At 42.0% G+C, this 125,742-nt stretch overlaps 3 protein-coding genes across 5 annotated transcripts; 2 read left to right on the top strand and 1 right to left on the bottom strand.

Moving 5' to 3' along the window:
* Positions 1-36,606: 36,606 nt before the first annotated feature.
* Positions 36,607-72,986, top strand: LOC311032433 (SLIT-ROBO Rho GTPase-activating protein 1-like). 2 transcript variants are annotated; one of them, XM_084039196.1, is made up of 23 exons: positions 36,607-36,862; positions 49,866-50,061; positions 50,167-50,221; positions 50,311-50,418; positions 55,199-55,261; positions 55,674-55,871; positions 56,628-56,756; positions 57,044-57,265; positions 57,879-57,980; positions 60,165-60,362; positions 61,208-61,292; positions 61,378-61,405; positions 61,495-61,528; positions 62,412-62,472; positions 63,395-63,472; positions 63,557-63,691; positions 64,846-64,951; positions 65,625-65,849; positions 67,392-67,471; positions 67,780-67,960; positions 68,599-68,739; positions 69,616-69,958; positions 70,563-72,986. In XM_084039196.1, the coding sequence occupies exons 1-23, from the start codon at positions 36,796-36,798 to the stop codon at positions 70,995-70,997; spliced, it is 3,270 nt and encodes a 1,089-aa protein (XP_083895322.1). In that variant the 5' UTR covers positions 36,607-36,795; the 3' UTR covers positions 70,998-72,986. The 2 variants fall into 2 exon arrangements, with proteins under 2 accessions (XP_083895322.1, XP_083895323.1); XM_084039197.1 differs by having other exon boundaries at positions 36,608-36,862; positions 68,599-68,730.
* A 2,495-nt stretch (positions 72,987-75,481) lies between these two features.
* Positions 75,482-78,586, bottom strand: kics2 (KICSTOR subunit 2). The gene is made up of 3 exons (XM_084038872.1): positions 78,073-78,586; positions 77,464-77,752; positions 75,482-76,829 (listed from the first exon to the last, which is right to left on the bottom strand). The coding sequence occupies exons 1-3, from the start codon at positions 78,302-78,304 to the stop codon at positions 76,010-76,012; spliced, it is 1,341 nt and encodes a 446-aa protein (XP_083894998.1). The 5' UTR covers positions 78,305-78,586; the 3' UTR covers positions 75,482-76,009.
* Positions 78,587-87,881: 9,295 nt separating this feature from the next.
* tmem19 (transmembrane protein 19) lies at positions 87,882-113,872 on the top strand. Of its 2 annotated transcripts, none has more exons than XM_084039209.1 (8): positions 87,882-87,891; positions 99,664-99,811; positions 101,720-101,833; positions 105,628-105,765; positions 105,846-105,922; positions 109,366-109,543; positions 110,804-111,013; positions 112,915-113,872. In XM_084039209.1, exons 2-8 carry the CDS (start codon positions 99,682-99,684, stop codon positions 113,073-113,075), a joined length of 1,008 nt encoding a protein of 335 aa, XP_083895335.1. In that variant the 5' UTR covers positions 87,882-87,891; positions 99,664-99,681; the 3' UTR covers positions 113,076-113,872. The 2 variants fall into 2 exon arrangements, with proteins under 2 accessions (XP_083895335.1, XP_083895334.1); XM_084039208.1 differs by lacking the exon at positions 87,882-87,891 and adding an exon at positions 93,383-93,639.
* The last annotated feature ends 11,870 nt before the right edge of the window (positions 113,873-125,742 follow it).

Here is a 125,742-nt window from a genome sequence, read left to right on the forward strand (position 1 = left end):
CAGTGAGAGTGAGAACGGATATGAACAGAGCTGCCAAGGAGACGTTAAATAACAAGGCCATCATTCAAGTTCTGCATTCAAAGTCAGCCTCAAGTACCCAAAGTAAAAGTATGTCATCCTTTCTGGAGAGAATGACACAATTAGAAGATAAAATAACTTCCAAAGTTGGAGATGCAAGACATAGGTTCTTTCATCAATGTCATTACTTAGATTATAATTTCACATTAAAGGTACAATATGCAACTTTTTTTCTCCCTCTCCTGTCATGTTAAAATGTCTGAAAATTGCTTTATAAGGTATAATACTACTTTCAAGATATCATATATTTTATTACTTTTTCCATATCATTCTATATTAGACATGGGACGATATCCATCCATCCATCCATTGTCTACCGCTTATCCTGTATTCAGGGTCGCGGGGGGGCTGGAGCCAATCCCAGCTGTCATTGGGCGAAGGCAGGGTACACCCTGGACAGGACGCCAGTGGTGTAACATGTAGAGACAAACAACCATTCACACTCACATTCACACCTATGGGCAATTTAGAGTCACCAATTAACCTATCCCCATGCATGTCTTTGGACTGTGGGAGGAAGCCGGAGAACCCGGAGAGAACCCACGCTTACATGGGGAGAACATGCAAACTCCACACAGAAGGAACCCGGGCCGACCCAGGAATCGAACCCAGGACCCTCTTGCCGTGAGGCGAGAGTGCTACCCACTACACCACCGCGCAGCCCTTGGGACGATATCCTTTTAGCCAAAATAATTTAGATTAAAGATATTATACCGATAATCATCAAAATGTGCTTTAAAACCCTTAAAATGACAGCAAAACATATTAACAAATATTTGCATTGTATCACAGATGAGAAACTCTATATTCCAACCTGATGAAGATTTTAGACTTCAGACATCTGGATCGGCTTGCTACCGAACAGCATTGAAGAAAGTCAGCTATTCAACGTGAAGCTGCTTTCTTCAGTGTTTTTACCAGTTTTAATCAGACCTGAGACCTCTGTGGTAAAAACCTCCTCATCAATGAACACTGAAGGAATCCCAACAACTCCCATGATCCCATGGCATGTTAGCAACTGTTATGGTAGGAGACCCATCACAGCAGAAAATTACATATTGTGCATTTCATTTGAGACCATTCAAAGCAGCTCATGAGATATGTCAACTTTGAGGGAATATTCACAAAATGTTCCGAAAACATTAGGCTGCGTCTCCTAGAAAATACCTTTTATATACTACTTACTTGTTTCACCAGTTGTGTTTTCAGGGACACGTAACTGAAAAAGCTAATCTTATCAGACATAGACAAGACATCAGTTGGATGGTGGCCCAACAAAGTGCAAGATTTTAAGGTTGAATTGCAGTAAAGATTGTGGTTTTGGTGTGTTAATGTTAAAAAAAAAGTTAAATAAGTTAAACAATTTTGATTCTGAGTGGATGAGAGGTTATTAATCATGCACGCGTGTTCGGTCCACACAAGTCTCTAGTTGTGTCCCAACTCAGTGACTGCACCCTTCTGGTCTGGAATGAGACTTTCAGGTCTACAGAGGATTTCCTGTTTTGCATTACCTTACCTCTTGCAGCTTAGCAACCAGCAGCAATTGACAAGAAAGAGCATAGACTAGGTAACTAATGTTATCTGACTAAAAAGGAGCCTGAGATATTTTAGGTATAGGCTTCATGGTTTACTTCACACTGAGAGTATTCTGACCCATCTTAAATTCATCACCGGTGTGCAACGAATCTTGGGATAAGTTGGGCAGTAAAGGAACCATCTGTCAGATTGTCTGAATCAAGAAAAGAAGGTCACATTTCTTGCTGCCTTTGAAGGAGTTGGTAAATGGGACAAACTTGTAACAGGCGCTGTGACCGAATCGGTCTTCAGCACCTCACAACTAACGCGCTGTGTATGGCTTTCTGATTAGATGTGTAGCTCTTGGGAGGTGATGCGAGAAATTAGAAAAGAAGGAGAGGTTTGAGTAGGTTCAGTCATGGAGGGAAAAGCCTGTATTTAGTGTTGATCTCCTCAAGTAGCTATTGTTTTCTCAGACAGACCGGAGCTAAATCCAAGGGCTATCTACAAATCTGACCTTGCACCATTATTCTCTTCTAAATCCTTGAACCTCTAATAGATTATATGTCACATGAACAGACACTTAAACAATAAGAAGGAAGCACTCTTATTATGTGTATTCATTTAAGATTTTCTCATTTTTTATCACCCTACACTCTGACAAAAGACCTCCAAATGATGTATGGACCTGCATTTAGCGCCTTTCCTGTCTTTCCGACCACTCAAAGCTACATATAACCATTCATCGTCTCACACACCGATGGAACAGCCTACATAACCAGTCATCCAGTCTCTTGCTCAAGGACTCTTCAACACATGGACTGAATACTGGGGGATCAATCCACCGATCACCTCTGAGCCACAGCCGCCCAAATATTGACTTTTTCATCATGAAGGAATATTCTGTATTGACTTTTCGCATGTTTTTTACTCATATTTCTAATCACACATTGATTGGTGGGAGGAAGAACCTCCGCTAGCGCAAAGGTTACCAGAGCACGAAATGAAACCCTCCTCACACTTCAGTGGTAAAAAAATTAAATAAAATAATGCTTATTGAATGATTTATTATGTTCAGAACAGCGTTTTTTGAGCTGTTTAAAGTTGATGTTACCAGATATGCCAGAAATATTTTTGGACTCTAAAGCAAGTTTGATAATGTAATTTATTTTTTAGTCTAATTTCATGTAATTAAGTGCAATTTACAGTACCGGCGATTTCCAGAAGAAAGAAGCAGCGATGGAGGTACGGTATGTGTCGGGGTCAGAAGGGAGAGAGTTGAGCAAACAAACAGGAGAAAACACAGATCATGCGCTCCGCTGGTTTGTTGGGTCACTGCCTGCACAAAGTCTGCCCTCTGAACATCTCCTTATATGTATGTCGGGTGATGACGAAGAGAACAGTTCTGATACGGTTCTGTACATTGAAAGTGAGCATGAAATCCTTCTGATCAGCAGAGACAGATGGATTTTATGCTCAGTCTCTTAACTCCCAGTTGTTATTGACCTTTCATTAAGACCAAAGTCATCGTTACATGTTACTCTACTCCGGAGGCAACCTCCAGTTGTCAAAAGTAGAGTCGATGTAAAAGTGCCTTAAACATGCATTCTGTCTGCAGACTCCTCTGGTTTGGAAGAAGTCTGATTTGGAAGTCTATGAGAAAATTACCCTACTTCTTATTTGATTTATTATCTCAGTAAACATTGTAAACATGAGTTGATGATCTCAATTTCTAGTTTCAAGTCTTCAATGCAGCAAGATGTTCATTTAATAAAATAGAAGTTATCTTAGTAGCTAATTGCATTGGTAGTGTGGTAGCGACGGTAACAAGGTGGCTGTAGCGAGGCCATGGTAGCAACCTTTCCATCACAAGGTAGCCCCGCCCTAAAGCAATGTTTACTGAGATAATAAATCCAGAAAGAAATCTGGTCATTTTCTCATTGGCTTCCATGTATTTAGACTTCTTTTTGCAACCAGAGGAGTCGCCCCTTGATGGCCAGCAGAGAGAATGCAAGTTTAAGGCACTTCAGCTTGGCTTCACAACTTGAGGTTTTCACAACACATTCCCTCTCCCAGAGCAGACGGGAAGGTGAGGTCAAAACAGCAGTCTGAGCACTTCCTTGTTACTAAAAGGGTCAATATAATTCACTGAGCTTCCCCTGATAGTCTTGAGATCTCTTTCCTCTGTATGTGTTGTAAATGTGACAACACCTCCTACTCTGCTCCGTCTGTTTCCTGCTCCTCTGTTATGTTTCTTCTCTCCACCGGGGAAGTGAACTGGCAGGTTAATTGTTTGTGTTTTCTTTAGAAATCGTGGCTGCACTCCATGTACTTGCTGGCGACACTTCCATCCACACACTTCTGCCTCCGGTGGCCTTTAATTCTATTTAATTTGATATTTATTCAACTTGATGTCATTTTGCCAATGCAGGTCGGTCCAGTATTTGATTTTTTAATGACATTTTGTGCAGACATTATATCATGATGCTGATACTAAGCCATGGCGAGAGCTACAAAAACAAGTCTCTCTCTCTCTCGTACACATTTTTAATCATTGAGTCACTTTGTGTTGCATCGCTGTGGTGTTCACAAGGGTTTTCATGGGAATTAAACACATAAATAACACTTCATAAGCAGTAGATAAACTGATTTCTTAACTGATAAAGTTAAGAAATGTGTTTAAATGTTACAAAACATTCATTATTCATAATAATAAAAGTAATTATAACTACTTCTGTGGGCACTTATAAGTGGAGGCTGCTGGGTAAACAAATCATGAATCATAATAAAGTAAATAGCAAAAAAGAAATAATAAGTAATAATCAGAAAAGTGTGGTAGAAGCTATGTCTGTCTACATTACAGTGTTGTAAACTATTTATTGAATATATATATAAATATATATACACTCAACAAAAATATAAACGCAACACTTTTGTTTTTGCTCCCATTTTTCATGAGATGGACTTAAAGATCTAAAATTCATTCCAGATACACAATATTACCATTTCTCTCAAACATTGTTCACAAATCTGTCTAAATGTGTGATAGTGAGCACTTCTACTTTGCTGAGATAATCCATCCCACCTCACAGGTGTGCCACATCAAGATGCTGATCTGACATCATGATTAGTGCACAGGTGTACCTTATACTGCCCACAATAAAAGGCCACTCTGAAATGTGCAGTTTTGTCTCACAGCAAAATGCCACAGATGCCACAAGCATTGAGGGAGCGTGCAATTGGCATGCTGACAGCAGGAATGTCAACCAGATCTGTTGCTCGTGCATTGAATGTTCATTTCTCCACCATAAGCCGTCTCCAAAGGCGTTTCAGAGAATATGGCAGTACATCCAACCGGCCTCACAACCGCAGACCACGTGTAACCACACCAGCCCAGGACCTCCACATCCAGCAGGTTCACCTCCAAGATCGTCTGAGACCAGTCACTCAGACAGCTGCTGAAACAATTGGTTTGCATAACCAAACAATTTCTGCACAAACTGTCAGAAACCGTCTCAGGGAAGCTCAACTGCATGCTCGTCGTCCTCATCGGGGTCTTGACCTGACTCCAGCTCGTCGCCGTAACAGACTTGAGTGGGCAAATGCTCACATTCGATGGCGTCTGGCACGTTGGAGAGGTGTTCTCTTCACGGATGAATCTCGGTTTACATTGTTCAGGGCAGATGGCAGACAGCGTGTGTGGCGTCGTGTGGGTGAGCGCTTTGCTGATGTCAATGTTGTGGATCGAGTGGCCCATGGTGGTGGTGGGGTTATGGTATGGGCAGGCATCTGTTATGGACGAAGAACACAGGTGCATTTTATTGATGGCATTTTGAATGCACAGAGATACCGTGATGAGATCCTGAGGCCCATTGTTGTGCCATACATCCATGAACATCACCTCATGTTTCAGCAAGATAATGCACGGCCCCATGTTGCAAGGATCTGTACACAATTCTTGGAAGCTGAAAATGTCCCAGTTCTTGCATGGCCAGCATACTCACCGGACATGTCACCCATTGAGCATGTTTGGGATGTGCTTGACCGGCGTATACGACAGCATGTACCAGTTCCCACTAATATCCAGCAACTTCGCACAGCCATTGAAGAGGAGTGGACCAACATTCCACAGGCCACAATTGACAATCTGATAAACTCTATGCGAAGAAGATGTGTTGCACTACATGAGGCAAATGGTGGTCACACCAGATACTGACTGGTTCTGAGTCCCCAGACCCCCAATAAAGCAAAAAAATGCACATTTCAGGGTGGCCTTTTATTGTGGACAGTCTAAGGCACACCTGTGCACTAATCATGATGTCAGATCAGCATCTTGATGTGGCACACCTGTGAGGTGGGATGGATTATCTCAGCAAAGCAGAAGTGCTCACTATCACACATTTAGACTGATTTGTGAACAATGTTTGAGAGAAATGGTTATATTGTGTATCTGGAATGAATTTTAGATCTTTAAGTCCATCTCATGAAAAATGGGAGCAAAAACAAAAGTGTTGCGTTTATATTTTTGTTGAGTGTATATATATATATTCATATTTTTTATATATTGCTCATGCACTTAAAAATCCAGTATTTTGCCAAATAATTTGACCCCAGTTTCACACTGTTTGACTGCAGAATCAACAGTTTGGTCAAAGTAGAAATCTCTACATTGTTCTGTTACTGTACCATGAATCCTTAATGGAAACAGTCAAATGTTTCTTGAAAGTGTAATAACATTTGTACTCAACATCATTGAAAAGCAATTCATTTATGGAAAAACTAAAAAAGAGATTTCAGGGACGATAAATCAGAAGGATTTACAATATGTAGGATGTGAAAAGATGAAAACTGAAGTGTAAAAGTGAATCAACCTGGTGGTCGAGCAGAACACAACAACATGAAGGAACAACACTGTTCCTGTCAAGCCGAGTAGCTCTTCATTCAATGTTAATCAGTAAACAGACATTCAGGATAGCTTCAGCAGCTAGCGTAGCATGGAAGAGCTAGTTGGTGGTGTGCTAACGTACTCTGCTCATGTTAGCGCCACAGGCTCCGAATACACAAAACCAGCCTTGAGATAAAGAAAAATAATGTAATAATAATATGTAACAAATGAATGGGAGTTTGTGGAGCAGAGCCAGTCCATGCTACGATACGATCTGAGCTTGAGGGGTGGGGCAAGGGTCAATTGAGTTAGTAGTTAGTTAATATATTAATTTTTTTACTGTTTAATTTTTTATTAGATGTATGTTTAAAGTTTCTTTTTGTGAACTTTTTCTTCAATTCAAATTACATTTTTTTGAATGCAACAAAACTACAATAAATGTGATGAGGCAGAGGAGACTTAAACGGCTGCATTAGTTTCAAAGCTGCCTGTTAATGGATTTTGGGAAATGAAATAAAGATAAATGTAAACACTCACAGCTCATGTCCATGCCAACCAAAGTCACATTTATTACCTTCATATTTATGAACAGTACATCGTTTTACCCGATTTGTTGATTCTAGTGCCGCTGGGTGGGTCACCCAACAATTTTTAGTCTGAGGGGGGTTCCTCAGCTTTTGTCATGAAAACAGCAACATTTCAAAGTGCTTTAGGTAAGCACCGCCTACTGACCAATCAGCTCTCTTGGAAAATGGCATCAGCATTCGTAAAAGATCCCGTGGAGCTCTGTGTGCAGATAAAAAAAAAGCTTGGTGTGCGGATCGTGAGCTCTTAGGAGAACTAGTGTTCAGAGACCAATGTTTTATATTGGTGGCTCAGTTGGTAGAGCGGGTTGGCCAATGTTCGGAGGGTCGGCGGTTCGATCCCCGCCCTGTCACTGTGTCATGGTCGTTGTGTCCTTGGGCAAGACACTTCACCCAGCTTGCCTCGTGTGAATGTGTATGACTGCTGTATGTTTGAGGTGGGGGTCGGAGGGGCCGTAGGCGCTGAATGGCAGCCACGCTTCCGTCAGTCTGCCCCAGGGCAGCTGTGGCTACTGTGGTAGTTTACCACCACCGGTATGACTGTGTGTGAATGAATGGAACCTGGTACCCTGTCAGAGCGCTTTGAGTCTCCTGGAAAAAAGCGCCATACAAATCCAATCCATTATTATTATTATTATATGAGAGATCCAGATTCTCATCGGAGGGAATGACTTATCTGTGTCAGCGTACAGCCTACTGACCACTTTGAATTAAGTTTTTATATTTATTTTATTTTTATTGCAGCTGAAGAATGAGGCTGATATTGTCAAACACCACGCCATAAAAATACATCCAAGCAACACATTCATTTGTTTACAGTTATATTTTTGACCTTTTATTGTGGGACATCGTGAGAGTTAAAGGGGCGAGAGAGAGCGACGACATGATTTAAAAGAGGGCCGCATGGCAGATTCAAACCGGGGTCTGCTGCAGGGAGCCTCAGTACCTGAGGGGCGGCAACTCTACCACTGAACTATCAGCGTACTTTACACATTCATTCAATCAGTCAGATCTACTTGTGCTCTCATGATGGGCAGTCATATTATATGACTGTTAACTTGTGCATTCACACAGTTGACGACAGTCGTCACACAATGTTATTGATGTGAAATATTAACAAATTACCATTCGTCACTCAATATTTGTGATGTGACATATTGAGTTGGTAAATTGTCTGACGGAGGGGGGGGGGGGGGGCATATTCATTCTGCCATGTTGATTGCAGCGTCATGTCAAAATAAATGATATCGCTGGAGGGGGATAAATTGCATGTGCATATATTCATAAATTGATCAGAGGTCCGAAAATCCCTCCGGTGGGTCTTAAAATAACTAACTAAGTTATGGGACTTGCGATATTTGGGAAACAGCAGACGCTGTAGTTACGTTTGGTACTGTGATATTGTGTTTCCTTTACATTAACTTTACTCGTCCCAACTACATGCCTTACGTTGACATTAAATAAAACATTATCTAGACCCTGAAACAGCCCTTCAAAGAAGTGAGGACCTGGTCCTCAAAAGGATGAAAAACAAGAATAGATATTACCCAGGCTCATATATTAGACACGCACACACACACACACACACACACACACACACACACACACACACACACACACACACACACACACACACACACACACACACACACACACACACATGTTTCTTAGAATTGCTCATGGATTTTCGGTGTGATTTAAAGTTCCGCTGATGAGAAAGAAATGAGGTTTGATTATTAAGACTTTACACCGGTAGCACAGCCTTTAATGGAACTTATAGATCAATATAAATCATTATGCTGAAGAAAACAAAGAAACAAACCTCTGGACAATCATCCAGAGTACCTTTTAACTGGATTTATGAACATTTTTAAAGGATCCAAGATTGTATTAAGATGTTCTCATTGAACAAGTGACAATTACATTTGCCGGATAAAAAGGTTAAAATAAGTTTGGTACGTCACCATCTGTAAGCTAACTATTGTAAACATTTATCCATGAACTCCTCTTCATCCCAGGGAAAGACTGCCCTCGCATGGAGCTGTCGGTCACTGTCGAGGGCATCACAGTATTACCGTCGTCAACTGCGAGGAACCTGGGTGTAATCCTCGATGACCAACTATCCTGCACCCCCAACATCACTGCTGTGGCCCGATCCTGCAGATTTGCCCTCTACAATATCCGCAGGATTCGGACCTTCCTCACAAAGGATGCAACGCAACTCCTGGTCCGAGCACTGGTCATCTCCCGCCTTGACTACTGCAACTCTCTCCTGGCCGGACTCCCGGCCTCTGCGACTAAACCATTGCAGCGTATCCAGAACTCTGCAGCACGCCTTATCTTCAATCTACCCAAATTCTCCCACGTGACCCCCCTCCTCCGTGACCTCCACTGGCTCCCTGTTGCAGCACGCATCCAATTCAAGACGATGACACTGGCCTTCAGGGCCATCAATGGAACGGCACCCATCTACCTTCAAACACTGGTCAAACCTCATGCCCTGAAGCGAGCACTCTACTTCAGCTGGCCGGCTGGTACAACCATCGCTGAAATCAAACAAATGTCGCTCAGCAAAGTCCAGACTCTTCTCTGTTCTGGTCCTCAGTGGTGGAACGAACTCCCGACCAATGTCAGGACAGCTGAGTCATTTGCCATCTTCTGAAAAAGGCTCAAGACTCACCTGTTCAGACTTCACCTCGACCAGACTAACAAGCACTCTGATCGTAGCACTGTTGCTCTCAAGGTACTACTTTACTCAGATGAGTCCTGACACTTGTTCTATTTTTAGCTCTTACTTTATCGGCAATGATATGTTGTGATTTCTTTGTTTCCTTCTTTTGACAAATGTACTTATTGTAAGTCGCTTTGGACAAAAGCGTCTGCTAAATGACCTAAATGTAAATGTATCCATCACTTTTTGCTAGTTCTTTCAATTTGTTGTTCAGCTAACTATTTTAACAATGTATCTATTACCTTTAACAAACTATTTTAACAAGTTGTCCATTCATTGTAGACTACTTTATTATTTGTAGCGAACCACTCTTAATGTTAACCAGTATGTTTTGGTGTTACAGCTGACTCAATGGCCATATTATTTTCCTGCATATATATTATTTTAAATTGGAATTCAGATGGGTCCACTTGTCCGGTCTGGATGTCCGGGGGTTTGGGAGCCCAGTGACAGCAGAACAAAGTGTGTTATGAGTGTGTGGGTGCAAACGTCAGCCTTTATTATGTTTTCTTCCCGTCTTAGAATGTTTCCATAACTCTGGATATTTTGGGATGGTCTTTTCTCCCATTAGCAGACGAGGATAATGACTCAATCACAGCTGACACGTGTGTTATTATTACCCTGAGGTGCAGATTTACACAGCTTAAATGTACACGGCTATCTATAGGATCTAGCGTCTTCGTTCATCTCCAGAGCCTCCGTGTCTGGACTGAATCACGGGGCTGTTTGGGTGCCAGACATGAAAGGCCGCTAGCTTGTGTGTGCAGTTGTCCGTGCTGAGAGGATGATAGGAGGTTGATCTGATCATCTGTTTAACAGGGAAATCTGTCCAGACTGATAACGCTCTGCTCTCTCCCAAACACTTATCTACGTCACGTGGTCATGGAGGCAGACAGAGGGTTGAACCTGGCTCAAGTTTTGTCCAGCGTCCACAGGAAATGGTTTGGCCAATTAAATACTTTCAAGCTGACCTGCCAAGTCCATGTCAGGGCTAAATCACACGTGTTCTAATTGCAAAGTCAGTGTGTAGTCTTTAAGGGTCTTAAATATGAATTCAAATGACATGGCATTTCAAATTGTTCCCTTTACAAAGCTGTACATTGTTTTGTCTGAGTTGAGACTGTATATTTTGTCTTTTTCTGGGATTGTACTCAATGAAAAATGGACTTTTAACAAAAACAAGTCGAGCCTCACAGCAGTCAAGTGCAGGTCAAGTCTTGAGTGTTTGCGTTTGGGGATTAATGCATAGTTCTTGTTTATTGTGATGGACATTTTGACAGAAGCAGTAAAATCAGTAAGTCCAGTTTGAATGTCGAGCCGTGAATCTGAAGGTTTATCAGATGCCAGAACATGGCTGAGAGGTTTGTAATAAACGGAGACTGTTTTTTTACAAATCATTAAAGTTGTCACACACAGATATTTTGGGATTGTGCAAAGCTCCGGGATTTCTGGAGGAATGTTCAAGAGGAGATTAAACAGGTGTTGGGTATTAGCTTTACTTTAGAGCCAGCGCTTTTCATACTGGGTACACTTCCTGATAATATTACAGATATATATATATGGAATTCCTTTAGAGAGAATTCTGCATTCATGAGCAAAAAAAAGATTCCTTTCCTAGTTGAAGCTGCAACTACACCGAAAAACATGACGTAAATAAAATATCTTTATCTTTAACATGGAGAAAAATCGCAGCAAGAATAAAGTTAAGAACAGACAAGTGGTCATCATTAATAGAGGGAACTCACTTACTTTTATTTATTTAGTTGTATTTATTTGTATACTTGTATTTTATTCCTTTTGCACCTGTTATTTTATTGGTAGTTGACCCTTTGCTATGTCCCGCCCCTCGAAAGCACACTGGTCAATCATAGCGTAGCATCAGCTAGCTAAGACTCTCTTCATTTTCAGACTGGTTTTGTTGATTTATGCTGAAACGTTGTGTAATAATGATTAGCTTTGGCGGTGCCACAGTCACGGTGTATTCTGTGACACCGTATCGATGTGTTGAAGTGCACAGCATCCGCCACCAAAGGGCGATCTCGACGGTGTTCGTGGGTTTAGTCTTAAACTACAAACCCAGTAAATGGTCACGTGATTTTATCCAACTTCTTCTCTTCTGGCCACCAGGAGGCGACTCCTCTCTCCCACCATTGCAATCTTCTCATTTACCTCATATTCTAAACTATGTTTGATATTTGAAAAAGGATCTGGTGTGTTGTGTGTGTGTGTGGGTGTGTGTGTGTGTGTGTGTATTTCTGGATTGTCCACCTGTCTGGGTTTTTTTTCCATCCCCAGCCTCATTAACTTAGGCTGAAACAATGAAAATGAAATTGAATTCTTCCATGTTTGAAGGGCCAATAATGACGCTGGGTTCATTAACACAGTGACAATTTGATTTTGCAGCCTGAGAGGAGGCGGGAGATGATGAGGAAGGACTCGTAATGCATTTACAATTTCAGTTCACTGGGTTTGTCTGTGAAAGGAAAACTCTTCTGTGTAGGAAAAGAAGGCCTTCTATAATAACAGGTTCATGTGAATTTAGAAAAGCTCCAGGTTTGGTAAGTGACTGCTCAGACTGAGACTGGTTTCCATGGTGAACGCTCTGCCTGTGAAATGTGGTGTATGTCATTTAAATTTTTTTTTTTTTACTGCAGGCTCACATTAATGCACACAAACATCTTGAACTGCCTACACGAGCCTGAATTATCTGTCACTTTGACCTTTTCAGGGCTCTAAAATGTGATCAAACCACTCCGGAGCGGCTGTCCTTTGGCCTGCTTGAATGAATGTTGTCACTCAGTTATGTGGTGGAGGAATATTCACATCCTTTACTTTACAAGTACAAGTACACGCTAATAATCCTGCATTTCTTAATGTATTCAAATATCCCCTCCGATTGTTACTATTATATATTATTTTATATTTAGATTATTATGCCTCAGTCGAAATGAAAAAGCAGGATTTTACTGTTTCTCCTGTTTTATTTTGAAGTTCCCTGCCTCTTGGGTCATGTGTATTGTTTGACTTCCTCTCCTTGTCATTTCTCCCCTTTATTTCGGTGTATCACCAGTTTTGGTCCTTGTTTTTTCCTTTGCACTATTTATTGCCTGCTTCCTCAGTAGTTTGAGCTAAAATCATTAGTTTCACCCACCAGCTTTTTGCATTTGGGTCCTTTTTACATTTTCACCCAACGTGACATTTGCATGTGACACACCCACCCGCTGCATTATGGGTACAGCAACAGTAGTACGAAGAGAGAGATAGTTCAAACAAACACAGGACTTTCACCCAGGAGACTGCTGTTGGTGTCCCGTGTGAAAAGACTAAGGTGAATCTTTATTGAGTCAATTATCATTGAAGAGAACGTCATCCACATTCTTTTCCTTAACCTAAATAAGCGATTTTGTTGCCTTAACCTAACTTTCTATGAAGATGGAAGTTTATTTTGAAAATAATTTATGCATTTAATATGCGGTATTTTGACACGTCGTCACTTACGTGTGATAAAATCCTGTTAGAGGGGAATTCAAAGTTCACCATGTTTGTTTTGTTATTAATAATTATTACTAATATATTATGTTTAATACAAGATTATTAAACAGTAAAGCAGCAAATCTTCACATTTGAACATAAATTACACAAAAATGGCAAACATCAATATAATGATTTTGTTAATTGATTGAATCCTTTTCCATTTGTAATGTTGTAAAGTAACTGAAGCTGTCAGATAATGTAGCAGCGTTAAAAGTACAATAGTAGATGAGTAGAAGAATGTGGCATGAGAGGAAAATAGTCGTATATTTTGTACTTGAACTACAATATTTGAGTAAATGTACTTTCCACACATTCAGTATCAACATGTAATATGCATCAAATCTGATTAAATATTAAAGTAATAAAAGTAAAGCTCCATTCAGACTTGATTTATTTCTCTTAGGGAGGTGAGTTATCATTTCTTGGTCAGGTATTTTCCAGAGTGCACATGTGGGTCATAATTCATTATAATTAAAAGCATCTGCTTTAGTGTGATGTGCTGAAAAAAACTATCAGTTGTTCTTTTGCCTCTGTCGAGTTGTGTTTAAGATCTCCTGCTAAGCAACACGGAGGACGTAATTAGTGATTGATTTGTTGCCATGGTTACCAAATGTCTGTAAACATCTCAGATCAAAACAAGCATAGGAAAGGAATGTGCCCATTTTCCTGAGGTACACTGCAGAGATCAGGAATTTTAATCACTCTGTCAAATGTATATTATCTCGGTCCAAACATAAAAAATCAGGGTATGTTTTGTTTGTTTTGACCTTTTTTTTATGGGGGCAGCCGTGTTTTTTGTCCACTGGGTTTCACACTGACATGCCCACACATCCCCAGTTTAATCCTTGCACTGGGAATACTGGAATGTAGGAGAAGGGGTGTTTATTTTCAAGAAGTGTGGCAGTGAGAGCGTTGGAGTTTGGTGGACGGGACAAAGAAAACAACATTTCACACTGAGTAGCAGCCTCCAGAGACCGGCATGCCAGCAGAGCTCAGATGGACGGATGAATAGCATTTCATTGGAAAACACCTGAGAATTTGCTTTCCACTCCACACTCTCCACTGCTCAGTATGGGTAGTGTTGTTCAGCATCCTTTTGTGTGAATAAACAGCAATATGAACGGAATTCTGAATCACGTAACCATAGTAACCTGTGCCAGAATAATAAAGTCTTGAATTATTTTTTTAAATATTTTTCACAAAGCAAAATAAAAATGCTTACACTTGAAGCCTTTACACACCAGTTTTATTCTTACAGTGAATTTGCACGTCAATATAATTTTTTATTTTTTATTTTGAGACTTTCACACAGAACACGGCGAAAAAAACAACGTAATTACTTTTTTCAGAATTATTTTTCTGAGCTGTGTGGAAGTGGAGGATTATACAACATGAACCTTTGACAAAGAGCACATCCACCTACCTTGTCTTACCTTTCACAATAAAAGCCATAGACATGCCAGTATTTGGTGCCTCGTGTCATTTATCTGTCACTCCACTGGTATGTAAAGGCCTTGACATTGTTATTGGTGCCACCCAGATGTCTCTTATTAACATTGTTGTCTCTTATTGGCATTGGGGGTCGGGCTGGGTTTTGGAAAACAGTGTCCGAATTAGGACTGTGCTGTATCAAATATCACACAAGAAGTAAAAATGTGTTGGTTTCGATTTCAAGGTATCGGTATTCGGTTTTCTAGTGACGAGCCCTTGCGCAAGACTGAAATACAAAATAAATAAGTCATAATTCGTTTTTCTCTTGTTTTATTAGTCGGTTTTTCACGTAACAGGAATTAACAATCAACAGAGAGAATAAAAATAATGAAGTACTCTGACTATTATGACAAAATAACCAAATCAATATTATGTTAATATATTTGATCTCAAAATAAAGTGTTTTTCTTGCTCAGCAACAGCTCATACAAGGTATTGGTATTTAACTTAGTGGTTTTGGGGGCCCTTATGGTTCGTGGTAATGTGACCACTGTGACCAATCGCTCTCCTCTTTGAAGGGTCTCTCGGGGTCTGGATGAATCTCCCACTTTCAACATGAGTACATTTTCCCAGCCTGTCGACTGCTTGACATGCGTTGCTGTGCGTGCACTTCTGATCTGTTTTTGTTGTGTTTATGATATAGAAAAGAGCATTAGAGCAGGACTATGACACGGGATGTTTACATCTGGAACATGAGGGGGGCTGCAGGGGACCCTGGGGTCACATCCTGTCAACATGTTCTCCCACACTGATCAGGCTTCTTGTGATGTTTTACCTGCTGATACCACCTCCATGGTTAGCTCTCCCTTGGGGACACATGCATACAAGATGGATGGAGTGAGACAACGTTGGACGGGGAGGTGGTTGCCCTGGATTTGTTTCCTGATGTCGTGCAGAGATTTAACGATGTGTGCTGATCCTGGAGCGCACACGAGGGAGCGTTTCTCTGTCGCGTTGCATGAAAAACGACGACAATGACTGGGAACGGACGCTTTGTACGGAGCCGGGCCATAAAACATGCAGCTGGAGCCGACGAGCACTTGGCATTATTTATAGCTGGGATTAGGATGTGAAATTCCTCCATTGATAAAAGTTATAAAATGGTGACTGTTCTACTATTATTACATCTGCAACCAGCAAATATGTTTACATACATTTCCTGACAATGGACTGAATATTTCAGCTGTACTTGTACAAACTTGGCTAGTTTGATTGATAAAAAATCATATTCTATAACCTCTTGTACAATACACATCAAGAGAAAAGTAGGACCATTTTTTATAGACAAACTTCTTTTTGCAACCAGAGGAGTCGCCCCCTGATGGCCAGCAGATAAAATGCAAGTTTAAGGCGCTAAAGCATTGGCTTCACTTTTAAGAACCAGAGGTTGCAGTCTGGTAAAGTACCTGAATCTGGAAAGGAACTAAAGCTGTTAGATAAATCAAGTAGAAAGTGTCAGAGAAGAAAATACTAAAGTTAGTTAAATATGTACTGAAATACAGTGATATTATAGAAGCTATTGCTGCTGCTCCCATTATATTATAGTGTATGAAAGATGGAGAGCTGCAGCTGAGAGTACCAGTGGTAGAAATACGACCTCAACTACTTGATGGTTTACAGTGATGATCTATGATACAGGGTCATGTGGAGCTTGCGTTCTGTCACTCTGCACCTCTGCTACTCTGCCGCTGAGACCCTGCTAAGCTAATGTTAAGCTAGCACTTCAAAGGGCTATAAATCCCAGCGAAGTAAGAAGACCCTGCAGTGGCTCCTTGTGTCGGGGGCCTCGGCTGTTTCTAACAGCTGCTGTGAGACTTTTCCTTTAGCCACGTGTTCCTCCCTCCTGTGAAAGCAGTTTGAGCACAGTAAAGCTCTCAGGAAAACACATCTCACGGGAGTCTGGCTGTAAAGATGTCAGAGTTTCTTCAGCCAACAGCTTCTCACCTGAGAATGAAACACAACACACGCTCACATGTACGGAGTAGGACAGGGCCCCTCGGTGCTCACATGTCAAAGGTCCCCCCCAACCTCCTGCTAGACGCCCAGACTGAAAGAGTTTAGTTGTTCTGTGTCTCTTTGTAGTCGTTTCAAGTCTCTTAGTAGTCAATCTGATTCTCTTTGTAGTCATTTTGAGTCTCTTTGTAGTCATTTTAAGTTTCTTTGTAGCCATTCTGCCTCTCTTTGTAGCCGTTACGAGTACCTTCGTAGTCAATCTGAGTGTCTTTGTAGTCATTTTAAGTTTTTGTTCGTTAGGAGCAAAAAAATGCTAATCTGATACATTCTAAACTAGCCTGTTTTTAACCGATGCTTCCAAAATGCTAACAGTGGTAGCGATAGGGGCATATCTCATGGTAAAAAGAAAATCGCTAATTTTAAACCATTTCTGAGAAGTAGCCCACTTCTTTGGTAGCATAAGGAGGAGTCCTAACATATAAAAGGAGGCATCGACACTCAGTGTTGTATAGTAACGAAGTAAAAATACTTCGTTACTTTACTTAAGTAGTATTTTTTTATATTTGTACTTTACTTTACTACTTCTATTTCTGACGACTTTTACTTTTACTTCACTACATTTTCCGAAAAAAATCAGTACTTTTACTCCGTTACATTTACCTGAGCATCCTCGTTACTCGTTACAAAATAAGAAGGAACGTGACAGCCAATGGACAATCTTTGTTTTGTTGTAGTGGGACTAGTAGCCAATGATGTTGGGAGATACAGACCGCAAGACGTTATCATTGGTTTACCCCGTTGTGCGGCGGATGAAATCAGCGGCCAAATTTCAAATTAATGGTCGCATTGTCATGCTAGTAGTAGTCTCAGACAAGTCGGGTCTCTAATGTTAGCCTACTTGAAGAGAAGGAGGAAGACAGAGAAGCATTTTATTAACAGCGTTTTATTAACAGTACTTTTTACTTTTGATACTTAAGTACAGTAAATACGAGCTACTTTTTTACTTTTACTCAAGTAATATTCTAGCAGGCAACTTTCACTTTTACTTGAGTAATTTTCCAGTAAGGTACTTTTACTTTTACTCAAGTATGGCTTTTGGGTACTTTATACAACACTGTCGACACTTTGTAAATGTACAGATAGTTTATTAAAAAGGACTGTTTATACAGTGTGCTCCTGCAACTCTTCGTCCGTGTATTCGGGTTTGAATAGGTATCAAATTCAACTTCAAATTCTTCGTAAAATATTCAGCAATGAGCTGCTCTACCTTTATGGTGATAATACACTAAAGAAACAGGATAAGTGGTGATCGATAGTGGATGGATTATATTCCACTTCTGCTGATAGATCCCCATAAATGCTACATATTGTACCTTCAAATTAGAATTTAAATAGACTCTGAATGGCCCCATTGATATGAAAATACTCAGGTAAAGATCAGGATCAGCATGCTGATGGTTGATCATAATGTTAAAGTGTGCTTGTACACTAACTATGTTGTCTGAAAAGGTCATCAGTTTCCTCTGGGCCATTTGCATCGATGTGTCCCTCCGTCACGTCTCCCAGCTCCTCCTGGGCTCCTGACTCTGAACGTCTCCTTCGTCTTCAGAGATGGGGGTCCATCTGGTACCCCAGAGCTGCAAAAGACCGTTTTATGGTAAATGTGATCATTTAACACAAAACAAATAAATGAAACAACTCGAAGAACACGACAAGAAAGAAAAACAGTTTCACAGAATGTTTGTTTTCTAGCGTTTCCTCCGTTTCGATCCCCGATGTTGTGTCCACGGATGGTTTTGGTGAAGTGCTGTTTTCTGTTTACCATCAGTCATCTTCCTACAAGTACAACAGATGGCTTCTTCTCAGTCGTGGATATTACAGTTTTTCTCGATTGCTAAGACACATTTCTCAAAGGCTGCTCTCCTTTTCTCTAAACTGTGAACACTAAACCCAATTTTCAAGCTACATTCACAAAACCTCAGACTCTTCTTGCAAAACCAAACTTTCAACTCAAAACAGTTTAATCTGTGCCCAAAACTGAACTTCTAACCTCAAAACAGTTCAATCGGTGCTCAAAACTGAACTATGTTGTCAAATCGTGCCCCGAGTCAATCAAAATTAAAAACACTACAGAGCAGTCACTAAACACTACATAGAAAAATAGAAAACACAATGCTCAGGACATGAAGCGGTAGAAATAAATGTTTATTGTTCACTGTAGCCTAAATGCATGTTGCGAGACAAAAAACCTGTTTACTTGTACATAGTAAAAAATAAAAGTACCAAAAACAGAAATCTTGTGCATTTAGCACTTGTATACAGTAGCCTGCGTAGAAGCCTATACATAAAGTACAAAAATATACATGGAATACTAGGCCTACAAACAGTTAGACTAACCCTCCATTACAATACTACAGTACATTGGCACAGTGATGTACTGAAACATATATTTACTTACAGTATACTGTGGTACAGTATATAGTATAGTCATACAGTAAGTGCTGTCAACATTTACATACTATAATGTAAAAAAAGATAATTACCTGTTCTCTTCTCTAAATCTTGGGATTATGGTGGACACAGTGAATCTACTGATGTTTGGTTGTACCCTTTGTCCGGCCTCCCTCATGCTCATACCATGGACAAGAACACGGTCAATCACAGTAGCTCTGATTTCATCAGATATTACTGTTCTTTGTCTTCGCTGACCACCTCGACCTCCTCGACCACCTCGACCACCTCTCACACGAACTCTTCCTCTCAGATTTCTATCCATTGTAGTGCCTCACAAGCCAGTGCTCTCTGAATATATGCTCACATCGTTAGCCACAAGTGTGATCAATTTTGAGTTGTTGTGTTCAACCAGTGACTTTTGTGCTTTACTTGTGTTTGACTTTTGCCACCTGTGCTCACTATTATGCAACACAGGTGCATCACAATGAAAATGTGTTGGCAAGTTGTGTCTAAACGGGTGAAAAGTGCTTATGGTTTTGCCAAAAGAGTGAATGATTCAATCAGTGGGTTCAGGCGACGGAGCATTTGGTTCAGACAATAGGGTTTAGTGTTTTAGCAATTGAGAAAAACTGTAATTATTGAGTACAGGCCGAGATGTAAGGCTGAGATCAGTGTGAATGAATTACTGTTGAAGTGAGAAAGATGTGGCTGTCTATCCAGATAAGTCAAGTCATCGGCTTTTCATTCAATTATTTCATCCTTATTAATATTAATATTATTATTATTCTTATAACTATTTTGGTTTGATGATTCATTTGTGGAATTACATTTTTTTTAACGCATTAACGCTGTTGGCTCTCTGGATGAGACGAGAGAGAGAGAGAGAGAGAGAGAGAGAGAGAGAGAGAGAGAGAGAGAGAGAGAGAGAGAGAGAGAGAGAGAGAGGTAGTGTGTGTGTGTGTGTGTGTGTGTGTGTGTGTGTGTGTGTGTGTGTGCAGTTTATTTGTCGGTGAATAAATAAATGCTACAGGAGACACAAGCTCAGTTCCTGTCTTGCTGTAACAACTCTCAGGAACACTTAAGGTGGGCTGACCTTTTAAGGTGGACCAGCATTATTCCCCTTTAAGTGACAAGCTGATCCTCTGAGTCTCTTAGCTTTTTTAATCTTTAATATTTCTTTTTACTATTTCTTTTAACTGTGTAACTGATAGCAGGTTAAACAGTTAATTATTAATACCCCTACTGCAAACTCTGCTCTATTTGTATCAGGAAAAGTTGAATGTTTTCAAAGTTATTGTTAGAACTGTAATGGTATTAATACGTACTCATATCAGTACTCGGTGTCGGCAAGTACTGACATTTAAATGAAAAAAACTGTCATCAGTGAATCCTTATTTGTTGAGGCTTCAAATTCTGGTGCATATACGCCTTCAGACATTAATCTTTCCAACAACATACAGAGAAAATGGGAAATGTGTGATTGTTTGACAGCCCCAGTTATTATTATTATTATTATTATTATTATTATTGCTTTGCCGAATGAACAAGCAGCTATACATTGTGTGTCTTTGATGTCGTGAGCTGATGCTAAACCACTCTAATTGAGCATTTAGATACCAAGCCTGCAGCACATTGCCTCCCCATAAATAACACAATATACCACCCACTCACAACCAAACAAGCACTCATAGCTGGCCTTGAATGTGCCGTCTGTGTTTGTGTCGCCTTCAGGGCCAATCTTTTCTGTTTGTTTGAGCAGAGCTGCAGTAATCTGTTAAACCCGGGCTTGTTTTTACAGTGACTATGATGAGTTATATAAAAACACTTTTCAGTCAGATACACAAGGTAGAAAATATGAACATGTTCCCAACAAAGAGTTCCACTTAGAGGGACATGCTGCATTTCTTTCTTGTATCTCTGAATTTACTGATTTCAAGAAATACTTGAAAAGAAACTTGTTTGTGGTTAGATGACACACACACACCCACACACACACATATATATACCAGGAGACAGCTGGCTGCTGACAAAATCCATCCACTGGCATCTCAAAGCACACTATCGATCTTGTTGGTTTCAGTCTGTACAAAAAGCCTATAGCCTATAAAAATGCAACGTTTTGTAGTAGGTTACAGTATGGACTGAACTGCAGAAGTGGTTGTTGTCACCATGACATCACCATGACATCACCATGACGGCTTTTGGACTACAGTTTTAAGCTGCCAGTGTGGCATTTTGGAGGTCACCATCTTGCTTTTTGGCCGAACATGTTGGGGGAGAAAAACAACAATAACAACAATTAACTTTCATGAAGTGACAATCAACTGTGAAAGGGTTAACGTTGTGAGTCAAATACATGGACAACTCCCAAATGGTAACAACCTGTCAATCAGCAGGTAGCCCCGCCCCCTAAAGCATCCCCTGCTTTCTGGTCTGTTGGACTCTAAATGGACCATAATGTACTAAATGAACATCATGCTGGATTGAAGAAGACTTGAAACTAATGATTGAGACCATAAACTCATGTTTACAATGTTTACTGAGATAATACATCAAGTGAGAAGTCGCCCCCTGATGGCCAGCAGAGAGAGTGCAACATTAAGGCACTCTTTAAAGTCAGAGGTTTAACAAGAAATAGAACAGCACATTTCTTTCTTTCTTTCTTTCTTTCTTTCTTTCTTTCTTGGGCTCCTGTCTTGTCTTGTTGCATTGATACACAGGACCGTAGAGAGCCTATAAGCATAGTGTTTTATTCTTGGACATTTCTTTTAAACAGGTATAATATTTCCCTCCTTATTTAGCTCACATTTGCAGGTTTAAAGTCTGAGCTGTTAACCTCATGGAATGTCCCTAAAGACTGCAGCTTCTTATTATTAGGATCCTATCTGAACTGTCAGCCATGATTTTGAAGGCAGTGTCTGCATAATACAAATTACTTTTATTCTTCTCGATTTCCCGCTGGCTTTTAACTTTCTGTGAGTTCTGGGCGTTCATCGTCTCCGGGAGCAGTAAATTACATCTGAGGTGGCTTATAAGCACACACGAGCACGAGAGAGAGAGAGAGAGAGAGAGAGAGAGAGAGAGAGAGAGAGAGAGAGAGAGAGAGAGAGAAAGAGCGCTTTGGAGGAACTGCAGGATTTCTGTGATGGATCAGCATGAATTCTCTTAATCCCCTCCGCTCCGCTCGCAGATTACCTGAAGAGACGTGATCCGAGTTTGATCCCTGTTTTATTACTGTGTGTCTTTGTCAGCGGACACACAGCAGCAGCCAAAGGAGGACGTTTCCTAAACGATGGCTGCTGCACGCCAACCAACCTCCACCGAGCCTGAGATGCTCCGGCAGCAGCAGCCGTCAGATACAGACATCATCAGGATAACATAGAACTGATCTTCTGCTGTGATGGGGTAGTGGAAGAAGTACTCAGATCCTTAAGTATAAGTAGAAATATGCTTTAAAATACTCCATTACGTTAAGTAAGTAAAAGTCCTACATTCAAACTGTTACATGAGTAAAAGTACGGAATTATTATAAGCAAAAAGCACTTACAATATCAAAAGGAAAATGATGCAGTACATTCATAATGTTATGTCATCATAGAATATGATAGAGCGCTGCTAGAAGTATTTCTGTAGGCCTCACAGGAAGTTGGCGTCCCACTGGTTCTCATAACCAAAAAGCCAATGAGATTATTCTGACAAACAAACATTTGTGATATTTACATGTTTTATTCAGCAAGATAATCTTTATCTCTTATGATTTTCGAAGCTTGAATGCAATCAGCAGAAGTAAAAAGCAAACTTCCAGAACAGACAACGTTAATCAGCAGGTATAGCCCCGCCCCCTGGTGCATCCCCTGCTTTCTGGTCTGTTGGACTCTAAATGGACCATAATGTACTAAATGAACATCATGCTGGATTGAAGAAGACTTGAAACTAGAGATTGAGACCATAAACTCATGTTACAAATCAGAGAGGTGTCGCCCCCTAATGGCCATCTGTGAAAAATGCAGGTTTAAGGCACATTGTTTTGTGTATTCAACCGTCCAACATCGAAAACGTTAGAACTCGACTATTTGCTATCTTTGTTACGTCGGAATTTACAGAAAGACCACAAACACTTATCATGACCTGAATTTGGACTCCGCCCACTGGAACACAAGTTAGGGGTCATCAGAACCCTCCTGCCTGATGGCAGGATGGACTCATTGAGTGCTTACACATTAAAAGCATTGGGAAGAAACACATATAAAATGACATTCAGATAAAATAATGATTAAAAAATAATAAATCATCAAAACAAGCAAATCAAATGAAAATAATACAAAATAAAATAAAACCAAGAATATCAAAGTCGGAAGAAGCCTCAGATCTTTGGAGAATAACAGCATTTGGAGCGTAGCCACGTCTGAAGGAGAGACAGGGTGATGATGTTGTACAGTGAAAACATGTTCACCTCCTCCGCCAGCTCTCTCTCTGCAGGCTGAAATGTTTACATAACCACAAACATGTTTTATAGCCTTAGTTATCTTGTTTGATCCGTCAGAGCACAGAGCCACAAATCTCTATTCAGTGTTCTGTGAGGAAAGATCATCCTTAAGCATCTGACACAATATTTACTGCAGCAGGTGTAGGAGGCCAAAAGTGCACGGGTCAGTGTCGGATTAGAGGAGCCACAAGAAAACACATAAAGTAGAATCCAACAATAAATGATCACGTAAGGATTCCAGCACCTGAACATGAAATGTGCACGTGGTATTACACACAGCATGTACTGCATAATTGAGGCATCAACCTGATTGTAACCTTTGGAAAGGAGCTTTAATTACACAAAGACAGGAAGCTGGTTAACGAAATCCATCAGCCTTCACCTCAAAGCCGGCTCATTAACACGTTCGCTCTGGAAAAGACGGCAGTTTCTATTCTATTTATGTGTCTGATGTGTTATGAGTGTTAAGAGTCATGTCATGTGCTGGTTCGATATAATTAGCCTCTGATTAGTTTGTCTATAATGTTGCAACCAATGTGAGTTTTGAAGGCATGTTAACAAAGGCTACATGCAAAGGCTATAGGTCTTCTATTAATTAAAAAAAAATAGTCTTTATGAATCTCTCCCGGCAGAATGATTTGGACAGAATTCGACATGAAGCCCATTCAGACTGGACTAATGTGGCACTAGTAGCTGCCAATGACATATTTACAGTGTGTGGGCTGACAGTTTAAAATGTATTCTTTAAATATGAAGTACAATACACATAGCAGTTAGGCCGCTTGACCGGTGCCGGACGAGGGGAGTGTCTGGCGCATGGGGGAGATGCCTTTGCAGACGCAGCCAGCTCTATCTCCGATCTGTGATAGACTACCTGTCTGTCTCTACATGTCTCCCTGTGATAGACTGGTTACCTGTCTGTCTCTACATGTCGGCCCTGTGATAGACTGGTTACCTGTCTGTCTCTACATGTCTCCCTGTGATAGACTGGTTACCTGTCTGTCTCTACATGTCTCCCTGTGATAGACTGGTTACCTGTCTGTCTCTACATGTCTCCCTGTGATAGACTGGTTACCTGTCTGTCTCTACATGTCAGCCCTGTGATAGACTGGTTACCTGTCTGTCTCTACATGTCAGCCCTGTGATAGACTGGTTACCTGTCTGTCTCTACATGTCTCCCTGTGATAGACTGGTTACCTGTCTGTCTCTATGTCTCCCTGTGATAGACTGGTTACCTGTCTGTCTCTACATGTCTCCCTGTGATAGACTGGTTACCTGTCTGTCTCTACATGTCAGCCCTGTGATAGACTGGTTACCTGTCTGTCTCTACATGTCAGCCCTATGATAGACTGGTTACCTGTCTGTCTCTACATGTCAGCCCTGTGATAGACTGGTTACCTGTCTGTCTCTACATGTCAGCCCTGTGATAGACTGGTTACCTGTCTGTCTCTACATGTCAGCCCTGTGATAGACTGGTTACCTGTATGTCTCTACATGTCAGCCCTGTGATAGACTGGTTACCTGTCTGTCTCTACATGTCAGCCCTGTGATAGACTGGTTACCTGTATGTCTCTACATGTCAGCCCTGTGATAGACTGATCGGCTCCAGCCCCCCCGCGACCCTGAATACAGGATAAGCGGTAGACGATGGATGGTGACGCAAGCCCATGCAAAGTCAATGAGATCCGTCAACGGAAATGTGTGAACGCACCCTATCCTGTATCCTGCAGGTGTAAAAAATGGTAAATAAAACTCACTTCCTCTTCCAGATGACTCATATTCTTTGTGATTTTGTTGCTCACATGTGACAGCTCTGAACCTTCTGACCACAAAATACGTCATCATTTCACGAGAACAAAACAGATCTTTATACAGTCTCAGAAAAGCATACACATTCCTTGAAAGAGGTGCGACGGGATGATCAAAAAGAAATATAAATGCACTCTTAGTGATAATTGCTGGGCAGAGAATAGAGAGTGGAATCGATGAATCATAAAATGTACTCTCTCTTCAGACGCGCTGTTATTGGTGTGAATGATGAAACCTTTGTTATTCAACGTATTTATTATTATTCTTCCGCCTGTTTTTTCAAACCTTAACTCCTTCAACATTATTCAACCGATTCACTTCATTCAAACTTCAAAACGTTCATCTCATTTAGGACATTCCCGCTACTACTTTTCTCATTCATAACATTCATAAATTCATAAATATTCAACGTTTTACGTAATTTTTTTTAACATTACTATTTATTTATTTATTTATTTCGGGCATGTACGTTAAGTCATCATCACACATCTTGCTCACACAGTAAAAATGAATACACATGGCCGAAAGGGAAAACGTCCCGCCCCCATTACCCACAGGGGGAAAAGAAAGTAAATAAAAATAATAATACAATTAAAAAAAATAAAATAAGAAATAGAAAGTAAAAAGAATAAAAAATAAAAAATAAAAATCAACATCATAGTCTTTTCTTGTCTATTGCATTTTCTTACACTTGTGACATTTGACATACTGTGTTACAGCAGTAGGTGGTACAGAGAGCTGAAGTCCAGTGCATACAGATTACGTGAGTGTCTGCACACGTGTCCATATTTGTTCATCACGAGTGAACAGCAGTCTCATCATGTAACAAAGTCTGAAGGGGGTCCAATCGACAGATTTTTTAATTTATTTTTTTTCTTTTTTTTTCTTTATTAATCATCACTGTCCTCTGCAGCTTTCGCTGCCCTTAACTTCGCCATTTCCTCCCGGTTATTGGCCACTTCACCTCGCTTTAGACACTTTACTTTGAAGTCAATGAGCGGAACATTCAAATTTGACAAAATTCCGTGCATTTTCAGGCACATTCAATTGCTCACCATTCATTCATACATTCACCTAGAAACTCCATTTAAACTTTAAAATGTAGACACAAGTAGTATGTATTGGTGTGTCAATCCACGTTTCAATAGGTCATATAGTTTTTGAGCAATCAGTGTTCAATGACCATGATCGTTTTGGGAGAGATCATGAGATTATAATGGGTGTGTATTGCACGGAACTCTCCCTGCTAGAGTTGGTGACGGCAGAGCAGCCCAAAAAACGTCAGATTTTTTCTGTTTCCAAACTGCCGTTGCTATGGTGACGGCACTCTGTGGCTTTGATCTTGAGAAGTGACAGCAGGTGTGCTCTGATTGGCGGACAGGAGCAGTGGACAGGAGCAGTCAGTGGGATTTGTAGTTTTTTTTGTCAAACATCTTCTGCTCAGGCATACATTCACCTAGAAACTCCATTTAAACTTTAAAATGTAGACACAACTCTGTCTATATCTCTCTGTCTCACTCAGAAGTGATAGCAGGTGCGCTCTGATTGGCCGACAGGAGCAGTCAGTGGGAGTTGTAGTTTTTAAAACAATACATAGTACTTAGTAATTCTCAGTACTCGAGTCTCAGTAGTACTCGGTAGTACAGAGTACTTGAGTGACAGCTGAGCTCGGTGACAGTACATAGTACCTTGTAGTTCTCAGTACTTGAGCCTCAGTAGTACTCGGTAGTACAGAGTACTTGAGTGACAGCTGAGCTCGGTGACAGTACATAGTACCTTGTAGTTCTCAGTACTTGAGCCTCAGTACTGAACTACTTTACCTTCTTTATACACACATTCATACTTTATTCAACTCTTCAAAGACATTCATACTAATTCAAACTATTCCCACTTTCCCAACTATTCATCCTACTTTACCTTCTTCATACACATTCAAGTCATCATACCAGTAGCATCAGCTATTCATCATAACTTAAAATATTCCACATCTCTCATACATTCATGGTATTATTCAACTCTTCAAAGACATTCATACTAATTCAAACTTTTCCCACTTTTCCAACTATTCATACTACTTTACCTTCTTCATACACACATTCATACTTTATTCAACTCTTCAAAGACATTCATACTAATTCAAACTCTTCCCACTTTTCCAACTATTCATCCTCCTTTACCTTCTTCATACACATTCAAGTCATCATACCAGCGTAGCGCTATTCAGCATTCATCATTCACACCGCAATTTCGTAGAAATTGCATTCTCTAGTTACAAATGCTATTTAATGTAATAGTCATGTCATTGTATGAATTGTAAGCTGTAGTTTAAAAGCAGCCTCCTTCCACGGTCGCCTTTTCACATGCTGAGAGCTGTTGTATGCGATGCTTTCATCACTTTCTGTGATTGCTGGACGGTTTGTATGAGCGGACGGTCTCCTGCGTGCCCATACAACCAAACTGCACCGTCAATTACATTTAATTTTCATGATTCATGCTTACGTTTCTTATTCACATATCTGAAATACGTTTCATTGAAGTTTGTGCGGCGAGGAGGGCGGATGGATGTGTCAAACACAGGACTTTCACTCAGGAGGCTGCTGTTCATGTCCACTGTGAAAGCAAAAGTAAGGCTGTTATACAGTAATGATGGAAATGATACAGGAAACACAATGCATGACATCAGCATCTGTTTCTGCTCTGTTTTAAAGTCGAGCTGAAAAGAAAAATGTAATTTTAACCCTTTTAGATCACATCCTTGGTCATATCTTCTTCTTCTTCTTCTTCATATTATTTTGTTTGAGATATATAGGTCATATTCAAATTTGGATAATGACTATTTCACACAGATATAGGAATGTAAATTATATGTAGATTATAAGTGATAATATAATGAACGGGTGGGATATGATAAGCTTAGCTTCCTCCCATCTTGAAAGGTCTTATTGATTTTTTTTGTCTTTTTCATACGTGTATGATTTATTTCACGTCATATTAACATTGTACTTTGCAATTGGGGAAAATAAAGATCAAATCAAATTAAATATTGTTGACCTATTTCGCAATATTATATATATATACACACACACATTTTATATTAATTATTAAAATTCGTAGAATCTTTATACTAGAAATCAAAATCCTTATTTGCTGGAAAATAACTGTGACTGTGAATAACTCTTGACTTAAAGCTAACAAAATTCTTAGAAAGAGTCATCATTCTAGAAAATATGCTTGAGAAATGATCCCTAGGTCTTATGAATGCAGCCTGTTGATGAAGCTGCACGAACTCCGAGGTTTTGGGGAATGAAAGAGTTGTTTTAGAATCCCGTCCTCAGGTCAGCTTGCTGCTGTGACCGGAGATGGAGTGAAGGCTTGTGGCTGTTTTGTGGTCGATGCTTATGATTCTGCCAGCTGTCCTGATTGGTCGTTGCAGCCCGGCTTGGTCTTGTTCGTGTTTTGAATAACAGGAAATACCAAAAAGGACAGAACGCTCTGAAATACCAGAAATATTTCACGTTAAAATGGTGACTTTTGCATAAAAAGTCCAATTATATGACGCGTTCCCCGACGTTAGCTGTATTTGGGAGGTATTTGTATGACTTGGGATCATGTCCACAGATGTTTGTGGCTTGCAGTGGAGTTATTGTCAGGATATTTTTTATATTTCATGTTGATTCAGTTGTTGAGGCACCTTTTTACATGATTAAACCTTGGATTACAGATTTCTACAGATTATTTTGTGGTTTTCAGGTTGATGTCAACTTCTCAGAGTAAAGATATCCATCCATCGTCTACCGCTTATCCTGTATTCAGGGAGCTGGAGCTGATCAGTCTATCACAGGGAGACATGTAGAGACAGACAGGTAACCAGTCTATCACAGGTCCGACATGTAGAGACAGACAGGTAACCAGTCTATCACAGGGCCGACATGTAGAGACAGACAGGTAACCAGTCTATCACAGGGCCGACATGTAGAGACAGACAGGTAACCAGTCTATCACAGGGCCGACATGTAGAGACAGACAGGTAACCAGTCTATCACAGGGCCGACATGTAGAGACAGACAGGTAACCAGTCTATCACAGGGCCGACATGTAGAGACAGACAGGTAACCAGTCTATCACAGGGCCGACATGTAGAGACAGACAGGTAACCAGTCTATCACAGGGCCGACATGTAGAGACAGACAGGTAACCAGTCTATCACAGGGCTGACATGTAGAGACAGACAGGTAACCAGTCTATCACAGGGAGACATGTAGAGACAGACAGGTAACCAGTCTATCACAGGGCCGGCATGTAGAGACAGACAGGTAACCAGTCTAACACAGGGCCGACATGTAGAGACAGACAGGTAACCAGTCAATCACAGGGCTGACATGTAGAGACAGACAGGTAACCAGTCTATCACAGGGAGACATGTAGAGACAGACAGGCAACCAGTCTATCACAGGGCTGACATGTAGAGACAGACAGGTAACCAGTCTATCACAGGGCCGACATGTAGAGACAGACAGGTAACCAGTCTATCACAGGGCCGACATGTAGAGACAGACAGGTAACCAGTCTATCACAGGGAGACATGTAGAGACAGACAGGTAACCAGTCTATCACAGGGAGACATGTAGAGACAGACAGGTAACCAGTCTATCACAGGGAGACATGTAGAGACAGACAGGTAACCAGTCTATCACAGGGAGACATGTAGAGACAGACAGGTAACCAGTCTATCACAGGGAGACATGTAGAGACAGACAGGTAACCAGTCTATCACAGGGCCGACATGTAGAGACAGACAGGTAACCAGTCTATCACAGGGGCGACATGTAGAGACAGACAGGTAACCAGTCTATCACAGGGAGACATGTAGAGACAGACAGGTAACCAGTCTATCACAGGGAGACATGTAGAGACAGACAGGTAACCAGTCTATCACAGGGGGACATGTAGAGACAGACAGGTAACCAGTCTATCACAGGGAGACATGTAGAGACAGACAGGTAACCAGTCTATCACAGGGAGACATGTAGAGACAGACAGGTAACCAGTCTATCACAGGGAGACATGTAGAGACAGACAGGTAACCAGTCTATCACAGGGAGACATGTAGAGACAGACAGGTAACCAGTCTATCACAGGGAGACATGTAGAGACAGACAGGTAACCAGTCTATCACAGGGAGACATGTAGAGACAGACAGGTAACCAGTCTATCACAGGGGGACATGTAGAGACAGACAGGTAACCAGTCTATCACAGGGAGACATGTAGAGACAGACAGGTAACCAGTCTATCACAGGGAGACATGTAGAGACAGACAGGTAACCAGTCTATCACAGGGAGACATGTAGAGACAGACAGGTAACCAGTCTATCACAGGGGGACATGTAGAGACAGACAGGTAACCAGTCTATCACAGGGAGACATGTAGAGACAGACAGGTAACCAGTCTATCACAGGGGCGACATGTAGAGACAGACAGGTAACCAGTCTATCACAGGGCTGACATGTAGAGACAGACAGGTAACCAGTCTATCACAGGGCTGAGTTTGGAGGTGCTGGTGGACGGACTGTGTTACATTTGAACTGTAGGAATCTCAGTCTTCTCCTCTAACATTGTGTATACGTTCCCTCCGCTGGTCCTGGATCAGGCTCCGGCTGCTGCATCACTTCAACTTCTCAATGGAAAACTCATTTTTAGATCATCACTTCCAGACAAACCTGCTGCTGGCGTTTCTCCTAACTCCCACTCCAGCTCACATACGTGCACACATGTATCATCTCCACCTGCAGACGGCTATAAGATTTCTACACATTCCTGCAGCTGAGCTCGCTGTCAGATTCCTCCATAAAGGGAAGAAGGAGGCAGACAGATAACATCTAGAAACACCATCCAGCCATTCGTCTTCCTCCGAATTACAGCTGAAAAGGGTCATTGGCGTGCTGCACATCTCTGTAAACACATTCCTTACACATGAACAACACGGGAGCCTTGGAAGCAAACAGCGTCTGGCATGTATTAGGAGAATCAAACAGGCTTCACAAAAGACATGCTGAAAGAGATGTACCAGGAAATAACAGAAACACAAGAGCTGCATGTGATTCTGGGGCTGCATCCACTCTGGCTCTCTGTATATTCAAATTCCTTGTATGTGTTCATACTTATTAAGCCATTAAAGCTGATTCTAATTGTAGTAATTCCCAACAAATGACGAGATGGGATGGGAGAAAACGATGACGAGAAAACACCATTTATCTGTCAATGACGAGTCGTTTTTCCAAAACATCCGAAGGGTCCTGAAGTAGCTTCAACTGGCTGGTGGGTAACTCAAGGGTCCTGACAATAAAGGGCTGGGTCTGCATGGGGCGTTGGAAGCTAAAAGAAATGACGGTGGGACAATTTAACAGAGGTCTGGGGGTCCTTCCCCAGATTATTTTTTGATACTTTTATCTCACTGCATGAGAAAGAAATATGAGTACATTTAGTAAAGTGGCCGGCTCCCGTCAGATCACATATTTGAAAATATTAAAAAGCTAAAAGTACAGAAATAGATTCCATGACAGAGGATCGATTTATGCTTGCATACAATTGCAATTTCTGTAATTGAATGAATGAAATTGGAGAGGGCAACTGTAGTCATACATTCTCCAATAAACTACATCTCCCAATCAGGTGTACGACTATAACAATCACCAGGATCTAAGGCCTGAGATCACGTTGTTAGCCACTTAGCTTGGTGGCTTTAGAGCTCATTTTCACAAGTGTCAGAAATCAATCTAAAGTCACCTTTATGATGAGCATATTATGGCTGTAGCCCTGGCAACACGTAACAATAACCCATTTGTCATTGTTTTCAGTCATTCACAGCCCCGATGCATAGACGTTCTGACCATCCACTGCAAGGTAGAAGCCAGGAGCCGAGTCTGGTTGCCTCTTGCTCCACTGACGCTTGCAGCTGAGAGAGGGTGGGACGGTAAAGCTTTACAGGAGATTTTCTCTGCGGGATGAGCTAGCTGCCCGGGGCATCAGCCGTTTCATCTCCCCTCTAGTCGCATCCAGCCAAAGGCACTGGTCCTGGTCCTCTCCAAGTGTCAGTGGAAATCTGGTGCAGACCACGATTTTATTGCCTGAGATTTCGTTTCACAGGCTGACCTTCCCTCCGAGCCCCTTCCTGAACCCGAGGATGTGTTCTCCCCTGACAGAAAGCGTCTCTAGCTTACTATACTCACTCTACATCATTTATTCGCCCACTGCTCCACTGGTGTACCCTCCCCCCGTCACTAGCACACCAGCTCCACCCAAGCCTTCTGATGTCACCTCCATCACGACCTCCAGGAGCTCTTTAATAAAAACCACACGTACCTTACTTTGCAGCGTTGAGCCCCTGGGAGGTAGGGCCTTCTAGAAAAGTACATCTTGTGCTGGTCTCATCCGTCCCTCTTCCCCATGTGAGTTTCATGTTTCCTCTGTTTTCTCGGTTTTGTGGTGGAGAACAGGGCAGATTAAGACCAGCCGTGCCAAGGTTCAGCCCCAAAGGCCCACCCGTAAAACAAGGAATCAACTTCAAAGGTTTCTGGGGTTTGAAAAAATTACCCAGGTTTATCTGTGACTATAGTCGATTAGCTCCACCGCTAACCGAGCTAATAGCAGTTAAAGCTTCACCTGTAGCCCAAGATGCATTCGTGAATCACACACTTTTGTTTTGGTCTGGGTCGTCTCTCCCTGATCCTGCAGCTCAGTTCATGGTCTAGTTGAGGCCTCGGGTCTCTGGTATCGGGGGGGGGGGGGGGGGGGGGGGGGGGTCCTCTCCCAGTGCTCCTCCTCCGTCCAGGACCTGCACCCCTGCTCTCCTCCAGCAGAGAAGAATCATGATGACTGGAGACAGACATGACTCTGGCAGACCGGTGCAGATCGATTCAGCTTCACCTTTCATATTTCTCAGAATGTTTCCCCTCCTTTCATTGTTTATGTTAAACCACATGTCCTGAATATGCTGTTATAGATTAATAATCACATTCTGATGGATATTTGATGTAAAATATACTTAACAAGTCAATATTTGACTTCTTGACTGACTAGTAACTTCCTGGTTAGTTTGAGGAAAATATTGTGGTTTGTCTTCAAATAAACCTTTTTTTTTTGTGCAGAAAACCTTAAAGACAAACTTCTCCCGCGGGCTCATAATAAGAGTTTGAATAAAAAACATGATTAATATTCCTAAATAAAATATACATTTCTAATCTAATAAACACAATGGTAAACGTCTTTCCCTCACAGATATAGTCCATGGTCCATTTTATTCAAGTTTAATTCAAGTTTAATCAACTGGTTATTATTATGGCAATTTTTATTTATTTTAGCTAGTTATTTGTTATTATTATGACAGTTTTTTTTTATTATGGCTTGTTTTATTTTCATTATGAATGGTTTTATTTGTATTATGGATGGTTTTATGTTTATTATGGCTCGTTTTATTTTTTATTATGAATGGTTTTATTTGTATTATGGATGGTTTTATGTTTATTATGGCTCGTTTTATTTTTTATTATGAATGGTTTTATTTGTATTATGGATGGTTTTATGTTTATTATGGCTTGTTTTATTTTTTATTATGAATGGTTTTATTTGTATTATGGATGGTTTTATGTTTATTATGGCTTGTTTTATTTTTTATTATGAATGGTTTTATTTGTATTATGGATGGTTTTATGTTTATTATGGCTTGTTTTATTTTTTATTATGAATGGTTTTATTTGTATTATGGATGGTTTTATGTTTATTATGGCTTGTTTTATTTTTTATTGTGAATGATTTAAGATTTATTATGGATGTTTTTATTTTTTATGATGGATGGTTTCATTTTTATTTTGGATGTTTTTTTTATTGGCTAGTTTTATGTTTTATTGTGGCAGATTTGTTATTATCATGGCTGGTTTTGTGGCCAAGAAGAATGTGAACTTATACTTCATATGAAGAGAGAAATTATTTTATATAAATGGCAAATTTTTCAGTTGTAATTATTATTTTATCACATATGAAGTATTGGATTCTATTGGATTCCAAACAATGAGGATATCAACATAACACAATAAATCACATTAAGACTTTTCATATAGAAAATCCATCATTTGACCACTAGATGGAGACAAATAGCTGAAGATTGATGTCCAGGAGCAGAAACAGTTTGGTTTCTGATGGAGGGAGGCTGCTGGTTTTAATGGTGCAACAGACAGGATCACAATTCTGGGCTTTTTGGATTGAACACAACAAAAATACTCCATTACAAGAAAAAGTCCTCCATACGTGATCCCACTTCAGTTCAAGTACAGAAGTATTATCAGCAAAATTGACGTCAAGTATAAAAATGACTACAAATGTTGTTTACAAGGTTTTATAATCAAATGTCCCTTGTTGAGCTAGTTTTCTCTGATCTTTGCTTTCTTGTGTAATAGTATTTTCAACAACCAGGTATTTAAATGAAACCATCTGAAGTATTATTGAATTCATGTTTTTTAACCGTGATCCTACCAGCATATTTAAGACACAGAGGATAAACCTCTGTAAGAAACAGCAATCAAAGACAAATGCAAATAAATAATGAAAATGATTCTTGTGAATGTTGATTATATTCAATTTGTATAGTTTGTCAAACAAGACAGAGCACTTAAAGGAAACTAGCTCTAAGACTTCAGACTTGACTTGGACTCTGGCTCAAAAATGTGAGACTTGGACTCTAGCTCAAAGACTTGAGACCTGCTCAGCCGAAAACAGAGTTCATCGTTTCACTCCTTTTCCTCCTAGTGTTGAGCATCTACACACTCATCTCAAAGACTTGAGTCTTGACTTGGACTCTTAACTCAAAGTCTTAAAACTTGACTTGAACTCTCGCTCAGAGGTCTTTAACGTTTTTCAGGCCAAGGGCTCCATGGCTGATAGTGACCCGGTGGAAGGACCCCCTATTACATAACATATGAAATTGTGTTGCTAATTAGACCTGCCCAATTATAATGTGTAGTGCAGCATATAGTACCATGTATAAAGGTACTATGTAATGATGTTTGTATATGATGCTTAACCATTCAAAGAATCATTGTTGACAGATTCATATATTTACAGAACATATTTGAATTCTATATTGGCATTTCTGCATCACAATTTCACAAAATGACATTTAACAAAAAGGAATATTTAAATTTGCTTATTAAAGGTTGTATTCATGTCAATGTATATTTTTGGACATATTTTAATTTCTGGAAGAAAAAAAGTTTGGGGTCAAATCATTTCTAACCCTCATTTCTGTTGAAGGTCTGTTCCAGCTCAAAGACTTCAGACTCGACTTGGACTCGAGTTGTGTGTCTATGTTTTCAAAGTAGTGGTTGAAATAAAGAGGGCTGAATTGAAAAAAAAGATTCAGGAACCAATTCGGTGTAAAATATTTGATAAATGTTCTCATTTCATTGACAAAACTCGCTCCATGTTCGTATTGAGCTGAGTTCGCTTCTTCTTCCACTCATTACCGTCCAGGAGGCTCTGCGGCTCACTGGTCAGCTCCTCGGTCAATCACGTGCCTGATCCCGCCTCCAGCGCGGACACACCCATTTCCTCACCGGCATTTCAGTTACAGATATTGGTATCATCCTCACGCGCTCTTTTAGCCTGGTCAGCCCGTGTGCGCGCGCGCGTGTACGTGCCCGCGTGCGTCTGTGTGAAAGGTTACGGCTGGGTGAAGATAGCATCAAACGTCGAGTCTCAGCGTGGTGCGTGTGTGTGTGGGGGGTCCGTTTCATTCCTACCTAGTGGGCGTGTGCCCGCCCGGCTGTCCTCCCTCCCTGCAGACCGGTGCATGTGTGTGTGTGTGTGTGTGTGTGTGTGCGCGCGCCGGTGAGATTGATGTTTGCACGCGCAGAAGACAGAAGTGGATTGTGCAGCTTTTTAATTTGAATCTTTATTTTAAAGGGTTTTTCTGTTGTTGCTTGTCCTCGCGCCGGGCCTGCGGTCACGAGTGGGCAAATTTCTCACTGAGTGTGCGTGATTTTTTTTTCTTCACGCGCGTGCCCCCCCTCCCCTCCTCTTCCTCCCCTCGCGCCTCAGCGTGGAGGTGCGGAGCCACTACTGGCTGTGTTGTTGCGGCACTGGATGGATCTGACTAGCGTGTTCGCGGGTGAAGCCTCGGGCGGTGCACACGGAGGGAAGTAAAGCGGGCTCGTGCTGCTGCTGCTGCGGTTAGACCTCCCCCCTCTTCTCGCTACCTGCCGATCACCTCCACCGTGACGACATGTCAAACTCCAACAAGAGCAAGAAGGACAAAGAAATCCTCGCCGAATACGAGAGCCAAGTGAAAGGTAAGATCATTTCAATATTGACATGTTGCAGGAGCGTGCTCCTTTTTCTCACCTTTGCATACACATACACGCGCGCGCGCGCACACACACCTGTCTGCCCAGCATGTTCCCCACTCATGCCCATGCACCGGTTTCATTCAGGGTGTGTATGGGAGCTGACACCTCACCATGAGACGTCAGGATTTCTGGGTTCATCCTGAGTGCTGCATGGCGCCTTAGGGGGGAGGAGGATGAGGAGGGTGGTGTGTGGGTGTGTGAGGAGGGGTGTGGGTGTGTGTGTGTGTGTGTGTGTGTGTGTGTGTGTATTCTGCAGAGCTCCTTCATCTGGTGTGTTTGTATGCAGGCAGCTTTTACACTGGAAGCCAGTGCGTCTCCAGCCGTCTGGGAGTCTTTCTATTGGTATTCCTTTGAGGCTGTGACTGCAGTAGTGTGTGTGAGTGTGTGTGTGTGTGTGTGTGTGTGTGTGTGTGGTCTCCATAGGTTACCTGCTGGCATGATGAGAAACTGGCGACATGTTTTAAGGTGATGATGATGACCAGCTCAGTCCTGAAATAGTGGTTGCCATGACTGTGGGACAAGCCCCCCTTACCTCTTCCTCCTCCTCTTTTTGGTCCTCCTCCTCCTCCTCTTGGCGCCATGGTTACCACCATCCCTGCTTCATAGGGGCGGTGACGGACAAGTCAAATGACCTTTTAGCACACAACTGTAACAGGCTGCCTCGTGACACGATGCCATTCGCCTTCCTTACCTGCTGGAGAGGCTCGGCTGCCACAGTTCAAAATGTCCGACCTTTACTGGTGTGACATCTCAATCGGACCACACAGCAATGCTTGTGCAAGCGCTGCATTTTGGACCTGCGTTTCTGTAGCGCTTTACACTGCATGTCCACGTTCACACACATACACTGATGGGAGAGGATCTAATCTAACTCATTCACACACATTCAGTGCCTTGCCCTTCAGCATGCAGACAGCAGGGAATCGTACCACCCATCTTCCCATTGGAGGACGACTCGCTCTTCCACTGAGCCACAGCCCTTTCTTTTCATCCATCATTCCTGTACAGTCTCCACATGGCTCTCCTCACTTGTCACCACCACCGTCCCTCTCAGCTTCCAAACCAAACGCACCTCTCCCCACCAGAAAGCCTCGTCTGAGTGCATGGAAGGTGTTTCCTCTCCGGCTCAGTACCTTTTTTGAGTTCAAATCGCCCCAAATTGAAGCTGCTTCATTGAGAAATAATGTCAATGGTGCACAATTACCCTCCTCCTCCTCCTCCTCCTCCTTCCTCCCTCATCCCTCCTCACCCCGCTGAATGAATGGACAGAGTTGGAGTGATTAAATTTAATGGAGAGTAGTGGCGTGCCTACAGCCCCCATGTGAGGAGTGTGTGTCTTGTTTATACACTCGTACCTATTTGTGTGTGTGTGTGTGTGTGTGTGAGTGTGTGGCCCTTGCTCTGGCACCCTGCCAACACACACAGAGGGATGCCCCGCATTGAAGTGACCGCTCCACATAAAGCGCTCTGGCCCCCCCGCCGCCGCCCACCGAGACCCGAAGCGTATAGATCCGCGTTGTAACTATGTGCTTTCCAAGTCTGCCTCCCTGCTCCGGCTCCTGATTGGTCCGTTCGGGAGGTGGTGTGTAATGTATACACAGGAGGTGGTGGCCGCTCTCATGAGGAGGAGGAGGAGGAGGAGGAGGAGGAGGTGGGGTCCACTCGCTGAGGTGAGCCTCACGATAAAGGTAGCAGCAGAAAGATTATGCAGAGTGCTGACGGCACATATTTGTGTGCTCGATAAGGCTCCTGATATTCGGAGCGTCACCTCGCCAATATGTCTGTGTGTCTGTGTGTCTGTGTGTGTGTATGTGTGTGTGTGGCACCTCCTCCATCTGCGGGAGATGAGGAGCGTCTTAATGAGAAAATGCAAATGGGGGAAAAAGGAGGAAAGAAAAGAGCTCTGCAGGGGGGAGCAGTGTTTCCTGCTGCATGCGGCGGCGGCTCTGGTTTTTGCCCGTGTGTGCATGCAGGTGATTAGTGACCTCACAGCTCCGTACCTGCAGGACAGACGGAGGGATGCAGGAGGAGAACACAATGAAGTGACTCTCCATTGAGTAAAAATGTCCCGCAGGGCCGGATTCAACGGGCCTTAATCAGTGTGTGTTTCTTGATGGTTCAGCAGTCCTTTGCCCCCGTGTCCTTGAACCTGGTCGCCATGGTGATTGTCACCTGGTGGAAGACAGTGTGAGCTTTGTGTTCCTTTGACATCGCGCATACATACAACAAAATATTTTCTCTCCTGATAATGCAAAGATAGACGAGGTTGTGTTGGATGATCATTCCATTCATAATGAACGTGTGGATGATAATGAATTAGTTAATAATCAGCAGCTGGTAGCGGCCGTATTTAGAGGCAGAGATGGAAGGAAGTCTGATGATGCAGCTAACCGTTTTTTTCATGTTCAATTAATTTGACGAGCACTCTCTCGCCTTAATTTGTAAAACAGTCCAGGAAGTGTCATAAAACAGTGAGATTACAACATTACAAGTTGTCAGACCCCAAAGTGATGTCATCACTGAATCATTGCAAACAATATTCAGTTCATTATCGTTGAAGACAAAGTGAAACTATTGGTGTGGGGCGAGACGGTACCGGCATCTTTAACGGTGCGAGGGGGGACAGGTGGTGGTGCGGTTCACTCTGCCGATGATGTCATAGTTTGGCTTGGACAGGTGTTATGGGTCCAGCACCTTTCTGTACGAAAAAAATAGACCGGGGTCACAGCCAATCAGATATGAAGGCCTGCCCCTACTCTGCCTCTGGTTGGCTCAGACCATAGTATTTCTTTGCTGTATGCTGGTGGGAAAAATCAATCAGTGAGCATAGAGACAAACTGTTATTCAATATCAAACTTTGGAGACTTTTGTACTGTAATGTAAAATCTTTATGCTCAAATTAAGATTATTATTTGATTTGGTTGTGTAATGTATGTACTTAAAGTATGACAAAATGTACAGTCTTCAATATTATGCTATGTTTGTTCATGGTTTAAGACCTTAAAAGCTGCTTTCACCATGTTTAACTCACATTCAAGGACGTATTGCCTCTGTAACTACAACTGTGCTACATTTTAATGTTTTCGTAAGGCTAAATTTATCAGTAGCATTTAGTCACATGTAAGTCTTTGGTAAATGGTAAAAAACACAATTGAATTGCCCTGCTGTGATGTTTACAAGTAGGCTGTTAGGACATGCAGTACCAAAACCGGCCACAAAAACCCCACCAATATCAGGATTTAAAAAAATCACTGCGACAAATTGAGGCAAAACACCCTCCCGATTTTTTTATGTGATTTTAACAAGAATATGATATTTAAAAAAAAGTAAGTTTGGACCTGATACGTGTTGTCAGTTTTTTGGAATATGACTCTGAAGTTGGGCAAAGATGTGTTTACTTCCATTTTTGAGCCTTAATATCTGTGAAACTAATAATCTAAGAGAGACCATATTTTGTAGAATGTTTAAGCTAACACCAGAGATAGAGGCAGAAATGATACAAGTCTTTTATCTGCAAAAATGGGAGCTCAGCCACTCTTCAAATGTACTACTTTATTTCAACAAGCCCCTTTTTAAGTACCTACCATACTAGGTTATCATTGAGCTACACCCCCGATATTCCATGTCTGGAGGCTATTAGTAACAGATATACACTGTAGAAATTTTGAAGGCCACAGGTGAGATAGTTTTCCAGATATTGCTGTTTAAAAATGGCTTTTCAGAGCATGATGCCAAAAACCGTCTAAACTACCCTTCATTCAATGATGTTTCATGAGAAAACTATTGACAGTAGAGACCTAATATTTTGGATTTGTCCTATTAACAAGTGTGTCTTTGTACTTGAATTTTTTCAGGACATTCTGAGATGGTCAGGTGGGAGGCATTTGATGAAATGACACGGAATGACCCTATTGTAATACCAGTCAAAACTAAACCCAATCAGTGCATTTAAGTGCCATAACAATCTAGGTTTTAAAAAACAATTTCAGAAATGCAAAAACAACAAATAATGAATAACATTTCAGAGTGCTTTACCTGAAACACAACTTAAAACTAAGGGATACATTAAAATGAATAAATGATAGAGGTGTAACAATTCATTCGATTAATCGATGAATCGATTGTCAGTCCTATAGATTCTACTAAATCGATCTGCTAAAATAAATAAATAGAATGAATCGTTTTGGCTTCACCAATAATCCATATAAATGCGTTTAATCGGATGGATGGTGATTCTTACTTATGATTAATGTTTTAATACGTTTAAGACACACTCTCCCCTGCCAGCATGTAGTCTATTGAAAATGTTCAAAATAACTGAGCAGTACATTTTTGTATTCAGCATAAAATATTATGCAGGACTACTTTTTTATAGAAGTAATTCTATGGTCTGTTTATTTTTTCACCTTTTAGAAGAATACAGATAGTCTCACTCGCTTTATTGCATGTTTATTTCATGGATATAGAATTTTGGATACAAGTTACTGAATCGAATCGAATCGTTCCAAAAAAAAAATCATCCTTGAATTGAACCACCAAGTACTGTATCGTTACTCGAATCGCTGTGAAGCCAAAGATTCACACCCCTAATAAATAATAATACATAAATAATTGCTCTCAGGTGCACTAGCGGCGCCAGGATTTTGATTGTGGGTGGGCCACAAGAAAAGTGGATGGGCCAATTAAAATAAGCCAAAAAAAAAAAAAAAAAAACGGGGTATAACGTTAACGTTAAACTATAACGTTAACGTTAGCCTAACCGTTACTTGCCTTGCTGGTTTGAGGGAGTGGCTAGGGGAGGACTTGACGTGGAGAGGCCGGCTGAGCTGGATGGTAATTGATCACTAACGTTACTTAAAATGGTAGTTTTCTTCTCCTGCTCCTCGGAGCGTTTCTTGGAAAATTGAAATGAAAACAAGCTGCTTTGCTTCGCCATGCTAAGTTTCATATAAGCTAATAGCTACCGTCTGTGTCTATCTCATGGATCATGGTCTGTCTGTTCTGTCTGATTTCTCATCTCAAAGCTTGCGCGCCAAAGTCATTCATTTTATTGGATCACTTGCTGGTGACGATGCAGCCTGTGGGCGGGCTTAGTAGTCCACACGGGGTAGAAGCCGCTGATTGGCTGAGAAGCTTTCACTCAAAGCTTTCCTCAGGCTGCTTATTGGATGAACAGCTAGAAAGAAAATCACTCACTAATCAGTAGGCATGAGTCAAAATGGGCGGGCCCAGGCCTAAAATGGGTGGGCCCAGGCCCACCAGGCCCAATAGTAGCGCCGCGCCTGCTCAGGTGGTGCAACTTAACTTTCAGAACCACAAGCTTCATCCTAACTGGCTCAGACGTCTGACGGCCTGACTCGTCTTCTTGTGGCTTCGTAGGAGGCAACAAAACAACGTTCTGGCAGGGTCGTTAGTCCTGGATGGGGTGTGTGTGTGTGTGTGAGTGAGAGAGAGAGAGAGAGAGACAGAGAGAGAGAGAGACAGAGAGAGACAGAGAGAGAGAGAGAGAGAGAGACAGAGAGAGAGAGAGAGAGAGAGAGAGAGAGAGAGAGAGAGAGAGAGAGAGAGAGAGAGAGAGAGAGAGAGAACATGAATAAAGCGCAGGCTTTCGCCAATTGACTGAAGCATTTTATGTTCTATTATTTTCTTGAGCAACAGAAGTCATCATCCATGCAGGACACAATAGTAGTAATATTAACAATAGTAGTTGTATTAACATTAGTAGTAATATTGACAGTAGTATTAATATTAACAATAATAGTAGTAGTAGTAACAGTAATAGTAATGTTAACAGTAGTAGTTATATTAACAGTAGTAGTACTATTAACAATAGTAGTAGTATAAACAGTAGTAATAGTAGTCATGGCAACAGGCACAGCCACGTTTAGATGGATCCATCTCCATCATGTCCCCGTATCAAGAAACCAGTCAATGATGAGCAGCATCACAGGTGGAGCCACAATCCGGTTCTTCGTCATCCGGACAGTTAGCAGTTGGTGTCAGTCAGGACCTCAGAGGACTCAGCTGGACAAGAAAGCACAGGCAGATTCCTCCCGGCAAGAATAATAGTAATAACAGTAGAGATGCAGATTTGAATCCATTTATTAATCAATAGTCAGCTGCCTTAAAAATACTAGCGGTAAGAGTCAAACAAGACGGTGGTGCAGTCAGGATCAGGTTCCACCTGGATCCAGGGAAACGTGCAAGATGAGGAAGCACAGGGACTCCGGGGAACAAACAGAGAGAGAGTCTCAGTGTGTCATTATAAATCCCCTGGCAGTCTAGGCATATAGCAGCATAATTAAGAGCTGGTTCAAGGCAAACCTGAGCCAGCCCGAACCGTAAGCATAGCCAAAGAGGAACAGTTTAAGCCTACTCTTAATTGTGTCTGCCAACCAGAACTGGAAGATGGTTCCACAGAAGAGGAGCTGGATGGCTGAAATCTCTGGCAACCGCTCTACTTTTAGAGACTTTAGGAACGACAAGTAACCCTTTATTCTGAGAGTGTAATGCTCTAATAGGACAGTAGGGTTGAATGAGCTCTTTAGGATATGATGGTGCGTTGTGTTTTTACACGTATAATGCAGTTGAAATCATTTCACTGCTGGAGCTCAGACTCTTTAATGAGTATAGACGCCCATCGTCTCCAGGTGCTGGTCACAGCTAAGTTTTGAAAGCCTTTTCACTTTTTTTTCTGCTTTAAATGTTTTGTCATCTTTATCTCAATCTCAGAGCTCTCTGCACTTGAGCTCAATAATGTGGAGCAACAGAGGACGTTGGAATAAATCTTGTTTTGTGCTGGACTCCACAGTAAAGATCCAGATGTAGGCCTGCAAGTGTTACAAACTGTCACTTTGAACAAAGAAAATTACCTTGAAATAGGATTGTGCTTTATCCTCCTTACGTTCCTGCTGACCCCGGGTGCTCCAATCCACCAGCTTAAGTAACAAATCAAGCTCTGTAGACCATTCAGACTCAATTGGTCCAGAGATGCACGAGACAGAGATTTCACGAGACAGAGATTTCCCGAGACAGAGATTTCACGAGATGTAGATTTCACGAGACAGCCGGTTTAGTGCCTGCATACTTTTCCCACCGTGATATAATGTGCTGATGCCGACTGTAGCTCCTCTGATCAAAGAGGTCGGGTCTGTCTTGGGGGTATTACAAGGACACACAAGGAGGTTTCTTAGAAGGAGTCTTTCAGACATCAAAAGTTTAAATGCTGAAGATGTTCTCCTTTCACTTTCAATTGACTGTGATCCAAGGAGGGGAGCTTTCATTTATATAATCTGTGGATCTGCTTGAGTCATCCTTTTCTGCAACAGCAAATGTTTCCTCCACATGCCCCTCTGCTGCAGCTCACCACTGTTTTCATTTCAGGTAATCAGGAGTTAAGCTGATTATTTCCTTGACTAATTGATGTATTGTTTGGATTATAAATTCTAATCTTGATATTCTAACACAGTCTGAAACCCCCAAAACCCAGTACCAAGAAGTATTGAAACTTCTACTGTTGAACAAGTCTGCTAATTGTTGAGGGGTGTTCTAGTGTTCAAGTGTTCTATTGGCATAATGCAACGTGTAATTGTCCCACCACCGCAATACCTGCCTGAACACGGTTCAACGTCTGAGCCACATCTTGTGTGAACCTGGGCTGGCCCGGCGGGTGGGCATGATGCTTCAGCTACAACGCCACCATGCGTCGGTGTGCTGTCATCAGCGAGCTGCTGTGTGATCGCTGTGCAGAGCGGCAGCAATTAGTCAGCCAGTGGCTTCCATTCCCATGGATGGGTATCAAATTAATAAACTACACTTTTGGTACCAGTATCACTTGAAGGAGACTGGTCTCGGTACTGGTCTCGATACTGGCATCATAACTTTTTAAATGATACACAGCCATATTTGAGCCAAATGCTAACATGCGATAATGACCATGCTAACATGCTGATGTTTTGCACGTGTAATGTAAAGATTTTCCGATACCACCATATTTTCATTCCAGATACCAATTCTGATTCGTATATCAGACAACTTCCAATCCGATACCAATGTTTAAAAAACACTGTTTTATTGGTGTAGTTGTCCAGTGTACAATATTGCCAAATTCCTGCTCTACTAACGTTGTAATGGCTAACGTTGCACTCTCAGCTAGCACCGTCCCGATCGGTACTGAGCATGTGTAACTCTCAACAGAGATAAGAAAGAAGCGAGATTGCTCACTTTTTAGCTACTACCACCAACAATTTGCAAATGTGCAGCACCGACGGGGCAGTGAGGGACACGTGTTATTGTTTCTGCGTAGCTTACATTAGCTGTTAAATTATATGAAAATGCGATATAAGATGAATATCTTGTGTACTTGCTGAAACCCAATCCCAGCATTTTAGTCTGCATGGGAAGTATTGCTGATGCTGGTGTCAGTATAGGACACTAATATAATGTTTACCATGTTCATTTAGCCTCTTAGCATGTTAACATTTGCTGATTAGCGCCAAATGCAAATTATAGCTGTGGCTTAATGTCATTCGTTTTACAGGTAATTTCAAATTTAAGCCGCTAAAGTCAGAGAATCACCAAATTTATAACAACTAATCACGACAGCTACATGAATGTTTCAGCTAAATGTTGAAGCAATCCTTTTTAAAGTTGCTGAAATATTTCAATCTGCACCCCTGGAGCCGCTCTTTCTCTGGTGGAAGGTGTTTATGTAAAGAGGAAGTCACATCATTTTGTCGGCAGTGAAGTTAACATCTCTTTCATGTGCCGTCTTAAATCCCTACGGAAAGTCTAAAAGGGATTTGCAAGAAAGAGTCGGCAATGCAGAGCTAGTTTGTTTTACTCCATGAGATCAAATACATCACCTCGGAGAATATTTGGTCTTTAGTAGGCCAACTGTTGTATGTGGAATAATAAACTGTTGGGAAAGCTTACTATAACAGTTATCAGCTCTCAGGAAATGTGATAAGTTAAATAAACTTATATTATACCAAAGAGGTGTAGTATGTAAGTATAACTTTAAACTTCTGTAGTGTGATTCTGGCGGCTGTAGTCTGACCCCTGAACAAAAAGGACTACTTTTTCACTTCTCTACCAGCAAGCTATAGATTTCTTGTGTGTATTTTATCGCAATCCACGATAAAATCCAATATCGTCCAATCACAAGTGGACGAGTGTTTGTAGCCTCTTAAAGGAACAGCGTGTAGGATTAAGATCATTTATGAGCAGAAATCCGATATAGTATTCATAACTATTTTATTAGTGTAAAATGTAATAATAACAATCATTGAATTTTACTTATCTTAGAATAAACTGTTTATCTAGTTTTATTTTATTTCATATATTTATGTATTATTTATTTATTTACATATGGAGACAGCCCCTTTAACTGAGTCCACCATGTTGCACTGCCATGTTTCTACAGAAGCCCTGAACGGACAAATCAAACACTGGCTCTAGAGAGAGCCTTTCACGTAACCTGAAGGACACCATTGTTTTCCAACACATTTGGAAAGGAGGGGTGAGCAGAGGGGTTCAGTTGGTTGCAATGTGCAGCCTCACCACTAGGTGCCAGTAAATCCTACACACTACTCCTTTAAAGCGAAAATTAATTTTCAAAGGAAACTAGGTAAGATAAATGCCAAACTGCTCCTTTAAAGCATCAGAAGTGTTTCCGTGGTTACTTAGAGCCCAACAGAGGCTCAACACCAATTTACAAGAGTGATGAAACCTCTGACCGCTGGGACGCCTCCAACCATATTCGGGATGTCCCGTTTGCCCCACTAGCCAATCAGAGACAAGCATGTTTCCCCACTCGGGGTGAAGCAGCGCTTGGGGACGTAGATCAGACATTAACGTAAATGAAAGTGTTGCACGTTCACCATGTGTGAGAGCAGCATGAAATGGCAGCCATTTTAAATTGGTAAAGCTAACGACATCAGAATCACTAAACACAATCGTGTACAGTAATAGAGGGTGAGAGAGTGTTTCACAGGCTTGTGGGGACCAAAGGCTATGGAAGCTTTTCTATCCAGATCTGTGAAGCATGTCGTGTGTGTGTGTGTGTGTGTGTGTGTGTGTGTGTGTGTGTGTGTGTGTCGATGCGGCAGATCCGAGCTCTTGTCTTCACCTTCCTCATCACATGGTTCACACGCAGTGTGCGGTTGCCAAGACAACAGGTAGTGGAGTGGATAGGGTCCCCTTAGGGATTGGTGTGTGTGTGTGTGTGTGTGTTATTAACGTTGTGTAGTCTGTAGCCGCTCTCTCCCTGCTGCTGCAGATGGATCCAGCAATGAAACAGCACGACCAGTGAAGCGTGGAACCATGCTGACTGTAGGACTGACTGATAGTGTGTGTGTGTGTGTGTGTGTGCAATACTGAATGTGTGTGTATGTTGTTTTTTTTTCAATGTGGTCAGAGGATGTCGTCCAAGGTGACTCCTCTGTGAAAAAAACCGACCTTCTTCATCGGTAATTATAAAGGATTAAAAAGAGAGTGAAGGTGCCGAACAGCTGATTCAATGGATTAGTCCATCGACAGAAAATTAAACATTTACTAAACATAATTCATGATCAAGCAAATATGAAAACATTCACCGTTTCCAGCCTCTCAAATATAAATAAAGACAGATCTCTGCTTTGTTTCACTGTGAACTGAATATATTTGAGTTTAAATAAGGAAGACACCCGTTTGTGCGCTGAGAAGCCACCATCAAAATAGTAAAAAAAAAAAAAAAAGGCATTTTTAACGTTTGTACGATACCTTGACAAAATATCACCACTCTAGCCATCATTAGATGACAGACTAGCATCACTCCTTCGCTTTTTAATATCTATTTGGGTGACTCTATTTGTTAGACATGGTTCTTTTCACCATGAGCACCTGAGGATGCTGCTTCATCTTTTATATGGTGAACTAGTCGAGGTTTGAAGCCTCAAGTTCAGTATTTTGTCCGTCGCCATCTTGGATTTTGGCCATCGGCGTCTTGGAATGTATTCATCCAGTGAAGGAAGTGACCATATTTGGACTGCGGAGGAACAACGGGTGGATCTGATCAACACAAGCAGCAGAGCGGCACCCATACTGGATCTGGATCCATCTGGATTCTGGTGTGAAGCTGTCAATAAAGTTAGCTTCATAATTCAAGGTCAACTTTACAGCTAAATGTTGTGATACCAATGCAATTAGCTCCTTATAGTATTTTAACAACATAAGTACTACCTGTCAATCAGCATCCCCTGCTTTCTGGTCTGTTGGACTCTAAATGGACCATAGTTCACTAAATGAACATCATGTTGGATTGAAGAAGACTTGAAAGTAGAGATTGAGACAATAAACTCATGTTTACTATGTTTACTGAGATAATACATCAAGAGAGAAGTAGGGTCATTCTCTCATAGACTTCCATGCAATCAGACTTCTTTTTACAACCAGAGGAGTCACCCCCTGATGGCCAGTAGCAAGAATGCAAGTCTCAACGTTGGCTTCTCTGCATGGCTGCCTGCTATTATTCCAATTTTTTTAACTTTGTGTTATCAACTACAGAGAGAACAAACATCTTTCAATCATTTATCAAGCAGAAGTGCCAAACCTTCTACCTCCTTCAAATATGACGTGTCTTTTCTTTTCCTCGTATGATAATGAACTAAATTAATTTTGGACAGATTGATTCACCTATGACATCGCTTTGGAATCTGAGAACTTGTAATGGACATTGTCTCAGTGTTTAATGACACTTCATGGACAAGTTTACAAATTATGGGGAGAGAGTAATCGTCAAATTAATTGGTAATGACTTCCTTCCATCTCTTCCTCTACAACTGATCACCTCCAGCTGCTGATTATTTACTAAGATAATAAATCAAGACAGAAGTAGGACCATTTTCTCATAGAAGTCTATACAGTCAGAGAGGAGTTGCCACCTGGTGGAGAGCAAAGAGAATGCAAGTTTCAGCATTGGCTTCTCTGCGCTTCTGCCTGCTATTATTCCAATATACTTTACTTTTGATTGTTTAATCAACTAAAGAGAGAACAAATATAATTCCTATGCCAAATAGTTTTACTTTGTCTTCAACGATAATGAACTGAATATTTTTTGGAATGATTCACTGATGACATCACTTTGGGGTCTGACAACTTGTAATGGATGCATCCTCACTGTTTTATGACACTTCCTGGACAGTTTTACAAATTAAGGTGAGAGTGCTCGTCAAATTAATTGATAGTGAACAAAACGGTGCACTTCCAAGACTAAGACTTCGTACTCATAAGGTGTCTGATTTGTAAGATCTTATAATGACACTCTAAAGCATTTCCTCTTTTTCCCCGTTAACCGTCTGCAATTCACAAATACTGGTTTTTATACTTAGGTGTCGGACATACTAATAACTCTCACACAGTATTGTGGTGCCTAAATATCATGTTGTTGAGAAGTTTCAGGCATTCCAGTGGGTGTTAGCTAATGCTATTAAAAATGCTAAGCCAACCAAGACCGTAAACAGCACACAGTAAACAGCCCAGTTATCTCCAACAACAACGTATCCAACGAGCCAACTAATCACGTAAACATGTTGATGAAGTTTGCGATGCTTCACTTAGAGTTATTCAGTCTATTAGAAGGGAAGTTAGATTGTTGGCATGCTAACGTTAGCTGTCGCTGGTGTGCCAACGCTGCCGTGCTATCACTGCTGTGCTAATTCTGCTGTGCTAATGCTGCTGTGCTAATTCTGCTGTGCTAATGCTGCTGTGCTAATGCTGCTGTGCTAATTCTGCTGTGCTAATGCTGCTGTGCTAACGCTGCTGTGCTAACGTAAAACTAAACATCAACGTTCCAGCTATTTTGCTTCCACGGATAAGCGAATTGTCTGAAGTGACTTCATTTACAACGATATTCACCAGTTTCTTTTTGTGTGTGTGTGTGTGTGTGTGTGTGTGTGCGTGTGTGTAGATGTGCGGGCCCAGTTGGTGGAGCAGCAGCGCTGTCTGGAGCAGCAGACAGAGATGCGGGTCCAGCTGCTTCAGGACCTGCAGGACTTCTTCAGGAAGAAGTCCGAGATCGAGACGGAATACTCCAGAAACCTGGAGAAGCTCGCAGAGAGGTTCATGGCCAAAACACGCAGCACGAAAGACCATCAGCAATACAAGTAGGACCAAGCTACCGACGAGCGCATGTTCTCAGCTCGATTTGTCATCTGTTTTCAAATTAGAATTAGAAAAAGTAGAAACTGAAGTCTTTGTTTTTCCTCCAGAAAGGATCAGAACCTGCTCTCTCCAGTGAACTGCTGGTACTTGCTGTTAAACCAGGTCGGTTGCACGACTTTGAGACCCTTTTATAAGAAGAACAATGAAATATTTCGCCCTCACACCTGTCTGTCTCTCTCTCTCTTTTCCAGGTGAGGAGGGAGAGTAAGGATCACGCCACCCTCAGCGACCTCTACCTGAACAACGTCATCTCCCGCCTCACACACATCAGCGAGGACTCCGCCCACCTGCTGAAGAGGGTGAGCTCATACTTCTTCTTCCTCCGAGCCGTAAAGAGGCGCCATCCAGCCCCCTTCAGGTGGACCACCACGGGACTTTAATTCTGAAATATTATGTACGGTAGTCAACGGCAAGAGAGGTCTCATTTTTTGATCCTGGGTGAATTTACACCATTAATTTGTCAATTCCAAAAGATAATTTTAAATGTCAAGAAAGTCGCATTTTATGGTAGAATTGTTGAAGTATAAGACCAAACACAAAGCCATTCTTTTGGGCCAAGTCGATGCAAAGACGGCAATTCCTGACCGGGTGGTGCGAAAGGCATATACGGAAGTTGGCTCATTCACATATTGGCATAAGTTGAAATATTTTATGACACTGTGTCTCTAAAGCAGCTCAGCGTTGAGATTATCCTCCTGTCGTTCTGATGTCCGAACCCTAAATGGAGGAAACAAATGGTGTCTCCTGTGTCTGTGGTCCCCCAGAGGTCTACGATGGTAGCTCACATTAGTCCAGAGACCAGACTATCAGGAGAAACCAGAGACTGTCTTTGGTCCCCCAGAGGTCTAGATAGTAGCTCATAGTCCAGAGACCAGACCAGACCATGTGGAGAAACCAGAGACTGTCTGTGGTCCCCCAGAGGTCTAGATAGTAGCTCACATTCGTCCAGAGACCAGACCAGACCATGTGGAGAGACCAGAGACTGTCTGTGGTCCCCCAGAGGTCTAGATAGTAGCTCATAGTCCAGAGACCAGACCAGACCATGTGGAGAAACCAGAGACTGTCTGTGGTCCCCCAGAGGTCTAGATAGTAGCTCGCATTAGTCCAGAGACCAGACTATGTGGAGAAACCAGAAACTGTCTGTTGTCCAAACAATAGGAGGTCTATGATGCTGTATTTATGTAGATGACCTTATTTGGGATGTTGATGGAGCTACGATGCTATCATAGCTTCATGAATCACAGCTAAATAGTGTATTTTGGGTTCCTCCAGGGGGCTGCACGGTGGTGTAGTGGGTAGCACTGTCGCCTCACAGCAAGAGGGTCCCAGGTTCGATCCCCGGGTCGGCCCGGGCTCCTTCTGTGTGGAGTTTGCATGTTCTCCCCGTGTAAGCGTGGGTTCTCTCCGGGTTCTCCGGCTTCCTCCCACAGTCCAAAGACATGCAGGATGGGGATAGGTTAATTGATGACTCTAAATTGCCCGTAGGTGTGAATGTGAGCGTGAATGGTTGTTTGTCTCTACATGTTGGCCCTGCGATAGACTGGTGTCCTGTCCAGGGTGTCGGCTCCAGCCCCCCCGTGACCCTCAATACAGGATAAGCGGTAGAAAATGGATGGATGGATGGGTTCCTCCAGCTGTGGTAAACCAGTCGACGTGTCGTCTTGCTAGATCCAGTGAACACAGCTCAGTGAAATTCACAGAGACTTCCTGGCCTTGAAATATTAATTGACAAACATCATATGTGTAATTCATGGTCAAATTCAAACAGGATGAAAAAAAATGTATTCCCGTACATATTTTTTCCGAAATGAGGTCCACCACCAGGGGGGGCTCCGCCTCTATAGAGCTCCATTAAAACACATGAGCCTCCCTTTTCTCCCGACACATACTCCATTTGCTCCTGTTGGTTCCATCACATCTACAGTGAGCAGCCGGTTCAGGACATTGCTGAGACGTTTTTGAAGATGAAAACTTTGTGACTGTGAGGTGTTTTTGAAGATTTATGTCTGGCAGCCGAGAGCCACAGACCACAATCAATACTTTTATGACCATTAGGTGGGTTTAGGCTCTGATTGGGCCACTTTTTGTCAGCAGCACTTTTTCCCAGGATGGAGAAGCCTCTGACACTTGGTAGGGCCTCTGTAATAACCCCTAATTAAGGTGATGTTTTATCGCCAATATAAACCTGTAAATCTCTCAACATCCCAGCAGCAGTCCTCGGTTATCTCTTCAGTGTCCACTTTGAAATCTGCCGCAGTCCTCACTAATTGATTGTGAAGTCAAGCATGTGGTCTGGCTGTGCAGAGGAGGGGAATGGAAATGTAATAAATCCTGCATTTCTTTTCTCTACGTATGCAATTAATGTCAAACAAAATCCAAACATGAATATGTAAATAGATGTACATGTAACTGCAAAGCTTTGGGACGTCAACATGCTGCAGTGAGTCATCACAGTTCCACAGTGGTGGAAGACGTACTAATACTACACTCATCAAAATCCTGCACTCTGATCCTAATCTATTATCAACAAAATATTATTAGGAAGAGTAAACTGATGTAGACATTTTTAAGACATCAACTTATTTTTAAACTTTGCTGACACAACAAAATACTGCTAGATGCAAAAAAACATGAATTAGATTGAAACATTGGCACATTATCTGCTTTGCACCAAATGTATTATTTAAAGCCTTCTGTTCTCTCGTGAATTAGCAACTTTATAATCTCTTGAATTTGTGACTTTTTTTCTCATAAATTTGCAAATTATTCCTCGGAATATTGTCCCCCTTTCAGCCCCTGTTTTTTTTCCCTTAAAATGACTACGGCGTCATAATTTCCCTATTATTGGATCATTGATATTGATGTATAATTATGTTAGCGCTACTTTAAAGTTGTTGTTAGTTGAAGTGGTGCTAAATTGAACTACTTTATCATTTTTTAGATTTTTAGATTTTAGATTTCTAGATTTCTAGATTAAATAAAAAATTTACGAGAAACAAACTGGAATTTTCTCTGAGATTAAAAACTAAACAAATCACTTGGCCTCGCATGATTGGATCACCCTCATCACACCACAGAACATGTATTATGTTCATCAGATCCACCCGTCTCTCCTCCAACGGTCCAAATATGGTCACTTCCTTCACTGGTTGCAAAACTCCAAGATGGCGCCCAAAATCCAAGATGGCGAACTTGAAGCTTCCAAACCGTAGTCCACAAAGCAACAGGTGACGTCACCATGACTACGTCCACTTCTTATATACAGTTTGAAAATTAAGATTCTCAGAATATTATTCCATTCAGCTTCATCATTTCTATCAATTTTTTTTATATCTAGAATGGCCATGATAACATTTTTGAATTGCTAATGTATTTTGTTTATAAAATCTTAATTTTATATGCAAGTAGCTCATAAATAAATGATACAAAGTATAAAGTAGCATAAAATGGACCTCCAGGCTTGGTACGTTCCATCGTGCCGGCGTTTTAAGTACCAGAGTTGATTCTAATGAAAAGTAAAGTCAGTATTCTCCTGAGGTCCGTCCAGCTCGTTCAGGGTTTAACAAATTAAACAGGCACACATGAATGCACGCCAGCAAACCGCCTCTAACTTTAGCTCGCTGCGTTCATTATTAATCTCTCCTCCGGCTCCTCTTTTATTCATACTGACTAAAGTGCAGCGGCTGCCAGCAGCTATAAAAAGTCAGACCCCCGCCGTCCTCTCACAAACTCTGCTCTGAGGAGGGACACCGGTAGGAGACGGACAGCCCGGTGGCCATGACAACGCCGCCGGGCCCCCGTGGCCATGGCGACAGACTCAGCTGATCTATCTCTCAGCGGGTGCTATGGGAACGAGAGCCATCCATCCTGGGATTCCACGGTCATTTAGCATAATGTAATATTAATGTGCCGCCTCATAACTGTTTAATGCATGAGACGGAGATTCAGTTTGAGTGCAGCCAGCAGAGCAGATGAATTCACGTGTTTGTGCTTTTATTTGTCTGAAGTGCTCAGCTCCTGTTCTGGAAGTGGCTGTAAGCAATAGTTTCACCAACACCACTCACCATGAGTCGGCCGTGGTGGATTTACATCATCGGGAGAATCCTGAATATGAATAGGTGTCCAGCTGGTAGAGAAGTAACATATAGAGTCTGAAAACATAATACAGGATAAGAAAATACATTTTATTTATTTATCCTTTATTCATGAGTATTTATTAAGTCTTATCTGTGACGCAATACAAATATGTTTTCCTAAATAACTCTGTGCCATTTTGAAAGTTTTAATAATATTTTGAGGAAAATGTACTTTTATTCACAATATTATCCCCGTTTAGAGTCCTCAATGAACCTATCCCCATCCTCCCGGGAATCAAACCCGGGAATCGAACCCGGGACCCTTTTGGTGTGAGGTGACAGTGCTACCCACTACACCACCTTGATATCTAGATAAAAACATGTTTTTTTTTTTTCCTGTATTTTTTAAATCAGGATCTATAATTTCCTTTTGTGTCATGACGGCGAGCCAGACAGCTTTATTACCTCTTTTATGATTATGCTTATAAGTACTTAATGGGAGCGTTTTTTTAAGGCAACCTGTGATTAAATCCGACATGGTCAAGTCCTGAGTCATGGCTGAGAGACGTGACGGACACGTCGGCCCCCGGCCAATCACTGCCCATCGTCACCACGTGCATAATGTCATTCAATCTCAGCGGGTCGTTTAAGTCCCTCTGCTGTTGTCGTGATCATCAGCTGGGGCGGCGTTGTCGTTGCCAAGGTAACATAAATGTTCCACCTGACAGCACCAACATCACTCCATGTCCTGGGAGAGAGAGAATAAAACATGCTAGACGTTCTGGGTAGGCGTGGTGAGGCGTCCCACGTGCAGCGGCGTCTACTATGAGACGCTACGCGGTCTAGAACCGGGCCGACATCGAGGAGTCTGAACCCGGCATGACGCTGTCGACCCTCTGAGTTTTAAAGTTGCACAAAATGGAAATAGCTCAAAACATGTACTTGCTAGTGTGATCACGTGTGTTGGCTGGTGCTGATGTTGTTCTTCTCTGTTTCCCGTCAGAGTAAGGAGATCATCTTTCAGCTGCAGGAAGACCTCATGAAGCTTCTGAACGAGCTTTACACCGTAAGTGGACGTCAGCCGCCCAGAGAATGTCTTTTCTTTTCCACTGTCTTTGTATTCGCTCTTTCAAACACCAATGAATGGCTGCAGACGGGCTGTAAAAGAAGGCAGACAAAGCATCAGATAAAAGGTTGAAATATCATGAAGTCCTTATTCTAGACAGAATTAATCAGAGAGTCAAACAGAGACTTTTTTTCTTTTTTATTACCGGCCATCATGAACATTATTTTTTCAGATCTGCAAGGAAATCTTCTGTCAACGTCAAGGTTTCTTTGAAGTCGAGGGCTGGCCTTTAAAGCTTCTTGTCCAAACACAGAAAAATCCGATTAGAGTGGACCTGATGACCTTGGTCCAGTGGGACGTTGCTCTCCCGTCTCTGCAGTCCATTTGATTATTACGTGCTGCTGTCGCCTAGGTGATGAAGACGTATCACATGTACCACGTGGAGACCATCAGTGCGGAGGTCAAGCTGCGGGAGGCGGAGCGCCAGGAGGGCCGCGTGAAGGGCGTGTCGGGGACGGGCGGAGGGTCGGAGCCGGTGTTCGGCCTGCGGATAGAAGAGCGCCACCAGAGACGCAACGCCGCCCGCAAGATGGAGAAGATGAGAGAGAAGGTAAGGGACCATGTCGTCTTCACTCGTCTCTGTCCTTCAAACCGAGGAGACGAGGGACAGGGAGGAACCCCCAGCACTGGCTTGGTTTGACCCACAGTTAAAGGGATAGTGTGAGTGTTGGATTGTATGAAGGAGTGTGTTTCCATCAGTAGATGGAGAAACAGAATTGAAGCTGTTATCTGTAAGTATAGAGTCATTTTATCCCACAGAACACAGGAGAAAACAGTCCTGACTGGCTGAAGTCTCTCACAGTGATGATAGATAGATAGATAGATAGATAGATAGATAGATAGATAGATAGATAGATAGATAGATAGATAGATAGATAGATAGATAGATAGATAGATAGATAGATAGATATAGATAACTGACCTCCATGTTTTCTACCCGTGGGTGGAGTTAACCCTGTAGGGTAGTGTGGAGGTTTTCGATGCCTTTGCATTGCACATATCTGAACAGTAACAGTTTTTTTGGACTGGTGGAAAATATGTTAATATACCATTAAAACATAATTGTTTCTACCAAACGAACAGCAATTTTCAGCATCACATGTGACTGGATGCCAATGCCCCCGGTGAATACTTAAAATGTGTTTTATAGCTGAAAAACAACAGCCTCTTGTCCTCGACTGTGACTGTGATTTTATTCATGAAGCCGGTTAAAAGGGGAAATGGATCATGAAGAGGAAAATCTGTCTGATGAATGAGGAGCTGCTTTACGGATTTGACTAACAGGCTGGGTTTCTTTCCTCATCAGAGGAAGGCAAAGTACTCTGAGAACAAACTGAAGACTCTTAAAGCCAGGAACGAGTATCTGCTGACTCTGGAGGCCACCAACGCCTCCGTCTTTAAGTACTACATCCACGACCTGCCCGACATCATAGACGTGAGTGGACTTTAATGTTTGTGTGCATCACTAGAGAGGCGGTGAAATTGTCTGCAGAAAGCATTCAAGTCATGAAGTGAAGTGAAGTCGCATCGGTAAGAGAATAAGAATCCCGGATCCAGATAAATCAGGTTTTATACTTCTCACAGGACTCAAACTCCAGTCTCCTGGGTGAAAGTCCTGAGTTTGACCAATTCATCAACCAAGTTAAATTTTCTGTAATATTGACTTTTGATGTTCTGTACTATGTCCGCATACCTCCAACACTGCCATGTTTCCTCCACCAGTGCTGTGACCTAGGGTACCACTCCAGTCTGAGCCGGGCTCTGAAGACCTACCTATCAGCCGAACTGAGCCTTGAAGCCTCCAGGAGGGCGGGTCTGGAGGTGCTTGAAGGGGCCGTTGAGGGCCTGGACCCGGCCCGCGACAGGCAGCGCCTGCTGGGCCTCTACCCCACCGCCTTCTGTCCCCCACAGCGCTTCAGTTTCCAGGCGCACATGGGCGACGCAGTCAGTATATCGTTCTGGCAAAATCTTTAGTCACAGTTTGGGATTATTTTTGGGGGTGGTGTGATGAAAATGGATTAATAAACGCACAGCATTTATTTAGTTTTGCTGTAATGAATCAGTAACCGACCATATCACATTTGCTCTAAATAATTAGTGTTACTTATTTCCTTTTTCAAAATAAAACATTTTGCTGTAGACCAAAGTCCAGGTGCAAAAGGCTGAATTAAATGTTGTTCTTTCCAGTAAGATCTACGTCAGAGAGAAACCGTCATCACAGAAGAAAAGCTGGCCATCACAAAATCATACCAGGAAAAAAAGTTGATTTGTTTAGTCAAAGCTCATACATGTTCCTTAATATTTGTATATTTAAGACAGGAAAAAAGATATGAGTTTATTCTTAATTCTAAAGCCTCTACAAACGTTAATAGAATTAGTTATTTTTACATTTAAATAACTGATTTGGGTCACAGAAATGCTCAGGTTGGTCACAGAAAGTGGTGGGAATCCTGTAAATGTCACCAGAATTAAATTACACCACCCCGTTCCCATGAGTACGTATCTCATTTTCCTCTGGACGGTGATTTATTCCTGTTACTCCTCCTCTTCCTGTCAGGTGACCCAGATTGCGTCCCAGCCGCAGCTCCAGGCGGAGCTCACCCTCCGCCTCACGCAGCTCCAGACCCGCCTGGCATCTCTGAAGATCGAGAACGAAGAGGTCGACCCACCAACACACACACACACACACACACACACACACACACACACACACACCACAAACCACAAAGTCATGCTCACGCACATTTACTACAGCCAAGAAACCCTGCTTCCAAATATAGTTTTATCATTATCAACCCTCTGAACGGGGATTGTCCAAACACATCTGGGCAACCGTAACTAGGCACACCCGGCCTGTCGAGTTCTGGATTTGGTCTGGTTTGGTCTCTGGACTAATGTGAGCTACTTTCATAGAGCTTTTACGGCAACTAGTAAAGCTTTGTCAATGACAACAACATTTTCCTTTCAGACCTTGTATTTCTTACTTCTGCCTCCAAACCTCTGATTTTCACATTTAACAATCAGGGAAACGGCTCCCTGTGAGCTCAACTCCCAACTATTAGAATGTAAATACCTGAGATGTGGATGACGTCGAAGAAGAGACCATTAATGTCTGCAACAACTTCCCAGTTGTTGACAAATTAAAACTGCTTGATTACAAGTTAAAATGTTTATCCGTTCCAAAGTGAACACAAAGTTCTGGTAATTCCCGCTCGTTTAATGGGGGTGATGATTGAGCAGATGTAGCCTCGAACAACAAACAAGTGGCAGCTGAAAGCGAGTCGGCTGCAGCGTCCTCGCGGTTGTGTTGCGTGCAGCTGTTTACTCGCCCTGAAGGGCATGGAGCTGCTGAGGAGTCAGGATTAATGAGCTGCGTCTGCACGTCTCAGCAGCTCCCACAGACACACCGCCGTCCTCACGGACACACAACACCACATTTACAGCCTGCGTCCTCGCTGGATAACACACTGCATCAACACCCAGGTCGGCTCAGACACACACACAGAGCAAAGGTTCAGTGTTTCAAGAGGAGACCATACAGGTGAAAATAAATCAAACCTTTCTGTTGATTAGTGACATCAAGATGATCATCTTTAGAACCGAAATCTGAACTTTGGATAAAACCAGGTTCAAAGGTCTTCTTTGTTTCTGTTGACATGTTAGAGTCAAAGGTTTTTACAGAGGTTATGTTGGATCACTACATGCATGAGGAAATACTCCCTTAAAAAATCTGCATGTTTAGTAATACAATGTTGTGTGAATCAGACTATGAATGATATATGAACAAAAACATGCAGATTGTAACAGAATAGACTAATACAGGGTCGCCCATGAAGTTGGAATCATTTGCAAATGTCTCGTCGTTTATTGCCAAACAAATGTAATGCATTAATTAATTTCACACATTGGAACACGTGATGTAATCATTGCAGCTGGTCAAAAGTAATTACTGATGCATTTAAATAGGAATAAACAGAGGATTGTATTCCAAGTATTCCAACTTTATGGGCAACAGTGTAAACATCACCATGAAACTTCCCCAGTCCATCACTGGCACTAAGGTCATTATTTATCATATTACAAGTTTTCTGGGATGTTAGGTTTGAATATGCAAATGAGTCATTATCTAAAGTTAGCTTTAAGTGAAATTTCTTCAGATGCAAATAGACAAAGTAATACAAATAAACACCTAAATGCGTAGATTTCTTCCCACTAGTCTGAGAGAAGACGTCTTACTGAAGCAAAGTAGCCCTAAAAGGTGACGAGTCTGCGCTTGAAGCTCGTGTTTATAGAATGTGTCAGAGCAGGAAAACAGTCCTGACTGGCTGAAGTCTCTCACAGTGATGATGTATAGAGAGCACTCGGCAGGATACATGTGCTATCCTTGCAAATACCCAGGTCTTTGTTCCCTGACAGCAACAGCAAAAACACAGCTTTATAAGCATGATCATTTGGGTCTGTAATAAATTATACTTTCATTATTCTTTTACAGCACAAATCATGGTCGTATTTGTTCTTTAATTTGGACCACTTTTATATTTAAAACTCTCTATGGTTGGGTTTTTATAATAGAAAATACACTTTTTACAGACATCAGAAGTCAGATCTGATTTTTCGGGGGGTTTTTTGACGGAAAAAAATTGAAAATATTTCATCACAGTTCTCATCTTAAAGGGTAACTTTTCATTATGTGATAGTCATTCCCTGTAGGTCGTATAGGGTGTGTTGTTTCTTAAAAACAGCAAGGAGCCTCACAGTCATAGATTCAGCCACATATAAGAACCGATGACGTGGCTGAAGCTTGAACTCAGACGGCATGCCTCCATTTTCTGTCCCCATCCAGGTGAAGAAGACCTGGGGAGCGACTCTGACCACCCTCCAGGACATGACGGTGCTGGAGGACTTTGACGTCTCCCAAAGCTTCACCCACAGCCCGTCCTCCGAGTCGGTCAAGTCCAGCGTGTCGGACAGCTACTTGAACAAGCCGAGTCTGGCCAAGAAACGGGCCAACCAGCAGGAGACGGAGCTCTTCTACTTCACCGTGAGAGAACGTCATCGCAGTACACAGCATATTGTTAAATGTTTGAAATTGTATTACATTTGTAACGTGACTGATGTATCAGGATAATATTGCGTGTCCTCTGGTGATTCCAGCCTCGATCTCTGAACCCATCGGTCTGACTACAATAAGCCTCTCGGGGCATGGGACTATATTTCTGGGGTTCCAGTCCAGCCAGTCATTGTTCAAAGTGCAATTATAGACTTGAGGTGTGAGACTGGACACCTTTTTGAACAAGTAGACAGTTCACAAACCCATTTTAAACCAATAAAAATCGAAATCATTGTTAGCATCGTTAGAAGATGTGTGGGCCCCCCGACTTTCACCTGTCTAAAGTCAGCGTATCTGTCTATTTAAGTTTCACTTCCAGTTGTGAATCAGTTAATTTCTGAACGTTTCTGATGTGAGATTCTGTTTGTAGCTGCTCATCACACGGATTCTTGAGGGTCGAGTCATTCTTATGTCGACACAACTCCGAGAAAAGTTATAATAAACGTCTTTGACACGTGTGTCATAGCTCCACGCCCCCCAGTTTGAAAACCGCTGGAGTAGAGCATCTAAACAGAAGTGCAAAAAGCAGTGAGACTGAAATATAGAAAATAGAATAAACAGTAGTAACAGTAGTGAGCATGCTGCACCGTGTTGTGTTATTGGCTCTTTTTCTTGAATGAGATGGAGGAAACTGGTGTTGAATTAGTGTGTATTTAATGGCTGAAAATCTAACACAACAGGTCATATTAAAATGCTTGAAAACAATCTTATATATTAAATAATAATTAATTAAACATGGGATGAACTACATTTGTGTTTTATTTCTCATTCCTTAGAAATTCCGTGAGTATCTGGAGGGAAGTAATCTAATTTCCAAGCTGCAGGCCAAACACGACATACTGAAGAAAGCCTTAGCAGAGGGTGAGAATATGACTGTGTTTTATGATACAGCCGGTAATCAGCATTTAGTGCCTTTAAATACCTACTTTTTTCTCTTTTCTTCCAGGATATAAAGCTGAACTGCTGACTACCAGGTATTATTTCATCTTTCATCTTTCCTCTCCTGGCACGTTGCTCTGCTTGTATGTTCCAAGCTGAGATGCTCTTCTGTCTCTCTTTACAGTCGCGGGAGGAAGAACTCTCACAGCAAACACCAGGTATTTTTACTATTGTCTGTCTGCTCCTGTCTGTCTCTCTCTCCCCCACTCTCTCTCTCTCTCTCTCTCTCTCTCTCTCTCTCTCTCTCTCTCTCTCTCTCTCTCTCTCTCTCTCTCTGTGTGTGTCTGGTAACAATGAACGGGCTTACCTGGGCTTCAGCCGGGGGCCTCGACCAATCAGGGCCTCTTAATAATAATAATTAATAATAATGATGACAAGCGTCCATATTCGCAGACTCTGGAGGTACTACCAAATAATTGAGCACATCACTCTACAATGCCCCCCCCCCCGTCTTATGTAAAGTATAGCAAAATGTAACAAAAATAAATAAAAATTCCTACGGTCGTAGAGGAGAAGCATGTCGGTCGAGGAGACGGTCGGAGGTGCGTTGAGAAAGATGAAGCGAAAAAAGGGGGTAGAGGGGGGCCTCAAAAATCTCCATAGCCCAGGGGCCTCAAGTGCTATTAAGGCACCCCTGGTCCTCACTCAACACTCGCTGAGTCAGGAGTTACAGACAGTAACTCTCTGGCTGTGCATGCAGAATATTATACTACAAATACTGTAAACTCCAAAACAAAACAAAATTCAGATTTAACAAAAAGTATATGGAAATTAAATGTCATAATAATGAGGTATACTCTAGATTGATATGAATGTGAAAAATGTAGTAAATAACATTCAAGTAATGCATTTCTTTTAGCATTAACTTGACCGACTGACTCACAAACACCATCCATGCTTTATTTTGTCCTGTTTGTTTCATAAAAACCCCAGTGATCAGCTGTTTAAGGGAAATACAAGAATCAGAGCCAGGAGTTGATAAATCAACCATATCTAAACAATAACCAATCATAACTGTGTACTTGATGACTGTGTTTGTAGGATTCAACCAAAGCCATACCTTTGCTTGTGGAGAGCTGCATCCGCTACATCAACCTACATGGTGAGTTTCACTCGTCGACATTCATGTTTCATCGGCTCTGCTGTGATTGATTATAAATAAATACTTTGTATATATTTATTTATAAAATCCAGGGTTTCTGCAGCTCTTGTATAACAGATCTTGGATAGTATTGAGAATACATACACAAATTTTAATTTATAAAAGTCTTAAATAAAAGTTTGTTTGTTCAGTATAATCATGAAACAGGTATTGCATGTAACCTGGTGAATCCAGGTGACTCCCTGAAAACTACTAAAATTGAATAAATAAATAAATATTGATCACAACTGTGGTGTATTGTGAAGGCTAAATAATCTAATAAAGATTAAATAAACTAAACTAAATAAATAAAAATTAAATAATAAAATGCAAGATATAATTTGACAGTTAGTAAGACAATTGATTAGACAGATGATACCATATATAAATGGAAGACATTAATAATGAGCCAAATTAAATAAAAATAATAATCTCATATACAGTAGCTCTTGGTGGGGTAGCCCATCATTTTGTAGTTGTTAAAAGAAGCAGTGATGCCGATTTTCTTCTGCTTATAGACGCTTTTAGTGGGAACATCACAACGTTAGCTGGAGGCAAAACAAAGGAAAGACTGATAGAGTTGTGTGCTGAAGTTACACATCCAAAATGTATATAAATATAACAATGTGAAATAAAAATGAAAAACTACGCAATGGAGGCAGTGGTCGACCACAAAGTTACTGTTCTTGTAGCTTTGAAAATATCGAAAAATAGCGTACACTTAACCTGATGTTATTTTATTCTAGTTGTCTAAAATATGCCTACTGTTGGTAAAACACTTACTGGATAAGTGGCTCCTACAACCCGAGGTTACGATTTTATCGCTCCGTGCTAACGCTCCATGCTAACGCTCCATGCTAACGCCCCATTATGTTCCCAACAGGTCTGCAGCATCAAGGCATATTCCGGGTGTCGGGATCACAGGTGGAAGTCAACGACATCAAGAACTCCTTCGAGAGAGGTGAGTCGGCGGCCGTGAAGGTCACGTGTTGGAGCTTCAGGTGGGTAAACACGTGCTTTAACTCGGTCTGTGCTCGCTGTTCAGGCAACGACCCTCTGATTGACGAGGAGAGCAACCACGACATCAACTCCGTGGCGGGAGTGTTGAAGCTTTACTTCAGGGGTTTGGAGAACCCGCTTTTTCCCAAGGAACGCTTCAATGACCTCATCTCCTGCGTCCGTGAGTCCCGCCGTCTGTTTACCTGAGCACACGGATACTTGTCTTTAGAGTAGGTGGGACTTACACTTCCTGAGGAGGAACTACTTCCCCAAATCCATGTTTCAGCCGAGAAATAAAACGTATAATAAGTCTCCTCACATATTCCAGCCTTGCATGTTTTATGTCACTATTACAGACCTTTACAACACTTAATCATAACAGTAGCTAGCATGTTGGCCATTAGCGATTAGCGGTAGCCCTACAGATTAGCATAAACTCATTAAAAGGGCCGTCATCAACCGCAACATATGAAACAAAGTGAAGTCTGCATCTTAAAGTAATGTAGGCCAATCCCAGCAGATTATGTGGTGCTTTTTATGTTCTATAACTGTAAATCAGGAAGGAATTAGCAAGCTAGCAAGGTAACTAGTTAGCCCCTAAATGACAAAGGACAATTTATAGTCGAGCTGAAATGAAAAATGCCTTTTGAACACATCCTGGACAATATATGCAGAGAAAAATAACATCAAATTGTTAGGATTTTTTTATATCAAAATACAATGTGAAAATAATCAGCCAGTATGAACCAATTCCAAACAATAACATCCATCCATCAATCTGCCTCTTTCAGCAGCACAGAGCTCAAGAAGGTTGTGAGCAAATCTTTGAACGATCAAATTAAATCCCTCCCGACGCCCGATGAAGTCTGTCACCATTCTGAAGATAGAGACCCAACTTACTTACTAACATTCCTATTGCCAGATAATCAGTCAATACACACAGAGCATCGCACCGGAAAAGTGGTGAAAATTAGCCAGTCCGTCCAGGCGTCATGTTTCCAGTTCTGACGAATGAGCTGGAGGGGATTAAAAAAAATCCTGGGGATGAATGCTGGTCGTGGCGGTTCACAAAAGCAAGATGGCTTTTCGTGACCTGAACATTTGTGTTGCTTCCCCGAATCCCACAAATGAGCATCGCTCTGATGTGATCTAAATCTTCAGCTCGCTCGCTCACTCTCCCCGTTGCTTTCTTTGTCTTTATTTCTCTTTTGTCTTCTGTGAAACTCATCCCCTCCTCAGCAGAGACACCTGGGTTTTTGTGTCGTCGGTATTTCAGACGCTCCTCGATGTCTCCGACGACGACGGCTGTTCTGATGTGTGTTTCTTTGCCGGCAGGGATCGAGAACATGTACGAGAGGGCGCAGTGCATCCGTAAGATCCTGCTGGGGGTCCCGAGGGCCACGCTGGTGGTGATGCGTTACCTGTTCGCCTTCCTCAACCAGTGAGTATCCACTCAACGAAGGCCCTTGCCGTTAATGATGATTTCGTCCCACATGGTTTAAAAGCTGAGTGTCGGTAGGAGAGGCCATAAAGCGCTCTGGTTGGAGAGAAGTGATCACTTGAAGCATGTAGAGATGATAAAAGTCTGCAGCCTCTCGGGTGAATATAGAACGAGAGAGCAGATTGTGATGTAGGAGTCTGAACGTGTCAGTATTAAAGTTGAGGGTTAGCTTCATCGTTATTAAAGCAGGAGCTTCACTGTCGAGGAGAGTGGAAATGTTCCCATTGCCATCGACATCACGGGGCTGATTATGGAGACCGAATGTGGAAAAGCTTGTTTCAAAGTGGTTATTTGATGCCAAATACAAGATAATTGGCAGGATAACTGCTGAAGTATTTTACAGCACAAAGGGGAAATACTTCCTTCCACTTGAAAGTCGTTAAAATCTTCTGTTCAGCTACTTTGTTTGTTTCTCAACAAGCTGGAAAAAAGAAAAACGTTTCTGCAGGTTTCTGTCAAAACATGTATCTGCTTTTGTGCTGCACAGTAAGATTTGATCACCTCGTCATTTTCGTACAGATAAACGATTATCCTTTAGGATGGGGTCATAAACTGAGAAGAAACTGAAGCAAAAAATAAAATAAAATCTTCTGAGATGTTTCCTTCCCCACAGCCTCTCCCAGTACAGCGATGAGAACATGATGGATGCTGGGAACCTGGCCATCGTCTACGGCCCCACCCTGCTGCCCACGCCGGACACCCTGGACCAGGTGGCCTGTCAGGCGCACGTCAACGAGGTCATCAAGACGGTGATCCTGAACCACGACAACATCTTCCCAGACACCAAGGAGCTGCCTGGCCCGGTGTATGAGAAGTGTATGACTGGGGACCAGTACTGGTGAGTCCAGTCCCCTTCCTGAAGTCATCACTCGCTCATCTTATTTATGACATTAGAATATCCTTGTGTTCTTACTGTTGTTCTCCATGGAGATTAATGTTCTGAACCCTGATAGACATAAGATGACATTTATTTCCACCATCGACAATGAAAGAAATAACCACTATTGCTGCGTGTTACTGTTGTCGAAGGCAAATGAAAGCTGAAACACCAAACGGCAATGAATCGATGAATCAATGAGTCCCAATGGAGAGAAAAGTCCCTTAACAGACGTTTAGGCAGAAATCTGGAGCAGACCAGATTACCATTAGCAATAGTAGTAGTATTAACAGTAGTAGAAATATGAACAGTAGTAGAAATATTAACAATAGTAGTAATAACAGTAGTAGAAATATTAACAGTACTAGTAATATTAACAGTAGTAGAAATATGAACAATAGTAATAACAGTAGTAGAAATATTAACAGTAGTAGAAATATGAACAGTAGTAGAAATATTAACAATAGTAGTAATAACAGTAGTATAAATATTAACAGTACTAGTAATATTAACAGTAGTAGAAATATGAACAGTAGTAGAAATATCAACAATAGTAGATGTATGAACAGTAGTAGAAATATGAACAGTAGTTGAAATATTAACAGTAGAAATATTAACAGTAGTAGAAATATAAACAGTAATAGAAATATTAAGAGTAGTAGTAATGTTAACAGTAGTAGAAATATGAACAGTAGTAGAAATAATAACAGTAGTAGTAATATTAACAGTAGTAGTAATATTAACAGTAGTAGAAATATAAACAGTAATAGAAATGTTAAGAGTAGTAGTAATGTTAACAGTAAAATAAAAATTAACAGTAGTAGAAATATCAACAATAGTAATATTAAGAGTAGTAGTAATATTAACAGTAGTAGTAATATTAACAGTAGTAGAAATATAAACAGTAGTAGAAATATTAACAGTAGTAGTAATGTTAACAGTAAAATAAAAATTAACAGTAGTAGAAATATCAACAATAGTAATATTAAGAGTAGTAGTGATATTAAAAGTAGTAGTAATATCAACAGTAATAGTATTAACAGTCGTAGTCATGGTAACAGGCACAGCCATGTTTAGATGGATCCATCCCCGTAGACCAGAAACCAGTCAATGATGAGCAGCATCACAAACAGGACCACGGTGGCGGTGCAGTCAGGATCAGGTTCCACCGCGATGCAGGGAAACCTGCAAGATGAGGAAGCACTTAAAACACTCTTTCACTTCCTGTCCACTTCCCCCAAAGCAGTATGGGAAATGTGGGGTGTGGCCCACAGGGTCATGTCTTGACATCCCCTTCTATTGAGATTTTGGTCTGATGTGTAGTCCCAACAGAAACCTTTCCACACATAACAAGTGATGTTTCTGTGGTTGGGGTGTTGAGCCAATCAGTGTTCAGCGTTCCTCTCTTCCTGCTCCTCAGGCTCTTGATTAGTAGCCATGTCTCCATCTGTGCATCCTCCCCTTAGTCGCCGTGGTTACAATGTATCGATGTTCTTCCTGCAGCGAGAGTCCGTTCAGCGAGCCGGGGGCGTTGGAGGAGGCCGAGCCTGACGGTGGCACCGAGACCCAGACCAGCGATGAGGGTACGCATGACCCCTGACCTTCACACAGCGCGCCCACACACACACACACGCACACTCAATCCCTCTGTGTGTCCTGGTGGAGAGAGGTTGCTACGGCAACAGCAGCTATGGAAATATCCCCCTCCACATCCCACCCTCCCTCCTCTCTCTCTATCAGAATAGAAAAGGCTTGAGTTTCTGATTGGTCGAGGCGTGGGAGGAACAAAGCCGCAGGGACGGCTGATTGACAAGTTCAGGTTCACCTCCATTTCCACGTCTGGCCCGTTATCTTCATCTCCTCCTCACCGTCTTTGTTGTCTCCGCGGCAGAGGGCGAGGGCGTGGAGGCAGTGGCGAGGTTCGACTACGTGGGCCGCTCGGGCCGCGAGCTCTCCTTCAAGAAGGGAGCGTCCCTGCAGCTCTTCCAGCGGGCGTCACATGACTGGTGGGAGGGGCGGCACAACGGCAACCACGGCCTGGTGCCTCACCAGTACATCGTGGTGAAGGACAGGCAAGTGGTCAAGCCTTCCTTTCACAAACTTGTGATTTCCATACGTTTGATTACAACTATTCCTCTTGTGGTATTTTTATACATTTTCACTGCGGTCAAAAAAATGTTTGCTCTCCTGGTGTTAATAACAAAAATACACTTTTACCATTTAAAAAAAAAAAAAAGCTTAATTTGAAAACCTATCCCATTCACTACATCCCTCATAGTAATATAGAAATAGAATATTTGTATTATGTAATTAAACAGAATAACATTAACATAATATAGTAGGGAATATAAAATATAATATGATAAATAATACATTTTATGTAATAAAACCAAATGTGATGAATATTTGATATATGACATGACTTAGAGGTATCAGTTATATATTCATTATTTATTCAACATTAGAAGTCAAAGTGCTCAGCAGGGAGACATGCGGATACTGTAAATAAGTGTCTCGGTTCATCCACCGACGGGCTGCATCGATGATCAGGTGGATTTGTCTCCCAGTCTTGTTGATTAACGGCCTCGTTCGGCAGCCGGAGTCACTAACGACTATCGAGTGCCTAATTGATGGCCGGTGTGTTGTGTTGGCTCAGCTCTCGTGTTTCCAGAGCGGTTTGTGCTGACCGGCGGTCTCCGTGTGTCTTCAGGGCCGACGTCATGTTGGAGACGCTCAGTCAGAAAGCGGACAGCGACGGGGGAAGCAGCAGCACCGAGGACAAGCGCTCCCGGAGCGAGCTGAGCTCCCCCACCGACATCAGACCACCGGAGACCTACAACAGGTCCGTCATGTAAGACAGCTTCCATCGTCAGCGGAGGAGAGAGCAGCATTCTGCTGCTTCTCTCACCTCTAAAAATACATACGTGAATATCATCGCACCGCTCTCACCCATCTCTCATGTGACTCTGCAGACACCTCTCTCTCTCTCTCTCTCTCTCTCTCTCTCCTCATTCCTAACATTTCGTCTGTGGGTGAGATCAGTGGTGGAAGGACTATTTGTACCCTTTATTAAAGGACAAGTACCAGTAGAACAATGTAAAGCATTCAAAAATCCTCTTATTTTACAGTATTATGAGCAAAATATACTTCAAGTCAAATGCGAAGCAAATTATTCATGCAACATAACGGATATAAAGACAATGAAATGATGCGACCGAATCAGAAATGGAGCGTAGCGGTCTGTGCTCTCCTGGAGCTCTGTGATAGTCCTCCATATCAGAGTATAAACCAGCGACGCCGTTGTACACACAACAAGGTCGCTGCCGTATTTGTGCCGAGACAGCGTTATTTTCAGTGTTCATGGAGCAGCTACGGTGTTAGCGTAGCCTAGCTCTGATCGAACGCCATACGGAAAACAAGCATTTTAAAACTCTTCTTGCATTTCACAGATTTGGAACTGATTAAAAACTTTAAAAACAGGTTTAATGTCATATAGATAATAGATTATATACAATATAATATGCATGTATTATAATTTCATTGTGTTTTTCAGTATTTTACTCTGAAAAGTAACTCTTGTATACATGTATTGGAGAAAAAAGTGCAATATTCATATATTTAAATATGAAGTAGCATCAAATGTAAATACTCAGGACTTGTGGGACAGATGTTCATCTTTGACTTCCTGTCAACTTCAGCTCATCCTGTTTGTACTTCCTGTTGACAGTCACAGGAGGAAGCGGACTGACGGTTTGTTCCGTCGCCCCCTCGGCCGCTCCAACGACAGCCACTGCCACGGCAACGGGGGGGTGATGGAGCGCAGCTCCCCGCCGGTGACGGGTCACTTCAGCCCCAGGGAGCTGCTGCTGGGGCGCGGTCAGGGCTTGACCCCGCCCCTTGACAGCCCGGAACGCCGCCGCCGCTCCGCGGCCGCCGTGACCATGACGGTGAGCCGACATGATTCGCTGCGGAGGCCGGAGGACACGCCCATCCGGCGCTCATGCAGCGGGCAGCACGGCTTCAGTGACTCGCATCGATCCAGAGCGCTGGACCCCGACGCACTGTCTAAGGTACAAACACGACACGGGAATACACTCAAACAGACAGCATGACTCATATTTAATGGATTGTAATTATAAGAGGAAGACATTTATTTATTAACGCCTTTTAAAAAAAAGTCTCCAATATGCTGTGACAGACAACAGAAAGACAAAACGACGGTAAAAATGTAAACGGATAAAACGGTAGAGAATGATGAGTAATTATGCAGCTGGAGCACTCTCTCAAAGCCAATGGTATTTAAATAATATTCATTTATTCAAACAAACAATGCAGTGATTTTCACAAGGTTGGGTAACCTAAACCCAGAGACTTCACAGTCTATGGAGTGTTTTTACTGCGTTTCCACATGAATGCAGGTTAAAACGGGGAGCTCGACTAAAAACGGATGTGTTGAAGACTAAATATCTGCAAATGAATTAGACAGATTAGACTGGAATGGTCCTTTAAGTTCCATCTTCTTTCATCCATTATTTAATGACTTTTCCTGACCTTTAGATGTTTTCCGTGGTGTACTTTCAGTATCGGCATGGGGATATTTAGGCAGGGTGTGGAGGTCTGGTCTAGTCTTGGTATGGTGACCACCCTGGTGAAGTCTCTCTGATCGTCCTGCAGGACATCGAGGAGACGGTGACGGTGGCCCTGGGGGAGTTGCGGCAGCTGGAGCGGCAGGGCTGCAGACCGGCCCCCGACGTGGTGCTGGACACCCTGGAGCAGATGAAGAACGGCCCCATCACCACCTGCTCCTCCGAGTCTCCCAGCCCCCACAGCACCCCCAGCACCCCGGGAACCCCCGGCACGCCCGGGACCCCCGGCACCCCGAGCCCCCTCAGTCCACTGAGCCCCATCAGCCCGCTACCCGGACCTCCGCCAGGACCTCCCAGACCGGCCAACCCGTCCCCTGACACCCTGGGCTCCTTTAAACCTGTGGCAGCCGCCCGCATGGGGGCTCCACTGCGACCCCCGGCCCTTAAGCCCAAGCCTATGGTCCCGCCTAAGAGCAGCACCCCGCCGCTGCCCCCACCGCTGGACAAATCCTGCACCATGTGAGCCAAAACAGGCCGACGAATGGCTGAATCAGGCCTACCCGGGCCAAAACTGGGCCAGAAGAGGAGATCAGGGTTTCTAATCAACATGAGGGTAGAAGAAGTAAGACAGAGAGAAGGGGTTTTAATGTAGTAATAAACTATAATATATGACATGACCTATGATATGCCATGATATTTCTGTGTTGTCAGGTTGGTGTGTACTCTTGGTGTGTAGGAGTTTACTTTCTCCATGTATTGAAGCATTTATCAAAGGTTAGCCAGCAGAAGTGCTGATGAAGAGACACAGGGACGAAGCGTAGGCAGAGGGTCCTGTCCTGTATGTGAGCTGGTAGTCCGGGAGACGTGGGGAGTGTAGTGCAGCTCCAGTAAAAACGTAGTTTCAGTAACGTGAATGTTGGCTGTAATGTCGCAGCCGAAGAGCCAAAAAGGCTGCTGCTTTCTTTTTAAAAAAACACACAAAAAAGACTCCAGATGGGCTGCTGTATCTGACGAGGAAGAGGAGGACGTGGCAACAATGGTTTCCACAACCGTCCGTGTGACATTAATTTATTTTTTATATTTTTCCACTCGGTTCCGCTGCTAAGCTCACTTACACTTCAAGCCACTGAGACACCTCTCGAGGTCGTCGGCGATACCAAACACACATTATCCAACCAACGTCCAGCTACTTAATGAATGTTTGCAGTATTTACAAAAAAAAAACGACTGTTCAGCCATCTATTGAATGTTCAGCGAGCTGCTGCTGCTGCTTCCGCTGCTGCTAGGCGGCGACTCGCTCAACTTCTAAACAGCCTTCTTGTGTATCTCGGAGGAGGGGGGGGGGGCCTGTGAGCCTGGACCAGAACTTCAAACGGGGTGCGATGGTTGAGTGGAGAGCTTGGACAGAACTTATTCTGGGGGCGGGAGGTTGGGCGTATGATTTTGTTCTCGTTTGTTCGTGTGTGTGTGTGTGTGTTTCCTGCTTGCCTGTCCTTGTTCTTAAGTGCAGAAGCACTAGAATAGTGATAGATGATAGATAATTCATGCCTGCCTTGAGCACCAGAACACGCAAGTGCAAGTTGAGAATGAGAGCAAAAAGCATGCCACTTTGTGTGTGTGTGTGTGTGTGTGTGTGTGTGTGTGTGTGTGTGTGTGTGTGTGTGTGTGTGTGTGTGTGTGTGTGTGTGTGTGTGTGTGTGTGTGTGTGTGTGTGTGTGTTAGGATAATGGTTTACCTGCTTGTGAAGTCACTAGTTAACCTTAAATTCACAATAAGCTAACAGGGTGGGGCTTTGTGTGTAAAGGCCCAAAACAAAACACTTGAACAGCACACTGAATGTGGCCTAATAACCAGGCTGGTAACTGAAATGTGTGTGTGTGTGTGTGTGTGTGTGTGTGTGAGAGAGAGAGAGACATGCTGAGATGGGCTTTGGATGCACATCGGTGTGTGTGTGTGTGTGTATGTGTGTGTGTGTGTGTGTGTGTGTGTGTGTGTGTGTGTGTGTGTGTGTGTGTGTGTGTGTATGTGAAAGTGCCTTTTTTTTAACCCTTGTCTTTTTTGTGGGAAGTTGTGAATCCACTCACGCATGTCCTGAAACGAAGAGCAGCAGCACTCTGAATGAAATAATCATAAAGTGTTTAGTAGATTACTGAATTATGAATTCTAGCATTAACCCATTGTGACATTGCACTTTGATGTATAATAGGAATTGTGTACTTGGCATGTAGCATCATAACATGTTGGTGCATTTTAACTCAAAACGGGAGGTTTTCTTTGAATGCGTTTCATAATAATGGAAATGTTTTTTGGGTTTCTTTTTGTCCGTTAGTGTTGTTGTATTTGAAAACTAAGCTTCCTGAAAGATGAGCTCATATAGCCAAAAGGATTGTATCAACGTGTTGTATTTATATTATAAATAAACCAGAATAAATTAGCATTCAAGTCATTACATTGAAACTTTTTTTTTTTTTATGAAATGTGGCTAAATGTTTTTGTTTGGAGCACTCAATAAACCTCCAGGTGTGTTCTGTAAACCAGTGGCTTCTTCATGTCTTGCTGTCACAGCGCCTTAGAAAGCTGACTCGTGTGGATTAAGTGTTAAAAATGTCACTGAGCTTTTAAACAAGGGTTTCTTACATCTGATTTCATCTGTGGAGAGAACGGGGCACCGATGGTGGACCTGCTAGTTCTGGTGTTCTCTGGTGAATGGACCTGCAGGGTGCTGGACTGTGAGACCAGGACCCACTAGATGACGTCAGGCCCTCATGGATCCTGCTTGCTCAGAAACATGAACACCAGCAGCCTGTTGGAGGTCATGTTGTAGGACCCCTGCTCCTCCTGTTCCTCCTCCACAAAGGAGCAGATACCGGTCCTGGTGTTGGGTTGAAGCCCTTCTACGCTCCTGTCCAGCTCTCCTGGTCTAACCTCTGGTCTCCTGGTCCTCCTCCAGGCTCTTGAGACCTCACGTATGTGGATCCTGGAGGAGCTGGACTACCTGTGAACCTGATCAGTCTGCAGGTACCTCATGCTAAAAATAGTGACAAGGACACTAGTAAAACCCAGAACGGTCAAACTCACATTATTGCACATAGATATTGATATTTAACTGTGTAATTGATATTCAATGTGTGAATGAACAGTGTTGGTTCACAGAGCAGAGTTGATGGACCTGAACCAGCTGTTTCTAGAACCAACAACATGGGGAGAAGTGGACGATGTGCTTTTTGTAGTCCATTATTGTAGATTGTAGTTTCTCATCGGTGTGGATCATCAGCTGTCAATCATCAGCGGCATTATAATAATGTAGCTCAGTGAAAGACTCTCAGAGCACCGCGGCCGACTTTTCCTAAATCCTGATGAGTTCTCCTTTCTGTCTTCATTTTTTAGGGGCAGTGTGTAAAGCATCTGTTGAAACATGTTTTACAGCTGGAGCCTCTGAGAGAAGTCATTGTAATTCGTAGGGGTCAGTATTGGCAAGAACCTCACAATGCGATACGTATCATGATACTTGAGAGAGTCGGCGTCCATGACATGAGTCTCCTTGGTGTGGTCGCTCGAATCGGCCCATGTCGGCGTTCATTTCAGCCGATTCAAATGTATAATCCGCCAGTCGAGTCGGTCATTCTTTTACCATTCTGATTGGTGGAGGCTAGCAGCTTGACTAGCGAATCAGTGAAGCCCGGAAGTGACGATGGTAAACATACCAGATCAACAGTGGAATCGGGTTACATTTTACATTTGAGATTTTTCCGTTCAGAGAGTAATCACAACTACAGTCTACAACCTCACTCTGCTGACAACAGTGACTGGTGAGGACAGCGTGCTCTGTGTTTATGGTCTAGAGAGGACCGGCTACTTCCGGTTTTCGTGTTTTTTGGCCCACAATACAGATTAGCGCTGCCTGTTGTTTTGGAGACATTACGGGTGCAGTCGAATAGTCTTTTTTGCTTAGGAAGGTTCCTAACTGAAGAAGTGACCCGGAAGTAAACAAGTGGCCGCCATGATAAGAGCTGTTCGAATTCTCAAAATGCATAGGAAAGGAGCTCCAATGCTTCCTTTCAGAGCTCCTTTAGCATAGGATGCAACAGACCTTCCTATAGGAAAGGAAAGGAGATCACGCCGACCCACAATTCTTTGCGAGAGCAACATTTAAAGTTATGTGAAAACAAACGATATGTGCATTTACATATTTAACAATGACTTTCATGCAGACATATAGTAATTGGAATAGTGTTGATAAATGTGTGTGGACAGTGATAATAATTGAATTTTTCTTTTTTTTTTATTTCAATCATGTTACAAACTTGACAAAAACGAAACTAAAACCACAAATGAAACGTAAATAAAACAACGGTCAAACAGGAAGGAGGAGCTGCTGGACCTGAAGCCGGTCAGTGAACCAGCTGTTTATAAAACCAACATGGGGAGAAGTGGACGATGCGTTTTTTGTAGTCCATTATTGTAGTTTCTCCAGCGCAGACGCACGTCAATCACCGGTGCCGATCATCAGCTGTCAATCATCAGCGGCCGTGTTTTAATGACGTAGCTTAGTGAAAGTCCGGTCGGATTCTCTGAGCACCGCGGTCGACTTTTCCTAAGTCCTTTTGAGTTCTCCTATCGCGTTTCCTTGACCCTGTGACGTTTTCCCCAGAGGTCAAGGAATAGGAGTTAGGACCTTATTTTTTGACTATTCGACTGCACCCAACAACTCACGCAAGCGCGGAACGTATGGCGTCGGCTGTAATTCCGTAGGTGTGAACCGCCCATGTCGTTGTTCGAGTCGGCCATATTAAGTAGCCCGACTTCATTTACCGACGCGAGTCGGGCAGTTCTTCCGGTGTGGACTCGCCTTAGGTCACGATACCATAGGTATCCCGATATTGCGATATAAATAAAGATGAAAACACAGCTGTATATGTACATCAGATGATATTGATCAGAGGACAAATTGAGTCAAAACTATTTCATTCAAAACAGTCTCTCCATTTTATTAATTCCCATGAAATTCACTGGAATAAATATTGAAAATAAAATGAAAAAGGATAAAGTACTGCATTCACAACGCACCTAAACATGATTTTTTTTTTTTTAATCAATCTTTGGAGTTGAAAAATCGATATTGTATTGGGCGGCAAAGTATCGCGATATATTGCCGTATCGATATTTTTACCCACCCCTAGTAATTCATTGGAGCTGTAATCTACAGCCCAGTCTACAGGACCCTGAACACAGCATGACATTTAGCACCACAACTAAAGATTATTCTCATTATTGATGTATCAGATTCTTCAGCCAGGTCAGATCATCTCAAACCTTTATTTAAATTGTATCAATCACAGTAAATATAAGCAATTAAAATATAAAGTATACATGTTCAGAATAAAAATAATTAAAAACATTAATACATTTTAAAGAAACAGGTGTGTTGAAGTTGTTGGTGCATCTCTTTGGTCTGGAACATTTTTGGCAAAATGAGATTCAGAGCAACATAAAGGAAAACATGTATCTGAGAAGTTCCTTCTCGTTGAGCATCTCTCAGCCCTTTGACCCCGGTTTGAGTGTGCTGAAGGGTTTGGAGTTCCGCAGGGAGCCTGAGATCTCCTGCAGGAAGGCGGCGATGTGCAGATCCTTCTCTGACTTCCTGCCGTCGAAGATGACCACCAGGGTGAAGTGTGCCTCGGGCCGCGTCAGGTAGTAGGTGCTCTGGACTTTATCGTCGTAGAAGTGCACCACCTTGTCCAGAGTGTTGAGCTCTGCGGCGCGGTCTCCCATCATCATGATGACGTTCGGCCAGTGTGTGAGCGGCCGCTCTCCTGACGGCAGAGACACTACGGCGGGGAACTGCTCCACGCCCTTCGGTGCCTCTCTATACGAGTGCGGGTGGTGGTAGCCGTGGCCTTGGAAGCTCTCCGAGCCGCGGTTGTCGAACACCAGAGACACGTTGCTGGCGTCGTGTTTGCGAATGAAGGAGCAGATCTTGCCGTGGTAGTCCGGCACGGTGCGGCCGGTCAGGGCTCTCATGTCGGCCGGGGCCGTCTGCCGACTCAGGGCTTCGTGGAAGTAGAAGCTGAACTTGGCGAGGAGCACAGCCTGGAAACGCTGCAGCCACAGGTACAGGTGCGGCGGCTGCACGGCCTTCTGGGACTGACCCCCAAACAGGTGCTTGCGGGTCTCTTTCTGCCGTTGGAAAAGCTGCCCCCAGGCGATGAGCTTGGAGTTGGCACCGTGAAGGCTGAGCAGAGCGGGCAGGAAATGCCACTCTGACACCTGAGCCTGGCAGCGCAGCAACTGGGTCACCACGTCCAACTCCGTCTGGAAGCCCTCCTCCACGCGGCACAGGATGGGGTGGTGAAACCTGAAGGAAAAGGAGACCAAGACAAGATGACCTCATCATTTATGAGCTGGAAGCAACTGTCACTTTGTCCTGCAGAGAACACATTTGCATTTACACTCTGTGTCTGTCTCCGGGTCTGCTCACGGGAACATTCACCTTCACCCTTCAGTGCTCTGTCAAATTAGTGACGCGTGTTGTGTGTCACAGTGCAACCTGCTGCAGCTCAGTCAACAGCTCAACAATGCAGTTAGTTGTTCTGCTACAGTTGCAAGATACAGTTTTGCTGACTCATCCCGGAGGGAAAGAAGGATGAATTCTGTGTTTTCTGGATTCAGCAGAAATGTTTCCTCCTCCAACCTCAATATGTCACCTTCTTCTTTTATCGCACTAATTTGTTTAATAATCTGGGCCACACGTCCCAAAGCCACAATTGTAACTGCAGTACAGATGTTTTTAATGTAAATCAACCCAAAAATAGCCTTTACCTTTAAACAAGAACAATCGAGTCAGGCTGCTGCACTAGTGCAAAACCATTTAATTTTAGAATACTTTAAGCATGATATGAAAACATTGATTATATATATTGCCCTCTGAAATATTGTGGAAAAGTAGCTGAAAATCAAATACTCGTGTGACTGTACAAAGGGATACACACTTGGAGCTGTATTTATGCAGGACGGCCTCCAGCGTGATGACCAGCTCGTCCGAGTTGACGCTCTTCTGGCTGCCCAGTGAGTGCATCTTCTCGTACAGGTCGGCCATCTCCATGCGGGCCTGGGTGAAGTGGCAGAGCTGCTCCGACAGGTGCGACAGCAGGTCCTCCAGGTAGGAAGCAGAGCCCAGCTGGCTGTGACGTCCCATCGCCACCACCTTCCTGAGCTCGTTGTACAGGGACGTGTAGATGGTCCGGATGGAGTCCTTGCGGCTGAAGAAGGACTGACCCCCTGCACACAGAGAGAAGAACGAATGCTGCTGTGGGAAAATGGTTGACTTCTCCCAGCATTCATGTGCTACAGCGCCATCTGGTGTCAGATATATGCAGCTGTCTGATATGCAGTTGCCTGAGTTCTTTGATCTCACTCATGTTCAAATTCATTTGACATTATTTACTCACGTTTTGAATGCAGCACATTATTTCTAAATCGCAGTATTGCTACTTTCACTTCAGTAAAATGTCTGGAAACGTCTACCACCACGGTTCACTTGTTTCAAATAGGTCCCATCCATACGATATGCGTCCACTGTTAAATATATTTAACATTACCCATTTTCTGTCCCAGGAATGTCATGTTGTGGTACGCCTTCTCCGCGGCGGCCAGGTGAGCCAGAGCGGCTAGCAGGGCGGCCCAGATGGCCGCGGCGCTCTTGCTGTTGTCCTTCTCCTTCTCCACGTAGTCCTTAGCCCGGTCGAAGGAGAACATGCCGAGCTGTGTGAAGAAGCTCTCCAGGATGGCCCGCTCCCGCGGAACGGGCCGCAGCTCCTCCACCTCAGTCATTGGGTCAGAGACACTCCCGAAGTCTGCTGCCTGTCAGGGCGAGCTAACGGCTAGCTAACGGCGAGCAAACCATGTTGGCAAAGTGAGTCTCACGTCTAGGTAAGAAAATAGGAACCTTCCAACCACAATACACGCATTATATCGACAGTTTGACATTATTTCAAAACGCATCCCTTCATAAAAAAACTGGGATGTCCTTCAACATGTTCTTAAAACGAAAACAATCGGTAAAACACTATCAAGCCGGCTAACTATCTAACCTCCCGGCGCCATCTTGCCTTCCTCAGATATAAATACTACGGCGAGCCAAGAGTGCCAAAGTAATGCTTCTTCTGCTTCTTCTTCTTCTTCTTTTAATTTCCGGCAGGCTGTATGCCTTTGCGGCACATTGCTGCCACCCACAGGACCAAAAAATATATAAATTAAATAAACCACCAAACAAAAATAAATAAATAAAAAAAATAAAAAATAAAAAAATATATATATATATTTCAAACGCAGTCAGTCCATCCTATTTCTATAGGAGTAATCCAGTGGCCGTTATGAAGTCCAGGACAGCTTTTATAGTCCCAGGCTGGTTCTCAGTGGGATTTGGAATGCTCTTTAGTGTAACCGGTGTTGTTCCCAGGCTTTCCACAGCTGCATACAGATGTTCCCTCTGTCGAGTGAGTCCAGTACATTCCATCAGGATATGTTTCACTGTTTTTTTACACACTCCACATAGTCCATTTTCATGTTTCCCAAGTTTTTGTAGGTCCCATGCGAGTCCGCAATGCCCCAGCCTCAGTCTGGTCATCATGATTGTATGCCTCCTTTCCTTTCCCAAAAAACACTGGCTCTTTGTCACTCTATTCTGCAAGCTGTAGTAATGCCTCCCCTTCTTTTCCTTATCCCACTCCTCCTGCCACACAGCCATGATGTTCTTTTTAATGATTGACCTACACTCAGTTATTCCCAGCCTCACTTTTACATCGATTTCTTCCCTTCTTAAAGCCCTTTTTGCTGCCCCATCAGCTAGCTCATTCCCCTCTATCCCCACATGAGCTGGGACCCACATAAACCCCACTGACTCTCCCACCTGCTCAATCCTGTACATCAGGGTAAGAAGCTCCACCATGAGGTCTGACCTGGCTCCAAGCCCTCCCTCCCTCAATGTCATCAGCCCTGAAGCAGAGTCGGAGCATATCACAACTGGCCCTGGCCTGACCTCCTCCACCCACTGCATAGCCCAGATTATTGCAAGCAGCTCTGTGGTGTAAACTGAAACCCCCTCAGACAGTCGCCTATACTTAACAACATCCAAATCTGGGATGCAAAAAGCAAACCCAGACTTCCCAGTCCTTGGGTCTTGAGCCCCATCAGTATATATTTGTATGTACTGTCCCCACGTGTTATTTAGCCTTTCCTTTACAATTCCCCCAACTGTTGCAGTTCTCTCATGAGCTAACACACTTACATCTATCTCTGGCACTGGTAGAATCCATGGTGGTATAGTTGGCCAGTACACTACCGGGGCCACCCCCTCCTCCCCAAACTCCATCCTCCCCATTTCCTCATTGACTTTAAAAATGAAACATTCCCTTTTCACTCTTGCTCCTCCCCACTCCCATGCACCTTCCAAAGCCAGCTCCCCCACATTCTCCCCTTGATGTCCCCTTAATTTACAGATATACTGCATTGCCAGCTTAGACCTTCTGATACCCAATGGGGTCTCCCCCATTTCCACAAGTAAGGCTGCAATTGGGGTGGAACGGAAGGCCCCACAGACGACTCTCAGTGCCTTTGCCTGCACTACATCTAATTTCTTGAGAATTGTTTTTGCTGCCGTCCCGTAACACAAACACCCATAATCTATCCTCGATCTGACCATTGCCCTGTAAATCATCATCTGTGTATCCTGTCCAGCACCCCACAAACTTCCTGATAGGGACCGCATGACATTTATAACTTTTCCACACTTGCTCACAGTACTGTCTACGTGCTTTTTATACGTCAGTCTTTCATCACAAACTACTCCCAATAATTTAAACTCTTTTACCCTCTCTACTGCTTGCCCATACATTTGCAAACCTTGACACTCAGTTTTCTTATTGCCAAATACAACATATTTAGTTTTTTCCGTTGAAATCTTAAATCCCCACCTGCTTCCCCATTCCATTATTTTATTTAATGCCTCCTGGATTTTCTCTGTTATGTGTTTGATGTTCCTGCCTCTTTTCCACACTGTTCCGTCGTCCGCAAACAATGCGAAACCAAACCCTGATCCAATGTCTTTAAAAATGTCATTCACCATTACATTAAATAAAACTGGACTTATTACACTTCCCTGTGGTGTTCCATTCTCAATGCATGTGCCATTCGACATCGCCTCCCCCACCCTAACCTGGATGACCCTGTTCTTTAAAAAGTCCTGTATCCAGTTAAGCATAAGCCCTCTAACCCCTGCATCATACAGCTTAATGATGAGCCCCTCCTTCCACAACATGTCATAAGCCTTTTCAATGTCCAAAAACACTGCAACTACTCCCTCTTTATTTACCATGGCTTTCTTTACATCCGAATCCTGTATTCTCCTTCTTCCTGGACCTTTGGAACCTTCCGGCTGCCTTGATCACTGTCCCCCTCACTATTTGATTCATCAGCCCTGTCCCTTTTATTGCCCTCATCCTTCTTTCTGTTTCCCTTTCCCCCTTGGCCACCTCCCGAAGCCATCCCAAAACTATCCCCTCACGGGGAAAACTTGATCGATTCAGTCCCAAAGTTTCGTTTTGATACGGAATCCGTAGCAGCCCCAAACCTGTCCGATGCAGTAAACAAAGCTCGCCAACAAGCCACGCGCTGAGTCGAACTCCGCTCCTCCTCCACTCTGGGATCGGTCACGTTGTCAGTGTCGGGCAACTGCCAAAGTGCGTTTGGTAGAGTTGGTTTAAACAGTACTTTTTCCAAATGTGTGCGTGTGCGTGTGTGTGTGTATATGTATATGTGTGTGTGTGTGTGTGTATGTATGTTTACATTAGTTACACTTCATCTTGATGTGAAATAAATGTGATTTGCACATGCACTAAACAGACTTTAGTGAATGAATTAATCATAATTGTATTTATCTAGCTATGCGAATATTAGTACATATTTACAAATTAACAAACCTCAGTAGATATTAACAAACCACAGTACACATTTATAAACCTCAGTACATATTAACAAACCTCAGTACACATTTATAAACCTCAGTACACATTAATAAACCTCAGTACACATTTATAAACCTCAGTACACATTAATAAACCTCAGTACACATTTATAAACCTCAGTACACATTTACAAACCTCAGTACACATTTACAAACCTCAGTACACATTTATAAACCTCAGTACACATTTACAAACCTCAGTAAGTACACATTTACACATTTGTATACAAGGATTCTCTGGACAACAATATTATGTTTGATGGTTGTAAGGGAGCAGAAGAGGGAACCTTTTGTTATGTTCATATTTTTCTTCGGTTAAATATGCATTTTCAATTGTATGAATTTGCCAATCGTAGTTTGCAACGTGTATAGGAAGGAAACATGAGTGATGTAAATATGCTAATGGGGAGTGTCTGGGTTCTTACACTGTTAATTGGGGGGTAGAAAAGGCCAGGTGAAGAGATCAGTGGGTTGTGAGAAGGAGGGCAGGTTGAGTGTCTGCTGCACCTGAGGCACCTTTTTTTATGAATATGTTTTGAATAGAGATATTCATCTTTTTTACATTCTCAATCCAAGGAAAGTCCAGAGCTCTGGAAACCAAGATCCTGGCTTTTTGATGCTCCTCATTTGTCACTATGTTTTGCTCTTCAATACTGTTAGCTACATCCTGTCTGTAGAGGTCTACCATCAAAAACCTGCACTAATATCATACGCCTATTCAATTCACGCAATCATTTGACAGATAAGCATACTGTACATCGCTGCTATGACCCCAGCTCTGTCTTTATTCACACAAGTCAGTGTATTTACTGTATATAGCACATTTACTAAAAAAACTAAACAGGATTTGACCCTAAGTGCTCTTTAGTAGAGGCAGTGGGTTATGATCTGCCTCAATACGGGTATACACAATTGAAGACATAAAAGTTAATAAAACAATAACTTTTATGAAATAAGAAGGAGAAATTTAATAAAACCAACAGTACATTTGAAAAACAGTAAGAGGACGTTTGACATCATTTAAGCGGGGTCCTATATGGTTTTGAGGCATGAGTGAAGGACTGAGAGGAGTCGTTGTGAAGATGACAGGGGGGCACAATATTGAGTTAGCAGGGCAGCCATTAATTGTGGAGCTATAGAGTGGCGATGTCCCGCCTTTCTATTTCCGGTACATGGGACCTCAAAATGAATTTCTGATGCATGTATTCCTATTGGAGATGGAAATTATTTTCTGGTCACATTTGAATTGTGCCATGAATTTCACATGGTGTTTGTGGTTTTTAAAGATAATTTTTCGTGCAAAAAAACCTACGATTTATCGCAAAGAAGTTTGATAATGGTAGGTTTTGTGTGAGGCTGCGCAGCTCTTCACTGCTCTCAACGACGCGAATGATATCCGTCACCACCGGCACTTGGTATGCTGGAGGTACAGACATGGCCATTTCTCTGCTCCGCAACCGAAAGAATGAACAGCCGTAGCTGCTGGAATGGAACATTCAGGAACAAAACACACCGGCATTTTAGTCTGATCGGCACTGAATTGCTGTGAGAACGTATTTCTAATTTGGGGCATATAACAACTGGGACCAGCAAATAATTATATTATCTGCATTGAGACCCATACATGTTTTAGGATCTCAGAGGTCCCATGGGAGTGTAGCACTCTATTCCACTTGTAGTGGCAGTCCGTATGATGTGAGATGCGTTGCTTCTAGCGGCCTCTGTGGCGGTAGATGGAACTGCAGGCGAGCCTCTGGGACTCTCCCTCACCCAACAGTGTGACTGTATCTCATCTGCATGATGCCTTCAAATGCTCCACACTGAAAGGAGGGCCGTGGTTTTCCCTCGTTGGCGGTCACTTTGCTTCTTGATGACTTTCCTTCTTCACTTCATTAGTTTGTTGTTTCTTTTTCTTGGACTGGAAGTTGAATGGTCTTCTTTCTCTGCCTGTTGTTCCTCCATTGTGAGTCAGCAGTAATGAAATGTACCTGGTCAAACACTTTAGACTAGAGGGAGCTCCACCTGCAGACCAACCGCTGCTGACTGACAGAAAAAGATCAAACTCATTTAGAGTTTAGAGGGAATGTAGCCACACAGACACAGAGATCAAAGACAAAGCAGCAACAGGCACTTTAATAAGTGGGTCACATGATCAACCACCATTGTTTGAACTCACTCTTTGATAGATAGGAACGGAAAATACATTAAATAGATGTTATGGACTGCCACTTTAAGGCAAATAGTAACATTTAAAAAAAATCTGTATTTCACTGGTAACCAATGCAGGAGTGGACATTCTAAGCTAATGAAAGCCACCCTTCACAAAACAACTGACTTCTTGGTAAAGGATTTCAAAGAACTCATCAAGATTTTTTAACTTAACCTGAGGTTATTTGTTTGGCTGGAGGGCCAAACATCACGTCAGTGAGATATCATACAGTTACAACACAGAGAAATGAATAGATATGCAATAAGTCCAGAGGATTAGGCCGTTTCTGGGGATCTACCATAAGCCATCATATGATGTTTCTTCCAAAGGGTCTTTGTAAGAGGGTCAGTACATATAATGAAACGTGACTCTCTGAAACTAAATTATCAGTTGACGTAAACGTTTTAGACTTGCCATGACTCAATCGGAGTCAAGCGGTTTGTCTAACACGGTGGTCCAGACTGGAGAATCTCTTCAACTGCTGCATGGATCATGATGAAATTCTGTACAGCCATTCATGATTCTCAATGGATGATCCAAAATAAATTTGGTGATGTCCTGATTTTAAGTGCATCAGCAGGTCAAAAGATTTCACATATCTTGTATCTCAACATAAACTTTATTGGCACAAAATCTATGTTAGGGCTGCTCCCAACAACATTTTAATTATCATCATTTAGTTGATATATCAGAAATATCAGAAAATAGTGGAGGAATGCCAATCACGTCTTTTTTTGTGCGCCAACAAAACATCCCAAAACCAAAAGTTTAATTTGCATTGTAATATTTAACGGTATGAAAAGAGAAGAGCAGTAATCACTCACATGTTAGGAACTGGAAAAAGCAAATGATGGCAATGAAGATGGCATAGTGTGGTGCAGGAAAGAGTCAGAATTTTGTACTTCCAGTTTTTTTCTAATTTGTTTTTGGTTTGATGCCTGAAATATCTTCCTGTTGGTCTATGAAGATATGTCATCCCTGCAGCACATATTGTTGATCTCTTGGCTGGTCGGTCCACCACTTTGACTTTTCCTCTGCGTCACCAAGTGCACCTTGTTTGTTTTATTACTTCTGATTGGATTGTCATCCAGTTTTGTTCAGATTCATGTTCCCCTCATGATGAACTGAAATCACTGTGATGATCTTTTAACTTTCAATCCAGCGTCAAAGGGTCAACTTCGAAATCTGTCCAATACTTTGATTGATGACTAACTCCTGCATGGATGACAAACTTTTAGGCCGGGATGTTAGCGTTGCCCTGGTTCACTCGACAAAAGGATTTGGATTTTTTTTTCTTAGGACTCATTCCTACAGCATTCTCACCAGCATGAGTTGTACTATGTCGTGCTCATTAACAAATACATGCATCATGACTGTCAGCCTCCCTGCGTCTAGCTGTGGCTGTATTCTTGGTAGGGATCGACCGATATGGATTTTTTTAGGGCCGATACCGATACCGATTTTCTGATCATCAGCCTTGGCCGATGACCGATAAGGTCTGCCGATTTTCTTGAGCCGATATTACTTTTGCTCCCTCAATTTACATGTTAAAAATTACACTGATAACAAATGTTACAAGTCTCAATTTAAGAAGGAATATTTATTGAACTTAAAAAAGTAATTTAACAAATATTAACAACAGGTGAGGTAGAACAAGTAAAGTGCTGAAAAAGTGTCAGCCAGTGCTGCAGGAGTCGTCTCGCTGAAATGCTGCCACACTGGATTGGTTTTCTGAGTGTCTGCCATTTCTTTAAAAAGAATAAACAAAAGCACATATCAGTGTCAACCTCTTGCGCAGTCATCTTACATTCATATCACCCACATTATGTTTGCATCATATGAAAGGCAAGGCAAGGCAAGGCAACTTTATTTGTATAGCACATTTCATACACAAGGCAGACTCAAAGTGCTTCACATCATAAAACAAAGTGAGAAGAAAAAAAAAAAAAAAAAAAAAGTGGATATGGTTAACTTTGCAAGGGGGAAAGGCTTCCAAATCTACAACACAGTCTTGATGCATTGCTTGCTGACATATTATGAAAAAGATATAATCAGATCAGTAAATTACTTTTGTAAACACATTTTAATAGTTTACAAAAACAACAACAAATAAACCTGACTGTAAATGCCGGGAAAAACGATCGGCCAAAACAGCAGTCCGCATCAACCGATACCGATACGTTCAAAATACGTCAAAATCGGCCGATAGTATCGGTCAGCCGATAAATCGGTCGATCCCTAATTCTTGGTATTGTTGTTGTTAGGTCTTCCTATAAACATGCAATGATTGGTTTTGAAGGAAAAATCTGGTTTTAACTGATTAGCAAGCAAATTTCATGCAGTCGTCTATGAATTTGTTGCAGCTGCACAAACAAATCCCAGTGTAGAGAATTGAGGTCAAAGCATGGCATTGTTGGTTAAGACCATACTGTATGTCATACATGCAGTGGGGAAAAATACCATACCCGGAGGAACTGTAGGACAAACAGCTTCTCATCTCCCTCAAAGCCTCAGAATGTAACTTTAATGGACTTTCCCAGCCTAAAGAAGGGGTGTTTTCTGACAGGGCAAGTCTTCACCCCTGAATGGGACTTCTAACCTGCACTCTTCAGACACATTGGCACCAAATAGGAAGAAGATGGCAATTCAGGAGACAATGCAGGCCCCAGTTGTTGAATCTGGAGCATGAGAAAAACCTGGACTAGATCAGATGGTTTGACCGCTAACTATGCATGTGGGTCTTCTGAAGTCAGCCACCAAAAACCAGAGGTGTAATACATTCTTGACGATTATTCTTTTTAACCAAATCTATCAATCTTTCTCTTCGTCTATCCCTCCCTCTCTCTCTCTCTCTCTCTCTCTCTCTGTCTCTCTCCCTCTGTCTCTCTCTCTCTCGCATGGACCTGTCGGTCTCCGTCGAGGGCATCACAGTATGACCTTCCTCAACTGCGAGGAACCTGGGTGTAATCCTCGATGACCAACTATCCAGCACCCCCAACATCACTGCTGTGGCCCGATCCTGCAGATTTGCCCTCTACAATATCCGCAGGATTCGGACCTTCCTCACAAAGGATGCAACGCAACTCTTGGTCCAAGCACTGGTCATCTCCCGCCTTGACTACTGCAACTCTCTCCTGGCCGGACTCCCGGCCTATGCGATTAAACCATTGCAGCGTATCCAGAACTCTGCAGCACGCCTTATCTTCAATCTACCCAAATTCTCCCATGTGACCCCCCTCCTCCGTGACCTCCACTGGCTCCCTGTTGCAGCACGCATCCAATTCAAGATGATGGCACTGGCCTTCAGGGCCATCAATGGAACGGCACCTGTCTACCTTCAAACACTGGCGAGCACTTCGTTCCTCTACTTCAGCTGGCCGGCTGGTACCACCATCGCTGAAATCAAACAAATGTCGCTCAGCAAAGTCCAGACTCTGGACTTCTGGTCCTCAGTGGTGGAACGAACTCCCGACTAATGTCAGGACAGCTGAGTCATTTGCCATCTTCCGAAAAAGGCTCAAGACTCACCTGTTCAGACTTCACCTCGACTCTACATAGCATGACCCACTAACACCCCCCCACCCCCCATGTTCTTACCTATTTGATCATAGCACTGTTGCTCTTAAGGTATGTTTGCTGAACAGCTACTACTTTACTCAGCCGAGGACCAAACACTTGTTTCTATTTTTTAGCTCTTACTTTATCGGCAATGATATGTTGTGGTTTCTTTCTTTTGACAAATGTACTTATTGTAAGTCGCTTTGGACAAAAGCGTCTGCTAAATGACCTAAATGTAAATGTTAATGTAAAAGTAAATATATATTAGGCTGATCTGCCCTGTCAGGAGTATTTTTAATTTTGACATGTCATTCAGCTCTTTGAATTCTGGAGATTTCAGAGTTGATTTGTGGTCAATGAGCCTGTTGTCTCTCTCTCTCTCTCTCTCTCTCTCTCTCTCTCTCTCTCTCTCTCTCTCTCTCTCTCTCTCTCTCTCTCTCTTTCTCTCTGTCTCTCTTTCTCTCTCTGTCTCTTCTTCTTCTCTCTCTCTCTCTCTCCCTCCCTCTGTCTCTCTCTGTCTCTCTGTCTCTCTCTCCATGGGCGGATCTCTGCTCCCTTTATAAGTGTCAACAGCTTCAAAATGAGTCCAAATGCCTTTGCCTCTCATCCTCCTCCACTCCTCCCTGCTCGGTAGGTGTCATCTCTCTCTCTCTCTCTCTCTCTCTCTCTCTCTCTCTCTCTCTCTCTCTCTCTCTCTCTCTCTCTCTCTCTCTCTCTCTTCCTTCTATGTAAGGTGTGTGTTTGTGTTTTGCAGTAATTTCAGGCCATACTTTTTTCTTTGAAGAACCAGATTATTATCAGTATTTTAAATGATCACCATGGTTGCAGGTGTTGTTGAATCATAGCCATGTGTGCCTTTGAGCAAAGCACTGGTCACACATTGCAAGTTGACCAAAAGTCTGGAGTTTGTAATTTCAGTCAGCCTCTTCTTTCAGTGTGTGCACTGAGAATGAATTATGTCAGCAGGGTTATATATTCTAAGGATCTTTATGCAGGTGCAGTTTAACATAGAAAACACCTGCTAGAAAACAGATTGTAATCACAGCTACAATGATGATGACATGATGTTGAACATTATTGTCAGGGAAAAGGATGTCACTAAAGACCTAAATTAGTAAATAATATGTATGCTTATGCATGTGTGTGTGTGTATGTGTGTATATATATGTGTGTATGTATATATTTATATATATATATATATATATATATATATATATATATTAATATTTGCCTGGGCAAAACATATAAAATGGACTATGCTTACGAAAATCAACTGAGAAAAACTGAAACGGTTGAGTGGTGACAATGTTCTTCAGTGGAGCTCTTGTCTCACAGCTTGGGTTCTTGTGTTTAAGACACATGCATCTTGTCATGACATATTCTTCTATCTCGTTGCTTAAAGGGCCAGTAAATCCGGTCCCGTATCAGTGATAGTTTCTGCCTTGATGGCCCATTTCATCGTGTAGTACTATACCTTTTTGCTTTTCTGGAGGTACCTGCTGTTTTTGTTGTTTTCCTGTTTAACACTCCAGTCCCATTAATCTCTAGCTTGTCCCACTCTCAGGAGACATGTGATCTGTGAACTGAGTTATTTGAATTTTTATGCCATTTTGTATCGAATCATTGGTCTGTGAGATCATTCCTTTGGTCAAGTTTGAGTCATCTTCTTATTCGTGGGACATTTCCGTAACATTTGACATGACACACCCATGGACCATGAAGTATTGGATTCATTCTGATTCTCCACCACTGATGTCCAATGACATCATTTGACTCAGAGCAGATCTCCATAGCCAAAGGCATTCTGGACAGACTGCGTCAATAAATTATTTTCCGGGACCGTATATGATTGTGAAATAGAAGTCTGTCAGTTCTGATACCCACATTGTAACGAATTGCTGTAAATTTACGGTGGATTTACAACAGTATCCTACTGTATTTTATAATAATTGTAAAATACTGTTAAATGTTCATCCCTCGCATGTAAATTAACAGTTAAATCAGTAATTTAACAATAACAGTAGATAACTGAAATTTAACACAATAAAACAGTATTTATACTGAATTGCTGCAAATTTACTGTGGATTACAACAGTATCTTACTGTATTTTAAAATAATTGTAAAATACTGTTAAATATTCATGCTTACATGTAAATGAACAGTTAATGCTCAGTTAAAAATAAGAAAATGTAATTTAACAGCATGAAACAGTATTTTCTGTCAAGGAGACATGTGCCCTTCTCAAGTCCAGTCCATGTGTTCACCAGAGCAGGTAAAGTAAAGTTATGCTTTTCTCCCAAAATTAATAGTGTCCAGTGTTGTTTTTTCTGCATGATTATTGAACTGTTGACATTTCAGATGTTTCATTAGGTCTGTTTCATTAGTTCAGGTTGCTAAAAAAGGGCTAAGAAGCACGCTCTGTAGCTAGCTTGAGCTCAATTAGCCATGGTCATTAGCCAGGTGTTGTGAGCAGTTAAAAAACCTTCTTTTTAGTAAACTCTGTGTACACAAACAATGTTCTCAACTCGTGTTCATGTGTAGAGACCCTGGTGATACTACGAGCAAAGTTTCATTCTTCCTTCTTAGTGTTTAAAAAATAGCAATTTTGATGCTAGCACAAGAGGGCCCTTGCACTCAATTGAAAATTAGCTTGCCCGAAAACGAAACTGTGGTAAATCTTAAAAGTGACTCTTTCGTCGTAATTATGCATAACTTGTGTTAACTTGTGCTTTTATAGAACTGACTGTGCAACCACAAACATGAAGGGACGGGAGGACTTTCCAAAGGGACAGAGTAAGGACCTACAATCCCTCCATTAGTCTTTCTTATTTTTAAATTTTACCAGGGAGCCTACGTTGTGTTGCTAATTTTATATATTCATTTTTTTTCCAGGCACTCATCATCGGTGACTGACGAGACCAGTCAAGTACTCCACATTCACTTTTCATTGTTCACATGCAAAAGACTTGTTTGTTTGCAATAAACTACAGCAATGTTATGGAATGTATATTCTCTTGTGTTCTATACTAGGGTTTCCGAACTTATTACTTAAAGTCTGCATCTGATTTTTATTCAAGTGAGAGGTCCGTGTCCACAGCTTATCCTGCTACTTTTCTTCAGTTAGCACACACAGATGAACAGTGATGAATGCAAGTTGTGGCTGAATGCGTTTCTGATCTGCTCTAAGCACTAGAAGACAAGACATTAGTAAAATACAAGTCAAGCTGTGTGTTTATTGTAGGACTTTCGGATGTTGACTTGCTGTCGGGATGAATGTGGTAGGGCTGGGTATTTGAGAAGCCCTGCATACTTTGTTTTTAAATTGGTGCAAAAATAGCAGATTTTATAACACACTGGCATATATTGTAAAATAACCACAAAGTTAAAGTACGAGTTATCCTACTGTCATGTACTGTAATCCAATATACGGTAATATGCCGTTAAATAAGTAATGGTAGATGCACTGTAAAATTACCATAACCCAGTTATCCTACTGTCATGTACTGTACTCCAGTAAATTACTGGCGTCCCTGCTGCCAGTAATTTACTGTTATTTTACAGTGAAATTTGTTACATCTGCACCCCGTTGGAGGCATCAGTATGGAGAACAATGGGCTGTGGAAACTCTGTAAGCCTAGAACAGAAGGCTGAATCAGATAGTCAGTCTCAGTTTCTGTGCTTTGAGCAGGTCATACAATGGGCTGGCAATACGTGAAAAAGTCTTTAATTTACTGTTGGTGATCACAGTCCCCTAGACTGTTCTTAACTCACCAACCGGTCTGTTTGCTTTTCAGGGCTCTTACTGCAGCAGTATCAGCAAGGTCGATCCTGTTTCCCTCATCAGACCCGATCCCCCCAAGGTACCGTACTACCCAAACAGATCACACTTCCCTGGTTTTGATTTTATCCCATGCTCTGTCTGACGTTGCAGCACCCTTCTGACATCATTGACACAATCCTCAAATGTTCTGCTTAACACAAGAATATCGGCAAGATATGCACTCAGATTTAATCCCTTATGCCCTCCAGGCACTCTTCCATGCAGCACTAGCATGCTGCAGGTGTGTTCATGAGTCCAAATGGGATCCAGATCCACTCATATGGGCCCCAAGGGGTCCAAAGCTGTTAAATGCCTATTGTGTCTGTCCATGAATTTCCTGCTTTTCCTCAACACTCAATGCGTTTAGTCACACCGATTCTCTTATTCACACATTAAGGTCACACGCCTGGGACACACTCAACTGCCCTGATAAAGTCATGATTACGGCCTTCACAAGTCTCTCTTTGTCTCCATGGTTTGTCGTGAAGAATTATCCATGACTTATAGGATACTGTGCATGGGAATCAGAATAAGAAACAGGTTTATCACCAAGAAGGATTTTACTAAGGGAAGAAACTGTTCATGTGACGAGAGCTTTTGGTCCTGATGGAAGGCAAGTCTCCTGCCAGAGGTGAGAATGTCACAAGGTCTGTGACCAGGATGGGAGGGGTCATAATCCTACCTGCATGCCTCAGAGCCCTGGAGCTGTGCGGGTCCTGAAGGGATGGAAGGTTGCATCCACTCACCTTCTCAGCAGAGCGTATGATACGCTGCAGTCTACTCTGGTCCTTATTTAGTGAAGGATCTGATGTTCAGCTCCCATTTTAAGTCCTGGGTGATGATGGTGGCCAGGAAGCAGCAGGACTCCACAGAGTCGCCTGGGGAGCCACACAGGATGATGGTGGTGGTGACACACAGCTTGATGGACTGGTGACTGCAGGTGCAGCTGTTGGTGTGCAGGGAGAAGAGCAGGGGAGAAAGAATGCAGTCTCGGGGCTCCATTTTATCAGAGGAGCAGACATGCATAGAAAAATAGGGTTAGGGTTGTTCTGACTCCAGTGGTCACTTTGGCTCACTTCGGGATACATGATGCCAACGTTTGTCTGAAGAACACCTCGCCTGCCCTGCTCCTTTCTGAGATGATCGACAAGGGGGTTCCACTTAGAACTTTGGGATGATCATCAAGCCTCCAAATGTTGTGAAGTTATCAGTAAGCAGCAGTTAGTAGAAGTTACCAGCCGTTAGCAGTAATTAGCAGCAGTCAGTAGCAGTAAGCAGCAATTCAAAGATTAGAAGGGTCTGAATAATTCATTGAGCAAGTGTGACTAATCAGTAGCATGCTCATTGGTTTACATGCTCCACAAACCAATACCTGGTAATCTGATCCAGGGGGCATCCCAAGGATTTAGAAACGCTTAGAAGATCGGATGACAGCAGAATACAGACATTTTATGAAAGAGAACGTTTCATAATAGAAGCAGCAGCCGCTTTTAAAAAGCATTACACACATTATATATTTAAACTAGATGGGCAGACCCCTGCCAAGTCTCCTCACGAGATGGTCTGATTACTCCCCACAAGGATATTTTATTTCATGATAATAATGTGCCGTTCTGATGCGGAAAGGCTATGTAGGTGAACTATAATATAACCAAGCTAAAGTCCATCTAGTCCTATTCATAATTTGTAGTAGTTGAAATGAATTGTTGTATCTTTATTAGGTCCAGTGTCCGATCTGTGATAAGCAGCTGGCTTATAATAACAACATATCTATCTAGCAATGTTCACATGCAGAATACCGACTTTATTATTATTTTTGTGATGATTTCGTGAAGAGGGCAATTATTTTCTTTGTTTCAATTTATGCAGTGTCCAATGTATGCTTATTTATTGGGTGATGTATTTAATTCATACCCAACACCCAAAGAAAGAATATGGTAGCTTATCAATGTGGATGTGAATTCATGACAGTGCCTCCTTTGACTTTCACCAGCAGGTGTCGCCATAGAGTGTGAAGGCTTCATTTTGCCATCACTACGGTGTCGCCTCTGAGTTCAGGCTACTGTCCCTTTAAGAATAGTCAGCAGTTTGTTCGGCTCTGTCTTGTTATCTCATGGGTTTATAAAGAGAAACATTCTGGATTCGGTTATTAACTTTCAGGACAATATGAGCCAGGACTATTAAACTGTAAATTATTCCTTTACCTAAAAATAAATACAAACATAAATAAAAGTAAGTATTTTCTGCGTAATTGCGTCATGAGACGGAACCGGAAGTTATAATTCCCCGACGTACCCACTGCTCTGTCAGTGGGTTTGGTCCCGCTTCCCCCTCTGCTGTAACAAGGAGATGCAGTCATTTAATTTTAACAGCTTGCGACATATTATTTGTTCCACCGTGTTATATATTATAGAAGTTACTTCCCGTTACCTGCCTTTCCTTTGAAGAGAGAAAGACACGTTTGTCTCAACTGGAACTGTGTTGAATGTAGCTCAACCAAGCCTTCAGTATTTAGTCGCAGCGTTTACTAACTCACGATGGCTCCGGGAGGAAACTGGTGAGTTTTCTTACATACAGCAGCTGTACTTAATGACGTGGCTTAACTTTGAACAAGTTGCATCTTTTTTAATTCTCAAACGGGGAGTGACGCAAGCTGTGCAAGCTAACGTTACAGTCGTCTAAGCTAGCTGTGCAGGCATGGACGAGGCTGTTCTATATACTTGGGCTGTGTTGGAAATGTCATACTAACGTACATACTCGTACGTACATACGTAATACATACTCGACGTGTATGTACTGCATACTGCCTACTGAATCAACGTTGAGTATGCACTTACCCTCAGACTGTTCACACTGTTGGACATCTCATACTACATTATTTTTACTTCATTGACATCTCGTCCTGATCTTCTCTCACGTATCTGAATCCGAGCTCCCGTTTAATGGAAATTACTTATCAAAATATAAAGCATGATTATTATTACGGTTAATTAAATATTTCTAAATATTTTTTAAGTCAAATTACAATTGTCAAATGTTATCTACAGTTTATTATATATGCGCGCTCCCACGCTTTCCCTCTTTCTTCCTCTTACCTGGGTAGCTGCCTTCACTCGCCATCGATCGCGACTATTGAGCAGCTTTTATCGATCATTAATCGTCCGTTCATAGATCGTATTATACCTCTGACCACGGAACACCAGCACTTTCACCGCGGAGACGACGGAGGCAATCGGCCCGTCGGAGGAGCTACATTATTCACATGTACATGGAATTTGGATTTTCCTCTGAAGTAAGTAATATCACTTATCTGGTTTAAATAAGTACCATTATTATTTGATCATCAATAGACAGGCATATGCATGCATAAACAAAATCAACAGACATATAGGCTAATAAGTCGTTTTAATCATATGTGAGAGTTTGGTGGGATAAAAAAAAAACTAGTGGGCTATTAGTCAATACTTTATTAGTGAATACTTTATTAGATAAATTACCTATGTTATATACGTTGCAATAAGTGTATTATAAGAAGAAATAAGTACTGTTTATCAACAAATGAATAGGAAAACGTTCAGAATAAATTTAATATATTATGTTTTCTGTTACAGGCTGCACGGTTGTGGGTTCTCCGACTTCCTCCCACAGTCCAAAGACATGCAGGATGGGGATAGGTTGATTGATGACTCTAAATTGCCCGTAGGTGGGAATGTGAGCGTGAATGGTTGTTTGTCTCTACATGTCGGCCCTGCGATAGACTGGCGTCCTGTCCAGGGTGAACCCTGCCTTCGCCCAATGACAGCTGGGATCGGCTCCAGCCCCCCCGCGACCCTGAATACAGGATAAGCGGTAGAAAATGGATGGATGGATGGATGGATATTATGTTTTCTGTTACAGGCTGCACGGTTGTGGGTTCTCCGACTTCCTCCCACAGTCCAAAGACATGCAGGATGGGGATAGGTTAATCGATGACTTTAAATTGCCCGTAGGTGTGAATGTGAGCGTGAATGGTTGTTTGTCTCTACATGTCAGCCCTGCGATAGACTGCTGTCCTGTCCAGGGTGTACCCTGCCTTCGCCCAATGACAGCTGGGATCGGCTCCAACCCCCCCGCGACCCTGAATACAGGATAAGCGGTAGAAAATGGATGGATGGATGGATGGATGTTTTCTGTTACAGGTTAATGCCAGAGAGTCGTACTGCAGGTCAATCCTCATGTTCCCCTGCTGGGCCTCTACTTTGGGTAATGGGATTTAAGGAAGGACCTCCGTCTTTCAAGGCATTTCATGGAGAACCTCATCTACTACTATTACTAACGGAACATAGATGGGTTCCATGTCCATAGTTCCAAGGAGAACCTCATCTACTGCTTACTAGGGGAGCATAGATGGTTCCATGCCCATAGTTCCAAGGAGAACCTTGTCCACTGCTTACTAGGGGGCATAGATGGTTCCATGTCCATAGTTCCAAGGAGAACCTCTTCCACTGCTTACTAGGGGAGCATAGATGGGTTCCATGTCCATAGTTCCAAGGAGAACCTCATCTACTGCTTACTAGGGGAGCATAGATGGTTCCATGTCCATAGTTCCAAGGAGAACCTCTTGCACTGCTTATTAGGGGAGCATAGATGGTTCCATGTCCATAGTTCCAAGGAGAACCTCTTCCACTGCTTATTAGGGGAGCATAGATGGTTCCATGTCCATAGTTCCAAGGAGAACCTCATCTACTGCTTACTAGGGGAGCATAGATGGTTCCATGCCCATAGTTCCAAGGAGAACCTCATCTACTGCTTACTAGGGGAGCATAGATGGTTCCATGCCCATAGTTCCAAGGAGAACCTCTTCCACTGCTTACTAGGGGAGCATAGATGGGTTCCATGTCCATAGTTCCAAGAGAACCTCTTTGGCGCTATGGTTACCGTCGCCTGGCAGTTTCAGTTACTTTTCATATCTCCAGATGTGTTTAATGTGAAACTGAAGAAGAAGAAAACACCCCTCCTTCTGAAGCTGAATAAATAGCTGGAAAATGCATCGCCGCAAAGCTGAAAACGGCTGTTTTTCGTTTCAGAGATTCTCACAGGGCGTATGATAAGCTTACAAAATAGGATTATTGCCGTATATTTAATAAGTTAAGAGTATAAGTTAAGCATGTTACTGCACAATGCTTTTACTCTAAGTACTCATGCTCTCTCATTCTAAAACAGTTATATGTACATTTTGCATCAGTATGTTATTATTGTAATTTACTATTGTAACTCAACTTTATATTGTTGAGTTGTCCAGTATTTGCATGGGTATCTGCTAGTGTCTCTTTAGTACACAGTTTCCTCTTATTTTTTCCCTGTTGAATTGCAGTCAAAGGATAGTTAGGAAAAAAGGGATTTTTTGAATACATTATCAGATTTTGTGCCCCCACACTGACATTAAAATCACATTTTGAAGGGATCTTTTAATGGTCTGTATGAAGAAGGCTTGACATAATTATTTTTATTAAAACCTTAAATCTTCATAACTAAATAGGAGACAGTTAAAAGTTAAAGGAATGTATTATTTATCAAGAGGCACACCTAACAACCTCATAGATCCCAGAATCTGCTTCAGTGGGACTGTATGGGTGGCTTAATCAAATTTGAATGACTGTTGACTCCATAAAACATTATGATTCATACGTTGGTAAACTCTGACTCTGATATGTTACATGGACATTGATAAAATATATCTTTAATACATTTAACTTATAAATAGCTTTTGTTCCATCCAGTTGTTCACCCTTTCTATTTGGAACTAATCTAAAATGGAGCACTGTCTTCCCTCCAGAAATCCACATGAAACCCTCTCCGCATGAATGAGATCCACCGCACTGAGGAAGTCTGTCTTTTGAATGTTTCGCTGCTCCTACCATCATTTGCTTTATCACATACGGTGGTGAATGACACCTGGGGCAAATTAATTATGTCATCGCAACAATATTATCACTGTGTGTTAACTGCATAGCAAATAATGTGGAGCGCTCAAAGCCAAATTTACTCTTATGTAACCTTATTGTGGACTGGTTGCTGACAAACTATGTATTATGTAAAAGGCTGTTTATTAAAAAGTGTCTGACGCAGTGTCTGCTCCACATCAAAGAATAGAGAGGCAGTTGTGATTTAATTTAAATTAATGGATAAAAAGAATGCCTAAATAACAACATAATGATGACAATTTGTAAAAAGTCCAAAGTCATGGTTTGTTTGGTCTGAATGCAAGACGATAAGAGTAAAATGCTTGTTTAATCTAGGTATAAATACCGCAGCATAGACGGGCTCTGGTTTCTACACATACTTTTCTCAACAAAGTCTGGTTTGGTCTTTGGACTATAATGAGCTACTATCATAGAGAGACAGACACAGGAGACACTGTCTCCGTTTCTGATTCAGGGATGAACCAGATGTGCTTTTGCGTCATAGTGTCACGCAAATGATTCGCTTGGGTAGAAATATTTCAACTTTGTGTCGAGCAGTGTTGGGCGGTGCAGATTGTGGTGGAAATCGGTTTATGATTTCCTGGTGAGAAATAAGAATACTACTCCTAACAGAGCTTTGAGTAATTTATTACATAAAGGGCCCTAGTTTCGTAGACCAGGCGCAGTCAGCAATCAGCGCACCTGCGCCACGCCGACGGGGTGTGTCCGCCTGGACTTTGCAAGTTTCGTGCACCGCGCAGGCTAGTGCAGGCACACCTCCCGTCACTCCCACCCGCGCAAGTGGGAAAGAGGGAGGAGAAGAAGGCGTGAGTGGGAGACGAGGCGTGGACTGGGATTAATACAGCCGATTCAGATCTTCACCAATCAAATTAGCTCCTCTCCTCTCCTTTAATGCGTTAGGGGAGGTTCAGTGCAAGTGGTGGTCCGAGAGGCTGAGTTTCCGTTACGCGTGCCATCCGCCTTTGATCTGACGTCGGATGTGACGGGACAATCTATATAGATATAAATTCACGTGCTGATTCAATTAGTTGCATTAAATAGTGTTTGTTGTGATTATGTATTGCATTTAAATGTGCCTGGAACTGTGGAAACCTGCCTGTGAGGTCTCGGTGACGTGTGCGCACTGCGCGCCGTCAGCCAAACTTCCACTCCGCCAGCTGTGATTCACCTTGAATGAATGGACTTTATTTGCGCCTTACGCCAAGAGTAAACCAGGTTGGAGCTCGCGGGCTTTCGGCGAAGTCTCGGCGAGGCTTTTTGCCACGAAACTTCCGCTACGCCAAGCTGAATCTGTGACGCCTCCCCCTGCTGCGCCGCCACACCGATCTTGGTGCAGGCGATCCACCAAACTGCCAAACTGACCGTGCGCAAGGCTGCCCAGGTCGAAACTTGCATTACGCCGGCTCCGCCACCCTCCGCCGCCCTGCGCTGCGCCACGAAACTAGGGCCCAAAGAGTCCAAAAACAGGCTAGCAATCGCTACAGACAGACTGTAAACAGACAAAGTCTAATAACTCAAAACCCTCGCAAACAGGGTGTCCAAGCGGACCGCATCACCAACATTCAGCTTCAGAGCAAACTATCTGGCCAGATAGGGGCAGACTCCTTAAGAGTCTGACCTATTCTTTAGTCTTGAGAAGGGCTTTTTATACAGTTGTTTGTGATCATCAGAGAAGCTTTATGTTGTTTGTGTAGACGGCAAATTTTGTCCAGGATGTGGTGTTTGTATCACTCATCAGTGTCCATAGATCCATAATGACTTGCCAGCTGTGCTGGTGTCACAAGATGCATTTTACAACTCATGTAACACATGACATAACATGACATAAGTGCAGAATACAGGCACCTAATGACACTGGAATAGTATAAGTCAGAACTATTCAAACTACAAATGAACCTGTAATAAACCACTAAATGAAAAATTCCCATCACACAGATGACAATTGTTTGCGTCTATTCACGTATTTGCTTTGGCTTTGTACGCAATAGCTGCATGAACAATGTTTCTTCCCATTTGGTGCGAACACGCCTTTCGACTTCAACAGTTGTATACAAAACCAAGACTTTCTTGACTTTCAAAATGATCTTTTAAACTTACAAACATCATGTGTGTTATTCTGTTAATGTTCAAACTGTATCAAAAGAAGATTTGCCCTCGCCATTTGCTACTCTGCATTTTTCCCCCCCCAAATAGTCCCACATAGTCCACTGATCGCCTTTCTCTGAAGAAAGTTTCATTCAAATGGACGCGGACATATAATAAAAATGTTCCATTCCTTTTGTTGATAGCTTTTAATTCTTGTATCTGTTCACATATTATTGTGTTTAATCTATTATTTCCATCAGTCCTGATAGCATGTTACTGACTGCCTGGTTATAGATGTTCTGGAAATGTGGACAATGAGCATAAGCTACCAAAACACATTAACAGAAATCATCTTAAACTCTTCTTTTGTGTACCATCCACGTCCTAGTCAAGTGGCTCACATTTCAAAACAAAGAGTTTTAGTTGAACTAACCACGATTAATAATAACGATGTACACAAATAGAAGAATAACATATACAACGGCAGGATGTTCTTGTAACACCCAGTTAAGTTGCGTTCTCCTGTTCTGCAGCTCGGCCGGTCTGGTACCATGAACTCTGACAATGACGTGCTGATGAAAGAGTTCGTCAAGATGATGACTGATATGATCGTGCTGTGTGTCACTTTGGCACTCTCCTTCTCCTTGTGGGTCGTCTCCCTCACCATCAGCACCTACTACGGTGAGTCGCTTTTTTTGTCGTTTTTTTTACACCTAGTTTTAGTTTTGACGTCGTGATTTTAACGTAGTAAGATTTGTATGGATTAGGGTTGTCACGATACCAGAATTTCAGTAGTCGATACCAATACCTGTGAATTTCCACGATTCTCGATACTAATTCGATACCACAATTAAAAAAAAAAAAAAAACAGGACCCATGTACTTTTAAATTCACTAATTTATTGAAAACTGCTTCAAACTGTCAAGTATTTAACACCACTGTGCTTTAAGATCTTTTTGCACAGAATTTAAATTGCAGTACCAGCTGCCAACAGACCTATAGCCATCCAGTATAAAAACAAACAATACTGTGCTTATAAGGCACTTTTTGCATGTCGGCTTGTTTGAATCAAGAATTGCTCCGGATTCATCCGCCTCGAATGCAAAATATTTCCACACGCGACTCTTCGCACTTGTCTTGTTAACGAGCCGACGTGTTGTGCTTTCGCTCCCACCTGCTGAAGCCATTTTTTCCGAAGACGGCAAGTTTTATTCTTCAGCGCCGCTTACTGCTCTGTGCTGCTCACACGCGTATACTGCCCCCGTCAGTTCCGCCAAGAATCGACACGGCTCGCCGAGTGAAAAGTTGTATATTCGGTTCTGACGTTACCAGAAAAAAGCAAGTATCGAATTATTTTTTTCGTGTCGGCATCGAATTGGTACCGAAGTATCGATTTTCAATTCAGAATCTACTCAAGTCTTCTCTGAGCTAATAAAGGCGGTGTGGGCCATGGGAGCATAAGATTATTGAATATAAATTGTTGATTAATTAAACTAAGGCAAAATCTAAAATCTAAGGCCAAATATTACATTAATTCATGCTTAACTTGCACAAACTTATTAAATTGAAAAATAGATTTTTGGAAGTTACGAATTGATTTAGAATCTTAGAATATAAGAATCACGATTTTTAAATGAATCACATTTTTTGTCCACCGCTAATGGATAGATACATTTGAAAGGAACTAGTGTGCCGTTTTATTGAAACGCGGTCCTCCCCACTCAGTCCTGGTTCTGGTTCTCCCGTGCCTCCCTTCCCTCCAGCGAGCCCAACAATACAGCCTTGTTGTAGCAGCGTGTCGTCTGGCAGAGCAGTGAGGAGAAGCTCTGCTCTCCGCTGCTGATAAGAGCTCCAAACACAGGTCAAAGTCGACGGGGAAGCCAGATCTGGGTCTGTCCGCGACTGAGCTGAAGACATTTCCTATATATGCCAATCTTCTCGTTGATGGTTCCTTTTGTAGGTTGAATATCAGTATTGAAGTGAGACTGTTCCATAACCAGTTAAAAGTTGCTCACAGAAACTTTCAAGAGACCAAATCATGTGCTCTTCTCTTAATACCACTCAAAATTATTCATACTCTTGTTTGTTACATTTTTTCTTAGAAATCAACACAGACTAGTTACAAGCCAAACAAACAAATCGTTAACAGCATCGTTCTTCATGATTTTCCCTCAATTCATCAATTCATCACTGTCACACTGTCTCAGCCATGGTCTAAAATCAGATTAAAATGTATTTCTCCTAGAGGATATTTGTTTCACAGCCGGGAAACCAGCAACCCTTCTATAATATATACAAAGTTTTTTTTGTTTGTTTTTCTTTACCAAAATAGGCTTGTGGTCCACATCAGGGCCATGGAAATTCGCTGTGGACTGTTGCCATCTCATTGGCATGTAGGAAGCGCATTGAGAAGTGTATTGCGCATGTTCAATAACCTAAATTAAGGATAAATATGTCCTTTTATGTAGAACAACTGAAGAGTTGTGCCACTGTCAATTGACCCTCTCATTCACATAATGTGGAAAACCTCCAGAGGTTTTCCAGTGATTATTTATGACGATCTAAGTTTGCCCATGTGTCTGTTCACAGGAACACTGCAGCCTGTTTCACCATGGCGATGGTTGTTCTCCATCTTGGTTCCCCTTGTGCTGACAGTCCGAGCGCTGAAGAGACGCAGTCTGAACTACTCAGGAGCCCTGGGAGGTGAGAGGATCCATGAATGTAACCTCCTTTTCTTTTTTTAAACCATTGAGTTGATGGCTGTGTTATGTGGAAGGAGCCTCCTATATTGATGAAACCACATATCGTTTCATCTCAGCTCTGTGAAGCATATTTTGAGCTTATTGTTTTGCTTTTGTGGGTCATATCTCTTCTACTGTTTTGGCTCAGCCTTGCCATTCACATTGGTTCTCATTCATGAATTGTTACTAAATACATAATTTATAACACATTTATCACCTCCGTACTAAAAACCGCCTCTTGAGTCATGAACACCATGTAAACCTCTGATCTGAAGAAGAGCCCGACCAATAAAGGATTTTAAAGGCCCATACCGATACAAATCCAAAATTCCGATATATCGGCCGATATTTTTTTAATTTTATTTCAGAAACGTGTAACAAAACATTAACAGATTTCCCTAACATTAGTTATTTATGACTCTTCCCTAAAATAATATGATAATGCAGTTAAAATATAAACTTGTTTATTTTATTGTCACAACGGAACATCAAAATATATTAAAGTTCTGATAAATAAAATGTATAAAAATACAAACTTAAAACTTAAAGTCCTTTGAACAAAAACACAACAACTACAACCAAACACAAAGACTTGGTAAGCTTCATAAATATAACATCGAACAAGACTGGAGACAAATTCTATGAGGGTGTTTCGTATTCATTTATCGGCCATTATAAATGCCGATAATGATAGTTTGGAAAATGCCTAATATCGGCCAGCCGATATATCGGTCGGGCTCTTATCTGAAGCACAAACCTCGCCCCTCAACTAGGGTGTTAGCGATACACTAATCTCACGATACGATACGATACACAATATTCAGCTCACGATACGATATGAATCACAATATTCAGCCAACAATATGATTTTGATTTTATACGATTCGATTTTATATGATTTGATACACTTACATCATTTTCTGAAAGATTTTAAAGGGACAGTGGGATTTTGGTGACATCTTGTGAGTGTTCCATTGACTTGGATTGAATTAATATAAACTGAAAGAATCAATTACACAATATATGGCTCTGAATGGACAAAGAGTCTCCAGCTTGCAAATGCTGGACACAATAAATCAAATATGTGGTGAGAAAATAAGTTACATTTATTGAAGTGCAAACTGTAACTTACAAAGCACACACACACACACACACACACACAGAGCAACGGAGTGGGCTGGCTACGGGGCGGGGGGTGGAGTTTTGGGTGTCTACAGTAATATGGCTTATTAATTTCATGAGGTTATTTACTTGCCCACGATGAAAAAAATAGCTCTGAATGAATAACAGCTGAGCAGAAGCGCTTGTCGACCGTCGCGGAGAAATACGCGTCTGGTCTGAACTGGGGGGCAGCGGATCATGTGTGATTTTCTTGGCCGTGACGCTTTGCAGCAGCTGGTGTGAACCTGGCGTCATGCCGGCGTGAACCGGGCGGCCGCTGAAGCACCGCGAACGAAGCACCGCGAACGGAGCCCGCTTCCTTTCGGCGCCTTTGTTAACCAATAGTGTAGTTCAGACCAGACGCGAAGCGCCGCGATCCTGCGCGGCCGTCTCTCGGCGCAGCGAGCAGAGTGCCAGGGGGATTTGAATGGGACTTAATGTATCGATACTCGTGGCTAAAAAATCAATACTTTCTGTGGAAACAAAATATCGATTTATATCGCAGAATCGATGAAATTGCTCAGCCCTACCCTCAACCAGCATATAAAGAGGTGATGATTCCGATGGAGATGTGCATCCTGTCGATCTGGGACATGGAGCAAGCAAAGAGGGAGAAGAGGAAGAGAAACTTTTCCCACGCTGAGATGGAAGTTATTTCACAAGAACACACAAGGCGAACTCTGTCTTTACAATAGCGCTCCGAGCGCAATATGAATACATTACAAAGTTGAGCTTAGGACAAAGATTTTCTTTTCTTCCGTTAGTAGTGGTGTGACAGGAGGGAGGTGACTGATGCCGTCCAAAGATCCATCCAAGAAGTCAAAAGAAAATAGTTTAACATCTTACGATTTATTATTTTAATTATTATTAATCAACATGTAGCTTCAACAACACGTAGGATATGAAGTCTGTTCACATTTTTAAGAAGCCTTATCTAAATCTTAAATATGTGAATTCTGCACTAATTAAGCTAAGCCTCCCTATTTCACGAGCTTTCGAGTGGTCGGAGGCAGGAGGAGATTTTGTTAGTAGCTACGAAAAGTTCAGAACGTTTGTTCTGCTCAAGTTTCATGAGTTAGCCTCGTAAAAAATACAACTACTTTTATAACAACTGATATGGATGTGTGTGCAGCCAGCCCAGCAGGTCGTATTTGATATTGAACATAATTTATTCTTAAATATTTACATTGGGATGCATCTATACTCCTCCCACTACACATTCACACCGAGACAAAGTAATAACCAATGATATCCTGTTTATTGATGCGTATTTGCGACCGCACTTCATTGTGGACACTTTACAGAAAAAGTTAAAGTAAAGTAAGTATCTAGTCGAAGTGCTTGAGCCATTTCAATGTGTTCACATGAGCATTTTAGTCTGTTGTTCATCCTGTCTGTGTAAACAGTTGGGGTCTTATGATGGAGGATTACACAAGCCTTGAGGGTCACATTTCTGTCTGACAACAAATTAACACTTTGTTTTAAATGTCAAGATTTTTCTGCACAACACTGTGTCTTAATTTTGGGGGGTTGGGGATCATCATCAACCTCAGGACAGAACACATATTTGTAGCCTAAAAATTTGATATAAATGCAATAAAAAAATAGGAGATAATATCAGATGAGCTTTCACAGAGTGTATGAACATGAGAACATTGTTCATACTTGTATTAATTAAATTCCCAAAGGAAAAGGATATCGGAGTTTTCCAATTTGGTGTTGTTTTTTCATCTTGAAATTCCTGCCTGGAAGGAAATCTTTTTAATCTGAAATTTCAGATGAAGATTTGAAAGCAGCTTGTGCTTATACACACATCCTACGTTTATAAACACACGCATTATACAGTATAAATGGTTAATGCGCACAAATGTGACACGGGGGGAATTGAATCAATGTGATAAAAACGTACCAGGCATATGCACAAAATGTACATAAACTAGAGGTTTCATTGTATTTGGCAGAAGTTAATAATGTTCTTGTAAAAGGTAAAAGTTATTATGGAGGAAGATTATTTCAAGGAAAGGCAAGTTTATTTGTACAGCAACCATTCATACACAAGGCAATTCAAAGTGCTTTACAGAGGCAATAAAAAACATTAATAGCACAGACATTAACATTTAAATTAAGTATACAATTAAAATAGAATAGAAAACTGTAAACGTGCGAATTAAGAACAATAAAATAAGCAGGAGAAAGATAGATGCTATCTTTTTAAATTGATGAGAAAGCTACAGTAAACAATGTTTTCAGTCCTGATTTGAATGAGCTGAGAGTTTCTGCACACAGGATTTCAAAATCTATCCTTACACACGGTCAGCCAGTGCAGAGGTTAATGGTGGGATACGGTCCATTGACCTGGCGTTGGGCAGCAGCATTCTGGATGAGCTGCAGCTGCCTGATTGATTGACCGATGACCCTCCTATCAGCTGCAGCAGACAACTCGGACAGACATTTAAATGATATGAGGGTTTGGCTGTTAGTTGAAGTCAGAAGCTTTGACTGTGCACAATAACCTTATGCTTTAAAGTAGCAGTGTAGCTCTGTGTTTTCTTTTTTAATTGAGACTTTTCCTCTGATGTGCAATGTGTTCCTCAGCTCTCCTCGTAGGATTCGTGTTGACGATGGCCAACTACAGCTTCTTCTCTTCTCTGCTGGCCTTCTTCATCACCTCCTCCAGACTCACTCACTGGGGAGGAGCACAGAAGAAGAAAATAGATGCCGAGTACAAAGAAGGTGAGAGACGTGACGGTGTGTCCATTTGTTTACATGTGTTTTTTAATATTTGTATCTTAACCTGCGTTAATGTTTGTTAGGGGGCCAGAGGAACTGGGTTCAGGTCTTCTGTAACGGTGGAGTTCCAACAGAACTGGCTCTGCTTTATATGATCGAGGTAAGCGGCTACCTTTTTTTTTTTTTTTCAAATTCTGCATGCAGTGGTGGAAGAAGACTCCAATTCCTGGAATTAAGTCAATGCTTGAGTTTGCTAGTTGCTACAGCACTGCATCATATATATATATATATATATATATATATATAATGCTGAGGTCGGAGGTCCTCAACCAACTCTCAATCTTCAGGGATAGTTTCACAATTGGTCTGTTGTGGCAAGAAAAGACTCTTGCCACAAGACTTTGGTGCAAATTAAAGAGACGAGAGATGCAATGGAGGCAAAAACAAGACAGTTCCTCTCTCCTTCTCCTCCCTGACTGGTTCTTCTCTAGTACTCGGTTCTGCTGGTGTCCTTGTCACTACTTGAAGCATGAGGTGGTACCTGCAGCCATATCATATCATATCATATATATGTGAGGTCGCAGTTACAAGGTGAGAGCTGGACAGCACCATAGTAGGGCATCAACCCAGCACCAGGTCTGGTATCTGCTCCTTTGTGGAGGAGGAACAGGAGGAGCTGCATCACTGTGTGGGGTTTGAGCTGCACTGTCCTCAACAGAAAAGCCCTGCAGCGTCTAGTGAACAAGGCTTCATTGGCGTCCCACTCCGGGCAAAACACATACATCACTCACAAAGTGACCATGATTGTGAGCGACCTCCTGCCCTCTGGGAGAACCACCAGACCCATAAACGACTTCATCCACCAGGCTGTCAGGAAGCTGAACTCTCTCCCACCCCCTCCTCTCCGCCCCCTCCCCCAAACAGACCTTCAGACTGACTGTGGGTCAGTGATGGTCTGGGTAGGTTTGTCCTTAGAGGGTCACAGAGACCTCCATGTCATAGCCAACAGTATCCTGACTGCTGTTAAGTACCGGGATGATTATCAGACCTAACGCTGGTGCAGAGGTTCCTGGGTTCCTCCTGGTGCAGAGGGTCCTGGGTTCCTCCTGGTGCAGTGGGTCCTGGGTTCCTCCTGGTGCAGTGGGTCCTGGGTTCTTCCTGGTGCAGAACTATCCCGGCCTCATGTGTCCAGAGTGTGGAGGTCGTTCCTGGATGATGAAGGCATTGATACTATTAACTGGCTCTTAGGTTCCCTAACCTAAAGCCATCAGCACCTATGAGACGTTATGTATCGGTGCATTCAGATGCCCTGATCCAGGTCTCGGAGGAGATCCCCCAGGACACCATCTGCCGACTCATCGTGAGCCCAGACAGTGTCAGGAGTGCATACAGGCACACAGGGGCCAAACACACTGCTGAGTCACATTAAAGGTGTTGTTGACAACATTGATAACATCCAGCCACTAGATGTCGCTCTCCCCCTTCCATTTCATTCACGTCACAACTCAGCTGTTGCTCAAAGCCCATGCGCCCTAAATGGGTTGCCAGTACTTATCACTTGGGACTGGTACCGAAATGCTGCCCGCTTACCTTCAAACTCAGCCATTTTTCCCTTTTTTCCACACTAACTGGCACCACTGTGCCACTATGAAATGAGCCGGTCTTAGGTTTCCTTAATTTAAGTAGAATACAGGTTGAATTAAAGAAACATTATTAAAAATAAATAAATGACACATTGTTATATGCAATACAATAATCAAAGATTTTTATTCAGAAATAATATTTGTTCAGCTCTTTTTGAGCTGAGTCCGTTTCTTTTTTTGGATAACACTTCCCCTGCTTTAGAAAAAATCCTTTCACAGGGTACACTTGTTGCAGGGACACTTAAAAATGTCTTAGTCAGCTGGTACAAATTAGGGAAGACAGCACGTCGCTCTTGCCAGTATTTCAAAGGATCTGCCCGTCTTGGAATAGCCGTTTCGAAACATAGAGGCGTTCCTTCAATCACTGAACTACAGTCACGTGACATGCGCGTTTCAGAACCGCTTTTCGGCACAACGTTTCGAAACGTTTCGATCCGGGACTTCAGAGAAGCGCCGACACGCCCGTTTCGGAAGTCACATCACTAGTGTGGATTAATTTCTTATTCCCATGTAAACCTGGAACACAGGAAAGAGATAAAAGTATGGTGTTGTGCAAACTTTGCCAAGCGGTTCTTAAATACTGTAGCAACACGACAAACCTGCGAAACCACCTGAGCTGACACCATGCTGACGTTCTGCAGCAACCCATGGCTAAATCCGCGGATTCAAAACAAACGCAACTCGACAGATCCCTTATGTGCTAGTTTTTAACCAGTAATTAAGACACCTGGTTCTTATGTGTTATTGTTTAAGGATGTCATGTGAGCTCAGAAGAAAGAAATGCTGTACATGATTTAAGTATAAATAAATTACATTTAATACAGCACTGTCATTTAAATATATATATTTTACTTATGTATACCATACTGGTATTATTGTGCTGATGTTATATTTTCAGTTTCTTTTTTTGACCAAAATGCTATGAGTTATTTATTTAGTTTCCAAGCGGAAAGAAATGCATAATTTAAGTTACATGCATTTTAGTTCAGTGTTAATACAGCACTGTCATTTTTTTAATACTTTTGTACGCACCATGTACTAGTATTATTGAGCTGATGTTTTATTACTCAAAATATTATGAGTTATTTCACAATTTCCAAGAGGAACGAAACGCACAATTTAAATTTACATGCACTGTAGTTCAGTGTTTAAGCAGTGTCCTGTTTTACCATGCTATGAGTTATACCACGGCTGTTCATAAGGCATGAAACTAAATGAATTATTTGAAAAAATGATCTGGTACTCTTACTTGTGTATTTCTACTTGATACTGAATCGATATCGAAGCATTTCAATCAATATCGAATCAAATCGATATTGAATCAAATCGTGACCCAACGAATCAAAATCGAATCGTGAGATTCTTAACAATACCCAGCCCTATAGCACGGGAATGTTGATGATTTAGGGTTTCATTGACAGTTGAACAACATATTCTACAATGTAAATGAGTAAATATGTTCAACTTGAATAACTCATTCTGATATGTGATTTTCTCTCCCTGCTGTTCTCATGGAGTTGGTCCACATGATCAAGTTCATGTCACTGCTGTTGGTGATAGTTTAGTTCTGTGATAGTTTTTAAATGATGCATTTATTCCATGTATTTGTCAGCTGTGTCCAAGTGAGCGAGCAGACGCACAAACACACACAAGCAGACAGTATTTCTATGTATTTTTGAACCAAGAGGCTTTTTGAAGATTTATAAGACTTTTTCTCAACGCGTGACTGAAATATGAATGATCAACATGTCTGGACATACAAGGTTTTGGGATGAACAATTTTATCTATGAAGACAGAGGTGAAAAAATGTATGAGTTAGAAAGTAGAATACAATGGAAATACAAATTCAAAGGATTTGTACTTTACTTCAGTAAATGTACTTAGTAAAAACACTGCTAATAAACAATGAGAATGATTATTTCCCCTTGGTGTATTCTAACTCTGGGGTTTGTGTTTCAGGTGGGTCCAGGTGAGATCCCCATTGATTTCAGCAAACAGTACTCCGCCTCCTGGATGTGCCTCTCTCTACTGGGCGCGCTCGCATGCAGCACCGGGGACACCTGGGCGTCGGAGGTGGGGCCCGTCCTCAGCCAATCACCGCCTCGACTCATCACCACCTGGAAGGAAGTCCCAGCAGGTGAGAAGCCAAAGGTTGTGATCGGATAGTCAAAAAATGGGGTCACCTTTACCTAAATGTCACGGGGTTAAAGAAAGGTGGGAGGAGAACTCATCAGGATTTAGGAAAAGATGGCCGCGGTGCTCAGAGAATCCGACTGGACTTTCACTAAGCTACATTATTATAATGCTGCTGATGATTGACAGCTGATGATCGGCACCAGTGAGTGACGTGAAACTACAATAATGGACGACAAAAAGCGCGTCGTCCACTTCTCCCCATGTTGTTGGATTTATAAACAGCTGGTTCACTCACCGGTTTCAGTCCAGCAGCTCCTCCTTCCTGCTGCTGTTACAATCAACTGCTCTGTAAACCAACAGACCAACACTGTGTAATAATGTGGATTTAACCGGTCAGGTGATCTTAAATATGGACAGTCATTTCACAAATACGATTAAACTTCCAGGTCAGAACTGACATTAAAGGAGCTCTGAAAGGAAGCATTGGAGCACCTTTTCCTTATTATGAATGACGGTTAGTAAAGGAATGCTGTGATGGCAACAAGCATGTCTTCTGACTTTTTATCTGTTTATTACAATTAAATTACAGCTCAATAGTTTATTTTGGATTCATCCAGCTGTAGTAAACCAGCTGATGTGTGTCTTGTTGGATCCAGTCACGTCCCATATCTGGGACTTCACATATAGAAAAATGGTGAACATTTGCTTCTGCGTTTGGTGTGACGCGCCATTACTGCACCTGTGGTCGTTCCTGAACTAATCCTAGATCGGATTTGGAACATGTATTGCTGTTTTTATTGCTCCTTGATGTCCATTTTGCGCATGGAGTGTTGGAGTAAAGGTCATTTTAAATCAAATGTGGTGAAATAAGTATGCAGCAAATGATGAGAGATCTATTGCGTGTCTCACACCCAATTAAATTGGCTGATTGCTCATTGAAAGAACAGGCAGACAGCAAGTCCACTCATTTGGTTTATTACTAATTAAGTTGATACATGATCTGGTCATTATTTGAGTTTGCTATAATAGATGTGAAATTATTTTTTTCCTAGGGTTTGATACAGTTAATTGAGGTAATGCTACATGGATGTAAATCAAAGCAGTCTTTCATTCTGTGACTGTGGGACTAATGTAGCATTTATGTATGGCACCGGACAAGTTCAAGAAGAGTTTTATTGTGTTAATGGTTTGTTTCTTGGAATCCATTTTCCTCCAAATTCTGTCTATTAATATAAATGTTTGCCACTCTTTTACCCTCCAGGAACAAATGGGGGAGTCACAACAGTCGGATTGATCGCCAGCTGCCTCGGCGGGATGGCGGTGGGTGCCGCTTACTATGTAGCACAGGTCCTATTGGTCAACGACCTGCACCTGGCGGACCCCCAGTGGCCAATCATGGTTTATGGCGGCGTGGCTGGCCTGGCGGGATCGGTGCTAGACTCCTACCTGGGAGCGTACATGCAATACTCGGGTAGGAACAGTCGATTGTGATCACAGTGTTGTGATGAGAAGGAGCGCTAATCAGTCTTGGTATCAATTTAGCATTTTTCAGAATAATTTGCTGATTTCTCTTTCTGACTAAATTATAAATGAAAGCTCTAATGTAACAATTCCTCTCTTGACCGGTTTACTGTGGAACGATATCACCTCCCTGCTCTTTCTATGTGCTGGATCTACTACATAGTAAAGGCTGCAGGTGATCAATCACACATGATCACTTCTTCTGTTTCACTGTTGCTATGGTAGTACTGCTGTGTACATTCAAAATCACCAAATAACCCTGTGATAGACTGGTTACCTGTCTGTCTCTACATGTCAGACCTGTGATAGACTGGTTACCTGTCTGTCTCTACATGTCTCCCTGTGATAGACTGGTTACCTGTCTGTCTCTACATGTCTCCCTGTGATAGACTGGTTACCTGTCTGTCTCTACATGTCAGCCCTGTGATTGACTGGTTACCTGTCTGTCTCTACATGTCAGCCCTGTGATAGACTGGTTACCTGTCTGTCTCTACATGTCTCCCTGTGATAGACTGGTTACCTGTCTGTCTCTACATGTCAGCCCTGTGATTGACTGGTTACCTGTCTGTCTCTACATGTCTCCCTGTGATAGACTGGTTACCTGTCTGTCTCTACATGTCTCCCTGTGATAGACTGGTTACCTGTCTGTCTCTACATGTCAGCCCTGTGATAGACTGGTTACCTGTCTGTCTCTACATGTCTCCCTGTGATAGACTGGTTACCTGTCTGTCTCTACATGTCAGCCCTGTGATTGACTGGTTACCTGTCTGTCTCTACATGTCAGCCCTGTGATAGACTGGTTACCTGTCTGTCTCTACATGTCTCCCTGTGATAGACTGGTTACCTGTCTGTCTCTACATGTCAGCCCTGTGATTGACTGGTTACCTGTCTGTCTCTACGTGTCAGCCCTGTGATAGACTGGTTACCTGTCTGTCTCTACATGTCTCCCTGTGATAGACTGGTTACCTGTCTGTCTCTACATGTCAGCCCTGTGATAGACTGGTTACCTGTCTGTCTCTACATGTCTCCCTGTGATTGACTGGTTACCTGTCTGTCTCTACATGTCTCCCTGTGATAGACTGGTTACCTGTCTGTCTCTACATGTCTCCCTGTGATTGACTGGTTACCTGTCTGTCTCTACATGTCTCCCTGTGATTGACTGGTTACCTGTCTGTCTCTACATGTCAGCCCTGTGATTGACTGGTTACCTGTCTGTCTCTACATGTCAGCCCTGTGATAGACTGGTTACCTGTCTGTCTCTACATGTCTCCCTGTGATAGACTGGTTACCTGTCTGTCTCTACATGTCTCCCTGTGATAGACTGGTTACCTGTCTGTCTCTACATGTCAGCCCTGTGATAGACTGGTTACCTGTCTGTCTCTACATGTCAGCCCTGTGATAGACTGGTTACCTGTCTGTCTCTACATGTCTCCCTGTGATAGACTGGTTAACTGTCTGTCTCTACATGTTTCCCTGTGATAGACTGGTTACCTGTCTGTCTCTTCATGTCTCCCTGTGATAGACTGGTTACCTGTCTGTCTCTACATGTTTCCCTGTGATAGACTGGTTACCTGTCTGTCTCTACATGTCAGCCCTGTGATAGACTGGTTACCTGTCTGTCTCTACGTGTCGGCCCTGTGATAGACTGGTTATCTGTCTGTCTCTACATGTCGGCCCTGTGATAGACTGGTTACCTGTCTGTCTCTACATGTCAGCCCTGTGATAGACTGGTTACCTGTCTGTCTCTACATCCTGCCTGTCTCCAGCCCCCCCTGCGAATGAATACAGGATAAGCGTTAAGACGATGGATGGAGTTACTCACCAGACTTTCCCTTCTTCCTCTGTCATTAGGCTTCGACTCAAGAACTGGGAAAGTGGTGAGTTACGAGTCCGCCACGACCAGTCGGATTTCTGGCAAACCGATATTGGACAACAACGCGGTCAACCTGTTCTCCTCCCTCATCGTGGCTCTTGTCCTGCCCGGACTGGCCTGGGGGGTGTGGCCACGATAAGACGGATAAACAACGTGGACTTATCGAAGATCAACGATTATTAAAAAAAACATTTGCGTTACACTGAGAACACTCTTTAAATGTGTTTTTAAATACTGGACATGCTTCAGAGGCTCTGAATCTGATGGAAAGGAAAATAAATCCTGCACATGCATCTATTGGCAGATATCATGAACTGAAGATATGTACGCAGACTTGCGATTGAGAGCTTAGCTAATGTATCGACTTAACATATCAATGAGTATTTGTGCTTCGCACACCATTAACACAGCTGATCCAGATGAGATGCATTAAACCAACGTTGCGGTCGTAACTCGTGGCCACAGATGGACATGGACGTATGTCACGACCTCCCTGGATGTCATTTGTTCTCTCACTAAATACACCGCTCCAAAAAATGAAGGGAGCACTGGATGATCACAGTATCACAGACTGAAGGCCAAACGCCCAACTGAGGTGGATCAGCCTGTGGTTTTCATTTTTTACTTGGATTTGTGGCGTGATTTTGAATCCAGCCCTCAACGGGTTGTTATGTCATACAACGGACATCAGTAACGATATTCAACTTCAATAATTCATTCATCATGATGTGATGTGTTCCCTTTAAGCGTTTATACAATTTAAGTAATCAAGCAACAATGTCTTTTTTCCTGTGTATTGTATAGTATCCTACTTTGTGCTCATTCACTATTTAAGACAGATTTCTGTTATTGACACAACACTAATTTATGCAGCGTTCACACGAGCTTCAGTCCGCACCATATGAAATCTCAATCAATAAATATCTATTTCCTGACTGACGGGTTAAAAACGAGTCCTTCTTTTAAAGTAACGGTTTGTTTGTTTGTGAAACTGAATCCATCAGGGGAAGATTAAAGAAGTGCAAAGCCTTAAAGTCAGGATAGCATGAACGAAAAAGTCCTCGGATGGTCAACAAAGGCATAGTTCTTATGTTGGGGAAAGGAAGAAAATTAGCATTAGTATATGTGAGGTCACAAGAAGGTTTGCTGTGTCTACCTGCACAGTCTCAAGAGCCTGGAGGAGGACCAGGAGACCGGAGGTTAGACCAGGAGGACCAGGACCGTAGAAGGGCATCAACCCAGCACCAGGACCGGTATTTACAACATGGTACGGTATCGAGAACATGTCCTCGGGTCACGTTGTCAGAAACCAACTCCATGATGGTGGCATGAGGGCCTGACGTCCTCTAGTGGGACACCAGAACTAGCAGGTCCCCCATCGGTGCCTCGTCATCACAGATGAGATCAGGGGTCCGTTTCACAAAGCAGGTTTAGTGAAAACCTTGAGTTAGTTAACCCTGAGATGAGGGAAACTCTGGTTTTTCGGTTTCACAAAGCCAGTTCAGCATAAATCTGAGTCAGTTACCCGGGTAACATACTCCGTGAACCTAACCTGCTCGCTAGCAGGTTTGCTTCAACAAACCCTGAGTTTCTCCCTACATGTCTCCGCCTTTTTCCGGAATCTGAACCAACTCTGAAAAAATGTGCCGTCCTTTCATCGTCAACCTAATCGATATGGAAATAAAAGTGATTCTAGCAGCTTTGCGTTGGGAGACAATTTTGATTACCTTTCCTTCCAATCACATTAGATATTATCTAAACAATATTCTCCGACATTTTCAACATTTCATATCGCGGACATAATCGGCAACCAGATTCTTTGCGGAGGTAGTGTTTTTGCGAACGGGAGATTTATGAAATGTTTAAGTACATTTGTGTGTTGAAATACCTGCTTATATTTACTGTTTAATATTTGAAATATGATTAAAATCATATGCCTTAGTCAACGTATTTGCACAATATTCTTATGCTTAATTTTCAATTGACGCCACTTTCTTTCTGTGCCTGGGGGGATTACACCCAATGAAAATGATAATTCATTCAGTGCGCTACTTTGTGAACTACGGGAGTTGAACCACTGTCGCCTGCGCCGTGGGCGGCGTTGCTAACCATTACACCACAGTGACGCTGTGCCTGTCGGAAAATAAAGAGTTATTACCTTTAGATCAATAGACTGTTTCATTCAGTTATACACATTAGATCGGGCAGTAATTGTCTGCCACGCCAACTATCGCTACTTTGCTGCAGTTACGTTGCTCGGCTTTCTCAGGATGAGCTCGTTTTCTACATAAACACTCAGTAATATCTAACGACGCTCTCCCGGTTGCCATGGTGAATCGTAGTATCGGAGCTCCATTGATGATGGCTTTGTAGAGTCGACAGGCACGCGCGTAACTCAGAGTTTACATACTCAGAGTTGACTGAACTAATTCAAAACCACTGTTCTGAAACCGAAAACTCAGAGTTGCCCATCTCAGAGTTGGTCAACTCAGAGTTCAGGGTTAGGTTCAGAGTTTGTTGAACCTGCTTTGTGAAACGGGCCCCAGGTTCACACTGAACACGTGACGGGAGTGAAAGAGTCTGGAGACTCCGTGGTGAAGGTTCTGTTGCATCATGATGGTTTTGTGATGGTCTGGGGAGGCGTGTCCTTACCTCTCCTTACAGATTCAACCACGTCGGTGCCATCAGCAGAAGAGGATGTGAGTTACAGGTTGGTATCACAGCACCAAAATGCAGATCTGTAAAATACACATAATGTTCAGCATCAATGAGGTCACAGAGTTCGTCATCCAGACTGAATCTGAGGCGTAGCCGGAAGTTCCCACCTGAGACGACCCAAACTCCTCCACCTGAGTGCTGCTTACATTTACATTGTTTCCTTATTGACATTAAACACCTTCATATTATATACGGAAATCCAATTATGTGATGATCACATGCTATTTTAGAAATAATATTAAATCCTGGGAATAAAAGGAAATCTCTTTTTTCTCCTTGATGTCTCAAATAAATAAACACAGAAATGAGTAAATGTGTCCAACAAAGCAATGAACCTCCTCCAGTTCAATGCAGAAAAGACAGAGGTGTGAGGTCGGAGGTCAGTGCTCAACTGACTATATCACCCCTGTCCTTAAATCACTGCACTGGCTTCCCATGGGAAAAAGGATCATTTTAAAATCCTAATTCTGGTCTACAAGGCACTGAATGGTCCCGGGCCTCAATACATCTCAGTTAACTGTCCATTATGAAGCGTGCAGACGCCTCGGGTCATCTGGGACAGGATTACTGATTACTCAGGGTTCCCAGGATCAGGACCAAGCAAGGTGAAGTTTCTATGCTCCCCCCCTATTATTTAAATGTATTCCTCTATCTCTGTAAAGCATTTTGTACTGCCTTGTGTATGAGCAGTGCTGTACAAATAAACGTGCCTAAAGCCCTGACAGGCGATGCGTGGTAAAAACGCTGCTTAAAGCTCCACATTAGCTCCCCCAACCCAACGTGCTGCAACTCTGGCAAATGAATCAGCAAGTTGTGTGCATTCTGAAGAGCTTCAGTGTTCTTTGTACGTCTACATGACGACGACTGATCAACCGCGGACCAACCTCCACCACCACATCCTGGCTAACAGGACCAAACCGCCACAGCAGACAACTGAACCAGTCTGTTTGCTTGACATACCATACGAGGAATTTTTATTACTTTTTAATCCTTTTTTACACCAATTTCTGTTTGTTTTTTTGTGACTGAATCTTTTGTGAGGTTTCGACATGCTATAGTATGACTTTTTTTAATTTATATGACTCACTCACTCAACTCAGGCCTCCACACTCACCTGACCTAAACCCAAGTGAGATGCTTTAACTCCTTAAAGAATGTTGGTTTGTTTAAAACTTTTACAATTCCATATGTGTTCCTTCAACATGAATCTACAATGTAGAATTTAATGCAAATGAGGAATAAACATTGAATGAGAAGGTGTGTCCAAACGTTTGACTGGTACTGTCTGTCTGTCTGTCTGTCTGTCTGTCTGTCTGTCTGTCTGTCTGTCTAAACTTATATTATATAACAATATAGGAGACCCAGATTTTCTACTGACTTTTTAATTAAAAAAAAAAAAAGAAGAAAATTCACAGCAGTGAACTGTGTAGAGATCTGTCTCCAGAAGGGGGCAGTAAAGGGACATTTACAGTTTTTCACAATTGTTAACACACAAAAAGGAAGCTTCATGTAACAATCACTGGACCCAATTTGGCACAACTTCACACTCCCTTATCTGCATGAGACACTGACTTTCCTTCTTTACACTCTGATGTCAGTTACACATCACCTTGCTGTCAAAACACAATGTTCAGTTGTTGCTCACACTTCTCAATCAAATCTCAAAGCATCAACCTGCAACACACAAACATTCAAATCTCTAAACATTCAGGTCTGTTGAGCCTCCATTTAGTTTGGTGAAAATGGAGAACTTTGAAGAGAGAGACAACCAGAGAAGGAGAGGAGGAGGATTGAGAGGAGGAGGAGGACAAGGAGGAGGAGGACAAGGAGGAGGAGGAGGACAAGGAAGAGGATGTCTAATTCATTTTAGTGAAGGGGGGGGGGGGGGGGGGGGGATTCTCTGTGTGGACCGAAATAAAACTATTTTTGCTGCATATTTGTGTGTTTTCTGTTTGACAATGTGAAAGTAGACCTCATTCTCCAGAGTCATCGTCATTCATATGGGGTGTGTTCCATTTCTATGATTGTGTTCAATGTTGTCACTGTCCAATGTTGCTTTTATTTTGGCAGCACAAAAAGAAGACATGAGCTACTGCAGATCGAGCTGCAAATCCGTTCCCGGCTCCTTCAATCTAAACTGAGGTCACGTGTCATGCTGGGGGAGTATATATGGATTTTATTTCCCCCCATTTGGTTTTCTTGTGTGCACACTTACTCCCTATTTTCTTTCAACAGAACAGGTTAAGTAGTAAATACTGTGGGATACACTATAACTGCTTCTCTCCATGAACTGCAGGCGTTTCATCCTCTCCTCTCCATATGCTTTACTCACAAGTGTGTGAATTGACCTGGATAGGAAGCATCCGTAGCACAAAATAATATGACATTAGTTTTTTAAAGAGATAAGATGAAGCTCTCCTCTCCTCTCTTGTTAATAAAAAAATTCAGCAGCATGTACGTACCGCCGCTGCTAGGTGCATATAGGAGAAACACTGGTTTCCTGCTTTTAATAAGCTCAAAATGATTGTATCATCAGAGTATTTTATGATGTAATTATTTTGCTGTCGACTCCTACAGCCATTGGTATATAATGTGAACAGGATAGGAGAGCACACAGCCCCTTGTGGTATCTCAATGCTGCAGGATTTAGATTAAATAAACATCAAAATGACAGAACTTCATGACAATTGACATGGTCATTTTGTATATCTATCAAGTATTGCATTAACAGTTTTGGGGGGGGGGGGAGTTTCTTACTTTCTGGTTGCCATGGAGATGTAATGCATCTAAATTGACCTTGAGGACAAGATTGTTGCAGTTTATGTTGTAAACATGGAAAAAAAAGAAGCCGAACATGACATCACTGTGATGTCATGCCTTTGATCTAGATCAAAGCCAAAAGGTGTGACATCACTGGTCCAGAATCCTATATAAGTGACAGAGTCCAAAGCACTGTAGATGGCTCTCAAAACAGTGAATTGCAACAGTTTTGGTGATACAGAGATTGAAATAGTTCCTGGAGTAACTGCCTTATGGATCATTTGTTCAAAGACAAGATGAACTCAAATGTAAAGAAAACCATAGGGTTTCCTTCTCTGCTTGATGATGTGATTTCCCGGCTTCGCAGCCTCTCAATTTGTGAGGTTCCACGTCCTCCACCTGCTGACGGTATCATGGACATGAAAGGATCTCGTAAAAGGATGCACCCAAAATCGTGTGAAAATGTCTTTTGGAAAAATGATGACATTGTTCCAAAGCCTCTGAAATGGCAGAAAAAGAAACACCCAGCTTTGAGACGCATTGTGTTTCCTTGTTTGGATGATGACGTTGCTCCAGAGCATCCTAAACGGCTGTAGCACATTGTAGTGGACAGTAGGATTTTCTTGATCTCAAGCATGCCTCTGTCATGGAGCTGTCTACTGAAAACATGCAACAAAAATAAGTACAAAGTCACAAGATTAGCACTGAAAAGTCACTCAAATATTCCTGAGATGCTTAATTTCTTGAATCAATTGAAATATAGTATTAAAACATGTTTTAATTATGAATATCATATACCTTTTTTTATTTCCATAAATGTTCTTGTTTGGACGGCAGTCATTTTAAAAAGACAGGCACATGCTCGTTGGCAAGACCTCACCCCCAGTTATCTCAGGACAGTCCTGCGATAACTGTCCTCTTTAAAGGAGAAATCCGGTCATTTTTGACCCCATTTCCGTTGTCCTCAGGGTCATCCCGACTTATTAGAAGCAAAGAACCCGACAAAAATTGACGTGATTTGAGGTGAGTAACTCCATGCAAAAACACATATTTATGTCGTTTTGCCACACTATTTGAGCTAAACGAGCGCCGTGGTGGCTCGTACGGACCCAACCTGTGTTGCATAGGTCTTGGAATTGTTTTCTGAGGCCCAGAAAAGCAGATAAAACGTGCCCCAATGGGTTAGCATTGTAGGGAGTCTGGAAGGCTGCCAGGCAGGTACAGATCTCGGACTAGGCAACGTCAATTTTTGTCGTTTTTTTTGCTTCTAATAAGTCGGGATGACCCTGAGGACAACGGAAATGGGGTAAAAAATGACCGGATTTCTCCTTTAAGGAACAACAGGACTTATTTGAGGGACATGTATAATATGAGAGAAAACAATGTCCACTAGAGTGGATAAAAAGGGATTGCTGGGTCTCGCTATTGAAGCAAACTTCTGATTTTCATTCCTTCCTGTTTTACCTAAAAACAAACAAACTGGTATGTTATAAAATATACATTTTCATGTGAACGATGTTCACTCTTTTCTTTCATGAAAATATTGATGATTGATGTGGTGTCTGATAGTGTTCTTCCACTCAGTGTGTTCTTCTGAGTGTGTGTTATCGTCATGATAGTTTACAGTGTTTGGCTGCACTGAGCCTGTTTTGCAGGTAATGTGAACTGCTTAGCTCAGGTATATATATATATACCGGTATATATATATATATATATATATATATATATATATATATATATATATATATATATATATATATATATATATATGATTATGTTTAGATCTATGAGAATATAATACTCAATGTATTGAATAATTTATAATCTCATTATAAATGACTCAACTGCTCATGAAGTAACCAAGGAAGAAAATGAGTGCACTTCTTTAAACGTCCCTCTACTGCCCCCTACTGGAGACAGATCTCTACACAGCTCAGTGCTGGTCTTTCATATTGTTAATATAAGTTTATAGTGAAACGGGCATAAAGCCCACAATTCACGTTATTTCTGAATGTAATTAAGATGTGTAAACGTGGAACAATGTGCAGATCCAGGCCTGTCAGTGGCTCAAAATATAAAACATGATCGTGTTTCCCTGTTGTGTTTTACTGAATTATCTGTTTAAACTCTTAAAGCTGTATTTTACGATTTGAAAGGTTGAAAAAAGCCCCCCCCCCCCCCTCACACACCCCTCCCCTCTGTGCTCCTCCGAGCTCGTATCGTTCTCCCCTCGCAGCCTCCCACCTCCCTCTTATTTTACGAAAATAGTTCAGCGAAATGTGTTTCTGAAAACATTTTAGGTGAGAAATAAGCGATGCAGTTGCTGAATCTGTCTTTATTTTAGATCGACAACGCTCAATTTGAAATACTTTCGAGAGCTTGCGGCGCCCGAAACTCGCAGCGCCGGACACCGGGACTTCCACAACATCTACAAAGCAGTTATAGTGTTTATTACAGCCATGAATGATGAAACATTATCGGTGTAAATGCAGCGGGTTCTGGTCGGATTTCTCTCTCACCCCGACTGCAGTACGTCCCCGATCCTAAACTGCTCGGTGATCGCTCGCCACAATCAAACGTTGTCAAACGTCAGACATGACAGACAGAGATAGAAGGACAGAAGGAAAAGAACCCAGAAAACGTTCAGGTCTTTATTTAAAGCATTGCTTAAAGGGTATACATTCCATTTGAGTATAATAACAATTTATATAGTATATATATATATATATATATATATATATATATATATATATATATATATATATATATATATATATATATATATATTATCATTATTATACTCAAATCGAATAGTATACCCTTTAAAGTGTAAGTTTGGCGGAAATTGAAAATAAAGCTATTTTCTGAATGAAAATATATCAACTAAGCCGTGGAGGAAGTAATTTTCGCTCATCACGCAGTTCAGAGCTAGCACGGGCGGAAGCTAGAGTCCAAAATCGCAAACAGTGGGTTAGCATGGGGCCAACAGCCACACGCTTTCAAAATCGCATTTTTAAACCACTAACATTGCTCAAAACAGCGCCAAACCTCGTCAGCAGCTTGCTCTGGGTGTCTACACATAAAACGAAGCACCAACAACTCAGTTCATGAACCCGAAGTTTATAACAGAAGACAGTTAAGAACACTCACCAATTCTACCCCTGCCAGCTCCTCGCGAAGGATAGTCCGTAAGTGTCGATTACCGAACGCAATGCAAAACGAGGGAGACCACTGAAGATTTCGCCCAGAATAAAACGAGTATACTTTTAAATTAGTGGCAGTTTGGCCAAATATAAGTTAATAACGGTGGGTAAAAACGTCGGGATAGTTTGTATACACTTCCAATCAGTTCAAGACAGCAGCCTTATCTGAAGCACATACATGTCACGCGAGATCTCACACGGGAACACGAGAGCTGCGTTCGGTAATCGACACTTACGGACTATCCTTCGCGAGGAGCTGGCAGGGGTAGAATTGGTGAGTGTTCTTAACTGTCTTCTGTTATAAACTTCGGGTTCATGAACTGAGTTGTTGGTGCTTCGTTTTATGTGTAGACACCCAGAGCAAGCTGCTGACGAGGTTTGGCGCTGTTTTGAGCAATGTTAGTGGTTTAAAAATGCGATTTTGAAAGCGTGTGGCTGTTGGCCCCATGCTAACCCACTGTTTGCGATTTTGGACTCTAGCTTCCGCCCGTGCTAGCTCTGAACTGCGTGATGAGCGAAAATTACTTCCTCCACGGCTTAGTTGATATATTTTCATTCAGAAAATAGCTTTATTTTCAATTTCCGCCAAACTTACACTTGCTTACACAATGCTTGAAGGGTATACATTCCTACATTATATATACACACATTATATATTTTATTTTATTTTATTTTATTTATTATTATATTGTTATTACTATTCTTATCATTGTTATCATATTATCATTATAATATTTTTATTATTACCAGTATTATTATTATTGCTATTATAATTATAGTATTATTATTATTTGAATTACCAGAGGGTTAAGTGGCAGAACTTTGAAATATTCAAGAGAAAGAAGATTAACAATCCCCCCAGAAAACTATTTACAAGAGTATTTACAAGCCTTTCATGAATTGGAGCTAAAACCCCTGAAAGAGAACTGTTTCTTTCTTGTGCTGCCACTCTGGTATTTGAGTGAGGTCAGTTTTGCAATGTGGTGCAGCCTAATTTTGAGGAACACAGACACCACTAGGCAAGGCAAGGCAAGGCAACTTTATTTGTATAGCACATTTCATACACAAGGCAGACTCAAAGTGCTTCACATCATAAAACAAAGTGAGAAGAAAAAGAAAAAAAATAGAAGAATTAAAAGAAAATAATAAAAAATTTAAAAATGCATTACAGAAAGAAAAGAGAATAAAAACATATTTGCAATAATTAAAAACAGTGCAGACATTAAAAGATTTAGCAGAAAGCTATGGTGAACATAAAAGTTTTCAGTCTAGTTTTAAAAGTGGTCAGAGTTGGGGCAAGTCTTACATCTTCAGGAAGTTTATTCCAGCCATTTGTTGCATAGTGACTAAATGATGCTCTCCCGTGATTGTTGTTTACTCTGGGAATCACTAACAGATTGGTCTCAGAAGATCTTAGTGGTCTAGATGTCTTATGTAGTGGGAGCATATCAGTGATATACTTCGGTCCTAGACCATGTAGTGATTTATATGTGAGCAGGAGGATTTTGAAATCAATCCTCTGACATACAGGGAGCCAATGTAAGGATTTAAGAATTGGTGTAATGTGCTCACATTTTTTGGTCTTTGTAAGAACTCTAGCAGCAGCGTTCTGAACAAGCTGTAGCTGCCTGACAGTTTTTTTCGGAAGACCTGCAAGGAGACCATTACAGTAGTCTAGCCTACTAGTAATAAAGGCATGTACAAGTTTTTCTAAGTCTTGAGCTGACATGAGCCCTCTAAGTCTTGCTACATTTTTGAGGTGATAGTAGGCTGATTTTGTTACTGATTTAACGTGACTGTCGAAATGTAAATCAGTATCCATAATAACCCCAAGATTTCTGGCTTTGTTTGAGGTTTTCAGGGACAGAGAGTGAAGGTGTTGAATTACTTCAAAACCTTTCTTTTTTAGCACCAAAAACAATTATCTCAGTTTTGTCCTCATTTAGTTGTAGGAAGTTTTGGCACATCCAGTCTTTGACTTGCTCAATGCACTGGCACAGAAGATCTATGGGGCGATAGTCGTTTGGTGATAGTGCTACATAGATTTGGGTGTCATCGGCATAGCAATGGTGGTCAATGTTATTATTTTGCATGATTTGTCCTAGTGGGAGCATGTAGATGTTGAATAAAGTTGGCCCCAAGATTGAACCTTGGGGGACTCCACACGTTACATTGGTAGGTTCTGATACAAAGTCGCCAATGGAAACAAAATAGTTCCTATCTTGTAGATATGACTTGAACCAGTTTAAGACTGTGCCTGAGAGCCCCACCCAGTTTTCCAACCTGTCCAAGAGTATTGAGTGGTCGACAGTGTCAAATGCAGCACTGAGGTCTAATAGCATTAATATTGAAGTTTTGCCAGAGTCTGTGTTAAGACGGATGTCATTTACAACTTTAATAAGGGCCATCTCGGTGCTATGAAAAGGTCGAAATCCTGACTGGAAGTTGTTGTGGCAGCCAGTTGAAGCCAGGAAGTGATTTAGTTGTTGGAGGACAACTTTCTCAATTATTTTACTTATGAAGGGCAGATTTGAAATTGGTCTGTAGTTGTTGATAATAGAGGCATCTAGGCTCCGCTTTTTTAGAAGAGGTTTAATGACTGCAGTTTTGAAGGCCTTTGGGAAATTGCCTGATTGAATGGAGTTATTAACTATTTGCAATACGTCTATTGATAGGCAGTCAAAAACATTCTTAAAAAAGTTGGTAGGTAAAGCATCAAGGCAGCAGGTGGATGATTTTAGATTTGTCACCGTTTCCACTAGAGTTTTAGAGTCTATGGCATTAAAGCTTGCCATCATTGCTGTGTTACTTTTGCCTGAACAGGGTGGTGATCCAACTTTTTTGTTTGAGATATTGATGGCGCGTCTGATGCCTTCAATTTTATTAGTATAAAATAATGCAAACTCATTGCATTTCTGTGTGGAGTGGAGTTTAGCTGGTATTTGTGTTGGGGGGTTGGTCAGTCTGTCAACAGTTGCAAATAGGGTTTTCGCCTTATTAGTGTTGTTGTTTATGATACTGGAGAAGTATGTTTCTCTCGCACTTTTTAAGACTAAATTGTAGGCCCGAAGGCTCTCTTTATAGATGTCATGGTGAATATGAAGTTTAGTACTCCGCCAGATTCGTTCAGCCTTCCTGCACTCTCTTCTCTGGGCTGTCACAACAGCAGCTTTTCTCCAGGGTGCCTTTTGCTTACCAGAAATTGTTTTAACCGTAGCTGGTGCAATGACATCTATGACATTCAGAATTTTGGAATTAAAGATGTTTACAAGATCATCAGCATGACATGGGTTTAGAGGTGGTAACGAGGAGATGGCATTTTTAAAGAGTACATTGGCATGTTCATTGATGTACCGCTTTTTGACCTTATTTGATTCTGTTTGTGTGTCAGGAATGAAAGAAATATTAAAGAAAACACAGGAGTGATCAGACAATGAAGGATCAGTCACAAAAACATCAGAAACATGGAGACCTTTTGTGATAATCGGGTCCAGGGTGTGTCCCTTACAATGAGTAGCCTCTTTCACATGTTGAGAAAGGTCAAATGTGTCTAGAATATTAAAAAGTTCTTTTGCACCCTTGTCATTCAAATCATCAATATGAAAATTAAAGTCACCAGTTATAACTAGGCAGTCAAAATCAGTGGAGATGCTAGACAATAATTCAGTAAAATCATCGAAAAAATTTGACAAATATTTAGGTGGCCTGTAAATAATTAACAGGAGAACTCTGGGAGAGCATTTCAACACAGCACAAAGATATTCGAATGATGGAAAAACACCAAGTGACATCTGTTTCCCCTGAAATGTATTTTTAAATATAGCAGCAACCCCTCCACCTCTTTTCCCAGATCTACAAACATCAATAAAATTATAGTTGGGGGGTGCTGTCTCGATCAGAATGCTTGCACTGTTATTTTGTTCTAGCCATGTTTCAGTTAAAAACATAAAATCAAGTTTAGAAGTGGTAATAAAATCATTGACTAAAAATGATTTGTTATTAAGAGACCTAACATTTAGCAGACCCATCCTGATGGTGTTATTGACAGGCTTTGAGGTTGACTTTGATTTTGAGAGAACAGGAATGAGATTGTTTAGGTTAGCAGTGTGTTCAAGTTTCCCAATG

This window comes from Eutrigla gurnardus (genome assembly GCF_963514095.1).
Source record: "Eutrigla gurnardus genome assembly, chromosome: 21".
NCBI classification, from domain to species: Eukaryota; Metazoa; Chordata; class Actinopteri; order Perciformes; family Triglidae; genus Eutrigla; species Eutrigla gurnardus.

Coding starts and splice junctions, on each gene's coding strand:
- LOC311032433 (XM_084039196.1), top strand. CDS start 36,796: ATGTCAAACTCCAACAAGAGCAAGAAGGACAAAGAAATCCTCGCCGAA. Junction 36,863..49,865: donor ATACGAGAGCCAAGTGAAAG/GTAAGATCATTT, acceptor GCGTGTGTGTAG/ATGTGCGGGCCCAGTTGGTG. Junction 50,062..50,166: donor AAAGACCATCAGCAATACAA/GTAGGACCAAGC, acceptor TTTTTCCTCCAG/AAAGGATCAGAACCTGCTCT.
- kics2 (XM_084038872.1), bottom strand. CDS start 78,304: ATGACTGAGGTGGAGGAGCTGCGGCCCGTTCCGCGGGAGCGGGCCATC. Junction 77,753..78,072: donor ATTCCTGGGACAGAAAATGG/GTAATGTTAAAT, acceptor CTCTGTGTGCAG/GGGGTCAGTCCTTCTTCAGC. Junction 76,830..77,463: donor CTGCATAAATACAGCTCCAA/GTGTGTATCCCT, acceptor CTTTTCCTTCAG/GTTTCACCACCCCATCCTGT.
- tmem19 (XM_084039209.1), top strand. CDS start 99,682: ATGAACTCTGACAATGACGTGCTGATGAAAGAGTTCGTCAAGATGATG. Junction 101,834..105,627: donor CTACTCAGGAGCCCTGGGAG/GTGAGAGGATCC, acceptor TGTGTTCCTCAG/CTCTCCTCGTAGGATTCGTG. Junction 105,766..105,845: donor AGATGCCGAGTACAAAGAAG/GTGAGAGACGTG, acceptor AATGTTTGTTAG/GGGGCCAGAGGAACTGGGTT.